The 142,723-nt window shown below is 36.4% G+C and overlaps 11 protein-coding genes across 20 annotated transcripts; 6 read left to right on the top strand and 5 right to left on the bottom strand.

The window, feature by feature from the left end:
* Positions 1 to 5,569: 5,569 nt before the first annotated feature.
* LOC131785050 (putative sodium-coupled neutral amino acid transporter 10) lies at positions 5,570 to 18,674 on the bottom strand. 2 transcript variants are annotated; one of them, XM_059101896.2, is made up of 15 exons: positions 18,492 to 18,674; positions 17,310 to 17,427; positions 16,213 to 16,258; positions 15,533 to 15,626; positions 15,188 to 15,328; positions 14,921 to 15,042; positions 14,038 to 14,140; positions 13,578 to 13,677; positions 13,322 to 13,404; positions 12,523 to 12,640; positions 11,694 to 11,812; positions 10,828 to 11,043; positions 9,592 to 9,990; positions 6,668 to 7,153; positions 5,570 to 6,043 (listed from the first exon to the last, which is right to left on the bottom strand). In XM_059101896.2, exons 1-15 carry the CDS (start codon positions 18,573 to 18,575, stop codon positions 6,029 to 6,031), a joined length of 2,244 nt encoding a protein of 747 aa, XP_058957879.2. In that variant the 5' UTR covers positions 18,576 to 18,674; the 3' UTR covers positions 5,570 to 6,028. The 2 variants fall into 2 exon arrangements, with proteins under 2 accessions (XP_058957879.2, XP_058957878.2); XM_059101895.2 differs by having other exon boundaries at positions 12,523 to 12,643.
* Positions 18,675 to 18,889: 215 nt separating this feature from the next.
* On the top strand, positions 18,890 to 21,575 carry LOC131785042 (large ribosomal subunit protein eL18). The gene is made up of 6 exons (XM_059101886.2): positions 18,890 to 19,045; positions 19,133 to 19,240; positions 19,358 to 19,459; positions 19,835 to 19,958; positions 20,831 to 20,900; positions 21,450 to 21,575. Exons 2-6 carry the CDS (start codon positions 19,199 to 19,201, stop codon positions 21,523 to 21,525), a joined length of 414 nt encoding a protein of 137 aa, XP_058957869.1. The 5' UTR covers positions 18,890 to 19,045; positions 19,133 to 19,198; the 3' UTR covers positions 21,526 to 21,575.
* Positions 21,576 to 22,238: 663 nt separating this feature from the next.
* On the bottom strand, positions 22,239 to 31,167 carry LOC131785041 (N-acetylglucosamine-1-phosphotransferase subunit gamma-like). The gene is made up of 10 exons (XM_059101885.2): positions 31,075 to 31,167; positions 30,216 to 30,276; positions 29,531 to 29,579; positions 29,384 to 29,417; positions 28,623 to 28,677; positions 27,936 to 28,019; positions 26,911 to 27,007; positions 26,033 to 26,147; positions 24,904 to 25,175; positions 22,239 to 23,476 (listed from the first exon to the last, which is right to left on the bottom strand). Exons 1-10 carry the CDS (start codon positions 31,151 to 31,153, stop codon positions 23,096 to 23,098), a joined length of 1,227 nt encoding a protein of 408 aa, XP_058957868.2. The 5' UTR covers positions 31,154 to 31,167; the 3' UTR covers positions 22,239 to 23,095.
* A 63-nt stretch (positions 31,168 to 31,230) lies between these two features.
* LOC131785046 (DNA excision repair protein ERCC-1) lies at positions 31,231 to 38,509 on the top strand. The gene is made up of 9 exons (XM_059101890.2): positions 31,231 to 31,668; positions 32,423 to 32,504; positions 33,349 to 33,452; positions 33,933 to 34,032; positions 34,709 to 34,785; positions 35,171 to 35,270; positions 35,725 to 35,796; positions 36,969 to 37,037; positions 37,490 to 38,509. The coding sequence occupies exons 1-9, from the start codon at positions 31,232 to 31,234 to the stop codon at positions 37,568 to 37,570; spliced, it is 1,122 nt and encodes a 373-aa protein (XP_058957873.2). The 5' UTR covers position 31,231; the 3' UTR covers positions 37,571 to 38,509.
* Positions 38,510 to 39,314: 805 nt separating this feature from the next.
* Positions 39,315 to 41,457, top strand: LOC131785053 (soluble calcium-activated nucleotidase 1-like). Its single transcript, XM_059101900.2, has one exon. It carries the CDS (start codon positions 39,365 to 39,367, stop codon positions 40,502 to 40,504), a length of 1,140 nt encoding a protein of 379 aa, XP_058957883.1. The 5' UTR covers positions 39,315 to 39,364; the 3' UTR covers positions 40,505 to 41,457.
* A 10,747-nt stretch (positions 41,458 to 52,204) lies between these two features.
* LOC131785044 (protein chibby homolog 1-like) lies at positions 52,205 to 53,710 on the top strand. Its single transcript, XM_059101888.2, has 3 exons — positions 52,205 to 52,450; positions 52,908 to 53,029; positions 53,450 to 53,710. Exons 1-3 carry the CDS (start codon positions 52,264 to 52,266, stop codon positions 53,537 to 53,539), a joined length of 399 nt encoding a protein of 132 aa, XP_058957871.1. The 5' UTR covers positions 52,205 to 52,263; the 3' UTR covers positions 53,540 to 53,710.
* A 1,512-nt stretch (positions 53,711 to 55,222) lies between these two features.
* Positions 55,223 to 58,864, bottom strand: LOC131785043 (RISC-loading complex subunit tarbp2-like). Its single transcript, XM_059101887.2, has 4 exons — positions 58,380 to 58,864; positions 57,009 to 57,218; positions 56,402 to 56,500; positions 55,223 to 55,748 (listed from the first exon to the last, which is right to left on the bottom strand). The coding sequence occupies exons 1-4, from the start codon at positions 58,692 to 58,694 to the stop codon at positions 55,275 to 55,277; spliced, it is 1,098 nt and encodes a 365-aa protein (XP_058957870.1). The 5' UTR covers positions 58,695 to 58,864; the 3' UTR covers positions 55,223 to 55,274.
* LOC131785035 (luc7-like protein 3) lies at positions 58,787 to 66,914 on the top strand. Its single transcript, XM_059101878.2, has 9 exons — positions 58,787 to 59,059; positions 59,165 to 59,231; positions 60,037 to 60,076; positions 60,818 to 60,959; positions 61,644 to 61,718; positions 62,246 to 62,341; positions 63,469 to 63,639; positions 63,946 to 64,622; positions 66,213 to 66,914. The coding sequence occupies exons 1-9, from the start codon at positions 58,802 to 58,804 to the stop codon at positions 66,292 to 66,294; spliced, it is 1,608 nt and encodes a 535-aa protein (XP_058957861.2). The 5' UTR covers positions 58,787 to 58,801; the 3' UTR covers positions 66,295 to 66,914.
* Positions 66,915 to 69,828: 2,914 nt separating this feature from the next.
* On the top strand, positions 69,829 to 82,860 carry LOC131785034 (uncharacterized). 2 transcript variants are annotated; one of them, XM_059101876.2, is made up of 15 exons: positions 69,829 to 70,110; positions 70,797 to 70,969; positions 72,750 to 72,965; positions 75,572 to 75,761; positions 76,380 to 76,462; positions 76,687 to 76,749; positions 76,870 to 76,934; positions 77,227 to 77,314; positions 77,401 to 77,531; positions 78,175 to 78,259; positions 78,574 to 78,701; positions 79,136 to 79,285; positions 80,256 to 80,413; positions 80,924 to 81,291; positions 81,737 to 82,860. In XM_059101876.2, the coding sequence occupies exons 1-15, from the start codon at positions 70,074 to 70,076 to the stop codon at positions 82,088 to 82,090; spliced, it is 2,289 nt and encodes a 762-aa protein (XP_058957859.2). In that variant the 5' UTR covers positions 69,829 to 70,073; the 3' UTR covers positions 82,091 to 82,860. The 2 variants fall into 2 exon arrangements, with proteins under 2 accessions (XP_058957859.2, XP_058957860.2); XM_059101877.2 differs by having other exon boundaries at positions 69,830 to 70,110; positions 72,753 to 72,965.
* A 553-nt stretch (positions 82,861 to 83,413) lies between these two features.
* LOC131785056 (fibrinogen-like protein 1) lies at positions 83,414 to 88,468 on the bottom strand. Of its 3 annotated transcripts, XM_066171106.1 has the most exons (7): positions 88,336 to 88,455; positions 88,008 to 88,028; positions 87,400 to 87,532; positions 86,176 to 86,206; positions 85,795 to 85,993; positions 85,059 to 85,185; positions 83,414 to 84,538 (listed from the first exon to the last, which is right to left on the bottom strand). In XM_066171106.1, the coding sequence occupies exons 2-7, from the start codon at positions 88,020 to 88,022 to the stop codon at positions 83,883 to 83,885; spliced, it is 1,161 nt and encodes a 386-aa protein (XP_066027203.1). In that variant the 5' UTR covers positions 88,023 to 88,028; positions 88,336 to 88,455; the 3' UTR covers positions 83,414 to 83,882. The 3 variants fall into 3 exon arrangements, with proteins under 3 accessions (XP_066027203.1, XP_058957885.2, XP_066027205.1); XM_059101902.2 differs by lacking the exon at positions 88,008 to 88,028 and having other exon boundaries at positions 88,336 to 88,468; XM_066171108.1 differs by lacking the exon at positions 88,008 to 88,028 and having other exon boundaries at positions 87,400 to 87,613.
* Positions 88,469 to 90,530: 2,062 nt separating this feature from the next.
* LOC131785047 (allatostatin-A receptor) lies at positions 90,531 to 102,975 on the bottom strand. Of its 6 annotated transcripts, none has more exons than XM_066171514.1 (3): positions 102,866 to 102,975; positions 94,738 to 94,823; positions 90,531 to 91,918 (listed from the first exon to the last, which is right to left on the bottom strand). In XM_066171514.1, exon 3 carries the CDS (start codon positions 91,868 to 91,870, stop codon positions 90,806 to 90,808), a length of 1,065 nt encoding a protein of 354 aa, XP_066027611.1. In that variant the 5' UTR covers positions 91,871 to 91,918; positions 94,738 to 94,823; positions 102,866 to 102,975; the 3' UTR covers positions 90,531 to 90,805. The 6 variants fall into 6 exon arrangements, with proteins under 6 accessions (XP_066027611.1, XP_058957876.2, XP_058957874.2 ...); XM_059101893.2 differs by having other exon boundaries at positions 93,049 to 94,823; XM_059101891.2 differs by having other exon boundaries at positions 94,708 to 94,823; positions 102,866 to 102,974.
* Between the last annotated feature and the right edge of the window lie 39,748 nt (positions 102,976 to 142,723).

Consider the following 142,723-nt stretch of genomic DNA (forward strand, 5'->3'; position numbering starts at 1 on the left):
GTACTTTGTGTTACAGGAAAACTGTAACAATAGCTAATCTATGTAAGTAAGTATTTTTGGAGGCCAAATTAATTATCTTTAATAATTTTTTAAATAATTTTTTTTATTATTTAGTTATCTTTTAGAAATTTTTTAAAAACAATTTTTTAGTTATTTTTAAAACTAAATTAGTGAGTAACGCTCTGCGCACCGTAGTTGTAAAACTTCTTCATTCTCCGACTTCTTCGGGAAGTTTTAAAGTTAACACTAAACGCCTGTATTTATAAGCCATAATTAGCGGTTATGCGGGGGCCAATGATCAAAAAGGCTTGGCGAGACATACTTATAGGATCAGGCGAAGTTGCAAAAACTTTGATCATTTTTTGGGGCAAGGTGAAAAAATTAATTTAAAAAACTGTCTAAAAAAATTTGAAAAATTAATCAAAAAATTAATTTAAAAAAAAAATTGTTAAAAAAATTTAATAAAACCCTGTAATTGTTTTAAGGGGTGTTAATACCTGGATAATGATGTTTATTTATTCCAAACGATCATAGAATTAAACTGCTATTTCTCAATATCGAGATTTTGACTGACTAAACACATAGATAAACTACATCATGAATATACATCAGTCACTTTTTTTCTCTGTAAGTAGTAATTATGTTCCTCGTATTTTGTTTTTGTTTTTTGTCTTTCAGGCTGAAGAAAAGCTCAATAGGCATACACATGCAGTCCGCATTAGTGCTTTGTTAGCTCCCAAAATTCTTAGATAAACAACCTGTTTTATTTGGTGATGGCCAAGGCGACTCTCCGACAGAATAAATGGTCATAAAATATTCCTTGTCTAGTGTGGGTTATATCAGCATTTACTCTATTCCCTTGGACAACCATGTGCACTCGCGTAGTAAAAAAGTAAATTGCTTGAGGTTTTAAGATTGCGTGTTGAATGCCTTATAATTTCCTGTCAGGCATGTTTTTGTTGAATTAAGTAATAATTTTAAAAAAACTGTGTTAGAACATGATTTATTTGGGAAGCTGTGTACCTATAACAATCAAACAATCATATGCTTGAAACATTTAGACATTTCAACTAAGCGATTTTGAAACTTCACCTCGGACATAATAAGTTATCGCCAGAAACTTCTCTGAAAAATCTTAAGGTGCATGTAGCCCCCAAATAAAAAAGTTTCTTTCTTGACTGTCATTCACTGGAGATCGTTGGAAGAGTCCGCAATATTAGCGGGCTCGAAGTTCTTAGCTGGAAATCAAATTGCACATACAACTGAGGCGTTTCTCTTCTCTTTTCTTAGACAAGTATCAGAGCATGGCTCTTATTTGAACTTTATCATAAAATATTTTCTCCATCGAGCTGATGTGATTTTCATGCTGTAATAACTGATTAAACCACAAGTGAAGAAATTTAGAAGCAATGATTTTAAATTTTATCCATTTTAATGCGTTTTTCAGGCTGTAGTACCTGGTTTAGACCACAATTTGAGAAATTAAGAAGCGAAGACTTTTTGTTTTATCGAGGTATATATGACCTTAACATGCATTGTCAAGCAAGAGAAACATCACAGGAAAAAATCGTTTGATCAAAACCAAATCGACCCGCGCGAAAACTGAGAAAGCAAAATTTAGCAAATAACGAGAGCTGAAGTTAAAAGAATCCTAAGATGGCGAATTCTGAAAGTTTGGTGAGCGATAAACACTATTTAGATTTTACACAATGACAAAATTCAAACGCTATAAGCTCGAGTGCCAGTTGGAAGAACATTTAGTCTCTCTTTCAAAGTCCAAAAACGTGGTAAGCTCTGCAGTTGAGTATAGGTGAAAAGGCTCTCACAAAAGGTCTGGACTACACAGTAAGTGATCTTAACTAGGCCGTTTTATCAGCGTGCACCATTGATTAATGACAAATCAACTAAAGCTATTGAAAGATTGGAAGTGTGTGGATAAATAGTGATGAATCATGTGTCCTCGACTACCAAACACAGCTGTACACAAGCTCCTAGCTACGTGAGATAATCCAAGATATTTGTAAACCTTGTATATTCAGCTTGAAATAAATTTTCAAGTTTTTGCTTTGAAAATGCCTCAAACGTGTAGTAGCTACTTTATGCATTATTTTTCAGATTTTAGCAAAATTGCATGACTGTTTTCGCTCATTCCCTGCAAATAACCTGAGAGTGCGCAAAAGTGAAAGAGAGCCTGAAGGAATTTAAGCAAAAACAGGCAGTCTATAGAAAGCCTTTTACTGACTAAAATAGTTATCTTTTTAAATTTTTTTTATAAAAGCGTATGTATGGTTAGTTACTTGTGGCCATTCTCGGGTCAGAGGAAAGCACGAGTTTTCCGGCGGTTGGAATGTTGACTGCATCAAGGGTGAAGTGCCGTTGAGTAAACTGCATATTGAAACAGTAATTGTTTTAAGGGGTATTAATGCCTGGATAATGATGTTTATTTATTCCAAACAATCATAGAATTTAACTGCTATTTCTCAATATCGAGATTTTGACTGACAAATTTTTGTCAATTGAAGTACTGATTCGCACTAGAATGATTTAATTTCTGTTATGCTTGTCTGTTTTGCCATAGAGGTAATTAACATATGCACAAAACGTGTAACTTCGCACCCTTTTGAGTCATTTTCATTTTGCTGAATCAAATCTTTCTCGTTTATCTACACACTTACACACTCCATGCAATGATTCTTCCGAAGGTCACTTCATAATTGCATGAGATGTTACGAACCCTAACAGAGGAGCTGAAAAGGCATAAACAAACAGTCTACATTGATGCTTTGTTAGATCCTGAAATTCTTCGACAAACAGCTTGTTTTATTTGGTGATGACCAAGGCGACTCTCCGACAGAATAAATGGTCATAAAATATCCCTTGTCTAGTGTGCGTTATATCAGCATTTACTCTATTCCGACTTGGATAACCATGTGCACTCACGTAGTAAAAAACTGAGCATGAGTTGTGTCAGTCGTTTGGGGTTTTTAGATTGCGTGTTGAATGCCTTCTAATTTTCTGTCTAAGAAACAACGATAAAATTGAAAGAACTAGTAGACTTTCTCATTTTCGAGAATTTGAAACTTCACCTCGAACAAGTAAAGTTATCGCCAAAGTTCTGAAAAAATCTCACGGTGCATGTTGTAAAATGGTTATCTTCTTGAAATTAATAAGTTTCCTTCTCGTCTGTCTTTCACCAGACAGGTGAGAGATGACGGACAGAGAGTTGATTTAAGAGTAAATATTTGCAGAATTGGAGTACTCAGCTGGAAATCAATTTGCACATTCGACTGTGAGTTTTCTCTTCCTTTTTAGACTTGCACGGGAGCATGTTTCTATCAGTGTAACAATATGGCTCATACTTGTAATTTATTTATAGAACCATTCCTCTGTGGAATTGATGGGATTTTTAGGCTTTCGTAACTGATTAAGACCACAGTTGAAGGGATAGAGAAGTAAAGATCTTAAATCGAGCTAACTATAATCCTAACATGTACCGTCACTTGAGAGAACCATCACTGAGAAAAAAACGTTTGATCAAAACCACATCGATGCACGCAAAAAGTGAAAGTAAATTTTAATAACGAAACAAAGGCTGAAATTAAAAAAAAACGTAGAGAATTGTCTCAGCGGTCATAACACAAGCGGAGAACATTTAAGTTTAAAGTTGTGACGCTTGTTACTCTTAAGAACATACTTTTCACAAGTACAAAACGATCTAAAGCGATGATTTGCGTTCTTTTGCCTAGGGTTGCATCAAGCCAAAGAAAGCTTCCAACGTGGATTTGTGACATGGAACAAATAGTATTTAACATGCGACGCCAGTTGATGAACAAAGAAGTCGAAGGGAGCTTTAATATATGTATTAGTTTTAGATAATTATGTCCCTTTATATTCTTCGTATCAGTTTTACGACCCTTGTAATAAGTGAATGTTTACGGTTTTCTTCAGATGTTGACTAAATCTTTGAAAATCATGTTGCATATCTTGTTTTAATTGCGAACAACTAAAGTAAAAAAAACAACAACAAAAAACAAAAGGCTTCGGCTTCTGGCGAATTAGGAAATTGATTTTAAATCATTTGATTTTACTCTGCGTCTTCCACCTCCACGAAATTTTCTAATTCTGCCTTGTTCCTTACCTTGCGTTACTTGAAAAATCTCTACAGATGTCTTTTAAATTTGTTCCTGCGCGAGTAGTTTGAAATTATTTCAAAAGGTAATTATAATGAACGAGATGTTTTCCAAAGAGTAAATTCACTATGATAACTTACAAAGTAAATAACGAAAATTAGGTTAAACTTGTGATTTTTTTGACGTTTTTGTTCAACAGAATCGGGAGTTGAAGCCGAATAATGAACTAAAGGCTTATTCACGAAAGGATCAATGAACATTGGGATTTGAAAACTGTGGATTGATAAAAAACGATGATCTTTGATCAAAAACACCCTGAAACATTAAAGAAAGGGAGCTCACAGATCTGCGAGAATCTACCAGTCCATAAGGAATTTTTTGTCTGAAGTCCTGACGAAAAGATTTAGATAGGACGTTAGTGATTTAAAACGTTATTTCAGGTACGGTATATTTGGATCAAGTTTCAGTGCCATGGTTGAGTTTGTTTTCCGTCATCTGTTGATAAAACGGAAAGTCGTGAATGTATAAAGATCAATTGATTACCCTTGAACTCCTTCGAGTGACCAATACATAATTTCCCCTCACCAAATCAATACAATATCAAACATACAAGTGATGAGAATAAAGCCAAATATCAGTTAGGGGATTATTAGTTGATTCAATACCACATTCTCAGTTATAAATCTTCCCTTATTGTCAGCTGACGCACAACAATGTCAGTGCTTGGAACTGTTGTTACGGATCAGTGCCAAGTTTACACTTCAATAGTAAGACACTTTGCTCACAGTGCTCAGCGCCTCTTAGGAGCGTAAACTAGCAGTGAAGGGAACTTACGGGGGGAGGGGAGAGAGATTAACCTGCAATGGACCATCATCCCATCCAGGTGGGGTAACCACCTTGTGGGTCGGTAGTCTCCAGGGAGGAGTAAACCCTCTTTTCTCCAACCTTTTCCCATTTAAATTTAGGGATAGCTTTTTGAAAAACAGGGATAATAACGAGCTATTAATAGTTCCGGGTCCCCAACATTACCAATAACTTATAAGCAGTTAAAGCAAAACTTAAAGGTGTTTTCGACGGGTTATCTCATTTGTTTGAAACTTTATTTCGTCATTACTCGAATAAAGTATTGCTGCAAAGCATTGTTAACATTGTGTTCTAAGCCATGTGAAGTTCAGCTAAAAAAATTAAGTACTGCAACTGTCAAGTTCAGCAGAAATAAAAAAGGTTAAAAAGTTTCAGTTATCATTTTCTTATCTTACCAAAAATAAATAATTCTTTAATGATCTCTAAAAATGATAAAAGTTCCCAGGAAACATATCTACAGATTAATCCCTAATATTTTGACTATCATTTCGAGCGATTGGAGCATAACCATTGGAGACAATGTGTTAAATTTTGGACGCCGTACGTCGAGGAATGAACTAAGACAGAAACAAGGATTTACTTCAAATTACCACAACATTTCAATACTGTCAAAAGAGTACATCCACATCATGCAATTTTTAATTATCAAGAATTACTTCTCAGTTTAAATTGCATGTCTTATCAAAAAAGTTATCATTCCATTCTCCAGGCCTAGACAGGCAACAACCAATCCAATACAAATATGAGTAGACTTCTAAGTGAACTCACCATCAAGAATAAACGAACAGAAAAGTAAGAATTATTGTTGTATCAAATAGCTAAAAAGACTGCCCGCAGTCTTTTAAGCTTTGCTAAGTTTGTTACTGATGAACAATAACTACAAATACTTAGGACTAAAACAATGAGAACATTCCTTCTCCTTTTGATGGGAATTCAGTTGTAGGGGAAGGTAAGTGTTTTCATTTCAGTGCAGCTACCTTCTACACCCTCAGCTATTTGCGAATAGTGCTGATACACATGTGCAAATTGATTTATTAACTGGTCTCTCCCTAAAAGAAAAGGAAAAAAATGAATAAATCAGGTGAACAATGCAAGTGTTAAGACCTGTAACGAAATCATTAATCGAATTATAATTATACCTACCCTAAAGGTATTATAATTATCCCTACCCTAAAGGTATTATAATTATACCTACCCTAAAGGTATAGCCACATTAATCCTTTGACCTATAAGAACCTTGTGAAGGTTTACGGATCAAGCCACTTGTTCAAGAGGAGTTATGAACAAGACACATGTTCATTTTTATCTCAGCATAAAAACCCATAATAAACTGTAGACAGATACTTCAAACATTTGTAAACAGAATTTATTGAACAATATCCCTATACACCTGCACTGAGTTTTACCCAGCACAATTCACTCATATACTTAACGTAAACTTTAGTGCACCATTTGCCAAAGACCAGAACTAATTGTGCTCCGGCCTTGAGTTTCATAAAAGTTTAGTACTTTAAGTTAAAAACAATATTGAAGTACCACAACCTAAAGTTAGCAAAAAAATTATATAAAAAACATAATAACTCAATAGTGTTACTTGATCTGTGCTTTAGTTTGCATTACACATTAGCGATCATAAACGGGTGTCAAGAAATGAAATTAAATGAGAGTGTTACCTGTTGTCGACTTCTTTTAGAGCGCCTTGACCTTTGCTTTGAAAGAAAACTCTTTATGGACCTTGGCATTAGAGAACTGCTCCGTTTCTCTACAGGTCTTGAATTTGATTTAAGGTCTCTAATTTTTATGCTCTCCTCCTCTTTGGGAATTTCTCCTGCAAGAGGTGTACTGTGGTTAGCAGCCAAAACTCTTTCACGAGGAGAATAGTCTTTGGATTCTGAATCTTGATTAATTTGATTGCTGACTCCTTTGTCCTGTAAATTTGTTTGATTTCCACTTTGCTGCGAAACAATGATATCATCATTTCTCATGATGTTTAAGTCTTGTCCTTTCTTCTCCTGAATTTCCAAATTCTGTTTCAATTCCAACTCCCTTTTCATCAGAGTTTTATCTTGTATATCTTGTGAAGATTTGGCTTCATTTGAAAGACTATCCAATTTTTCTGAATCCTTGGAATCAGATTCCTTTATGGTATCTGCAGTTACCTTTGTAAAAAAAAAGGACATACATGATTCAAGGTAAACATTGTTTAGAGCACAGTAGACTTTTTCTATTTCTAAAAACAGCAAACAGCCTATTGTAAGGTTGTCCTGTAGCCTTTTCTCCAGTTTTTTTGACAGTTTACTGTTATCTATTGTATTCCTTGGCAAGAAGAGGCACTGTGTAGGTAAAGTGTCTTGTTTAAGAACACAACATGAGAACCTGACCAAGCCTGAACCTGGACCTTTCAATCTGAAGTCCTCTGCCTTAACCACTAAGTCACTGCATCTTTAGGAAAAAAGCCAATAATAAAAGAAACTTTTGTGGCTACATTTTGGGATACATGGAGGCCCAATTCTTAAACAAAAGGTCCAGGTTTATGCCCTAGTTGGCTCACAATGTTTTGTCCTTGGACAAGACTGGAGATTAAACTGGTACCAGCAACCTTCCAAGGAAACTTGAAGAACTGCTGTTGGGTTACATTGTGATGGACTGGTGTCCAATTCCAGGAGGATACCATTATTCTGGTCACTCCATGGTAAAAAGATTATGTTAAGCTCAAGCAAGCAAAGCTCAAGAGATTTTACTAGATCTTCAAGCCAATGCAGGTTTTTTGAATAGGTCTTTACATTCTATAAATTTGAAATATAAATAAGATAGCTTGAAAAAGTCAATAGACTTGGGAATGATTTTGACACAAGTTTAGAGCAAAGAAACTCCAGGCCATCCTTAATATGCTAATTGATTAAAACTTAAAAACATACAAAAGTTGAGATCTTAGAGTTGCTCAATGATGATAAGGTAGGTATAAAAAATAAATAGTCATTAGAAGTCAGAAAAAAGTCATCAAGGATTGTGGACCTACTGTACAAATAACTTTGAAATAGCAAAGACAAATGAATTTGGGGCCTTTTTAAAGAACTCTTGCAAAAATGTAAGGAATTTTTGAAAGACCACATGAACTCTAGCAGACATGTAAAACCTTTCAGTCTTGTGAATGATTAACAAATAATTTCTCATTATATCATTGATACAGTGTACATAGAAAGGTGACAAGAGAAAAGCAGTATCAGTTGGATATTGTTTGACTGAACTCTAAGTTTTCAGAGCCTAAGTTATCAGAAAAGCATGGAATGAAGAGGTTAGTTGATAAAGAGATCTAAAGAGTGAAAGGTTACCTCCATAAAATTACAGCTTAGTTTAAAGAAATGCTCAATTTACTTTTACATTTTGTTCAATTAACTGATTTTAAAAAAATGTTATCCTTGGATAGTGTCAATGGTTGTGAATTTAGTGTGACAAGAGATTAATAGTTAGCATTTGAAGATTATAGAGATTGATGGCCAAAGACAAAATCATACAATAAATTCTCAGTGCATATTTCTGTTAAAGGTTTTATTTTCACATAGTGCACCTTAATACAGTAATTTGCCCTAATTTAACAGATTTTGCTGTACATGTGCTTATCACTCCACACATTTGATATCCATGTACCACCCAACTGTACTTATTCTCCCTAAATGCTATTGTACAAGTTTTAAAGAATGTCCTATAATGTTGCCAGAAATTTCCGTGATGGATTTTGTTCAACAAGGTGTTCACCACTTCAAGAGAATAGAGGGCTAAAATACCACATTCATATAGTCATCTTCTTTAGGTTAAAAGTTTATTTTTTGATAGTGTTTCTTTGATTGGTAATGAACCACAAAGTTTTGGTACTAATAGCCTTATACAGTGTACTCTCTTCTCACTTTGAAATAATTACATTTTGGCTTTTTACAAAGCACCTAGGTGGTGGCTTATTAATCAAGGTTTAGGAAGGAGAACTTAAAGTACCATTTATGTTAAACTTAATGTTTATGGAAATATGGATTTGGCAGAACAGGTGAAAGTCTTTTCATGTTATATTCTAGTGTTTATCAATGAAATAATAGCATGGAAATGAAACCTAGAACTAACTAAAATGCATTTCCTAAATGGAACTGATCAATATTAAGGTAGCACTCCTATGGTCTATAAAGCTAACACTTTGGCCATCAATCTAGATGTTTGTTTTAAAAATTAACAGGTTTAGTTTGTTTCCATCCATTTATTGGTCAGGAGGTGGTCTTGTTTTCTTTCCACCTGAAGATTGCTTTGGAAAAATATGATTTTTTTACCAGGAATATCTGAATAAATTGAATGAATGTAAGTCTTCAGCAAGGGAAATAAACCATGGCAACTCAAAAAACCTATTTGTCACACAAACAGTGAATGTATTTCCTGACCCATTCACACATAGCCCAGGCAGCCAATGCAGTATATATGAGAGCATCAGGTGTGATGTTGCATGTGTTAGGGAGAGAACTGAGGAATGAGTCAGGATGTAAACAGCCACTCTTCATCCCTACTGATTAACAAAGAGTTGCACATTTTTGTTTCCCTCACTGATTCTTTACAGAACCTTATTTGGCTGCTCCAGCTTCTTCAACTCCTCATCAATTTCTTGTTGTGAGACCTTGATTGGTTCAGCATTAACAGCTTTCTTGATGCCTGCATTCACATTATTAGTTTTCTCCTCCATGTTGTCCACATTGTTTGACTTGTCATCTTCTTTACTCATTAGTTGTCGCTTATCATTCTTCAAAGGTTCTTCATTGTCTTTTTTCTGAAGTGGATCATCCTGTGGGGCATGAGGCACTGGAGGTTCTTGTCGCTTAACCTCACCCTCAATAGGTCTAACAACATTCTCTGTCTGCTCTAATCCTTCATTAACTGTGGCAGCAATGGGTTTTTCAGCTGGCTTGACATCATTTAAGCTTTTTTCATCTTTGGCAATATTTCTATCCTGCCCTAGACCAATCTTAAAGAAAAAAACAGAAACAAATTGAATGAATCTCTGTATTGACTAAAAGTTTGATGCAACTTGTTACTTCTGAAAATTGAACTCTACATTTAGAAGTATTTTTGAAATTCAACATCAAAAGTCCTATTTTAATTCTATAAATTGCACTAATAATAAACTGATATTTTAATCATAACTGATAATAATGAAATAGAGTACACTTATCAATTGCCTGAAGTGGTATTTTGGCCTAAGGTGTTACATACAATTGGTGGAGGACATGACAGCTCAATGGTTAGCACACTGAAGTTAGGATTGAAAAGAATAACTTTGATCCATGACCAAGATCATTATGTCCAAAAGCATGGTTCCTTTCTGTTGCCATGTTAATTAAATCTGAAAGCTCCATTTAGAGTACCAGGAGTTATCTGTGCATGTATATCAAAACAACACCCTTCAGCTGATAAGTCTACTGTTATCACTAGCTTTCTAGAGGTATCGATACTGCACAGAGAGTTTCATGTGAAAGACATGCTCCACCCTCAATAAGTCTCTTTCATAGTTAACTGATAACAAGGAAGGGTAGCATTATGATAGAGATCACATGTAACCCTTTTTCCCCCAAGAGTGACTAACATCTAATTTGTCCTTACAATATCACCCTTGAATCAAAAATTAATGGCAAGAGAATAAAGGAAATGATCACCAAGTAAAGAGGCTCTTGATTTTTAAACAAATTTTCCTTGTCAACATCTTAGAAAATAAATTAAGAACAGCATAAAGAATATGGATACTGATGTTAGGAGTGTAAAGGGTAAAAGACGTAGGTATTCCTATAGAACTGAAGTTCTGTACCTTAGCTATGTCTACATCAACTGGTGCTTCTCTGACACCAACATGGAGCAGGGTGTCATTAGTTCTTGACTGTGGAGGATTATGGAAGTCTACCGGCTTAATAGGATCAATTCCTGGTGGATGGATGTCAACTTGGTGGTGTGAGCTTTCTTCTTGAGTAGTTAGCACCGTGTATGTGCCTGCCACAAAGAAAATTATACCCAAACCAAAGACAACCTGTAAAAAATAGGAGTAAAGAGACTAAATGCTTGTATGTGAAACTCATTATTCTTCATGCATGACTAAGAGTCATGCAGTGTTTCTAGCATTCATAAGTTCAATACACCTGGTTAGGTATGAGAAAACAGATTTATCATAGCATAATAACTTGGAAATGAGCATGCAAAGCATCAAGGAATCATGCTTCTGTTTGATGGCAACTCTTTCCCCCAATATCATTAGTAAATGATTCATTTACAGTCAAGAAATTCAGCTTCATAGATCACTTTTTAAGCTTTACAAACTACAGTGAAAATTCAAACAGCTTACTTCTAACATAGGAAAATGCAAGCACACCAGATGGTCTCAGGTTTATTTTCAGTCTCTTAAGTTGAGATGAGAAACCCAAGGCAAACCTGGATTCTGTATAACAACCAATCAGGCAATCAAGCAATCCAATAAACTCTCTTTCATTTGCAACCAAGCTTTTTGCTTTTAATTATTGAAAGCAGAACAATGTGTGTTCTCAGTTTTTCCCTTTGGTATAATTATTATCTACTGGGCAGCTAAGCTTCTTCATAGGATTTATATATTAATGCAACCCTCCTCAGCTGTTGAACATTTAGTTGCTTACTTTCATGATGGCTACCACAGTTCTGCTGACTCACCTTGGCTACAAACCTTGCAGATGTCTTTTCAGTTACAACATGTAAAAACATGGTGGATGGGAATACAAATGCTATCAAAGTGCCCATTGTTGCTCCAGTCAATGCTAACACAAATTCAACTAAAAACCATAGAGAAAATTAGTAATAAGAGGTTTGTTGAGCATTTATACAATAAAACAATAGAAGTTATGTTCCAGGGCATAAATGTGTTTTGGGCTTGACTAAAAGCCCCAAAACATATCTGTGCCCACAAACATAAGCTGACTATTACTGTAATTATTATTACTTGGAGGTTATGGAGAAAATAAAAACTGATCACACTTAACAACAGTCTGAACAATCATGGGAGCATGCAAGCAGGCCAACATATATTTAAACCTGGCAAGATCTCCATTTAAGCCCGCAAAATGTGCCACGATGCCCAACAAAATAATAATGTCATTTTTAATCATGAGAACCATGTTTTTGAACTAAACTAACATAACTTAATGTAACAACTTTATTTAAAATAATAGGAAAAAAATTATAAAAGGAGTTTATACATGGTATCTTCAGATAAATTCATAATTCACTTATTAAATAAAATTTAAAAAGTTAAAAATTAAGGAGTTATCCCCACTAAAATATATAGAAAAATACTAAAAATATTTCTAAAAATTTTCTTGAGAACGGCAAATAAGACATCAAAAAGCTGCTTTCCAACTGCTCAATTTCCAAAGGATCACACCATGACTTGAATCTTATATGCCTTTAAGTCAGGACAAAAAATGTTGTTGTTGTTCTCAATCTCAGAACAACATCTTTGTTGACAGTGCAATCATGCACTTACTTTGTGGAAAGAGAATGCCCAACATCAGGGTGCTAGATATGATAGCAAGGGTGAGATAAGTGAATCTATCTTGTGGAATGAAGTTGGCACCTCCTGGTAAATTTTCTGAACTTCCTGACTGCTGACAGAAATAAATCAACTGCATAAGGATAGGTCATACTCTAGACATGACAACTTCAACAACAATCAGACAGTAATACTTAGCAATGCTGATATCATGTTTATGGTGTGTAAAAAAAAAGAAAAAAAAAAGAAAAAAAATGCAGAGAGATAGGGAGAAGTTCATAACATAACCTGACATCAGAATGTCTTCATTCTGAGACATGCTTTAGTTAATATTTTACTGAATTATATGTTCAGTAATTGATATTTCTAGAATATCTAAGAAAGAAATCCTTCTTTGTTAACATTTAGTTCTAAGTTTATCTTAAATGTAGATAAACTGACAAGTCTTGTTATGCCAGGTCTGTTCTCCATCCTGATGGCCTACACTGCCACAGCTTATCTCTGTTTTAGTAACATTAAGTAACCAAGACAATTGCTTCTCCCTTGGTTATCATACCAGTGCTTTGCAAGTTTACCACATGAGTTTGTCAAGTTTGTACAAAAGTTTGACAACACCCATTTAAAACACTTAAAGGAGAGAGGCTTTGTGCTAAAGAGGTGTCTTAATCAGTATAGGGGTCCTACTCAAACCTCTTGAGGTGGACCATTAACTCTTGGGCCACTGCATCCCCCATTCTGGATACACCAGTATTTGAAACTTAACATTCACTTTCTTAGATAGATTTTTTCTGACCTGCTGAAATATCAAAGAATGTAGACTTGCTCGTAGAGGATAAACCATTAGGGGAAAGCTGACAATAACTGACATCACAAAGCCTGTAGGAATATAAACAGTAAAAGAAGCAGTTTATACTTGAACTAAATATAGTATATGGAGTATTTCCACAAACAAATGTCAGTAAGAGCCATTACAATATTAATGGTGCAAACATCAGTTGCTGTATCATTGACTTAGTAAGTTACATTAACTGGTTTGTCTAAGACCTTACCTAACTTTATTATCTGTGAAATAAAAGTGTTTCCATAGTTTGTCAACATGTCACCCTTGACACCAACACTGTAGAAGCTGACGTAGCCAAAAAATCCAACCTATTTCATTACCAAAGCAGGAAAACAGGGTATTGTTAATATTTAACACTGGAATGACAACAAACACCTAATTGAAAGTTAAGCTGGTAATATATTCAGAAAATAAAAACTCCCATAAGAGAATAGTCAAAGAGACTAAAGCACAGTGGATGACTCAAACCAAATAAGAGGGATAACCTAGTAACTGGATTATTTCAAATTCTGAATTAATAAAATGCAAAAGTAAATAAAAACGGGAAAGAGCAAGGCTACCAGACATTTATTGCAAATTTTATGATGTCTGTTGAAAATCTCAGTGCATAAGTGAAGTACGAGTAACTGTAGAAAAAGTTGAATACTATCATTGTAATGATGACATACCAAAAAATATACAGAAGCCACAATGTTGATTCCAGTATTGACAACACCTTCCATTTTTTTAACTGAAGGTTCAGGCAAGGTTTCATAGAGTGCAAACAGCTGCCTACAAGTAATTAATCAAAATATTGTTTTAAGTGAAATGTACACTTAAATGATTAAATGTTAAATTAAATTAATGGTAGGATTACTTTGAATCATTAAATAATTTTGTTGACATTTTTGGTCATTATCAAAGATCAACATACCTAAAACAGTTAGGAAATTCCATTCAAAAACTGATTGAACCAAAACATAACATTATAAAAGTCATGAAGCATAATTTGACAACAAAATTACTGTATAACCACAATTTCATCCCAAGATGGCCTAAAAGGTTGAACACATTTTGCTAAAACATGGAAAATAACAAAGACCCTTACCACATACCTCTTACAGTCATGTATGAAATCGCAGATAAATGCAAAATTCACACTGTTGTATACCAAAATTTAAATACTCTCTGTTATTAAAATACTCTGTGCAAAGAACTCTTTTACTGACATGCCTAGGTGTCTCAGGCAATCAAGTTTTATTCTTCAGGCAATTAGTACAGATCAATTTTTTTATCTGAACACTAGATTCTTTAGTAAAACATTTTGGCACCCTGCAGTTGTCCCTAGAGAATGCCAAAAATTTATTTGAATCAAAGAAATAATCAACTTCAAGTTTCTAATTGCTCCCCTCCTCACCCTCACTCCATACACATAGTTACACTTTAAACAACTCCGTGTCAAAATTGTTATTATCAACGGTGAACGTATATAATTAATTTTTTTTTATATAATTAATTTTTGATAACTCGAAAAATTGTTCTTCCAAGTTTTAAAACCAAAGTAATACTAACGTTTGGCAAGTAAATGCTAATGCAAAGATGGGCAAATAGTGGAGAAGTTTCTCTGGTCGCCAGTAATTTAAGTCGTACAACCAAGATCCTTCCATGATCTTTGGCAGTGCACTCAAAAATGCCTGTAACAAAAGATAAGGACCACAATAAAATCTATAAGCATGTTCCACTAACAACATTTACTTACATCCTTTTCAAAGATCTCACAAGAAACCTCATTAGGAAATACATCTAGTAGATAGCAAACAAAATAAATTCTTAACTTACCTGTAGAACAAAAAATCCATAAAACAGCAGGGCAGCAGAACTGAAGGAAGCTAAGCTTTGAAGATTTCTCATCAACGACAAGGGTAACCCAACACCAAATGCAAGTACTGTCATGAGAACTGCTCTCATAGTCCATGACACCTACACAATTGTATAAGACAGTGAATGGTCTCAGTAGTCAAATGAGGCTTCACATAAACATTAAATGTGATATGAAAACCCCTATTGAGTGAAACTTATTCTAGTTTTCATTCACCTAGTTTCATTTATCCTTTCACTGGTGTGATACCTTAAATTTCACATATTTTATCACATGACTGTTATATAACAGAAGGCTGGCCATACCTGTAATCCACTTAAATTCTGAAATATTGAAGGAACCAAGTCTCCAATGATAACATTGAATGCTATAAGAGTTCCTAGAAGAAGACCAATAATACTGAAACAAGAAAGAGAAAGCAATCATTTAACTAAGAATAATAAATTAAAGTAATTCATGAATTTGATAAGGGTGATCACTACATGCAAAAAGATATTACAACATTCCACTTGGAAACTAGTCTGGAATACACTGTCAAGCTGGAAATTCCTTTTCTTAAAAGAAGAAATTGTGTGGCCATTGTAAAGATTTGTGATTGGCCACATAGGCCATTATTATCCTCCTTTTCACTGATTTTTTTTTTCATTTATTTATTATTAAAGATGGTATATTCTCTGGTGTTGACAGACTTCTACATAAGGTCACCCAATGCATATGTTACTGCCAATAACTTAATTTTTGTGTTAAAGACAAAAATACATGCATTGTGTAGATGTTTTTTAGAGTTATCAATGTTAATTTTCACTAATGTGTAACCTTGTACCACAAAAGCCTTTGACTTTAATTGAAGTGTATGTTTGGCACTTATGATTCATGCCATTTTTATTATATAAAAAGGTGCTCGAGATTAGCTCCATACATGCAGTTCACATTCTTTACTCTTCTGTATCAACATGTATAATCCATTTCCTTTTAAACCAATTACCTTGCTTCCACAGCAAACTTTCCTGGAGCACCATAAGTAACCAATGCTGAAGGAAAGCATTAGAAATTTAAAAGTATTTAAATAAAAACAAATGATAATTGGTCTGTTAGCACTACAGTAACTGTAGCAAAAATATAAAATTGATTGATCCCCAAACTCCAAATTGGACCACCAAATTTTCCCTACCAAAGTTGAGGAAAACTTGCAAACATACTTTTAAAATTTTTTTTTCATACCAATAACAGCCATGGCCATATGATCCTAAACATTTTATGATATCTCAACTCTTTAAATTTCACCATGTGTGAAATTTAGGAATACATAAATAAAAAACTTCTTTATGCAGTCAGGGCGCCATTTTGGGGGCTTCTCTGGAAAAGAAGAATGTTGAGTAATTCTTTTATTGGACACTAATGGCACCTGTTTTGGAACAAACATGTTGACCATAATATCATTTTGGCTTACATTTTAGGCTTTAAATGTGATTTTTGCATAGTATTTTGTAGGCTCTTAATGTATTTCTTAAATTCTATTATTGTATCTTTATTAGGCTCTTTGAATGTGATAGTTCATGAGAATTCTTAATGTAAATTAATTTTTAAAGATACAGGGCTGGTACGGAGACTATCCTTGGAGCTGAATGAGCTACCCTGTGTAAATAAAGGTTTTTTTTTTTCCTTTAGGTATTTATTTTCTGTTAAAATTCCTTCCTTCCTTCCAATAAATGTTGTATTAACAGTGAAAAGTTAATCTGAGTGTTTCTGTGGTCTGAAAGAGCCCAAGCACCACAGCCCACAAACCATTCTCACTTTGGGAGAACTTTTAAGAGCTGGGCAGCTTAGATTTTTGGGCCATCATGCACTCACTGATTTTTCAGCTGTACTCTGTGGGGAAAAAATATTATTTTCAACTTCAAAGAAGTTTACAGCAGCTATTGGGTTGTTGTTCCCTTTCAAATGAGTGTTTGAAAGGAAAATGTTTAAACCTTAATGTAAAATCATTACAAGTAAACCTTCCATTTAAACTACCTCCAGATTTTGATTCTTTAATTCAAATTCCTCTCTAGTACTGTTTTCTCAAAATGTCTAGTAACTCACCTAACCCTTCATAGTTCCGTCTCCGTGCCACCTGACCTGTCTTAAGAAGTAACCCACAAGACTTCTTTGTAAGCAAGGAGCTACTTACAATTGCTACTCCACAAAGTACGATGCCACACTGATGAAAAGGAGTAAAAGAAAACAAAAGTGGTATAACATTCCACTTCTTAGCTGTATTTTTTGTGATTAATCTTACAAAATCCATGCAGATAAACAAAAGTTTTAAAGGTACAATTATACAATATATACTCAGGGCTTTCATTAGAAGCCGGCTACTGCCGGAGCTCCGGTGGCTGTGAGTCATCAAGTCACCGGCTACTTGGCCATGTTTGTCAGCAAATATTTAAAAAATTAAATTTCAAAATTTCTGGGGGAGCATGCCCCCAGACCCCCCCTAGAAAATAATCACAGCCACCTACTATTATATGGGCAGACACCTACTTCAAATCTTATTGAAAGCCCTGATATACTTATTCTACCTATTTATTCCTGTTTTAAAAAAAAACGTTGCAATTTGAAGATCTATATGAAATATGTACACCTCTCTTTGTCCAATAAAAGGTGTAGACATAATAAATGTCCAGGAACAATTTTTCAAAAAGAGAGTAAAATAAATGTTTTTCTTCAAAAAAGGTCTTGTCAACGGAAAAAAATTGATTATGAAAATCAAACTATAAAAAACTAGAAACAACACAGCTGCGTGTGCATAAAGTGCAAGCCAACAAATCCTAACATTTGTCTAAATACTGCCTTAGGTGAAGCAATGAAGATGTATTGAACCTATGTGGCATGTAACATATTCTATGTTTACGGTTTGAATGACAATCGCAAGTTCGATATGCACAATGATGAGGCATAAATATGAGAATGGAAAACTGATTGGCCTACATTTTCAGGTTAGTATTAAGAACCACCATTTTACAAATGAAGATATCTTTGTTTAATTCAATTAAGCGTTGTTGTGGTGATCAACCAAAATTCCATAAATGTCTTCTCGACTAATTCACGGATAGATTTAACAACAAAGGGCGAATATCGTGTGTCTTTGTACATGTGAACTTACGTGACAAACTTGAGTAAACAGTGTAAAGCATAATATAAGAAGATCATTTGCAAAATAAACTGAAATAAAAGAAGTTTATCTTCCAGCGAGGGTCGAAATAAGAAGTTTTCAAAGTTTACCTCTTGAAAGCAGAAAGGCATCGCCAAAACACTGACTCCAATGATGCAGTTGATCAAATTAAATATAACAGGCGTGGTACTCATTGGGGAAATTCCAGATAGAAGAAAAAATTCCACAGGGCTAATATATAAGTCGTTTAAAAGTTCAGATCCTTTCTATTGACGTTGATACTCCACTCTCACCACGCATGCAAATGAGGCTTGGTTGCTCAGATTAAAACTTCTTCCAGGGAACACCCTACCCTACATGGTAAATTATCATAACGAAAACGAGGTTATTTAGTAAATTTCCCACAATACCAAACCATCGTACATCCTTTTCGTTCCTCAAAATGGTGAGTTATGGGACTAATTCTCAACTTGGCGAAAGTATCCTCCTTAATCTTTGTCATCATGGAAGTGTCTACATTTATTTCCCTGCAAACATTTAATACAACTCTCACTGTGATGATGTCTTAATCTTTTAGGGGATAGACATCAAACGGAAGCACGTTAAGAAGAGGGCACGACAAGAGCCTGCCTCACAGAATGTCTACCTGAGGCTCCTTGTGAAGGTTTGTAGTATTTGGCTATTCTTCGTTTGAATCTGATTTTTGTTGAGATGAAGTTCTGACGAATTTTAATTAATTTTCTTCTTGCAGCTCTACCGTTTCTTGGCCCGCCGTACAAATGCAACTTTTAATAAAGTTATTCTGAAACGTCTTTGCATGAGTCGTGTGAATCGGCCACCTCTCGCTCTTTCTCGTATGGTAAGATTCACGTCCTCTATATCGTTATCAGTTCTTTTTTTCTTTCTTTCTCTAATCGATCACTGTACATAATGGGAAATCATATATACTGTTGATTTTTTTCGTATCTTCCATCAGGTGAGAAAAATGAAAGCAAAGGGTGACTTCTCAGGGAAAATTTGTGTTGTTGTTGGAACTATCACAGATGATTTGAGGTTGTATGAGGTGCCGGCATTGAAGGTTAGTCCTACAGCCATAGGTTTGTGATTTGACTTTCTTTTAGCAAGATGCCTGGAGAAACCTTGCTCTTTTCCATTGATGTTTGGCTCAGTTAGAGATGTTGGTAAATTATGTTGGAGAGAAAATAATAGCCGAAACCTACTTTTTGTTGTACAAGAGGGAGGAAAATTTGTTTGGGTTTGGCAATATACTGCAAATGGGCAAAGTAGTTTGCAGGTATGATAAGTTTTTTGGGCCTCATACATGTAATAATCACTCCAGTGTTAGATCTAGCAGGCAACAGGAGTTTCTCTGGTAGCTTTGACTGTGAGTAGTTTTCTTCAGTGTCCTTCTGATTAAAGTAATTTAGTGTATGCTTTCCCCTTTGTCTTGAAGGTTTGTGCACTTCATGTGACTGAGGGGGCACGTGCAAGGATTTTGAAGGCTGGTGGAGAGGTTATCACCTTTGACCAGCTTGCCTTGAGGGCACCTAAAGGAAACAACACTGTGTTGCTTCAAGGTAATTTGCATGTGTCTGGTGTGGAATGAATGATATATTGTATTAACTTAAGTTGGAAATAGAGATGGGTTCCTTAAAATTGATGTATGACTGGAGACTACTTCAATAATAGAAGTGTTATTTTGTTCAGCAGCAATTATTTGTTGCTGATTTTTTAAATTGCGATGGTCCACAGGCTGGAGTAAATTGAAATTTTTCCTGTTAGAAGTGAGTACGCTCTTATGGGTAAAGGGTCCCAAGGGTTTTAAGATTTATAAGTGTAGGTATTATTGTTATAAAGTAACTATTTGTTTAACATGGGCATATAACTGCAATGTTACTGAAAGCCCAGTGCTAGTGAACCAGAGTTACTAGGTTTCATGATTTTAATGATATATTGAAGTTTTGTATAGATGTGGATTAGCAGAGAGTTGACAAGAGTTTTTCACCTGTTTTCTTTTATTTTGAGCATTTTTAAAAGCACAGGACTTTGTTACTCTGCAAAAAGAAAAAAAATAATATATATACATAATACATATTGACATGATGTTAATTCTGTAGCACCTTGAAGGCTACTTAAACATACTAAAGCTCCCCTTTGAACTTGGCTGAATCCAATATGCTCATTTCCAATTCTTTTTTTAAATGGTATGATAGGTGTTTTGTTTGTGATGGGTTTGGGTCCTAGGAAAGCCCGCACATGATGATAAGACACGACGGTCTTCTAATGCAAACAGCAATTGATGAATTCGTAGTGGTATTCTGATGTGGGTAATCTTAATCCATTCATGTAACACTACATTTCACTGCCATAATTTCAAGGTTACAACAGTAGCTCTTCTTTCCCACTATTCTTCAGAATGGATTACAAAACACTTGTCTTTTTGTTTTAGGGCCGAGGAAAGCTCGTGAAAGTGTGAGACACTTTGGCCCTGCCCCAGGTGTTCCACACAGCAAAACAAAGTAAGTGTGTACTTAAGTCAGTAGAGAGGAAGATTGTACATGGAAACATTGGGTCAGGAAGTTTGAATAATATAATCTTATTACAACAAAAAAAGAGAGGAGTGTACTTTTGAGTCACAAAAGTTTATAGTTTGTCAATGACATTGTGAGGTTTTCAGTGTTCCCCAATTCATCATTATTGGCTTGTCATCTACCATGCACTTTAAACTGTCAAGGGAAACCTATATTCACAAATTATGCATGTGGGCATATTAACGTTCCTTTCTTGGGAGAATTTGTCTGCCACTGAATCTCTCCCTGTCTTTGTCATCATCGTGCTGTTGCTATTTATAGTCATTCTTGACTTATTAGGTCTAAGCTGAGAAAAAAGCCCTAATCTTTTCTAACTTGTGCTCATTTTTGTTTTGAAACTTGATTGGTTTACAGCTGTTTTTTTTTTTTTAACTTGTACCAGCTGTTTGGTTCAAGCCAGGTTTTACAGGTCTGTATTCAACAAGCTCACCTGTTTTTTCCATAGTGGTAATCATCCTGTTTTCATTTGTTTTACAGGCCATATGTTCGCTCCAAAGGACGCAAATTTGAAAGAGCTCGTGGTCGCAGAAAGAGCCGTGGTTTCAAAGTGTAGAGAAGATGTGGAGGCCAAATGCACAATAATAAAGTTGTTTCTCAACCTAATATTGAAGGATGTCCTCCTTCTTTTTATTAAGTTATTACTTTCATCCCCAACTGCCTATGAGTATTGTCTCTAGACATCCAAACCTCTTTTACCCTCTCACATACCTGTGAAACTCAGTCATGTAATTCTATGGCAATTTGATTTTTGCAATGTGTACTTCACTGTGTGTTTCAGAGTAGTATTCACTCTTCAGTTTAATTACAAGAGTTACCCTAAGTCAGAAATCAAATTATCACATTGAATGGATTTCAAGGGTGTCAATCATTTAAGTGCTAAAGGAGATGTATATGCTCAGATTCATATGCTTCAAAAACTATTCAATTTTTATCTCCATTGTTAAAAGTATCAATCAAAATCTACTTCTTTTGAGCATATCAGATTCTGAAATGTAATCTAACCATTCAAAAATCGTCTTCAAATGGGCAAAGAAATCATCTCTGGCACCATTTCAAACAGCAGTCAGCAATGTGCTGACTAAATGTACTGTGGAAAAAATTTCTAGTGCTTTCAACAATGTAGCTATCTCAATAGAATATTCCCACAACTGAGGTGAATAGTACTTGCCAAACACTTGTACACCAGCTAATCAGGTACATGTATGTAGTAAACCTGGAAATTTTTATCAACTGCAAGTATTTAGATAAGAATTTAAGGTAACTAAGTCATTTTTCCCACTTTTATTCTTCAGTTCTGTCCTCATTTGACAATTTTGTGTTTAGAATTTTGTTCACAAAATCAAGTAAGAAGGTTTGTGAGAAAAGAAACTTTCTCAACCTTGAATCATGCAAAAGTAACCTTGAATCTAAAGCCACTTGATTCAAGTTCTTACTCTAAAACTGATTCAAACCACTCCCTTGACAGTTGAGTAACAAAAGAGGAGTATTTTTTCATAGAAATACTGCTTCATGCTTGGTTGCTACAAACATTGGTTTTCAAAATTCTTTTATTTTACTGAATGAAAGTAACATTTCCCTGACAAATGAAATATCATATGAAACAGAGGAAATATAGCAAACCTCTTCCCAACAGCCATCCTAACCACTCATCTTGATGATTTGCCACCATTGTTCAACATAGAGAAAGATTTACAGTGACTAAGGCTAAGTTAAATTATTGAGATCCAAGAGACTAAGGAAAACCATCAATGGCAATGAAACTGTTCTGTGGTTTAATGTCTACAGCCATGCTCCCACTAACTAACATTTCACTTTCAAACAAGACAATGTAACTCCCATCTTTGAAAACACCTTGAGAAAAAGCAATTTCATTCCCGAGTATTTTTGGAGGTACAAGAAGAATGATTGGAAGAACACCCCAGACTTCATGCCAGTCTCCAAAAATTACATGTACATCTTGGAGCTCCAATGAAGATGCAAAACTTTCCTTTTATCTTACAACGAAACTACCATATCCTGGTACTTTTGTTATAAGATCTGGAAGAACATATAGCTGTCAGAGAAGCCTACTTTCTAGTTAAATCATGTCTCTGATCCAGATTCATGCTGATTCATTTTAAGTCCTAGCTCTCATTGGCATTCATTAAAATATCAGATTTCCTTTGCTTGCTTTCCCTTAAATCTGTAGATTGATTTTTTTTCACTCCTAGATCTCCTCGCAGATTTTCTACTATAGACTGGAATCCCTTCTTTTCTTTAGTTTCCAGAGTTTTCCTTAGTTCTTTTAGTTTATCTCTGTCACCTCTTAAAGGTTCTTGCATCTTTAGGTTCTGCTTAACAGATCTCTCAGTGTTACTACTTGCTACTCCTGTCATATTTTTAAAATCTATGTTTGACTGGACAGCTCCATTTGTGTGGGTATCCATAGAGTCATTGCATCCAGAGCAACTCATGTTTAAGAGCTTCCTAAGTTTTTGTACCTCAGCCAAAAGATCGCTGTAAGCCTACGAAGAAATAAAGTGATCAATTATCAGCAGACAAAATAATCTTGCAACTAAAATTCTTAAATGAAAAATTTCTTTGAATAGTATTTATTGGAGCTACACTTGAAAAAATTTAGTAATCATCTCACATCCATTTTGTATAAGAACCTATAATACATTTTTTGCATACCGAAAAATTGAATTACGGTCAACTCGCCGACGGACCAACTCGCCGACGCCAACTCGCCGACGTATAAAATCGAGTAGAGACGTCGGCGAGTTGGTTGTCAATCCAATACAACTTATTAGAAGTTAAACATACAGAAAAGTAAACGATATTTAGTAAAAAAACACTGGTGAACATTGGTGAACATCAAACAGAAGCTTAAACATTGGTGAATATTGGTGAACATCACCAATGACTATAACAGCTTAAGACGCGAACGAGTTATTGTGCGACAACAACACCGTAAAGACTCATCATGTCAATCGCTCAGATTTTTTAACAAAAACTTGGCTTTCTAGACGAGATCTTTAGGAAAAAGCATTTCTTTTTATTTGCAACAAAGTTTATAAGGATCTCAAGGCGAATAAAGGGAAGTAAACATCACCAATGACTCTATACAGCTTCAAACGCGAACGAGTAATTGTGTGACAACACTGTAGACTCATCATGACAATCGGTCAGATTTTTAAAGAAAACTTGGCTTTCTAGACAAGATCTTTGGTAAAAAGCAATTATTTTTATTTGCAACGAAGTTTATAAGGATCTTAAGGCGAATAAAGTAAAGTAAACATCGCCAATGACTCAAACAGCTTCAGACGCGAACGAGATAATTATTGTGTGACAACAACACCGTAAAGACTCATCATGTCAATCGCTCAGATTTTTTAACGAAAACTTGGCTTTCTAGACAAGATATTTAGTAAAAAGCAATTCATTTTATTTGCAACAAAGTTTATAAGGATCTTAAGGCGAATAAAGCGAAGTAAACCTCACCAACGACTCTAACGGTTTCAGACGCGAACGAGTTATTGTGTGACAACAACACAGTAAAGACTCATCATGTCAATCGCTCAGTTTTTTTAACGAAAACTTGGCTTTCTAGACAAGATCTTTAATAAAATAAAAAGAATTGCTTTTTACTAAAGATCTTATCAAGAAAGCCAAGTTTTCTTAAAAAATTTGAGCGAGTTGTATTAGATTGACGACCAACTCGCCGACGTCTCTACTCGATTTTATACGTCGGCGAGTTGGTCCGTCGGCGAGTTGACTGGTTACCGAAAAATTAAGCCCTGATGGTTGATTGATGTCATGCTAAATTTGTGATAATGTTCAACAAACCAGACCATAGTCAATTTGCAGACCAGAAAGTAAGTTGAATTGCCAGGATTCAGAATTCTATCTTCAAAATGTTAAATTATCAAATTTTAGGGACCACATATACCTTGGAACACTCTTCTTTAGAATGAAAGCTGGCAATCTTTCCTTTATGGTCATCGCCAGCGTGTGAGTTAAGATCTCCTACAAATGAGCTGTTTTTGCTACCTTTTTCATCTTTCCCTTTTTTCTTGTTGCTGTCATTTGGAATCAAGTTTTCCTTTTGGAAAAGAGCTTTTCTGTACTTGTTGTAGCCTTGAAGAGTCAGCTCTTCGCGATAGAGTGCTTCTTCAATCTGTTCCCACTCTTTCTGGCCCTCAGCACTTAGCACTGGATAAACTATAGAGTGAAATCATTAAAGCACTTCATCAATCAAGGATGTAATTGCATTAATTAAAATAACATATTGCCACCTCCCTCATCCTCCACATTCCTCTCTCTTCTCCTCTCTATCCCCTCCCATCCCCCCTCTTCCCCTCTCTATCCCCTCTCATCCTCCCTCTTCCCCTCTCTTCCCCTCTCTATCCCTTCAGGGATAATTTTCCTTGTCTATAAAATTGGTATAACATTACTGTAGCTGTTCCACTTAACAAAGGAGGTCTGTGATGAAACTTTTATAAGGGCTTAAAAGTGCCATTCTTTTTTCAGCAAATTTGCCTTGGGAAGTTTTCCTTGAAACTCTGCTATCGCAAAATATTTCTTAATGAGCACACTTGTAGCAAAAACACAATGAGACAGTGTTAAAATGCAGTTTTTGTTATCCTCTCTAAATTAAAACTTAGCTTATGCTGCAGTGTGAAAAAACAAACAAACAAACAAATAAACAGGGTTAAAAAAATTAATCTCACTCATTGCCCCATTTTGTTTTTAATTAGTTGTTATTACAAATATTAAATACTACGTAACAATTTTGGCTCTTTACTATGACGTTTCAGAACATTAGAGTAAAAAGGTTTTCATACTCAAATGTTTACATGTGCAAAACCTTGATCAAGCTGATTGAGATTTTTTTTACCTTCCCAGTTAAAGGAAATGAAAGACTGTATATGAATATGTAAAATGTGCACACTTATCATAATGATAGCAAAGATTTTTTTTTTCATAATTCCACATCATATCAAAATTGAAATTGAAATGTTTGTATGTTCAAAATGTTACTACAACTATTCTGATGTAATTACACAAAACTTAATTACCTAGGAAGGCATCTATAGGACAAGCCAGTGGTGTCTCAAATCTTAATTCATAATGACAAATAGTGGGCTCTACTACAGAGATAACCTTGTTATGATCTCCACATCTAAGAAATACCTGTAGAATTTCAAAAGGAGCAATATTATATTACTGATACTTCATTGTTGAAAAATGCTACATACTTAGTATATAACATTATATATATATTGTAAAATAGGTTGTGGTTAGTTATTGTGGTAAATAACACTTCAAAAGAGGAATATATTAATTATTTGTATCATGATATGGTTTGTCCCACATCGTGAGAGAAGCAATTATATTCCTCTTTTGAAGTAGTTTATTTATGTAATTATACTTCTCAATTGTCTTTACTGACCCTTTCCACAAATAATTCAACTGGAAGGAGCACACAAATTAACGATAAATGAGCATCAAACTATGTCTAAAAACAATTTTGAAATAGGAAAACTGACACAGGAGGCAGCAAAAGTATCACTGGTTAAGTACACAAATTGGTTGCACCATTAACGAGGTTGTGACATTAGAAATTTTATTTTAAAGGATGAGTGACATTAATCTCATGCTAATTATGCAAATTTGCTTCAATGTGTTTATTCCTGTAAAAATGTACATGGAAAAATTATGCACTTCTGATTTGTTGTCTTTGAAAAATTAACTTGTGCTTATTAACACCAAATTATACTCGGAATCATGTTATTACCTATACTTGAAGTGAATTGATTTTTTTGCATATAGTTTCGCTAGGCTAGTGTGTTTGCAGATAAAATCTGATGGCTATTCATACTAATAGAAAGCACCTCACATATAATTATCAAAAGATATAATAATCAGAAAAAAATCTGAGGAGTTCAAAGTACACCTTTGTCTGTCTTGGTTTCTCACCAGGACACATGTCACCATTAGCTAACAGCATGGCTTCAAATGTGTTGTTCACAATGACCCATTCTTTCCAGACACTGTTAAAAAATAATCAACCATGGCAGTTGCATGCTTCTAATCTTTCCTAGAACAATTTTGGTGGGATTGCAAATACTTTTGTCAATACTCAGAATACACAACAATTTTTTATCAGTCTGTTATATCTGTTATATCTTTATTAATAAATTAATTTTTAATTTAATTTGTAAATTAATTGAAGCTATTTTGATTAGTAATTTGGAATGGGTACTATATAATATTGATTTGCACCACTGCTAATTCTAATTGATTTACAATTCAGTACCATATTGTACATTAATCATTTTCATAGCTGTCCTCATGATTTTAATTATCATCAAGACATTTTTTATAGCAACCATATGTAAACACTCAAAGACATGACTGTGTTTTAAGAACATGCTGAGCTTTTTTTTAAATAATTAAGAAAAATCCAAAAGTCCTTTTAGCCCTTTTTACTCCCAGAAGTAACAACTCAACATGTAACTTCTTCCTATAATATTCATATGTTGTCCAAGAAACAAGTGATGAGTTACTCAAACTTTTTGGAAGAAGATCTTGATCAGATACAAAATTCTGGTAGACAATTTACAATAATGATAATAATAATAATATTTATTACTTGTAATGCACATTTTATAGGTGCATATGATCAAATGCATAGCAGCCACAAGGGAGATTTAATCATCAGATCTTGGGAGTTGAAGGGTTAAAGTTAGAGTAATTCATCACTTCATGGGTTCATTATGAACCAATACAATGACCAGCTCCCAGTTGCTTCTTAGCTCAGACGGTAGAGCACTGCACCAGCATGGCAGAGGTCATGGGTTCAAATCCTGTACAGGCCTGAATTTTCACTACTGCTAAAAATAGATGGTATTCATTATGTAAAGACTGGTTTCATATTCAAATTATACATGATTACTGATTAAAGTAGAAATGCCTCACCCCAAAACTCCAGAAAATGCATTCCATCTTACTGTCTGTTCCTTTTGTGTCACATTGTGGAATGGACAAAACTCATACTTGTACCTAAAAGACACATTTGATCAGTGTTGAAGGCTACTATTACATGATCTGAATTAATGATCACATAGCAGATATCTTTTTAGACAAAAATGGTTCAATTCAACAATATGACACCCATGTACAGGTTGGTGCAAAGTACATGTTGCTAGGCATTACTGCATTACTGTACTACAGTACACACCATGACACATGTAAGTATTTCTATAAAGTTAATACTGTTCAATTACTTTTTAATGCAATTAAAAAAAAACCTTTATACCCACACAAATATTAGTATAACATCTTGTGACAGTTCAAAGAGCCTGCTATATCACATGATTGATTTAATTTTGTTATGTGACCTTGATATAGTGGTGGCTCTGTGCAACTTGTTTGATCAAATAATTATAGTCTATTACAATCATCATGATCAAACATGGTAAATCAAGTTTATGAAATATTTACAGTGGACAGAAGGAAGAGGCAATAATACATGAAAATCAAATGTTGCAGATCATTTAAAAGATGTACTTCACTCAGCCAATCATACTCCAAAAATAATGTTTCACAACACATGTCATCTGAAAGTTCTCATGATTTAACACACAATTATGACTCACATCTTACCCATTATGTATCAATGTAAAGCATTTTCCAGCCAACACTTGGAGATGTGGTGGACCTGCAAGGCACAAAAAGTTAGTTTAATTTTGAATACAAGTGGACATTTTATTAAGGCAAGAGGTGTCATAATTCCTTTTTGAACTATCATAATTCAAAAATTATTTCAGTTGTAAAACTTGCTCTAGCTGGTGACCTTACCTTGCTCTGTTTTTCACAGATTTAATAGTCTATCATATATCATGACACCATCTTTCAGGCATTCTTGGAAATTAATAGTTAATTGGAATGGTCAAAAAATCAATCAAAATGCATATTAATGTTGAGTGGCTGAAAAGTCATAGACACCTTAAACTCCCAGTGGTTCCTTGGAACACTTACTGTGAAGCTCAGAAACCAAGCACACCAGAAGTACTTGTGGAAAATTATTGCTTTTTAAAGAAAAAAGCTACTCAGGCGTAAGGCAACTGAACTGTAAACAGTAACAGTAACTACAATAACTACAGTAACAGAAACAGTAAACTTTGTGCTTTTGAGATTTCCTTGAGTGTTCTAGACTTAATTCTGAGTGACCAGGATACAATTGATCTATCAGAATGGAATCAAAATGTTCTCAGTTTTCTGAGTTTCACAGTTACAGTAATTCCGGTAACTACCCATCATTGTGCTTAGCATTCTAACCAAGACTGCAAAGAGAAAATATGATTCCATTTTTAGATACATTTAGCTGGAAAGAATGCTTATATTAAAAAAAGTGCTTTGTTTACCTGACACAGCACTAGGTTTTACTCTGGCAGCAAGCTATAAGGTAAACACAAAAATGACTAGAATCCATGAAACATATGATATATGAAAAACAAAAGGCCTCTATCAATAGTACTATCAGAATACTTGAGCAAGTTAAACAGTAATACCTTAGTTTCACTTTGAGATATATGTCTAGCAGGCTGATAACTATTACTCCTGACAAAGCAAAAAGCAAACAATGTATCAAATGCACATGCAGACTGCAAGCAAGAGTATTGATATATAACTATTAATAATATTATTATTATCATCATTATCATAATGATTGTTATCATTATCACTATTATTATTATAATTATCATTATGATCATTAATTAACAGAATCTAACAATAATATGATCATCACATTATCATCTGTTTTTGTTGATTTTATCACTATCTGTATACTACAAGGTGCAACTCATATGATTATAGGTACATATGCCTTTCATAAAAACCAAATTAACAGACCCCAAGAAATCTGTGAACCAACTTAATACCATGATATTTGAGCTAATTAAGATAATATAAATCAGTTTTATTATGCACAACTGACATTTTCCAGTTGACCAACAATGTGTGAAACAGAGTTAAATAGAAAAAGTTCTTCCCTTTTGTCCAACAATGCCCTTGTTTGTTTTTCATTATTTTGAGGTTATCAGTCACTAGTAAGCCATTGTTCAAACTGATACTGTACTTTAACCAGTGTATGGGTAAATACATTAATTCCTGCTTTCAAATAATGTCCTTATGTCAATCATCATTACGTCATCTTGCAATGGTTAAGCTTTGTTAGTCTAAGAGTAAACTCACATTTGTCCAGATCTGTAGACTGCTGGTGCTTCAACAATTTTCACCTTTTCAGGCCCGGAAACTAAACAATTTTTATGTAGACCATTAAAGTTTCTAACTAAGTAAAGAAAATTTCAGTTGCTATGGGCATAATCTATTTCTGTCCCAATTTTTGGACAGGTGCATGGTTTGCCTGCACCATAGTTACAGGGAGAATTAACAGACTTTCAAAAATGAAAGAATGGTGGAAAAAATTACTAGTTCTTCATCAAGGTCATCATCTGATCCAAAGTAATCTTTCCATTTGTTTGATGACTTTAAATCTAATTTCTATTCGTACCACTGCACCAGTCGCGAAGGAAAACGAGGTACTGTCTGCTTTCCACTATCAAATACAAATGAACGTTCCTTAAACCCATAAAACTATAAAATACACCGCCACTTAATCGTAGTAGTATCTCAGTAGTATCCACTGTGGACCTACACCCTATGGTTATTGTTGTTCGAATTGATTTGTTTCAGTTTCTCAAGCTGGATCATGAGCGAAACACTAAAACTGACTAAACGTGAGCTACGAAGCTAATAACCTTAATTAGAATAGCGTGATTGCAAAACGGTGGCCAAAAAGACAGATCGTCACTGGTTATTACCATTTAAATCATAATAATATAGAGACTGCATTTTCATCATAATGTTTGTTTGAATATAACGTCTAGTCACTGCATGTGCATCTAAGTAGTAAGCTAAAGCTCAGAAAGGTACAAAATGTATATTTAGAAAACACCTCACTGATAAATTACTTCAAACAAATTATTTGCAGCTAGATATCAAAGGAGGTAGTATTAGGTCGAAAGAGGACATGAAAATATTCAGGACTTACCTTCAATAAATAAGAATAACATAAAAATGGCAAATAAACCATGGCTTAGTCTTGCATTATGCGCTATGACTGCCTCCATTTTGTATTTCCAAACTTGCGCCTGCACTAGCTATGTAAAGCAGTCATCTCAGCCCCAGCTTATCGCTCGATTTTGAAAATGGCGGCAACCAAAAGGAAATTCACTGTTCCATCTCTAGAAGAGTTGGACAAGGATGTACAAGAATCCAGGCGTAATCCAATATTTAATACGTATAAGACATCCAGCAAGGATATCGAAGAAAGTAGGGATGGTAATAACTCGGCGACAAGTAATGCTGGTGATTTAAAAAGACACGAAGTCAACAACCTTGGAAGCAAATCTGAGCTAACACTGAATGGAGGGACAGGATTACTCAACAAAAACTGCGTTCCAAAACAGGATTCTGTCCCTTTTCGGGAAATTCTACCTGCCCAGAACAAGGTTGAAGGAGGAGGAAATAGTAGCAGTGATTGTTCTGTCAAACCTACCGTGGGAAAGACATTCCGAGAGACGTTTGCATTTCTGGAGGAGACGAATCATTTTAAAGAGACAGTAGCAAAAATAAAGGAAAAAGAGTGGGTTTTGATTCAATGTGTCAATGGGCTCTATAACACAGACTTATCTCTTCATATGCTTGAGCAGTAGCCGGGAAGAAATAATTCCCTTAGACTCACCTTAATTAGTTTAAATGTCAATGACCGTGTAGTACACGTTTTACTTCATATTATATTCTTCCAGAGGAGGAATTTCCTCCTTCAGGTTTGAATTTTCCCATGAGCTTGCAGGAAATATTGAAAATAATTATTTGCAAAACTGTCATTTCAACCTTAACCCTTTAACTCCCCTGACCCCTGAGTGACTAAGACAGAATTACTCCTTACAATAGCAATACATTATCAACCAGATGAGTGATGAGAATAAAGGAAAAATATCAATTTGGGGGTAATTAGTTGATCCAATCCTAAATTCTCTGAACTAACATTATAAGAATTATATGGTTGACAGTATAGAGAATTACAAATTTGATCTGGGAGTTGAAGGGTTTTAACGGTTGTTCTTTTCTGTTAATCCCTCCACATTCCTATTGTTGCATTCTTAATCCCTCCACACTCCTAGTGTTGCATTCTTTGTTACATTGTACAGAGTTTTCTTCAGGTAGTTGTTACCTGATCCCTATTGAACACAAAGAGTGTTATTTCCTTTCTTGAAGTTATCAGTAACTTCAAATTGCCATTTTGTGTACCTCAAGTAGACGCATATGTAGATTTAACAGTCTGCAAAATATTTTGATGTGTTATCATGACATTATTACTCATGTTCTCATTGCAGATCAACAATAGATGTCAACAGTTCATCTGTACCTGTGACTTCAAAATCAAACAGAAATGCTATTATTGTTAATCCAAGACAGGTAATAATGATGGGTACCATGATATATAAATTTTAACCTTTAACTCCTAGATTGAGTTTCTAATTCTCCTTACTGTCAAACATACATTTCTCATAATGTTAGTGTAGAGAATTTAGGATTGGATCAACTAATTATCCCAAATTGATATTTTTCTTTATTCTCATCACTTATCTAATTGATATTGCATTGATATTGTAAGGAGAAATTCTGTCTTGGTCACTCATGGGAGTTAAAGGGTTAAGGTAAATTAGTTCAGATGAACTAAATATTTGCTTTTATTTTTGTGGGAAAATCAGCAAACTATGGAATGGGCCCAAATGTTTGTATTTCTTTCACTCCCACTTTATTTTATCAAGCTGCTGATACTCCTCCATGTCATTGTTGCTTTTCTCTGGCCATTCTTGAGTCCACTGGCCTTAATAGGTCAATAACTGTTGATAGATTGGAGGCAAAGCTTGAAAGGAAAGATTCACCAAGATGTTATTCAATTCAGTCTAATAAGAATACCAGACATTGCCCAAGTAATGGAAATTATTTGATCTATAAAGTATTGATTATTTGGAGGACATGGGAGAGGTTTATAAAATTTTATTTTAAAAAAAAAATTGGCCCAGTTGTCATACAAAGGTTTAAGATCAGCTCTAGAGCTCAGTGATTTATGTTAAAAAGGATGTTTTTAATACTCCTTTTTCATAATTAACTTTAGCTGAGCATAACTCTCTAATCATTATATTTGTTTATTTTCAACAGAAGTTGCAAATTTGTGTTTACAAATCCTTACTCTTTCTATTGAGGGAAAAATGTTTGTAACTTCTTTTGTTGCTCTATTTTTTGTGTGCTTTAGAAGGGAAATCCAGTGTTAAAACATATCAGGAATGTTCCATGGGAGATGGGAGATATTATTCCAGATTATGTGCTGGGTCCTTCAACTTGTGCTCTGTTTTTAAGGTATGAAACAGTGTCAGTTCTTAATGTTGTGTCAATTCTTAATGTTGTCTTGTTGCTTACTCTTTTTGACATAAATAAGCATTAAAATCACTTCTGGGCAGGGGCAGACAGGGAGTGAAACAAAGTGCATGTATTGTGGCTCTGGCTGTGAGGTCTGGATTTTAATGGGAATCTTGAAATGACAAGGTTTCAATTGAATAATATCCCTTAAAGTTATGTAATGATTTACTGGTAATTATAACAAGGTCAGTTTCACTACATGATTGATTATGACTGTGTTTGCTTATAATCACATAGCACATAAATATTTTTATCACCTCAAAAACTAAAATTGAATTTTTTGTGTATTGTTAAAATATTAATATATTTCACTGCCATGTGTATTAAAATGATTAAAACATATCACTTACATCTGCCTCAGCTTTGCAAAAAAATTTTAATTGAGCTTTAGTTTTCAATATAATCCTACATTTTGTTAAGTTTAAGGTATCATCACTTTAACCCAGAGTACATCCATGAGAGACTGAAACTCCTTGGACAGAGATATGAACTTAGAATACTTCTTGTTCAAGTTGATGTGGTAAGTATTTGCAGCACCCAACAATGATGTATCCTTTAATTAATGTTTTCTCCTGGGAAAAGCAGTTTGATTTGTTTTCTTGAAACATAGTCAAGAAAAACATGATTGAGACTATAAATATATTATGAGACATTGTGGTGTATAGTCTTGCATAGTGTTTTTATGAGTTGTACCATATTTTGGCGAGTCCATAGGGCTAACCAAAATACAAACAACTTTTAAAAATACACATTAATACTTCATACCAAAATGTCTCATAAGTTACTGATTATCCAACTGCTTTATTTTCTTCACTTTTCTGATGAGACAGGAAAAGCGAAACAGTTAGAGAATTGTAGCACACTCAGCTGACAGATTAAACAGGCTTTTTATAATACAAAACAATCAACTGTTCAAATATTGCACAATATTTGTACCCAATTTATGCATTTTCTAAGTGCAGTTGGATACTATAATGCTGGATGTTTGAGCTCAAAATGCATGTTATTTTTACTCTGTGAAGATGGATGATAATGTTATATATTGCTGGTAACGAAAAAGTCTTCTTATATTGTCAATCCTTCAGAATTGGAAGTCTTAGATCTTTGTTAGACACTTACAAGTAGTTAAAAAGATATTAAATTTGTTTGACTGTTAATAAGAGTTATCATTTTTTTCAACAATATTTCTGTTTTAGAAAGATCCTCACCAGACGATAAGGGAGCTTTCTAAAATGGCACTGATGGCTGACTGTACTCTTATGCTTGCCTGGAGGTACAAAGTTACACTCCATACTGTTGCATGTAAACACTATTTTCCCATTCTGTTATTTACGTCTTAGCTATGCACCTTTGCTATTAGTTTATATCTCTGTACTGCAGCTACCTACACAAAATGTCAGAATGTTGAGAAATTTTCCATGAAGTTCCTTAAATTCTCTTGTTCTTATCACTGACCTATTGTCATGCATGTGTACTGATGAAATGGTCTGACATGTATTTGTTCTGGGTTTTCTGAATTCTTTTAACTGTGAGCTGCAGGTTCTTTTACAGTATTGATGGGGAATTGAATCATGATTATTAAAATTCTACATACTGACAGAGACTTTTTTTTATTTGTGTACTCTTGTGTATGTTTGTTTATTGTCATACTTTTATAGCTCAGAGGAGGCAGGAAGATATCTTGAAACTTACAAAGTTTATGAAAATAAACCACCTGATGCTCTTCTTGGTCAAAGTGAAGGAGATTACCTCAGCAAGGTGATATTTCCATTATTCTTTGTGTGTTTACAGTCAAAGGTTTTACTTTGAAAGCTTTAAATATTGTAAGCACAAGTATACTTTAGAGGAACTTAATTTGGTTTTCATTTAAAAAGGTGAGAATAAAGTAGGGCAAAAGATGAAAATCTGTAATTAATTAGATAACATTTATTAGCTCTGGATGATAGAGTAGAAAGAGGAGTACATGTAGAGACCTTCAATTTATTTTTGTTGCTTGTGTGGTAAATTTTAAAGCAGATAGCAAAAAAAATTTAGGATATATTGTTAGTACTCCTCTAGAGCATATCTCTGTGTTTACTGATGTTGAGATGTTCAGAGAATAAAACAATCAAATATTGTTTCCCTTATTTCTTACTTATTTTGTCTTATTGTGTAATCAAGTTATAGTCACTGTTTCAAACTATCAATAAGATCTTATTTCTTTTTAATCCAGCTCACGGATTGCTTAACCACTGTGAAAGGAGTAAACAAAACAGATGTAGTGTCTCTCAGCTCCACATTTGGGGTAAGAGCTTGCATTCAATCTCCTGGTTCAGTTGATCTACCTTCACTTTAACAAAATTATATAAAGAAATATAATGGAAAAATTTTTTATGGGGTGATGGTCTGGAGAGCAAGCATGATTTTGGTGAGTGAGTGCTCAGTTAGAGTATTTTTTTTTAAGTAAATCATGGCAGCCACCTTTGAGTTTTACGGCTGCAGCAGAAGCCTGGAAAGAAAATTAAATTTGTACCAACAGGGTGTGTGATGGGCAAAGGAAAGAAGAGAGGAGGGATGGAGGATTTGACTCTGAATCAATCATGGTAGAATAGAAGATTGCAAGCTTGTAATGTTAACTTGTCCTAACAATAGAATGAGGAGGGAGGCTTTTCTTACTTTTTTTGAGGGGGGTTCTATGAATCATGACAAATAAATGACTTTCTGTTGAGCAGTAGCTAACTATGTCTTAATTTTAGACATTAACCCAGTGCAATCTTTATAGTATACTGCATACAGAAAGCTAAAGGAAAATTTGGGGTATTTTCTCACCATGCAGAAAAAAAAAGGTTAAATAATTTTCTTTTCATGTACCAGTCCACTGTGAGATAGATTTGAAGTATGAAATACCCATTTTCATGGTAAACCAATGTTATAATTTGAGTGAAAATAAATTTTTTTAAAATTATTTTACATCAAATTGTTGAGAAAAACAAAGGATTTGTTTTGCAATTGGTCAAAAGGGTACTTTCTATTCTATATTATTTTCCAAGTTTTAATTTGTTTATTTGGAAAGCAATCTATCGCATCAAACAAAGTATCATTATGATAATACATTCCTTAACAATTTAAGAAGAGTGTCATATGACATTGTATAGTTCTAGGCTCGACAAGAAAGAGCTTCTTTTTAAGGGTTATCTTTACAGCTTTACAGAAATTATTGTTTTCATTGTCAAATTTTATAATGGATGATGCAGAACAATTCCTGAATTCCAAAGAGGGCTTATGTGGCATCCTCCAAAAAGCCAGATTACATTTAATACCTTTGATTCTCTCTCATTTAACAATTAAGTTATTGCTGGTTTGATATCCCTGAAAACTTCAAAATTTCCTTTAGCTGTTCTTGTCTGCAAAGTACTGATAAAGCTTCATCATTTACATATCATAACTATGATTGTAATATTTTTTTAACTCTTGTAGTCCCTTGCTAATATGGCAACAGCCTCAAAGGACGACTTGGCTTTACTTCCTGGATTTGGGCCTTTGAAGGTTTGCATGGTGTATTTTTAATTAGTGGTGAAGGTTAAACTTCTTATTTCAGTAGAAAGTAGTAAGATTTCTGATTATTATCATTGTTATTATTATTATTGTAATTACTATAATTATAATAATTATTATTATTGTTATTTTCATTATTATAATTATGATCATCATTTTAATTATTACTTTGATATACTAAGTACTTTGGAAAGCAACTCTGAGGGAGTGCACTAGGAGAACATTTTACTATTGTAACTAGATCATGTCATTTTTCTTCATGAAAAAAGGTATAATCCTACACTCTCCTGTGAGTTCTTTATTGAATTTTAGCAAATCGAAATTATTCCTATCTTAACATAATGGTTATCAATGAATTCAGATTTTACTGTTATGAGGCATGATTTTATTAATGCTTTCCAGTAATTTGTAATTGACTATTTATTTATTTAATCTTTATTTAGGCTCAGAGACTACATGACCTGATTCAACAGCCATTTGTTGCCAAAAAAGCAAAATCATCAGAAGTTAAAGAAAGGTCATGATATTTATTTAAATTAATAGCATGTCAAGTCCATCATGTTAAGAAAGACAAAGGAAATAGATTGCAAAACTTATTACTGGTAACTATACTGTAAATAGTTATTTAATTCATACTGCTCTGTATATACTCACAATTTATGCACACCGACTGTACAGAGGTAATTAAATGTGATCAAAATGTTGGGGTGTATGCAGAAAATTACATTGTCTCCCAGCTGAAACAATTTTCCTCAAATGTTTTCAACATTCAACCAAGAAGGTAATGGAAATTGTTCATCATAATTTTACAAAGAAGGAGAAAGAAACTTTTATATACAATACAAATCAAAGATTTACAGGTGCACAAGCTCATGAATAAATGTCAGTCACTTTCCAACTTAAGAGTCCTTTTCTGTTGCCTGCATAATCAGTGTTTTTTTTTTACCATTTAGCTTTTTATGACCATTTTTTTCATTCTTATCCATTCCAAATTTTATTGAGAGGTATGGTTGTATTCTATTGCTGTTCTCCTGTTTGTTTATGTTTTTGCATGAGCTCACATCGGAAGATAGTGTTTTGAAGTTCACTTATTACATTCTATGACCATTTTGGATTTATGTTTACTTAAAATTTTTTTTTAATGTATATGCTGTGCAGTTACTTCCTCATGGTAGTATTATTAAGCTGGATATGGTGATATTAGCTAAAGGTAACTGTAAAGTTGCTTAGAACAAGCTTTACCCTGTATTTAAGCTCTACCTAATATATTTGACTCCGTTCAATATAACTATTGTTAGTCATTTCTTGTTCATTCGCTTTGGTTGTGGAAATATTGCAATAAGTTTATCAATCCTTCTCCTTCAAATTTTCTTTAAAATTAAGCATTAGATTGTAATTATCACAGAATAAATATCAATGGTCTAGACCCTTTGTAAAGTTCAATCACTACACAGTTATATTAATTTATTAGCTAGTAGTCCTCTTGAAATAAATTAAATTATCTTTTGATTCTAAGGGACTAACATGTCTTGAATTAAATTGACAAAATTTGTCACTGACTGTAAACCAAGAAGTGGATGAAGAGACTCTCATAGAATACAAGCATCAAAATACCCTAATCCAAATAAACCTCCGTGAGGGGGGGGGAGAGGGGGTGGGAGCTTATTAATTTCGAGAGCTCCTAGACAGGGAACTAAGTAGGGAAAATTTGAAATGAAACCTTTGTCTTCTTTGTACTGAAACACTATCTAACCTGAATTTATAATTGGCTATTCTTCAGTATACCTGTTTGCATGGCATTACTTTGCCCTGCCCTTGTTATTGTGGGTTCTATAAGGCAGAAGGAAAGGGCATTAAAGAAACCTTAAGCTCTCACTGGGAGCCATATTTAACTTGTGCACTGCTAGCTAAGTTTTAAGGCATTTTGACCAGTCAACCTTTGATGCTGGACACATGCCATAAACTGAGAGCCCCATTAGTATGTATATATATTTCAATCAGGTAAATCAGACATGAGATTCTCTCAGTTCGTGTTACACCCACTCCCCATAATTGGACACAGATCTAATATTTCTGGGGGGAAACAGGTATTCAAAGTATAAACGGTATCAAAAATATTATGTATTAATTAAGTTTGTTGTTACAGTATCAGTCGATTGCAAACAAACACGTACTTCCCAAGTCCTAAATATTTAAGTTCAGTCCAGTCAAATATTCCGGACTGAACTCCTGGTAAGAGCAGGCCTGGCAGCGTAGCGTAGTACAACTTCGTAGTGAAGCAAATATTTCAAGTGAAGGCAACTGAATGAGTAACTATTATGCCGCCTTACCGCAGATCATCTTACCAAAGCGATATGCAAGGCCTGGTTCGTAAATGTGCCTTGATAGGTGTGGGTATTAGCTTCGTTATTGCGCTTTTTTACTGGTGGTTGCCGGGCGAGAGCACGGTGTATTCTACTGGAAACAGTGCAAGTATTGACTATTATCACAGAATTGCTTGTGATAAGAAATACAACGACACATATCCTCTGACTCGTCCAGAAACCACAGCACAGGGAAAGAGATTTAGAATCGGCGTCATTGCGGATCTTGATGAAAATTCGAAGTCTTCCTCCAAAGCAAACACATGGACAAGTCAATTCAAACGTGGATATTTAACACTCCTTAACAATGGACGGGTTTCCGTGGAGTGGGATCAAGATATAGTTATTTTATCCTCTACTTTGTCTCAGAAGGGAAGGGGAATGGAACTTTCGGAACTTATAGTTTTTAATGGGAAGTTGTACGCTGTTGATGACCGCACTGGTGTTGTTTTCCAGATTCACGACAAGCACACTATTGCTTGGGTGATTTTACCAGATGGAGATGGCACGGAAGCTAAGGGATTTAAAGCAGAATGGATGGCAGTCAAAGGTAAAACTCTCTACATTGGTGGACTTGGAAAGGAATGGACTTCTGTTGAGGGAGTTTTCCAAAATCATAATCCACAGTGGGTGAAAAGCATTGGGCCTAATGGAGATGTGGTACATCATGACTGGGTGTCCAGGTATGAAGGTTTGCGAGGGGCCTTAGGGATCCAGTACCCAGGTTATGTTATACACGAAGCAGCAAACTGGAGTGACAAACAAAAGAAGTGGTTTTTCTTGCCGAGGAGAGCCAGCCATGAGATGTATAATGAGAAAGATGATGAACATCGTGCAACAAATGTATTGATATCCTGTGATGAAAATTTCACAAACTTTCATGTGCACACCATTGGGGAACTTAATTTGACTCATGGGTTTTCTTCATTTAAGTTTATTCCTGGGACAGATGATAACTTGTTTGTTGCACTGAAGACTGAGGAAGACAAAGGAACCATTCGTTCATATATTGTGGCCTATGATATTCATGGAAGGATGCTTATGGATGAGATTCTAATTGGCAACAATAAGTTTGAAGGAATAGAATTTATATGAAGAAACATGATGAGGAGTATTTTTAGCACTTTCTTATTTTTGGATGGTTTTCTGTAATTTATGATAGTGAGCATACTTATTAAATAAAGTGGTCTTTAAATGGATAACTGTGCAACAGACACTCATAAAATCTTATGCTAACTCTTTAATTTGCAGAAGGGTAATAAATTACAACCTTTAATCAGAGGATTTTGCTTGAAAGAACTATATGGAGGGCATTGTCCTCTGATGATTTCAGCTTATTTGCAAATATAATTTTTCTTGTCTCCAATGTAGATGACATTAAAAAAACTGATGATTGGAAAGGAGGAAGGAGAAATTTTAACAAATCCTTAGACCAATATGTCAAACTACAAAGCAAGGAAATTTGAATATTGCTGAAGTCTTAAGAGGCCTGAGGTATGCAGATGAAGAAAAATCAAGTTAATTCTCAGAGAATAAGTGCAGTCAGCAGTGGTGTTGTAATCCTGAGCCAGGGTGGTCAAGAAACTATTAAGCTAACCCTGCTAAGGTTATTGAGTATTTAGATTTATATGCTTTTTCTATGAAGATAATCTGTTGATGGAATAGACATTGTCAAAATATAGCATCGCTCTTGTTTTTTTTTTTATTTTAGTTTGTGTACGCTGGAAACAACTCTAATCCCTTTTTTGATCTTAACACTTAAATAAACTCTCTCTAAGTCCTTACAGAAGACAAAAACAATTTTCTTCAAGGAAAACTATTTTGTTTTCTAAACATACTATACATTTGGACCTGTACATAGCAGCACCATACTGTTGGCTCTTAAAGTCCTGAAATTTTTATCCCTTTATTACAATAATTTTTATTTCTATCAAGTGGGGGCAGTCACTCTCTTCCAGGCCCCAATAACCCGTATTGCCCACCTGTACTAAATAGTCACTTAAAGTGGAACTAAGATTTATCTTTCAAGTAAAATTTAATCCATATTTATCTCCCAAAATGAATTTTGAGGGGAGTTTTTGTACATTAAGTGGTTAATTATTGTATAAAATGATGTTTTTATCATTTATTTGTAATACCCCTTATCCGAGGAACCTGTATAGAGCAAGCAACCTGTATTAAGCAGTCACCATACCATTCCTTAAGGGAGACCACTTAGGACAGGTTAGACAGCATTCTTAGTTGACAACTAATGCTAAAAACTTAGTGATGCTTGATATTAAGTCCTCAACTGCTTAAACGTATCCCCCTATCAGAAGACTTAAATTGGTGTAAGGGTAGAAGAAGGTAGTGATTTCTTATATCATGCTAGTAATTGTTCATTTATTGGTCATCACAGTTTTAGCAGGTGATTATTATGATTCTTATCATTTTCTTGGGTAAATTTATCATAACTCTGAACATGTAAGATGGAACTGGGAAAGTTGATCAGGTTTCGATTCCTGGATAAAAAGGGATATTTTCTTCATCAATATGCTGATGAAAGTGTTATAATGTATTGTGTCTATTAACATGTAAACAGCTCCTAAGTCCCAGACAGACAAGATAAAAAGAAACTATAGGAGGAAATACAAAGGAAATTAGGATGAAATATATTCGTTTCACTTGGAAAACTACAATTGAATTATCTCAAAACTGTGGATAAGATTTTGGGGAAAAGTGATGGGTACAACTGAGAAATTGAGGTTATTTTTCATTCACAAGCACCATTTAGTTCATCAGGTTTTGGTGGTATTAACACCAACATGTGTCGTCTTCACTTTTGGATGCAGGTGCAGTTAAACTTAAAATAAATTAACTTTAGAACCACAGCCTTACCATTTAAGGAAGCAAGGGGGGTTGACATTGAAAGGAATGCCTATTATAGAGGGGTGCCTAAGAGCTCCATTTGAGGAGAGTTTCATCTGAGAGATTACATGGGAACTATGAAAATACATTTTCCTTACATCCATATAATTTGGGGGAGGGGTGGATGGAGAGTCTTTTCTGCAGGAATGCTTCCTTGGTATTATTTTGACTTTGGAAGGGGTAGTTCCTCGTCGAGGGTTCCTGAATAGAGTGCTGGTGCAAATTGTAACATTTTAACACTCTGATCCAACATTGGAAGCTTCTAGATAACTGGTTAATGAACTAAGTTTTCGGAAAATATACAGGAAAAAAGGGCTGATGGTGAATAATAAAGAAGTTTTAATTATCCCACTTGAGTCGTAAAAAATACGACGACAGTTAAACACCACAATTTCTGAATTAAACAGTTTTTCTCACTCAGGAGGCCGTTTCAAGTACATTTGAAATTCTCAAGCTTTTTAAGCAGTTAATTTTTATTCAACGTATCGGGTGCTTTGGAAAATTAAGATGACTGACAAGTGAGAGGTTTATTAGTTTGAAAAACCAAACTGTTTGGCGCTCGGAAAATTCGAGAAGAAAACTATGGTCGGTCATGTTTATGCACGCTTCTTTAAAAAACGAAAAAATTAGAGCGGCTGAAGTGACATGGGTATTGAAATTTGGTGATTCAAACAATCACCAATTGAACAACGGTACAACCTAGCCAATATTTCTGCAGCTCCTCTGGAGCCATAGCTTAGGAAAATCGCTCACAACATAGAATCCAAATCAGTATCGGAACAATAAAATAATTATGTAAATGGACATAACAAAGGCATTTTTTTTTAAATGAAATGAAATTTAGTCAGTAAGTCTTGGTTCTCCCCTTTAGGAGCTTTTAAACAATGACTGGAGTCAGTAGAGTTCTATCAGAGCACAATGAACATAATTCAACGTAAGCTTAGTAAAATCTCGCAGTTCCTATTTAGTCAGCCGTAAACTGTTCATTGTTCATTATCCACTACTTGATCGAGGCATTTTGTAAAATTATCCCTAAAATTATAACTAAAACTTACTCTGAGAATCTAAGAAACTAAAAAACTAGAAATATACCTATAAACTAGAAGCTAAAAATTTAACCGTTAGTAGTAAAAAAGGTTAACCGAACAAAGCTTTCCTCTCTAGAGTGTGTCATTTTGTGTTATTTCGGGTCAACTGTAATCGTAAAATGGCCAAAATTTTAATTGTTAGCGATAAAAGTCATCATCCCATTGAGATTTTCTGTGAAATTGTGCTTCTCTCTGTTCCATATTCATGTCTGTGGCCTTAGTAGCCTGATCATGTGGCTTGACGCTATTGTTCAAGACACAATGGACATCGTGTTTTAATCAATATACAGCAACATAACTGAAGCATTGCTCCACAGATAAGCGTCAAGATAAGGAGGGATAATTGTAGTTACCTACGTAAACATCTTATTGTACTTTTATGCTTATTGATCAAAGGTGACAAAGTTTGCATCTCTTTTCAGTTAATTACACTTTACAGCTGCAGCTCTAATGCCAGCAAGATTCAGCGTTATGTTCCTCTAAACGGCAAGGTTAGAAAAGGGAAGACACTGGGTTCCTTTTGAAAGATTTGTGCTTGGAATATTACGATAACTGTGAAGACCAGGTATCAGCCGTGAACTGAACTGTTCGACAATGGTTAAAAATAGTGACAAGGCTAAGTGTTTTGTGCTGCTGACGAAATTCACACCTCGCAAATGCAGCAACGAGGAAACGTTCGCCAAACTTGTACAAATTGCATCCTATAGAAAACAACTGGAGGGACTTTACAGAACGCAGTCAACACGACATAAAAACCAGGCAGCGTTGAATGTGCTTTTTCAAATTCTTCAAGTTCAAGAGGTTGGAAGCACCGAGGAGTATTCCATAGATGGGTCCGTGTTTAAAGTTCATGTCTTAGAGGATACAGAATTTTAACGTTGTTAACCACAGGGACTGAATTGAATACTTCGTTATCGCCGACATTCTCACGGCACAATTAAACTGTAGTCCGCGGCACTTATTCAAACATTAACTGAAGTGCTTGACTGTGAGAGCACGAGGAAGTAGTTTAAACAGTTCTAATATACCTCAGATATGGCCAGGTATTGGTGGCAGAATCGAGTGAAGAGAATGATCGAGTTCACCCCGATGACTTTTTCTGAGAAGATTGTAAACTCACTAAACGTGCTGTTCGATACTGAAACAAATGCGTCAGCGTTTTAAAACTTTAAAACAAAAGGAAAGTTTGAAATTTTAATTAATTTATCCGATAATTCGTTCAGCGTAGATAAAGTTAGAACGACGGCTGAACCATCTGTATTTTGTGATTGCAAGGAGCGTAAGGTTTTAGGTAATACCTTCATTTTCATATTAGATTAAAACACGGAACAACATAAAAAACACTGAATCAAAATATTACAATGGAGAGTATCAATGCCTCAGTGCAGATTTGATAAATATTGACCAAGCGCGAAACCCAGTAAACTCAAATACGGAATTTTTTAAATTAGCTGCGAAGTTAGGGGGCCTTATAATACGTTTATAATCGCAAACACTATCTCTTTTTGGGTTTTGAAAGTCAATTAAACAGAGGTGGTTATCAGGTCGCTCCTAATTACCAAGGTGTTTTCATTATTTTGGATTCTTTGAAAATGCATTCACGCATTCTGAACTGATCAATCGTGTCCTCTTTTCGTAATTATCACGTCTGTGAACCGAAACGACAAAAGTAAACAATATGACTTTCAAAAGCCCGGAACAGTATTTTCTGTCCAAAGGGACAGCTGCATGGTTTAAAACACGGAGTCAGATAGCTTCTACTTGAAAGGCCAGCTGAAGCATCATGGCATTAATACTAAAACGAGTTTCCTGTACTTCGGAGAACGCATCAGAAGTTCTTGTGAGGCCTCCGCAAATGAAGTGTGATACTTATGGCGTAAGTTGCACGTCGGTGTTGCTTTTTCAGAGGGAATGTGGAAAAGCAGCCGCAAGTTTTATTTCCTTAGAGCAATATGATTGACTCGAGAATGTAAAGAGGCTCTTTTTCACATTATAAATGTTCTGCTTGATAAACCACAAAGCCTCCGACTGTAATCTTTGTCAACAACTTATGTTCTGATAAGACATAGTGTCAGGGCCTAGTGGTACATCGTCAGGTGGCAGCTTAGCCAGGTCTCTGTAACATGTGGCCATAATGAGATATATGACCCCTCCCGACTGAGTAGGATACTAGTCTACGGCGTGTAATCCCCAGAAATTCGTCACGTTTTGAAATACTCGGCCCTTAAATTCGACTGTGTTTTCCTCGACGAAGGTAGACACCGTGAGATTTAAGTCTCTTGCCCCAAAACACAATATCATGACTTGGTCAAAGCCCAAATGTGGACCACATGATCCACCGTTTACGTTGCTAAATAGTTAGCCACAGTCTCCCATCAAGTCTGACCAGAAGTTCTATCAGCACTGAGCTTTGCAAATGGAAGCAAACGGTGGAAAAAGAAATATGGATATTCCTACTTTTGCTCTAAGATGTCGTCAAACAAGCTTTTAACTTCACTTTTTTTCACGTCTGCTTGTTTGGATTTATTCTTAATCAAAAGCAAAGCAAGTTCGACATCGTCGACCCACGCATCGCAAATGCTGCTGTTAAACTTGTTTTCCACATCTTTCATTTTGTGATCAACTAATTCTTCTACGGTGCATGCTGAGTTATACTTTAAATCAGTGTTATGATCAGAAAGAGAGAATGACGAAGAAGAACTTGTCGTTATTGAATCCTCGGAACTAACTGAATTCCGCCGCGATTGTTTGTCTGTATTCCAGCGTTCTTTTTTACTCTCCAGCTGCAGAGTCTTGAGATAATTTGCCACCTTATTTTGCCTCTCTTTAAAATTTCGCTCTAGCTCCTCTTCCCAGGTCTCTTGCTCAAGTTCAACTTGCGGCAGTTGGTCAGAAGATTCCTGAATATTAGTTTCGTTGAGTGAATCATTATCTTTACTTGTCTCAGTTTGTTTAGGAGAATCGTAAGTCTTTTTCTTCAACCACGGAGACGGTTCAGGAGTTCTCTGTGGGAATCGAGACCACTTTCTCGGCGAACTTTGAACATGACATGTAGCTTTTGTGGTTAGCGCTAATTCTTCTTTCGATATTTTTTTTCCTGCTGTTGTTAAGGGTTTCGCTACCGACGTATTTTGTTTGCTTCTGTTGACTGGCACAACTTCCTTTACTCCGGGTTCGTTGGTTTCAACAGAGTTCACAGAAGGTTCTCCTCTATTGACATCACTGGTTTGCTGCTTTGCATTTTCAGAGGCGTTGTTATCAAAGTTCTTCCAATCTGAAAAATCGTCATTAACCAAATCGTTTAAGAAAGCTTCCGTGTCATCTCCATACACCTGATCCAGTAACCCGGATGATTTTTTTCGCTTATTCACAGCTGACATGATCTACCGGGTTTCTTCGGAAACTTGACTGAAATCCTTTGTTGTCAGAATCGCGAGACGGAAACTTAGTCCAGTTTACCAGTAACTTCTGTGACAGATAATTGCCAAGTTCAAACTCGAGGTCTAAAGGTATGGTTGTAAGAATGTAGCGAATGATCAAAGATATTCAATCTGACGTATTACTGATCGAGATAAATGTTTACAAACTTCAAGTCTAGAACAACTTTCTTTGCGTCGAGCGCTGAGAAAGTGTTTGCCAATTATTTTTTTTCTTTTTGGACTTATCTCGGTCTTTTCTCGTTTAACTTAGTCAGAGAAAAAGTTATTTAAAGAGAAAAGAGGACTTATGAATAATAAACAAAGCTAAGAATGCAATAAATAAATTATGACTTAGCAGTTTTTTGCTTCAAACTAATCATGTTATATCGTGACAACTACACACTATCGAAGCCAGGGAAACTGAACTCATGCCGCATGCAAAATTCCGAGCGAGGCCAAAACTTCTTGAAACCTGGATACGATACTGACTCATACAGCTCACGGACGAGGCTTATCCGTATTGCTTTCGCCTCAATTACAGTATCTTGAAGTATTGTTACTCCTTCATGGGTGGTATAAGCCACTCAATGCAGTTGCCCACACAGTATGTAGTCGAGTATCCTCGATAGTTCGCCGGAATCTATTTTCTGTCCAGGGTGGAGAGTGGGAATATCAGGGCAAGTTGCCTGTAGAAGACGTAACTCGGCCAGAGCTCGCCGACTCCAACCTTTTAATCCGGTTTCCACAGCGCGAATCTTTTAGACTCCAACTTCCTGATGTTGTATTCTGTGATTTTTTTTCACTTTTCTTTCAAAAGCAAAGACGAGAATTCATTTGCTGACATCAGATCTGTTTCAATAGAGAAAAACTAAAAACAAACAAATGATTCGCACGATTTATTGCAATTGTTAAAATGTAAATACTGCTAATAATAGGAATCTAAATTTTGAAAAAATTTGGAGAATCACACAGCATTGTTGCACCCTTCTTACGCTTGGTATCATTAGACTTTTTGTTTTTCATTGTTTGTTTCGTTTTCCTTTTCTTGTTTAATTTGCGCAGGAAAAATTAAAATCTCTCAACTAAACTACAGAGGGAGATTTGAAAACACCCCAAAAGATTTGGTCAAAGGCAATTCCTAGCTCGATTCGAAATTGCAAGTCAGACGGTATTTACAGTCGTTTTGAAATAGAAACCACTCGTTTTTACTCTTTACTGGTTTGACAATCAGTTTTGCGCAATCGCCTACTCAGAGCAATAATGATAGCGAGCGCGTTTTTATAAAATGCGTGGTAGAATTATGGTCAACTTTATTTTGCTTCACCTCAAACACATTTGCTGCTGCTAACCCCAGCCACTAAACTCTGTTCCCTATTTCTGAGAAATGAAAGAGCGGAAAACCTACAGAGAAGGCCGGACTACATTTGCTTACAGCTCATTTCTTAAGGCGCTTTTCGATTTAGTGTCTTTATCCAAAATCAAAGTAATTACAACCACCATTTGAACACAGGGGAACACACCACAAGGAGCCAATAAGAACAAAATAAGCCAACAGCGTAAAGCGTTAGAAAACGTGAGTAAAACCAAGTCATAATTGACTTATGTTTTGCATCTGCTGATTGATTGCGTGAGGATGGCGTAAGTTTTGTCGAACAATATTACAGAGCAAAGTAAAGCAAAACTAAAGCAATCTCGTATTACTTTCGACAATCGTTTTAACATTACTTTATCAAAGTTTTTTAGTGCACTATTACTCCTTCTTAGAACTATTATCAGGGTTTGCAACTGCTGTGGCGTGCATGCTTCATGTGGATGGCTTTTAAGGCATGCTTCCAAATTAATTATGATAACATCTTATAGTGATGAAGCAACTGATTGAGTCATGGAGTTAGCCACTGTTCTGAAATATCTTTTTATTGTTTCCTTGAAAAGTCTTTTATGACATGTAAAATTGTTTTCCTAGTCGTTGCTTGGCTTTGTTACCCTTTCTATTTGTTTTGACACCCATCCTAAAAGATATTTCTCTGTTGCATCGCTCACACCTAACGCATTCATTTTCCAGATTAAAGAATAGACATCCTTCATTTCCATGAGCACAGTGATGGCGAACTACACAACAACTAGAATCTGACTCTGTGGTTGAATTGTTGTCTAACATCACTTGTTCGTCATAATGATTTTCGTGTGTTCCTTGGTCTCTAGCTGTGGCCAGTGCCTGTTTGATGGTTCTGTACCTTTCGACTAGTTCCAACACTTCTTTTTGAAGGTTCTTGTGGACATCAAGTAATGTCATCCCCTCCCCGTTTACTTGACAGTCATCCCACGTCATGTTTGTCATAGTAGCAGAACATCTTTCCCTCGGTCGATCATCGAACAGCGCCTTTGTGTCTTGCAACTCCCTTCTTACTGTTGTAATGACACGGAGACAGATCATCGTAACATGCTCTTCATAGACAACAAGACGTTCTTGTTTGAGGCTTAAATTTAAGCATCGCTGATCAGCTATAAGCTTCGCATTTTGAAGTCGTTCTAGACGAGAATTCAGTAGAAATGTCTGGTGTCGAGTGCTTTGTTCCTGCTCTTCTAATTTCATTTGAAGCAGACCGTATTCCTGACTCAAACTCTCTATCTCTGTTTGCTGTTTCCTTAGGAAACTTTTCATTTCATTGTTTTCACGGAATAACCCGTTTACTTGAGACTGAAGAGCACAGTTTTCTCTCGTTATCGCCTCTTTTTCTTCTTGTAAGTTTCTAACTTTTTCCAGCCATTTTGATTCCCTAGGTTCCGAAGCCTCGACATCAACTGAAGCCGACTTGAAAAAACTGTCTATCAAATGTGGAAGTTTCCTTTTAGATGTTTTCCGTTGCGAATCACCTGCATCTGTATTGTCTTTGCTCTTATGAGTGTAGTGTCTGTGTGCATTTTCGCCATCTGATGACTGTTCCTGATGGACGGCACCAACCAGAGCTGTCCATTTTGTTTCTTTTTCCGTGAATTTCACTTCATGTTTTTCGCTTTTGAGAGCTTCCTTCTCATTTGTATTTTTCTCATTATTTTCTCTGTAAGCACTCTCAGATGTAATAACGTCGTTACATTGGCTACTTTTATCATATTTAGGTGTTCCATTTGTTTTTTTGTCTTTAAATAGTGATGTACTCTGTACTCCTCTTTTCCATATTCTCAGCGAGAAGGATTTAAAAGAGTTTTCTGTCCTCTCCTCCTCCTCCGTCAAGTCAACAGGAATAGATTTTCTCTCAGATTTCTGGCTTGTTTCATCAACTGTTACCGCTGTAAAGTTTCCAACCGCAGCCATCAACAGGACGATGAAATCGAGCAAGTGTGTACAGATTTTTCCACCTTGACAGCGAGCATCTTTTTCCCGGCTTAGCATTTCCCGGCAATCATGCCGAGTAGAGTAATTACAAATTTCTTGTGCTTTAGAGGTTTCTACTCTGGTGCCATTTTGCGACAAGCTGTTATTACTAAATCGAACTGAGATCTTGGATATCAAATCACACAGTACGTTTTCACCTCCTGGGAAAAAACTCTTGGCAAACTTGGCTGCGTCTTCAGAAGCGTCTTCTGGAGAAGCGAGAAACGAACGTAAAACATCGGACACTCTAACAATATCTGTACACTTAAGTTCGTTGTTGTCATTCATAGCAAAGGAGTACGTCTCCATGCCAAAAAATTATGTCCCCCACTTGTTATCCTCGGTTGGTCGATTTTAAGCTTTCTTGATCTGATTCAGTTTGCACCCTAACTTCCGCGATATTTCCACACAGGCTTGACGAAAACTTTTACCTCCAACTCTCGGATCACGATAAACCAAACATTGCTTCAAAATGTCTCTTGAAAGCATAATATTATGGTCGCCATTAACATAACAGAAACACGCCGTTCAGAGGTCCTCTCCGTTAAATTATTTACAGTTGCCCGACGCTTCAAACAGAGAGCAACAACGATGTGTATTTTGGACTCGTCAGTCTGCGGCTTCAAACTAATTCTAAAACACAATGCAAAAACAATACGATACGTGAGCAAAGCAGGTTGTCACACGCAAATACTTTATAAACTTGTCAAGTTGCCAAAGAAACGAAGAACTGAATATGTCAGACTCTACTTGAATGGAGCAGAAACATAAGTTTTTATAGGCCACTGATGCACTAAACAGCAACAAAACCGGGCGAAACGAAATTTGAATTGTCAGCATAGCATTTCGATTAGACCGATGCCTCTGTAACAGGTGAACTCTAATTGATTTGTTTTTTTTTTCTTTTTAAAAATGGTAACGTATCGGGATTTACTTTAATTTTTCCCAGCTAATTTCAAATCGAAATAATAAAAAAAACCCTGTGTCGTACTTTGTGCTGTATGACTTTTCCCAACTGTCAATTAGTTTTACGTGAGTCTAAACTAGCCAGAGCATTAAATTGCTTCGCTCGTTAAAGAATAATACAAATGGTGCTTAAGTAAACACTACAAGTTTTACAGTTTGAATGAATCAAGTCACTAATGAATTTTGTTCATTATTCTCAGAGGAGTTTAGTGAGGACTATTTTTATTACACGTGTTTTGTGATTTATGGGAAAAAAATGATGTGAAATCAAGTCTAAGTTTAAGGTGAGTCGTGATGAACTGCAGCTGTGAATCTGAAAAATAATAAAATAAACACTTGTGCTGCGTGACCTTCGTGATGAGAACTCTCCGTCAGGTCTCTCCTCGGTAAAAGACTTCACTGAGACCGGCTCAAAACACTGAGGTAGTATCATTTATATCGCGAAGACGTACTACTCAAGCTAGATATCTCTTTTGCAACAATGGTTTTTGGTGGGGAAAAATCGGATCAGTGTGCCAGAAAATCGCATTGAAAGTGTTATCCAGAATTTTTGTCCACCGTTTGATTAAAATTAGGTGGATGCATTGGATTGGTGACGTTACCATTCGCCTTGCTACTCAGTACTGTCTCTAAACTAAAAACCGATTTTATCTCGAGAGTTTTAAAAACCAGACATTATGTATATGAATTGTCAGAGGGGGAAGGTAAATTTTAATTTTTTCATTCCCTTTCTTCGATAGAATAGAATGCTCGGTTCTATCTAATTACGAGTTGGAAGTACTCCTTTCTTAATTGATAAACTAGTACGACACTGTAACACACTTTTAACTTTTCATATTCAAGTCTTGAATCAATGGGGAATTTTTAATACGTGTTTTCTTGCACCTGAGGCAGCTTGTTTTTCCTGTCTATTTTTGAGCCTTAATTATAGCTCCTTGTGATATTTTCTTCTGCTCTGATTGGCTATTGTGAGTACTTTTGTTTTTCCCGTGCCTCGTGTCATCAGAGATCTGGGATCTGGGACCTGGGATGACCCTGGAAACGAGACTATAAACAAATCTTAACGACAGAAATGAGGTCTGAGTAAGGCGTAGCGGAGAGATGCCTTTCTTCAAAAGAAGCAACAAACCCCCTAAAAGAAGACTTGATGCAGGGAATACAAGTTTAAGCAAGTCTAATTTAAGTCTCGCTGGAACTGGCGAGCTTGGTGAATCAGGCAATAATGCTCTCGTAAAATTAAAACTGGGACGGCACGAGTTGAGTTTTCAAGATGGCGACTGGATTGCGGGTAAGTTATGAAAAGAGTCGTTCCCTGTAGAGTTTTGTGAAGAGATTACATCGAGAAGAAACTTCCATCTACTTTTTAAAGCTTTATTCCCGTATTGGATCAGCCTTTAACTGGTTCAGCCTAGTGGTTTGCGATGGTCCGCAATTCAAATTGTAATGGTCGAATTATTTGGTTTGAATTTTCAAACTTTAATTATAAGTGGATAAATATAATTTCTACCGCGGTCCCAATATACTTGTATTTGAAATCACCTTAGTGTAGAAATGAAATTCCTTGCATTTCCGCATTTTCTTGAATCAGATTCTTTTTTTCGCCCCAGGGAATGTCGAGGTTATTCATCTATTGATCATCATTGTCATCATTAATCTCATTACAATTTGAACGCCAGCTTTTCTTCACCTAACTCAACTTTGAGTCGTAAATTTTTCTACCCTATATACTACTTCACTGTTTTTAGAGCCAGGATCACAAAGTAGTTCTAAAGATGGAGCAGAAGTTAGCAGGTTACAGAGAGAGAATTCACAGCTTAAGGAGGAGAACAATTACCTAAAGTACAAGATTGAAGTCCTGTTAGACATGGTGAGTTAAGGACTGCTGCATGCGTGTGTGACTTTCTTATTGCTTGAACCAGACTGTGTACAATTTTCAATTAAATTCCAATTTTTTCTGATCAACAGACCTCTTTAGTTTATATGGTTTGGTTTTTTGATGAAAATCCTGAGGAAGTCCCCCCCCCCCCCTTTGTCTTTTGTAAATTATGTGTACATATGCTTGTGAATAAGAAGAAATTTGAAAGAAACAGTTCTCTAGAGTACTGAAATGACTTATCATGGGAAACAAAACATACAAACTGTGGAAACTTTAATTTTTTCAGTGGTCATGCAGGTAGTTCTTAAACAAAAGTACATTTAATGATTGGCTTTATCTTTGACTTTTTTGATTTTCTGAACTCACTCCCTCTTAGTGACACCCACCATGTTTCCTTTATTTCATTTGCAGATGGCTGCCAGCAATGCTGACTTGAATGTAATGGAGAAAGAACTTGACACTTTGCAAAGTCAGAAACAAGGCCGCAGAGTAGCAAAGTAGCAATTTTAGATGCTGCTAACTTTTATTTATCAGAGTATTTTATTAGTAAATGAATTTACTAAATTCAGGTTTCCTACTTGTAATTGATAGCCACAGAGTAACAAAGTTTAGTCAGAGCTGTATGTATATACATTTGTATTTGAAAATAAAGATCAATTGTATTACAAGGTATATGGATTTCCAGTCCATTCACACCTCACAGAACAAAGTAGTAGTGGGACAGGCCATCATTAGCATCAAATTTCTTTGCAAAAGCAAAGTAGAGATATTGGCAGATTGAATTGGAAATGGCTAAATTGAATTGGTAAATCTATCCTTAAACCCTTTAACTCCCATTAATGACCAGAACAGAATTTCTCCTTACAATGTCAACTGCATAAGTGATGAGAATAAAGAAAAATATCAATTTGGGGTTAATTAGTTGACCCAAGACTAAATTCTCTAAACTAACATGAGAATTGTGTGGTTGACAGTATGGAGAATTACAAATTTGATCTGGGAGTTAAAGGGTTAAACGCACTAAAAAGATGTTTTAAGATTATTGTTTTCTAACATGTCTATTCTGGTTGAATAGTTTCAAGAAATATCTTCTTTTGGCTGTCCTTCTGGTTTTTTTTTTTATCTCTGTCTACTTCTATTTTAAAGTGTGATGCATGATTTTGAACTGACACAATGAAAAGAAAATGGTGTCTCCAGGATTAATCCTGAGGATTTTATATAAATATTATTTCAGTTGATTAGCTTGCCTGTACCTGCCCCATTATGCAGTGAAAACCTTTGAAATCAAAGTTAGACTACTGTCAGTAATAGCTTACTTTACAGAGAGGTTAGAGCACATGATATACTCAAGAATACCTAAATTGCCATTCTCTTGAAAAGGTAACACCCGGTAGGAGTGACTACCTGTTGTTAATGCTTAGAATTAGGCTACATACAGTCATTAACTTATTAATGTTAGTCATTAATGCACTGGCAGAGGCTTTTCCTATTAAGTTCTTGATATCGTTCTAATCATTTCAACTGCTATGTTGAAAAGAATTAACAAACAATTGAACACAATACATTATTATGGTCCTTGTTAAAAGTTATAACAGCATAATTACTTCTTTTTCAAAATATCACAATTGTTTAATGATTTTGAAATAACCTTTTTTACCAAACTCATCATAAATTTTTCTGTATAAAATTAATAAAAAATTTTATTTTGCAAAATTTGGCCTGTGAAGGTCCACAAAAACCTCAAGGTAGGACTTGCCTTATTTATCAAAGTAAGAAAGAAAGGGTGGAAGAGCGGAAAACTTTGAGTAGTGGTGACTGTTTTTGTTTTGCTACTGTCACTTACAATCATTTAAAGTGATACTGCTGTTTTGTGTAAACAATAACAAATCAGTCTTTCTCTGGTCTCTTAAGTGACATTTACCAATTCAATTGAAAGACAAAACAGTACCAAAACTTCAAAGTTTCAGACAAGATGCAGATTTGTAGAGTGGTGGTTAAGAAAAAAAAAAAAAATACCATGTACGGTTCGACCTCGATTATCAGTACTTTGCATTTATCTGGACTTGTTTCTCTGGTCCCAGGTGGTAGTTTGAAACAAACTGATTTACAGCAATTTAGGTTGATGTAAAACATTGTTGGATAGCCTAAATAACTCTTTGCGCAATAAAGATTTAACAATGTGCGTCAATCCTTGCATAACATTGTTTACTGGTATATGATACAAATTTACTTCTAACTAGTGACTGAAAACTGTGCTTAAATAGTACAAGGCGTTTTTTGCAGCTTTCTCATGTGCTGCTTGTTTTTTGTGGCCCATTCCACCACATACTGTTGGTGGTTTTGTATCAAGCCTCACGAAACACATATAATTGCCATCATATCCTTTTTCTGGCAAGTCATGATAAGTTACAGTAAAGCCTGATGTTTTTCCTTCGTCTTCAAGAGCTGAGCAAAACTCGTGACTAACACTGGTCTCTGCATCAACAACAGAAGGTGGAGTACTGCAATGATGGGACACTGTGTTCAAACAAGGTTCCTCAGTTTCCATTTTATCATATAAATCGCTTGAAAGAAATGGAACTGGTGAGTTAGACTGGCTACTTCTTGAGGGACTTGACCCTGATAGAGGGCTTAGTCTAGAGTGCTTGTCAGGAGACTTCCTTAATGGGCTCGATGATCCATTTTTGTGTGCACCTACTGGAGATGAACCCTAGGGAAAAATAATTACAATTACTATTTTGATTCACTTTCATTTAAAATAAGATCAACAATAGCTTTGGCTTTAATACTAAAAATAACTAGGTGTTTTCAACTGAAACTAAATAAAAGAAAAAAAAAAAAGAAAGTGGTTTCTAAAGATGATCTTTGCATGTTTCAGTAGTGCTTTGTAGTGCAGCAATACATACATTAAATATTGCTTTCAGTTTTGTGGATTATATTGGATGCACAGGACTCAATGTATTGAAAAAAGTAACCTTTCAAATCCAGCACTTGAAAGGGAGAAACTATTTTGTATCTGCACTAAATTGTCAAAATTAATTTCTCTAAAACTCTTGTACAGATGAGACACTTCCATAGGCTGTTGATTGAAGCCTCAAGCTGAACACTGTGAATTACAACCACCATTCCCATATAACAGTGACACAAGCACTAAACCTCACTCTATGTTCATATTACTTTGTATTAAAAAACCCAACTCCATGATCTGATTCATCCAAACAACAAACTGTCTAAGAATCGATCTTTTTGCATTGAATAGCTTGTTATACCTTGGTTACATTTTTCTTCTTTTGTTATTTTTTGTCATTTATGTACCAATACAAATACTCTGTTTTCCATTTTAATTCACAGGATTTTATCTACCTTAGGTGCCTCACTGATCATGCTCAACATTTTCTCTGCAGCAAGTTTCTTGGCTGCTTTTTTGCTGCTTCCATGCCCTTGAGAAATCCAATCTTCAACCTGAAAACAATCAAAGATTAATCTATTTGAGATGTGCACTAGGCACCCCTGAAAAGATTGCATTTTTGTATGCACAGCATTGGTTTTGCAACAATAAATGGATACACAGGGCTATTAAATAAAAAACAAATGTTAAATTCTTATCATTTTTCTTAGCCTATGTGGGTGGCTGGTAGAGGTTAGGGGAAACCAAGGTGGAAGAATTATTTCAATGACCTCACTTTGGTATAACACCTTCTGACACAGAGCAAAGGTTAATTTTCACTTTTTACATGAAAAACTCACTATTGCATTGAATTCATAATGATAACCCAGTACAAGCTATGGTCAAAATCTTCACCTGGATTTAAAGCCCTCTCAGATTATTAAAGCTTGGTAGACTTTTAATTCTAATCTATTAAATAGCTGCACCAAATGGCTGAAAATTGATGGTTTCAAAATCTACATTTTTTTTCAATTCCTAAAAAATAACCAATCAATAAATTATTGAAAATAATAATATCAGGACCTTGCATTCAAAAGTGAAGGTCTTCATGTGTGCTTCTCCCTCTTCCTGTGTCACATTGTAGACTGGTGGAGTCCAGTTCTTCTTCATACACATTTCTTGCAAGCTACCGATAGGATTTAAGTCTGTACTTGGCAAGTATAGGCTCCTTCTAGCTGGACTTAATGAAGATGTTGGAGTGGTACTTCTAAATGGTGTATGGCTTGGAGATCCCTGAAAATAATCAGTAAACAATTGAAAGAAGATGAGGAATGAATGATTACCAATTCATAACTGGTTGGTCATTTTGACATATGCTTGTAAAAGTAAATCTACCACCCTTCAGATTAAAAAGAAAAACTCAGCCCAAATAAAAAAAATCAAGACAATAAATAAGATAAGTACATTAGCAACATTCAAAGGTGTGGCAATGATCACGCAAGAGACCAACATTTACTACATTTGTAACAATTCATGGGCCAGTCAAAGGCGTATTCTTCTCCTCTATTTTACAGGTCAAATTGGTTCAATCATGCTGCCTTCAGTTCAAAACTGACAAAGAAAACATAGTGAATTTCATTTCCCTACCAAAACTTAAGAAAAATGAGAGAGAGATATTTTTCCTAAGGAGAGGTATTGGGAAGTTAGAATGAGATGTCATAACAAATTAAAAAAATGAAATAACCTGTAAAAACTCACAAGACCCCTATTTGTAATAACACTGAACAAAAGAAGAAGGTCTACAAAATACACAATTCATCTTTCATTCCCTGCAAAAACCATTTAACCAGAATTTTGGCTGTGCAAGTGAGAGTGATCAGAGTTAAAGTGGCTTTTAAACTTATATTAAATTGTTCAAAAGATGACATTTGCTTCCTAATTTAAAGATTTGTATACTTACTATTGATTTTGTATTTCAAAAAGTTTGAAATGAAATGGATTTGGCGAGGAAATGTTATTTTCCTTCCCTTTTTAAAAAAGTGTGACATCAGCACTTTTATAAAATTTTCAAAACTAATTATTTTGAAATATTGTGTGGTTAACCAAGATTTTCCCTATGAATGTTGATAGCCCTTGATAAAATATAGTTTGGTTGCCTAATCATTGGCCGGACGAAATTAGATTCCCGACAGCAGGCACTGCCCTTTGACTACCATTTGTCTTTGTTTCTTTACTTTACATTGTTCCTGAAAAATGTTTGCCCCCAGCCAAAGAAGAAAAAAAAACTTTGTGTATGTATAATTAAATTCCACGTAATACGAAACAGCGTTATTCAAAGTAAGGAATTTAGTAAGAGGATGTATTCAATTCTAAAGCTTGAATTGAGAGTTCGAATTTGCGCGAGGGAAAAACATTGTTGTGTTTGCTGTTGTTAACAATTATTCGTGTTCTCACCTTAGACGCTCCTGGTGAGGTTGTGGTACCACCAGTGTTACTTCTGATGAGTTCCAAAGCTTCCTTCGCACAGTTCGCTTTGGCCTCTTTTTTGCTGTGTCCCGATCCTTTGCATTTTATCACACGTCCAACTTTGACCTCACAAGTAAATATATGCGTATTTATCAGTCCCATGGCCAATTCATCCAAGTAGTTGAAGATCACAGGTTGTCTACTTTGAGCTCCTGCTTCCATCAACAAACTTACGGGATTCTTCGCTCTGTTTTCAGGAGACGAAATGATTTCGTTTATTTCACGCAAGATGACGTCCTCCATGTCGCAAGTAGCTCGGGCTCGACTAGTCTAAGGTATAAAATGTTTCTGCGTCTTGAATGTTTATGGGCGCTATAACTCTAATAGATGCAAATGTATGATCAGGAAGGATGGAGTTGCTTTCTCGGAAGTGTGATTTCCGTGAAAGCCACTTCCCGCCATCTTGTAATTACACCAGAAAACCTGGGTATGAGAGCACACTGGCGAAGCAGTGGCTGGTGGGATATCTTCTTCCAATTCGTGGAAAGCGCTCAACAGGCAAAATGTCGATGCTTTCGGCGGCCGCGTTGTTAGATGAATTAATGGGGGTCGATAGAGATCGAGCCCCCAATGAGAAAAAGACTGCCCTACATTGGTCTGATCCTCAGGTAATTTTTGGTTACTTTTATAGTAGTTTATTGTTGGTTATCTGTCTAGTTCGGTTCGTCGATAAAACTAACGCTGATAGTAAGCTTGTTTCTTTTACTTTTCAGGTTTGCAAATACTTCCTTTGTGGATTTTGTCCTTCCCAGCTCTTCGTTAATACTAGATCTGACTTGGGTTAGTACAAAACCGTATCTAATTTTTTTGTAAAAATCGAATTGACTAACTTAAACTTGCAAACCGGGATAAACCGGCCGCATGGTCTTGAGTCAGTGTTTTAATTACGAAGCAATGAGAGAGTCAGCGATCAATTGAATAGCATTAGAGACAATTAAACAATTCACCGGAAATTTCCACTGGCATTTTAAACTCAGTAAGGGTTGTATATTAAACTATATTGATTTTCTTTTACTTTTGTCTTTATTTTAATCTGTTACTTAATGTGAAACGTAGAACAAGTGAAAGTTTGAAAACGAATGATGTGCGTTATATAATCGGAGGTGTGAGGATGATGTGAATCATCACGAGTGAAAAATGTTAGTAATTTTTAGTAAGCTGATGTTCAAAACCCGTGGGTTTTGCTTCAAGTCAAAGTAGCGTTTGGTGTAAAACTAACCTATGTTCGGAAAGGGTCATGACAACGTCAAAACTGTACCCTGCAAGAACAATTTTTGTGTGAGAATGACGCAATCAACTCCCAGCAATGAAATTGCTTTTGATCAATGTTTCACTCTACTTACCGAAATTAGTAATTATTCATTCTGCAATTTCAACCTAACGTTGGTGAACAAAGAGCTGAAGTGCACTGTAACCTACATATGTTACTGGAACCTTTCAAGTCTCAAATAAAAGATCAAAGACTCCCATTGTATCTTTTGTTGACAAAAAAAAGGATTTTACACACAATTATAATTTACCTTGTATCTCTAGAAAGCCTTATGCAAAAGACTAAACATAACTTGCTGTTAATTTTTTTTCTTAGGCCCTTGTGAAAAGGCACATGATGATCGGTTGAGAAAAGAGTAAGTATTGGCAACACATACTTTTCTGTTAATGTTGAGTGTATCGTTCCGTAAAATCGTGGGAGTAGGGGGAATTGCTGATAACTAACAACTATTCACCAAAGTGGAGATGGCTAGTGGAGGATATGTACAAGGTGGCAAAGTTGTGAAATAATATTGTGAAGTAAACAGTGAAATAATATTAATGATCTTAATTAATTTATTCCTGTAATGATAACAGTATTTTTGGATGAATAGTAAAGGATCTTTGGAGTTAGAGTGCTCAGTCAGAGTGCACCTTCAATGCTGTCGACTGTTTTAGTGTGTACTGAAGTAGGATAATAATACTAGTTGGCACCATCATACCAAAACCCACAAAGTTTTAGAGCTGAAATATTTGAAAGTGAAGGAAAATTGGCTTTTTTGATACTAATTAGGAGCTTTGATGTTTTGGTAAGAATGTTCCTAAGTAGGTTTTTGGATGAGATTCTACTTGTTCTGTTCAAAATTTCTGTAAAATGTGACTGCTTCTCAGGGCAGAGCTTCCTTACACACATAAAGTAATGCAGAATGTATAGTTTCATCAAAATTTTTTCTTTTTTTTTCCTGTGTAGCCCTAGTACTTATACTTGTGTGCTGTTTGGGTTAATTTGATAAATTCTTGATGTTATTCCCTTGAGTTGTTTTTGAATGTTCTTAAATGGTATACTTTCAGAGAAACTCTAACTTCTACAATTTATGTCTTTTTTAAAACACATTTAGGTATCAAGAAAGTGGTCGTTTCAAAAAAATGAGGTATGAAGAGGAATTTCTGAGGTATCTTCAAAACATTATGGCAGATGTGGACAGACGGATCAGGCGAGGACATACCAGATTGAACCTCAGTCGTGCACAGGAAGAGAAGGTGAAAACATGTGCATTATAATTATAACACATCAAATCATTTGATCTAAGATTTGTGATACTGTTAACTGCTGTTTTGAATTTTAGGAAAATTACCTTCTCTAATTCAAATCACTGCTAGCAAAAAAAAAATTTTTCCCCCAGATGTTTGTCATGTTTTGCAAAATTTTAAATGACAGTTTCCATAGTTTTTTTTGAAAATTCTCAGTTGACTTTTTGATTAGACCAATTTATTTTGCAGTTGTCAATTAAGCAACAAATTTGAAGTTATGTCGTGGATCTCATGTGCAGTAAAGTTTGAAAATTAGTCTCGTACCTTTCAAAGTCGAAGGTGGTGAACCATTGTTGTCTCATTTCATATATTTCTTTAGTTATTTTAGAATCTGTTGAATTTGATGACAGTGCTGCATCTGGTAATCGATGACTTAGGCAGACTTAGTTCAGCAGTTTATTCTATTTGTTTTATTTTAACCTGTTCTCATTTTATTGTACTTTTTTTTATAAATAATGGTCTTTTATTTTTACATTACTCTTTTGACTTGCTTACAATTTTTTTGGTTGAATGGCTGTGGTTTTTTTTTTGGCATGCACTCTTATGTACCAGCTACCTCTTGTTTGGCTCTGTTAAGAATCATATGACCTCCCAATGGGACAGAAAGTGTTAGATACTGTGTTTCTGTCACAGGAATTGGCAAGTGGCAAGCCAGACAGTGAAAAAATCAAAATGCTTACCGAGAAGATTAATGCTTTGTTAGAGCAGGTGAGACAACATGTATACATCTTTGAAGACTCTGGTACTCTTGGCTTACTTGCTGTGGTCACATTTTTTTAATAATACAAAGTTTAAAGAAAGTTATATTTTTGTATCAGGTTGTATAGGTGTTTGTTCACATTTTTTTAATAATACAAAGTTTAAAGAATGTTATATTTTTATATCAGGTTGTATAGGTCTTTGTTTTACCCCTGTCATTCCCAAAGAAATAGTGTATTTAGGTTATCTAACTCTCTTGTTGGATTTTAGTCTTTTATTGATGATAAAAATGGTCAATGCATCAACCAGAGTTAGTTTGTTTTGACATTGTTTAATTTTTGCTTGAAGTCCTCTAGGCTTGTTTTTGCCTATCTTGTCAAATGTTGTGGCATGGTTTTGAAGAAAGAGGGAAGCAGAATAAATTTTAAAAGTTACAAAGTATTTGCATGTACAGCTCTTTTTGGCCCTGATTTTATCTTCCTGCTAATCAGATTGCAATCTCTTTGAATTGTTTCTTGTCAATTCAATGTGTGTAGGTTGAACAATTAGGGTGTGAAGGAAAGGTGGAAGAAGCACAAGGTGTTATGAAATTGTGTGACCAGCTAAAGAATGAGCGCGAGGCTCTCCAAATGGTAAGATACAAATATTTTAAATGTTATGCAGTAAATGGTTTGAGCCTAGGTGTAACATTTGATCTTTTAATAAATGTGAGTAGTCCTCTGGAGGTTTGTTATCAGCAGTGGTGACTGATGTTTTGATAACCAAAGCTGTCCTGACCTATCCTGAAGTCATTACAAGAGTCAAATGACATTGACTGATAACAGTTCTTTTCAAGCCAACAATTATGTAGATAATCAGACTACTAAATCAATTGGATATTTAAGAAACCAAAGAAACTATAATGGGTAGAAAATGTACTTGGAGCAGATTTAACCCTTTAACTCCCATGAGTGACCAAGACAGAATTTCTTCTTACAATATTAATACAATATCTGAGATGTGTGGTAACTATGACTGAGTACAAGAACAGGCAGTTTTTCATTGACGTCATAGCTTCAATTCCCAACGAAGATGTTCCTTGTTATTAATGGCCCAAATTCTCAGTTTCATTTATATTGGATCAAGGAGAAAAGACTAGGTACATCTGGGTGGGTCTCTTCTCTCATTGAAGTCACATTTGTAAGGGCATGTCAGATATTTTGAACACAGTCTTGGCTTGTTCTATTCTGTGATGCATTCTGATAGTCTTTAGGAAGATTCCTAAAGGCTACTTTTTATCCCAAAGAAATAATTTTCTCAATGTCCAAGCTTACTGCAAATCAAGAAATTCTTTGTTTGAAAAGGTTATTCCTTTTGTGGGCCTACTAGTGGTTGAATGGTTGAGTGGAACCAGGTCATTTGTTGTCTGGTTCAGTTTCTTCTTTACCATTGCTCAAAGGTGAGCAAGGACCTTCCAGGATGACAATATTGGATCAGTGTCAGTATCTGAGCAACTGAGCACCAACCCCTCCCCTAACTTAACAACAGCCAACTGATAACAAGTTAGGGTCAATGTTGGGTTAGAGGAGGGGAGGGGTAGCTGTGCAGTTGCTTTGATACTGACATTGATCCACATCATTCATGATGATTTTGGTGGCCTGCTTGTGGAGAGAAGGAGATAAATTGATCATTCAGAGTATCATTCATTTTTCTATAGAGGGTAACTTCGGAAAGGTTCTGACCGATTTTGTTTGTCCTTTTTGTTTGCTTTGTTTTACAGCAATCGCGTGACCTTAACTTAATGTCTGCTCAAGAAAAGCAAATGGAAGTGTGTGAAGTTTGTGGTGCTTTTCTTATCATTGGTGATGCACAAACTCGAGTTGATGATCACTTACAGGGAAAGCAGCATATGGGTTATGCCAAGATCAAAAGTACCATTGAGGAACTCAAGGTGAATTGGGCAATACTTGCACTGTGTCCCAGTGGTGCTTCAAAAATAATAATACCACCCCTGCATTGATCTTAGCCCTAATACCTATCTACTTTATTTGCTGTTCTGACTGAAATTTAACACTAAAATTAAAAAATTACTGTACTTCAGTCTAGTCTTCCTCTAGAACGAGTTTTAATTGAAGGAAAAAGGAAGACACCTCAGGGAATAACTAGGTTACCGAAAATTTGCCCTGCTCGCTCTAAATGTCCAATTCGTTGCAATGCATTTTACTTGATTCCTCTTGTATTTTTTTTTTCCCTTCAGAATAAAAGGAACGAAAGGTCTCGGTCTAAATCCAAAGAGGCGATGGAAAAAGATGAAGGTTCTGAAAAAAAGCGGGAGAGGGAAGGAGAACGGAGCCGTGACCGGGACCGTGACGGGAGAAAGGACCGTGACAGAGACCGTGATAGGGATCGTGACGCTCGAGGACGCGAAAAGGATCGTGACAGAGATCGTGACAGAGATCGTGACAGGGATCGTGACCGAAGGAGAGACCGTGATCGTGACAGAGACCGTGACCGCGATAGGGATCGTGACAGGGACAGGGACAGGGATAGGGATAGGGACAGGGACAGGGACAGGGATCGTGGCAGGGACCGTGAACGTAGAAGGGATCGTGATCGTGATCGTGACAGAGATCGTAGCAGGGACCGTGACCGGGATCGTGACCGGGATCGTGATCGTGACAGAGACCGTCATCGTGATAAGGAGCGTGATGGTGAAAAGGACCGAGATCGTGACAGGGATCGTGAGAGATCAAGGGAAAAGGAGAAGCGGCGTGTTGAGAAAGATGAAACGAAAGACGGAGATGGAGAAAAACTCGAGGAAAAGGAGAACGAAAATGGGGAAGATGAGAAAGAAGCCGCGGTCGAGAAGATGGAAGGAACCGATGAAGGTTACGACAACCAGGAGAAAGATAAGTCCGTCAGATCTCGAAGCAGGTGAGTGGTGTCTTTAAGGAGTGATATTAAATGAGAGCATTATGCAGAGATGGCAAAGTTTTAGCACAGTTAAGCCGATTTCTAATTAGTTGTTGATAATGAGAAGGGTAGACATTGTTATTTTGGGTGCTAACGTACAACGAGCTGCCCACTGATTAAACACCCCGTAAATTGGATCAAGAACTGAAGGCTACTGCGAAAGCAAAGCTACCTCAGCTCAGCAGAACGGAACAACAAAGATTGAGGTACCTCATTCTGTTGTGATTTTCAATTTTGAAATTTCCTCAATTCATTGCTTGTACTAAAGTCATGGCAGCAGCTATCATCTGGGCTTGAAGATAACTGGAAACACAAGGTACACACGCAAAGTTTGAGTTCAATTTTTAATTTTTTGTTAATTATGGTTTTCAACCAAGCTGATCAACCGAGGATCGTATGTAAGGTAACTTTCCTGTTTGTTTTTGAAATGAAATTTTCGTTTCTATTCGTAATTTTTTACTAAAATGGAGTCAAACGTCTCAATGCGAAGAATCGCTCTCTAAAAGGAATCGATGTCGCTGCTCAAACCGAGTGGCAAAAAGTTAAGTCACAACTGGAAGAGAGTCGAATGTCGTGATCATTTGAAAGTAAACTTTTTGTTTGAATGTTAAAAGAAAGAGAAAAAGAAACAAAAAAAAACATTTTAAATTTAAAAGTGAGACCTTGGGAAGTTAAAGAATTCGTCACAGCAACGGAATTGAAGGTAGCAGTTGTTGTCAGACTTCAGTTTACCGTATTAAACCAACTTACGTTTCCAGTGAGTCACTCAAAGGATATCAATCTCTACCGGCGGATCAGCCAATCACTCAGTCGACATCTTGTAAGAGGTATTCTCCCAGGTATTTTAGATCATCATGTGTTTTGCGTAAGACCCACCAACGCCTATTTTCAGCCAGCCGCCGAGGAATGGTTTTCCTCATACGCACGACGTTCTTATCGATTTAAGAGTGTACATTATTTGGTAAATTATCATTAGGTGTGTGTGTTCGATATGTTAATATGGTCCGGAATGGTTAATCTTGTGTTTCCCTAATGGTGGAGATACAAGATTTAGCCTTTTAATTTCTATTTCACGGTGATCATGAAGTGACCTAGAGGACTACAATTTAGCGAACCTGTGTGGTTTGTGTTGGTGGCTTTCTTCTCTTGATTGAGTAGTGTACGAGTGTTCATTTGTTTGCTTGATTGAACTCTGATATTCCATCAGTGAGGCGTTTTTTGGTTTTTCTTTTCCTTCCACTTTTCCACTGTTTGGGAATTTTTTGTTTAGTTTTCGAGGATGTCTTTTTGATAGTCTCTTTCTGTGTCCCTATGGAATCTTTGGATGTTTGTCGTTCTCTTGCATTTACTTCTTTGGGCGATGAAGCGAGTTAAAGGAAGGAACGGCGCACTCACAATATCTGGCTAAATCCTCAGTTGTTGTTGGTTTTTTCAGCTGGTGACTAAGGGTCACTTCTTGTTCAGGGATTAGTTCGTTGAAGTCCAGCTCAGGCTTGGATAGCCTGATCATCTGTTGGCCCCTCGGCCTAAATGGTTTTATGTCATTTACAGGTCACGTGAGAGAGAAGAACACCACGACAAGACTGGGTCCTCGTCCCCAAAGAGCAGGTCTCGATCCAGGTCCCCTCTATAGTGTGCAAGTCCAGTGAATCATACCGCAGACCAGAAAAGTGATGGAGAGCAAGCCTTGTTTTTTACTGAAAAGTTGTCATTTCTAGTAGGTTAGTTTACTATAAGACGAAAACATCTTAAATTCTAGGGTTCGGTTTTACGTTTAGTTACCATGAGCTTCAGTAAATTTATAGTGTTGCCAACCCGTAGAACATAAACATATTTCTCAGAGGTTCGTTGTTAAGAGCCAGCTACATGTGTGTGTTACTCGAGGATTTCATTGCAAACAATCCTTCAACTTTCCTTTGAGCGATGTCCTTTTCAGACAACCCCTAAAAGTATAGAAAGGTTTTGAACCAAGTTTTGTCTGTGATTGGACCGGTGTCTTGAACATTGTGGAAGATTGGAGTTCTGCAGTGGCCACAGCATTCAAGATGGCGGGTCCATGATGAAATGAAGATAGTTCAGGTTGTTCGTCATCTTTAGTATCTCGTGTAGTTAAGTGGTAGCTACAACTTTTGCTCACTTAAAATAAACCAGAAGGCACCTAGATAGTTCTTTCCTTCCGTAGATGGTAGAATCCTGCAACAAAATAGTACACTCTTATATTTAGGTTGAATAAATCAATTCCTTTGGTGAAAAGTTTGAACCATTCTTTTGAGGAGCAAAACCGCAACATTTAATATTGATTTTTTTTTGTTATGAAGAGTCATGGTTAGCACAATCTGGAAAAGGTGTTGAATTGTTATAATTATCTTCAAAAGCCCTTTCGTTTGGTTTGGGTCCTTGAAAGGTACTTGATTTTTTCTTCTGGTTTTTGAGTTGTTTAAATATTATGCACCTTTGCCCGGGGAGTACTTCAATTTTATGCGTATCTCTCAAGCTTTTGATGCGGGTTGTCCGCTTCTTGCCAGTGTTGCAGCAGGTTACGTGTACCCGTCTCCATCTTTTTCAATACGTATGTTGTGATTCGGCTTTATCCCTTGTGTAAGATTTCCTTGTCGACTTCGTCGTTGTCTTTGTTATTCTTTTGTTGTCGAGTGGAAAAAATGAGTATGCAGCCAAGGAAATTTTTTTGATGGGAAGAGCGGCCATTAAAGAGACTCGGCAGAGAAGCAGAAGCTTAGTAAAGCTTTACGTTCACGTGATAATTCGAATGTCTTAATTATTTTTAAAAGCAATCACCACCAATATCAAAAATAAATCAAGTAAATAACATTTTGGCATTTGAATGAAAACTGGATGATCTTTTTAGGGGAACTTTAATGTAAGAATTGGCTGGAAAAGGACTTCATAAAAGTCAAGCTTAGGTGGGCGTGAACCTGATCCTCTTGGAAAAACTAACCTGAGCTCCACGAAATCGTAATTAACTGGTGGACCTGTATCGCCTCCGACTTTTCGTTGCTTAGCTCCGACAGTAGTGTCCATTGCTGGCGGTTTTGTGAGCCCTTTGCGATTTTGCGTGCGCGGTTTTCGCGGCCTTAGCGCTCGTGGCCTTAGCGCTCGTTGCCTTCGCGCACTTAAAGCCGCTACCAAAATTACAGTTCAGCCACAAGAACTGTGGCTTTCCATTTTTAGCAATTAATTGCCATAGGTAAATCTGGGTTTTAGGGACGATATAGAAACGTGTTTTAAACGACTTTGATTATATAAACACTTGTATTTGAACCGCGGATTGTTAAATGAAGAGGGAAGTGATCTTCGCAGTAATGAACGCTACGTATAAATCGCATGGGGCCTAGTAAAGTTGAGGATTTATGTCATGCGTTTTCTCAGAAGATGCGGCGCGACTAGGGCAATTTCTGCAACTTCTGAAAACACAAGCGATACCAATCCTTATTTTTAAGCGGAAACATACGGTTACTTCTTTTACTAAGAAGTCAGCGGTCCGTTGTCGCGCGACTCTCCTACTGTTTTCTCCATTGATCGTCGGCATCCATGCTTCTGGGATTTCTTTTCCACTGTCCCTGTTAATGTAGTTAGGGTGAAGTCTTGCGTGAATCGCCTCTTTTCCATAGTTTTTGAGAGATATGGAAGAACTTGCAGCTTGTAGAACAAAAAGTCTGTCAGTTTAGAAGAGAACAAAAATCAGGAAATTCCTGACAGCTAGATTAGGATCGTACGAGTGATAATTAACACATCTATTAATTAATCTCTGTCGGTTTAGACCGCTAAGCAAGAATAATTAAGGTACGTGCGAAACCTTCGCTGATTTAACTGCTTTCAACTGTCTTGCCGAACAGTTTACAATTATAAAAACTGCATATCCTGACCAGGAGCCCATAGGCTCCTGTCCTGATTGAGTGTAGCCAAGGTGTTGATGGTCCAGTCAACCCAAGCTTTTCCTTGTCTCCTGATCCATGGAGGGATTTCACCTGGATGGTTACAATGTACTCCTGACTTAGGAGAGTTCAGTCACAATAAAATTTTATTGGGGACTAGGGACGAAGTCGAGCAATCTGGGGCAGAGGCTGGGTACCGACATTGAGTTAAGATGGCGTCGGCGTGTCTCATATTGTTTTGCAGTTCCGTAAAGTTGCAAGTAAGTTAATTTAATTCTGTAAAATACGACCAAGTTGGTTAGAAAAGGCTTGTTCACACAACACTTCCCTCTCGTCCTGAAAGATACTCCGATAGCGAAAGACGTTACATAGACATTTACTTACAGTCTAGATATAGTAGTTGTATTTAAACTCTCGGTTGACCGAGTTTGACCGAGTATTGAAGAGAACACCAATTCATGTTCTCTTAGATGAAATGAAGCAAGTAGCAAATAGCCAATACCCTTACTGTACCAAAGAAAGTAAGCCGTGACAAATAGAAGGATGGTAGAGTCGAGAGCAAAGAACAATTCTCGTCACTCCCCGCTCTTTCTTTATCATCTGATTGGTCTTTTTTTCCCGGAGTGGACGGCTAGTTTATCAATCTTTTTTCGCCTGCTTCGGAATGATTTTTATGACTACACGCACAAAAGGTGTTAAGGCGCTTCACATGTTCACATGAGATTGTTCATTCCAGATTACCAAGAGATTATAAACTATAATCTCTTGAGATTACTTAAGAAATAATATGTTGCTTTGTTCTTCAATAGGAAAGAACATTTATGAGACACCAAGTTAGTTTTACCAAGAGACGATCATTGATGGATGCATTGTCTCTCTCTGAAAAAAAGCCATCGCTCCTACGACCAATACATATGTAACTTTGTGAATAGTGCATTTTTTAGTCGTGTTGTAATATCCCTTGTGGAACAGAAATACCAAGAGGGAAGAGAAGAAGTAAATATGTATTGGCAATCGATCACTTAAAGGTCAATTACGCTGTAGTTGATCCTCTCTTGACGATCATCACAGTTTCCAATGGAATGTGATTGACATTAATATCCTCATGTTTTCAGAAAATTTTGGAAAAAAATGACAGAAAACTAAAGTGCATCGGTCAATGGAATTTTCAGTAAACACGTTTTTGAACCACGAGATCGTAATCTTCACCTGCGGCCATCCACTTACTACGTCATTTGTTTACTTCGCGTACGTGGAATAATTAATTTTTTCATGCGCTGCTGATGTAAACTCGGAGTATTTTTGCACAATTCTAGAAGCCTTCCAGAAGCAAGGTCGCAAGCACGCACATTTTGTCGGGAAGTCTCCATCAGTGAACGGAAGAATCATTTTTGTCGACAGAAGCAATTTTGCGTCCTGATCATCCAGTTTCGATCAGGTTTTCGAATGTGTGAAAAGATCAAACAATCACGCTCGTGCGACACAATAGCAACAAAGCACTGAGGCAACGACAAATCAAATGGCAATGCGCGGTGTATTTCACGAACTAATGATAGGTATGTTGCTTTAAAAGTGATTTTCTATTGAGAATCTATTGAGAAATCTGTCAATTGCAAACGAAATCTTCCCGTCACGCCAGAACACCGAAAACGCGTTTGTTGCGAATCTTGTTTGAATCACGCGTGGTCTTGGGGCTGGACTTTTCTCATCAAAGAAAACACTTTAAAGCTTTACACAAGTGCATAACTGTTCTTCTTTCCGGCTGTGAACATTTTTTTTCATAGCAACAATATTTCTGTCGTTTTTATGGATGAAAACATGTCACTTGTCACGAATGGTTTTCTCCACAACGTGTTCAACCACAAGAAAGACGGTTCGAGTGATCTTGTTAGCTTATCAGCCAAATAAAAAAATACCCTAAGATTTGCTCAAATTTTGCATTTCTTCTTTCCAATAAAACACAAAAAGTTAACTTTATAGGGACTGTGAAGCTGACGAAAAATCAGCAAGAAGGTGTTTGGGTCAATTTTCTTTAGCTCTGAATATTAAGAGCGAAACTTGACAGGGTTATTTTTGTTGTCATTTGCCGACAAGTCAACAGATCGCAGTGTTTGATATGTGTACTTTGTCTATTTGCAATTTGACACTAGCCAAACGTATACAAGCCGATGGTGCAAGGCTTCTATCGTTACGATGAAGGTTTAGTTTTCAATTTGTAAGTTCCCGACTTTCTTTTCCTCAGGCAATAAAGTGAGCCGTTATAACTCGTTAGATTTTGTTGATAATAATTCGCATTTTGAACTGAAATGGAAAAAGGCACCACGTAGTGTTAATGACGAAAGAGGCATTTGTTTGGAAGCAATACGTGATCAAGGAAGGGGAAAGAGGTATCATGAAGCTTCCTGCAACATTCAGGTACTAATATTGTTTATATTTTGGTGATGTTCTCTCGTATTTCATGAGTTTATTGTACTTCGTACTTGAGAATCTCAAAACAATATACATTTAGACGTTTTAAATTGAATTTCTTCGAGGAGTGTCGCAATGGTGTGGTAGGCGATCGATGATCGCTTTTCTATCGAGATTATCACAATAGAAATTCAGTCACGTTTTTCGGATGTAAACACGTGTACGCTCAGAAGGTCAGAATGTATATTGTGCATGAACTTGTAAATTCATCCATTATGTGCAAATATTTTGTTCTCGTTGTATCGATTGCTCAATAACACCTCCGTCAGCCTTTTCAGCACAGGCATTGGTCCTTTTCTTTTTTTTTTAAGTTGGAATGCATGTGGAAAGGTCACCAACATGAAAGGTGACAGCTCTGCATATTTTCAGCGTATTAAAAGATTGATGTTTACCGTGAAACTGTCGCTTTGTTGTTATTCCCTTTATCCTTTGTTCTATTTATTTGAAAACTTTCTTTGTGGTGATCGTAGCTCCTGCCTTTTTCCAAGTTTCATTGTTGCTTGAATTACTCAGAGCACTTATACGCATTTGACTTCATTGCTAAAAATTTAATTAACAAGAGAGATTCATGAGAAAATCATTCATTGGAATGTATAGGGGATATGAGTTTTTAGGATTCATCTTCACTACTTAAGCATTTCAACCAGGATAGTTATTCAACGGAAAGAAATGAAAACTAGATTCTAGAGTTCCAAAAATAATTTACTCTCTGAGATCTTGAAAAAATTTCAAAGATCCGTGACCGGAACCTATAATAGACATTGTAATATTAAATAGTTGACTAACAGAGAGATTGTTTTTAAAATAATTGATTAGTTTTTTTAGGGTTGAATTAAAGCGCACAGGTTCTTAAATTTATGCATCCGAATGATTTTAAATTTTATTGTCTCTTGAGGTGATACTAATGTTACGACCCACAAAATTAGATAAAGTTCAGAAATAATGGTGTGCAGTAGAATGTGACTCGAAATTGATCTTAAGCTGGACAAATTTAAACTTAAATAACCTCTCTTAGAACAAATCGTACGAAGAGTCTGAAATTTTGTGGTTAAAATGACAATGAGTTTACCACAACAACTTTTTGGTTGAAAATTCACACAATTTGTTGGGCCACACTCAACTAATAATTGTATTAAAACTTCATTCATTTTTCTCCTGCTAGAAATACTGTTACATGTTGCTGCCTTAATTTTGTAACTTAACTGAAAGCACTTTTTGGGATTTTTGGATTGATCTTGAAATTTACTCAAAAAGTCACTTTCTCATAAATTGAAGGACGTAAGTTTCCTTCTTACAAATCTAGTTTTTTTTCCTTTGACCTCTCTTGTATTTTTTCCTCTTCTTTTTCTTTTTTTCTCTTCCTTTTGCTTTCATTTTTCAAACTCCTTAAAGAATTTTGTGCCATTTTGGTTTCATGTGTTGTTTCAGAGTCCTTACCCAACAGTGATAGGTGATTTCATCACATCCCCTTTATTCCTTCATTTCTTCATTCCATTGTTTAAATTAGTTTTCACCATCAAAATACTCAGCAACCATTCTTTTTGTTGATACTTGAACTGTGAAAATTGACCAATACAATAATTTTTTTCTTTAAAAGGGACACAACCCAATCATTTGCCATAAATATAAGACAATGTACATAAACATGTTAGGTTTTTTTTTGTTAATTTTATTTTTGATACGTTTGTATTTTGTTGCTAATTATGAGCTTTAATTTCTTACAAAGCAGACTTACAGAATGTTAACCTACACCAGTAATTTCACCCTAACACCACCATCAGCAGCAGCAGCAGGGGGCAAGATCAAGATGCAGGACAGTAGCAATCATCCTGCTACAATGGTGGCCATGATTCTGCCAGCAGCTGTATGTTTAGTGGTGGTGATTGCCTTGCTGTTGTATCATTACTATAGGAGAGCATCAGGACCAGTCTGGATACCTAAGGTATTAATGAACTCAAGTCATGTACTTGCAAATTATGCATCTTGAAGGAATTATGTCATGTATCTATTAGAGGGACTACTGGTATTACTGTGAAACTGAGAAAACCATGACACCAGAAATATTTGTGTAAAGGCCCTTGTATACAAGAATAGAGCCACTGAGACATAAGAAAACTAATGGCAAACAGCCACATAGTTACTTTGTGGTTTTTAAGTTTGCTTGCATGTCTGGTAATTGTAGCTTGCAAGGCAGGCTTATTTTTGGTAAGCAGGTGCTCAGTATTTGGTGGTGAAAATTATAGATGCCTTATGCAATATTAATGGCGGCAGAAAGCTGGGAAGAGAAAAATGTGCGTATCAAGGTGGCAAGTGATGGTCAAAATGAAGGAGAGGGGAAGGGGTGGGGTATCTGGCCTTTCCTCTTCCCTTCCCCCTTCAGTCCACTCTAACTCTAAAAAAAATCCCATTTTTTCAGGCCTTCTTTTCATATTCATGTCTTTATCTGCAGTTCAAATATATGACTTTCATGTATTCGCAGCCAGTGATAATATGCTTGCACAGCAGGCTATTGCTATAGGTCACCATATAATAGATCTGTTAGAGTCTACACATATTCTCTCAAATTGCTGAGTTTCACAGTTATATCTTATTTTTTTATTTTTTTATTTGTAATTTCAATTGCTTGAATTGTTTCATCTCCAAATTTGTTGTTAATCATGTAATCATATGAAGATGAAACTATGGTTTATATAGAGTATCTGAAAATGTTAGGTCATATCATTCAAAAACACACTGTTTGCGATCAATTTGTCAAAGACATTGACGCATTTGTTTCTTGAAAAAATATAAAGAATTCTAAAGAAACTCCTTCGATGATCTTGGTCAAATTAGCCATTAAAACTGGGTTGTCATGGAAACTTTGTGTCATTCAATAAACAATTTTCACTTTCAAAGGTTCAGTCTGCGTGGTAACTTTGATCTTCCTTGCTGCTCAGGCTGAATTAAAATAAGTGGTATAAAAGTATCAAATTGGATTTTAATTTGCTTTGAGCCTTGTTTAACATCTAGTTGAACTGCGCGCTTTTTATGGAACTTTTTGATTTACGGCAAAAATGCTAGAGGTAGCAGTTTTATGTTCGTCAGAGAAATCTTCGCGAAAAAGCTTAGAATGCAAAATTAACTACCTTATTGTGTTTCATTGGATAGGCTTGTAGTACCTTGGTATGTTAGATATTTGTTATGCTATCAGAAAAGTAAACAACGACCTGGTCACTTTTTAACTTTACCTTCGGTGACACAATTTGCATTTGTATAAAGCTATTGTTTTGGTCGTACACTACTCATTACAACGTGTTCACCGTCTTTTGGTTTCGCTAGCTGTAAAATCTGCGATCTTGTCTCCAATTCTGAAAACGAAGACTCGGACTGGTTCTATTTTTTACTTTTGTCGAGTACGGGAAAATCTGGGCTTAATTTGAAATCGGAAAGAAGCCACGATACGTTTTGTTCGTAGAAGATCTGTAACCAGAGATGAAATCTGTCGGTACCGAGTGCTGCAGTACATTTGTATCGAGAGACGAGTTGTCATATAATTGGGAGAAAGATGCACTTTTATTCAATAACGTTTGACTTTGGAATGAAAAAGAACATTGGCAGCACTGGAAACAGATCACGCAATGTGTACGGTATGTTTGAATGTCCAAATAAATTCAAAAATGTCTTTCATCTGTTCACGTGAAGCAATGTTAGCGTCTCTCGAGATTAGGTAGGTGCGTTACAGTTTTTACAGCTAAGATTTTAACAGGCTTGATTAGTAAAAGAAGCAGGCCATATTTACACCAAATGAAGAAGAATACATCAACGATAAAGATAATTTCTTGTGAAATAACTGAGTGAAAGGTATTTTCATTTCCATCAATGTGTTTTCTAACATATTTGAAGATGTCGCAACGAATATTTTTCGTTTACTGCTACTGAAATAATGAAAGTACAATTTATTTAACTTAATGGTTTCCTTACAGCTGTGTGGGATAAGTAGTTTTTCCAAGCAATTATTGAAAGGTTTTGGATGATTGAAGGTAAATTCAAAGCGATTAACAGCAGTCACAGCTTGAGAAGTTGTACTCGCTCAAAGGCAAATTGTACCATCTAATTAAGAAAGAATGACACATTATTGTAATGCTGCAGAACACAATTTGTAGATTTACATAATTTCGACTCGTGGAAATTTTTTTAATCTGTGTTAATGCTGTTGCTCTTGCATCAGTATAGACGACAGAAATGAAAACTATGGAAACCGCAAAAATAATTAAATACAATCTTTTGGTGATGAAAAGTTCACCAAAGTCATAGAATTTGACAGCTTCTCTATAGGTAGACAGGGAGAATTCAGATTCAGTATGGTGCGTAAATATATTCGTTTTGTGTTGAGCTCTTTTAATCGAAGTCGTGTACGCATTTGAAGTTTTCAGTTTATAGGGTAATTCTCAGCGCAGATTTCATTCACTGATCCTTTTTTTCTACCACTCAGGATGACCACTTATCAGTAGGAATCCTTGTGGTTTACACATGTACATCAACAGGAAAGCTTTTTATTATTTTTTCCAGCTTGCCTCCATACGCGGTCGTTACCGCACTATGAGTAATGAAGATCAAGCCAGTCCAGATAGTTTCATAATGGGATTCACTAACCCGATCACAGAGAGCTCAGTGGATTGTTTTGACAAGGCTGATGGTAAAGTTACTATTTTGGGTTACAGGCCACTCCGAGAGGACGCTGACAAATATGGCTTTAAAGGTAAAATATATGTTGTGTTTCTGTCAGGAAAACTTCGAATATCGAGGGACAGTGCGCGAGAAACTAATATTTTCACTATCTTACCTAAATTAGAGAGCTCTCGTCAAAAAGGAAAAGGAGAAAAAAAAAACACAACAACTAAATCACTGGCCGAGTAACATACCTTCTCTCTGATGGCACTTTCTTGATTGTGCTAAATTAACAGTAGTGTGACGTTTCGTAGAACGATAGTTTGGATTTTCTTACTCGATTCACTTTTTTTGCTGTAATATGTTGGTAATGATTACTGATACAAGAGAAAATGAGTTGATTTTATGGATTTCTAACTTTTGTTACTAAAGGGTCCTTTTTTTGTTTCCGATGGAATATTTTTGTCGTTGTATCTAGCAACTATATAACACCAAATATCTTCGTTCAGTCAACAGAGAACGTAGCAAAATTCAAAATTTTATCTAGTTAATAATTAGGAGGTCTTCTGATCAGTGTTAGGGCGCCGCTCGTCACTTCAACTCATTTTCCATTGGTGCGCGCGCCTCTTCGTTCGCTCGTGCGCTTCCTTTTTCCGTCATCAATAGACACACCTGCGCATGTTAAATGACAAGTCTGAATAACTTTCAGGTTACAGCCAGCACTTCAAACATATGTTCCCGCGGGATCGTTTGGTGTTTGGTACTGAACTCGGGACTGGGTGGTTTGGAAAGGTGAGTCTAAAAACAAAAACAAAACAAAACAAAATCGGTAGAAACATCATAGTTGACCTCAAAACGGTTGTCTTTTCACGGTATCGTTTGGTTGGTGTGATGCGCACTTCTTTCCAGACATTTTAAAAGAACATTATTAGCAACAACAGGTTCTAGAATAATTGTGGTCTCATATTGTTAACCATTTTACAATTGAAATGACACATACCCTCCATTCCCTTGAGGTTTACGAAGCAGATGCACTTCGCGTTAAAACAGGGTTGAGAAAAACAAAAGTGATGGTGAAAGTAAGTAGATTTGAACCGTTTCTGTAAGACTATCTTCCTTCATAACATGTAGTTTGTAGAACTTGAATAAGTCACTGTGGTGTTGTTTAACTGATTCGTTTTGGACTCATTCAACTCAAGGAACTGCGCAAACATTCTGACACAAAAGCCAAGGAAAGTTTCCTCAAGGAAACGGATATTTTAAGGTTAGTAACTGAAATCAACAAATGTGTCTTTTCTCTCATTTCACAAAAAGCTGTAAAAAAATGTCTTTGTCATTTATTTCAAAGAGTTCGAAAGTTTGACGGAAAGTTGGCCTTTTTTTGGCACTGGTTTATGAAATTGGAAAGTTGAAACAAAATACTATTTAATGCCGTCTGACCAAACAGTAATTATCTACCTCAACTTCACCTAGCGTGACTAAATATCATAATTATTTACAGTGTTTAAGGTGAACACTATATGATTTTTATTCCAATTTTTCTTTCAATCAAATAGGTGCGTTGAGCACAAAAACGTTTTGAGTGTTTTAGGACAGTCAACAGAGCAGGAACCATTTCTGGTCGTTTTGGAACATTCTCCTTTGGTAAGATAGATATCTATGTTGTAGACCTCCTTCAAATGCTTATAGAAATTCTTCATTTGTTGAATATCTTTTTTGTTACCTAACAGGGAGACTTGAAGAAATTTCTTCTGGATCAACGTTCCAACAGGAAGCGGGATGGTGTTCCGCTACCTTTGCGCATGTCTACTGATATCGCCTCTGGACTTCATTGCTTACATGCAAATTACTATTACCATAGGTGTGTGAGTTTTTTTAATGCTTGAGAAATGGGGTAACAAATCTTTATGGGGTCTTACTACATTGCTTCAGTATTAAACTTGCATTACGTACCACGCTGACAGCCTCTTACCGTGTAACGTGAAAAACTCGGGTTTTATTTTGCGACTAAGCGGTTTTCGATTTTGATGGAGCAAGTTATTGCAGTTTGAGACGACTGAAAGCATTAGAATATTTACGTGAAAAGAAGCGTGATATTTTTAAATTTTCTAACTTGAAGATTACGAATGGACACCTTATTTGCTTGCAGATTTATTAATTTAATTGTGTCTTGTGAATTTTGCGCCTATTGTTTTGTGGGGTTTTCTTTCGGCTTAAATTTTGTTTCTGCGAATGGACGACCTTCTACGAAATCCACAAAAATATAAACCCTGTTTTTTTCTGTAGCGATGTTAAACTCCGTTTACACCTGTCCCGAACATTCTGGCAAATTTTCCTGTTAAATAACGTGCAAGCGACCTTTTCTTGCAGTTTGTGGTCGGGCTCAGTAGCTTTTGATCTCTCTGGTTTCTGTGATAACTGCTTTCAGCGAGTTTACTTAACTTTTATTTACTACAGCTATATTTTGGATAATTGTTACTTAATGATTTGCAATTTTTTTTTAGTGACCTTGCTGCGCGAAACTGTTTGGTGTTTCCTGATTTGTCCGTGAAAATTGGTGACTATGGAATTGCAAGATGTAATTACAAGGTGAGATAGGGTCATATGGTTCAAACCTCGTGGAAAGCCTGAATTTTCTTCAACATTTAAGTTCTGCAATTCAGTAACACTTCTAACAATCATTCATGTATTTTAAGTTGCAAGTGCACGCTTATTTCAATACTTTTAAAGTTTAGGCCCAAACGCAAAGGCACTTTTTTTTGTCTCAAAAATGTTTTGCCATCTTGAAATGTGCATTCCTTGGAGACAGACTTCACTTTATGAGATTGAATTTTATAACCAATGTCGTTGCGTTTTGGTAATGACTGAGAGTTTTGAAAAGCGTGGTTTATGTATGGTTTCAGAATGACTACTATAACAGACCACAAGCCCCAAACACCATCCCTATTAGATGGTTAGCGCCAGAGTGTGTGGCCTTTCAAGAAGACGGAACCTTGGTGAATAAACTACCATCAAGTCAGGGAAATGTTTGGTGAGTAGCAGTGTAAAGTTCACAGACTTGGTCAGCTGTTTGTGGGAAAAGGAGGATTCAGAGTTTTTGTAGAACTCGTGGAACATAAGGGGACCAACCAAGGCGTAGATTGGACCATTTTGTTTCTCATCCAATCGTTTACAGAGTCAGGAGACACGTGACGTAAGCATTATATCCCCCTTCCCTAACCCACTTCCTTTTGTGATGGTGTAGCAGACTTTTGTCGAAGTTAGGTTTGAGATAGACCGCTTTCGCGCCGATTTACTATAGCCATCAGGTGTGGGCTAACTTACTGCTCTTCGTTTCGCCATCGTAGAACAGAATAGAAGAGATTCGGTGGTTTTACGGATAAGTGGTCTCCTACGATGTAACAGAGAGGAGAGAGGCCTTGAATCTGTTGAGAAAGTGCGAGTTGATATTTGTTGATTTTGCAGGTCATTTGGAGTAACACTTTGGGAAATTGTAGAAGGTGGTAAGCAACCATATGAACACTTGTCAGATGAAGAAGTGTTACAGAGTGTGATACAAGATCAGCTGTATAAGCTGCCTGAACCGCACAACAAAGGAAATGTTCTGGACTTACTGTAAGTGCCCACTGCTTATCTTGATCAAAATTTGTGTTAAGCTCTGAACTCAGAAAATCCTGTGTGAACAAAGTAGGTGAACCACTGATTGGTTTTGAGTAACGCTAGACGTGAAAAAAAAGTCATCGGCTAACTGTTTAGAATTATCATGTATGGCGAGCTGTAATGACGTTTAAGTCTTGGGACTTATAACGTGATATAACTGAAATCGAATTCTTCAAACAATACCAAGACGTAATTACTGTTTAGTTTTACCAACATTCCAACATTGTCGGATTGTTGGGGGGGGGGGGGGTGGAGGTTCTGTGTACACACCTGAATTGGCAAAAAGTGCTCTTGTAATATATTTGGATATAAGATATGTTTTCAATTATTGTAGAAAGGAGACCTAGAGTCTCAGAGTGGTTTCGTATTTAAATGCCTTCTATATTAGAGAGGAAGATTGGGGTCTTCAAGTCGTGGTAACTCTTCCCAGGGTCATTAAATAGTTAATGAGATTTTAAATTCTTACTTACGTGGATCCGTAAATTCTTATCACAAGTGATGTAATGAACTACAGCAAATATTTCGAAAACATCGAGTATTTACAAATTACTAGTTTCAAAGTTATTTGTGATTATGACGTAAAATGTTGTCTTTTTAGTTTATATTGCTTGGATAACTATGTGACGGTGGCATAGGGCTGAGATGAAGTCTCTCGTTAATAATAGGCTTCACGTCCAGCCCTCTACTTCTGTTACAAATCTTCCTTTCGCATAAAAAGATGATTAAAAAATGTTGCTTTTAAACACGTGTGATCTTAGCTTTAATGTAATAAAGGCATTTAGCAACAGCACATATTTTTTTTCGTATAATTTACGCAGGTTTTGCACCTAGAATTCGCGGGTAACCATTTGAAGTCCTCGGTTTACTCAGACCTCATCCACATCCCATTCGAAAGTGTGCCCTGAAAAACACCCTTCTTTTGCAGATATGAGCTGATGCTTCAGTGCTGGGTAGAACCTGACAGAAGACCTTCGGTTCAAAAACTCGAGTCAACGCTGATGTCTTTGATGTCGGGCCACTCTGTACCCTGTCTTACGACCAGTGATAACGTGAAACAACGAACGGTACTTCTCGAGAGTCAAGGTTTGTTTGGCTGTGACCGATACTGACTTGAGCAGAATTGGTATTTTCCGAAAAAAGGAAAACATTGCACAAATCTCTTTGTTAGCGATATATTTAACTGACCGTGTTAAGTGGCTCGTTCCTAAGTTAAAGTTTGAGGTTCATTTGGCGGCGGACTACTTCAAGCATTCAGTTCCGCTCATGTTTTCCTTAAAACTTAACTCTTTGACCTCTAAGAGACTAATTTGTCCTGACAGCATCACCGCTGAATCAAACATCAAGGTCGTAAGAATAATGGAAATGATCCCCAACTAAAAAAGCTCTTGACTTTTTATTATTATTATTTTTTTATCAAATTCTCGTAGTCAGCACTCTAGGAAATGTATTGAGAATAGTTTGGAGAACATGCATACTGATGTTAGGGTGTAAGGTTTTACTGTTTGACTTGTGTTGTCAGATGCCAAATTAATAAATTGCATGGTTGAAAGCAGAATTGTTAATTGAAAACGTCATTTTCACCTTTGATTTTAGCTTCTCCTGACACTAAAGGTAACGCACAGCCGATCGCCGTGGTTCATCCTCTTCGCCTCGAACAAGATGAACCAAATTCTAATCATAACGGAGTCCACCAGATTAACTCTAACGATCATGAACAGACTTCATCCGATGTGGAAGTAACTATTATTTCTTCAGAATCACCACCGCCAGTCACATACATCGGAAATCCCTCGGAAGAACTCGGGGATTGTTCAGAAAAAGCCGAAAGTCCTTCATCGGAGGTGTCATGTGTGGATTCCCAAACGTCAGAGATCGTACATCCAGAGGATCATGAGTATGTGATGGTGCCTGGTGAAGTCATCCGTAGAAGAGGATCCATTTTGAAGAATCCGAACGCCCCAGTGAGTGATTTTGATAATTCCTACATTCTTTTAGAGCGAGTTATATTTTGGTTTCCACTAGTTTGGAAAAGAATTGAAAGCAGAGTTCGTTGTGAATATCACTGAGGTTTTCGGTTTGTAGCTTCTTTTGCTAATTCTTCGTTTTTCCTGAATGGATATTCCCTCCACTAGAGCTACCTCTTTACGTTGCCCAAAATCCACCAGCTACAGAAATAACAACTTTTGGACTATTCCTTTTTTTGTCAACAGTGGTGTTGAAATGTAGTGAGTAAACTTCTCAAAGGTTGTGAGAGGAAAAGCTGGTTTTTTGTCTCGTTTGTATGTATGGTACTTTTAGCGGAATTCCCGTCTATCCCCTCTGCATGAACATTGAAAATAACAACAGTGATTGAATAGAAATTCTTACACATCTCATTTATTTTTCTTTATTTTCTCTTCTTTCCAGTCAAAGCCTCCCAAGGTGGTTCATTTTCCAGTCAACATTCTTGCCCTGCGAACTGTTCACAAGTATGAAAGGATGGACTCCTTTGAAGAGGATGAAGCAGACGCTAACCCTAGAACAGATGACGAAGACGGAGAAGAGTCTGGGGGAAGCAAATCTAAGTTTCCTGCAGAAAAAGACTTTGAAAGCCTTGATTCAGAATTAACTGCAGTCAACGGGACAGATTTGGTTAACGAACCGCCATTATCGCCGACTGAAAAGAAGATTAGAATGGCTGCTCGGCGGAAGAAACTGCTCGAAGATGGCGATAAAGAGTGGGTAACTGCAGTGGAATCGAATCCAGACCAACCTGCGTAGGTTTGGAAGAAGTTTGTTGGACTCCTCTTTATGGACCAAGCAGCAAGGCGATCCCAACCGATGAGCGTTTGGAGATGGCGGCAAAGTGCGACAAGACCCTAACGATCAAATTTTGCACCAAAATTGTGACTAACGTAGTTTAACGGGAGATCGATAGACCCAGACTGACTTCCATCGAAAAAGTTAGTTTATTAATACGAGTGGCTCCCCTCTGAAACACTGCAGTATATTTCATTAGAGTTTCGATATCGGCCCCATTTGATTGTTTAGAAGGTCGATTATAATCATCACATGATGTGAATCAGTATTTTGGATACAAGGTTAACTGTACCGCTAGAATTCTGAATATTGGTACTTTCAAATCGAAAATACAATTACAGTTTAAGAGGAAACGCATCAAAAACCTTTCATTAAGTAATGAATATTGTGTGTCATATCGAAAATCCTCATGCTGTGGAAAAATTTGAAAATGTTTTTATGGGCTTTCATCTAAATTCGCCCGTTTTAAGCTTGATTTCGGTGGTAGAATTGTCTTTGCTACAGAAATCGTTTGACTTCCATCAAATTGATATGCACATGGTGTTTTAGTCGTATAACTTCTATTTCGAACAAGTTTGCACGAGTATTTTATCGAAAACGTGATTGCAATTATGTTGATCACATCACACTTACATTGGAGTATATTTTCTTAATGAGTAACTATGATAATTTGCTTAAAGAAAGAGAGAGAATTTATGTGCAAAATTTTAGTAAAATAAAGGAACAAGTTCTTTGTAGTCTTTATTTTCTAGTGTTTGTCCTTGGCGTAAGAATCAGTTTTCTAAGTAGCTTGATAATATGCATGAAACACTTCTCCATTCTGATTGGGCTAGAGAGATGTAGTTTTCTGGCAACACACTGGAGAAGAAAGGTAATGCAGAGCATGAAGTAATTTCGTGTATTGAATTTTTTTGCGGCGTAAAAACTTTAAAAAAAAATTTGGAAATTTTTGACTGAACGTACAATGAAGGGTTCGTGATTAATTATTTATGCAGATGACTCGCACACTCTGCTTCTGTATGCTTACGAAAAGCTGTCTCGAAAGGTTTATCATTATATCTTTGTAATTTTTTTTTATAAGCTTTTGAATTGCATTGAGCCAGTAGGTTCGTCTTTGAAATTATACACGTACCCGCCCTTACCAGCAATCAACCATCTTCACGTAAATCTTTGTTTCGGACAATTATTCTCGGCTGTATTTTTGTTGAGAGGGAGGGACGGAAAGGGAACGTAAAATAAAGCAGTTTCTCGTTAACAAGAGACCAATGTCTTGGAGAATCGTGCAAAATTCTAAGGCTTTATTTACTCGCTAATATACAAAAAGCTCTCAGCTGAGAGGTTGAAGTGATATTCTGTTGTCTTTTGAAGCGCTGAAGCACAGGGAAAGAAAAAAGGCAACTTTCAACTCGCACAGCTTGGAAGCAACGATTTCAAAGCATATGGGGTGGTTCACTTCATGTGCAAAATTGATATGGTATCGCCGCTGGTAAGGAGCAATGTGTGATCGTTCTACAGCGATCAAGTTAACGTCACCGTATCGTGTTTACGTGATTCATCGGTTTTTTACGTCTTTACTTGGCAAACAAAGTGAATGGTGGCTGGCAGTAATGTGATTGGTAATATTTCAGAATCTTTCAGCCAGCGATGGCTTCGTTGTTTCAGACTGAAGCTAAGAATCTCTATATATTCTTGGATAATGTAGCCGAAAAAAAAAGGATTTTTACATATTTGTTTCGTTTAATAAAATAAAAATCTATGTCACAGAAAATGGTTGCTTCATGGGGCGAATTTTCATCTCGGTATAATTGATTGAAGTGTCGTAAAATTTCCACTCATCCCACTGGGGTGGATTAGAATTCAAATTAGCACGACCACAGTTGTTGAGCCACCAGCCAGACAGACTGCTTATAACGGCACAGTTTGCCAGATAATTGCCATCATTGTCTCTGTCACCAGTTGAAAATTGCATGCCATCTTCTACAAGCGCCATGTTGCTGTCACCGTTGATTGCGTTACCTATTATCCCTGTCATGTTCCTCCCTACGCTGAGGCGGTAATTATCACGTGGGCCAGATATTGAAAAGTTCTCATAAACAGCATAACCTTGCGCGCCTGCGCTTGCCTTGAGCTCTATTCGCAGCTGTACAGGGATTGTTGTTAGGCGTGACAAGTATCGATTTCCAATCCAGAATGAGCCAAACAGAGATCCAAAGCCTGTTTCGTAATCCGACCAGTTCTTGGAGAATAACACGCCAAATGGACTGTTACGTCTCTGCACAACAAGCCATCCTCCACCATCCGTAGTTTGATCACAGTAAACTGATATTCCAAATGCTTGATCATCCGGTGCCACTCGCTGAGCACCGGTCGATGGTACACCAAGGTCATACAATTCCTTGCAGTTGCGAGCTGTGGAATATAATTAAAATCATGAAGGTAGCTAAGAACCGCAAGAACAAAGCTAGGAAAAAGGCTTGACACTATTAAAGTTTTGCTTCACTCTCCGATTATTCACTGTTTTTCTTGCATTCTTGCAAGCAAATTGCCAAATATGGAATTTCGAGCTAATTATCAGCTTTTTTATTTCTTCGTGTTAGTGTTCAATGGATAGTTAAAACTCAAACGTTTCAGTGTGCCTTCGGTTTGATTAAAGGTTTCCTAGGTTTTCCTTTCCCAATTTGTTGGGTGGGATACTGCTATTAGGTGAGGAGTGATAATACTGATTTGCGTGAATGGCTGACTACTCCAGGAGGTAGACTCAACATCGCCAAATGAAATGCCTTGCATATTTACGCGAAAAAAAAAACAAAACAAAACAAAAAACAATAACAATTAAAGCTAACATCAACGTAATATGTTAGAGTAGTTGGTCCATTGCTTTCTGTTCGTCATTTTCGGCAATAATTAATACGAACAATAGATATCATACCTTTCGGCCTTTCACATTGTTTACCGCGGAACAAGTTTGTACACTGACAGTGAAACATGTCTCCATGACACGTGTCCACGCATGTCCCGCCGTTATAACAGGCGTACTTTGCACACCCTATAGGCTTCTGTGGGAGGTAATATAGTTGAGTACTTTTCTAAATTCACTAAATACCATAGCGTATTTCGTGGGAAACTGCGAGCATGTCCTTTATTTTCAGTATTCCTTGCATTCTGTTAAGTAAAATAGCAATCAACTATTTTACACTTTGTTTTAGCATAGTTTTATTAGAGGAAAGCCCAATGCCATATTAATACCCTGACGAAGGGCGAACGTTCAAAACGTCACTTTAGAAACTCTTTACGGATGTCGATTTGCATTAACCACTCAGTTGAGTATATACCCCACCAACTCAGCACCATAGTTTCTTTCAAAACTTACTCCATTTTTTCATTTTAACCTTAGCTTCTTACTGTCGAAATTTCTGGGATTGTTATATATGCTGTTTAGGCTGCAAAAGTTATTCGAACCTTTTTCGTTCGTCGCAACGGCAGTTCCACCCTCAGGTAGTAGAGATGCAAAATGTTGATAAGAGCGGATTCTATTGAATGGATACTACTTTTTTCACCCCATTTTAATACAGGGAACAAGCTTTACCGATTTAAAAAACGGAACTAAAAAAAAGACTATCTTATTCGTGAAATAACCATACGAAATCAAATTGTTAATACATCACCTTCTGTGCTTGTGGAAATCCATAATATTGAAAACCCACTTTCATCCTAAAGGCCTCTGGCTTGGCTTCTTTGGTATGTGAGCTGATCTCACAAGTGTGTCGCTGTGTGTGATTAACTTCGTACTGGTAATTATACGATTTACAGCCATCGCGACTTAAACACCATCTACCGCAGTCGATCTCATCATGTACTTGGTGCCTGATTTTTCAGAAATGTTAAATATCAGTATGTAACTGATATTCGTGTAATCAAGAAGTGAAATAAAATTATTTGAAATTTTTGTCCTTTCAGAGATTGAAGGATCTGATTTCCGGCGACAGTCACATGCACACACACACAAAAGTTTGTCGCCACCTTATGATTTGCATTCATATACTTACGTATCCATTTTGTATCCTATTAGAGCTCTATCTGTTAAGAGGCAAAGAAAAGCAACAGAAGAAAAATTATATATCTAATAAATTGAGATAATTTGAATAGGTTTTAAATATATGGATCTTTTCTGCTAACTTATTTGATCACATAATTATTCTGGATATCACAAAAACCTCTTCCAATAATTGTTTATAATAACAATAATATTAATAATTATAACGTCTATAATATAAACTAAGTAATAATAACTATTATAATGATTAATTAAATGATAACTACAATGATACTGTTGATGATAATAGTGATAGTCAAGTGATACAGTATTTATGTTGATACTAATGAGAACAAAAAGATATAATGACAGTAATAATAATGTGTCCCTCCACGAGGACTGTGCCGTTCCGACTTAAACATCTTTTAGGGGAAGTACAGTTGTGTCCATAATGGCGAAAGTTGACAGTATACACAAAGTATTAAGATACTAAGAATAGCAAGGCCCGTAAAGATCTCTGGTTTCGTGTGATAACTTCAACCTTCACGCCTCGAGAGGCAACGACTCGCGAATAGGATAAGGATTATACACTTCGCAAATCAAACTGATTAAGCCTATTATTACTATTATTATTATTATTATTATTGTTATTAATATTACTGTTATTATCATGATTATTTACTTTGATGACAGCTATCATCGGGTCTTCCGACCATCTATACCGAGTTTGTTACAAAGTGCGACAACTTACTTTGTTGCAAAGTGCGATAGTCTATTATTACAAAGTGCGACAATTTTATTAGCAAGTTTGACGGTTATTATTCACAATTCAAGAATATTTACAAAATACAATTGGTAAAGTTAAGATACGATATTTCATAAAATTCAAAATCATGTATAATACAAAAGCATTTAGCTTGAAAATTGCCCTGAAAAAAAATTTGACGGTTATTATTGAGTAATGTCAATGTGAGAACACTTTATGAAGGACGTCTCTTTCTGATGAGCTATTATTTCTCCCCCCATAATATTGGCATCAATTTGTCATCAGCAGTGGAAATCGAACATCTAACAACACAGAAAAAAGCCTTGAAATCCCACTTAGCGAATAAATAATTCAGCCAACGAAACATTTACTTTCTTCGCAAGAACTACCGCGTCATTGGATTTTCTATATCCTTTTCAAAATCATATCGCAAATTCCAAATACACAATAAAAAGGAGGAGGTATCCTTGCCTTTTTCTGATACTTGAAACATTCCTGTCCTCATGCATTGGTTCCTTAAGACTTCAAACTCCGCAACAGATAAGTCAATTGTGAGCAGCAATCCAAGAACAATAACTTCTACATGCATCACACCGAACTGAGCCTGAGACAGATTAGAACTATTGGGTTAATATTCAATTCTTGCCCTTTCATTGACATCTACACGAACACTAGTAGCGTGGCCCTGCAATAAAACAGAATCCTGGTTTGATCTTAATAAAACAAACAGTTTAAAATGTTTTCAATATTCTGAAAAGCTGGACGCAATCTTTTGAGTAACCAAAGGTTAATTCATTTGCGATTCTGAAATTTTTATTTTCTGAGTCAAAACACAAAATGTGGGATCTGTTTTGTTTATTCACAAGCCGAAAGAAGTAGGAAAATTGAAATGAAACAAGGATTAGGAAAGAATTTCCCATGATCGATGGATGGATCATTCGAACGTCGAGAGAAGAATAATGAAACCCAGGAACGTGAAATTTAACAATCGCCGGCGAGTTTGATAGAATAGCTATGATAAACGAAAGGGAGTGCTTCCCTCATGATATCTAAACGGAGTCCAACTGAACCTCTCTTACTTGTTCTTGTATCATTGTCAACTGTTAAAACGAGAAAAAATTATCAAAACAATTCCTAATGATGACAGTATATTCAGTTAACTATTTATTTCAGACTGCTATACGACAAAGTTTTGTAAAGTGTCATCAATCGTCAGAAAAACCCTAGATGCAGACTGAGCCTGTTTGATCGGTAAACCTTCTGCAGTCAGAGGTGGTTGACCATCTTTTTTTATTCGAGGAAGAGAGAAGAGAAACTTCCACAGGGCTTCCAATTAGAGTAGGATTCTATCTTTTTCATAATTAGAATGAATTTTTCCGTGATCTGAAAAACAGAGTCCGTACCTACCGTAACAATAGCGGTTGCCACCTTACTCACACTGCTAAGATTACAATATTTCTGGCCCTTTTTTTTCCTTTCTCCTTTCGATTAAAGCAATAGAAAGCTTTTGACAAATTTCAAGCCTCGAGTTTCCTTTGCTCAATTGACAGGTGCGTTGGTGTTGTGTTTACTGTTTTTGCGGAAGCCGATGGACTTTTGAAAGGTGTCAAGCTTAGCAATAGGTGGCAGGTGAGGGACTAAAATTGAAGTTTCTCTTACTTTAACTGCAAAAACAGTTTAAACGGATTTTCAATAGTTAGAGATTAATATTACAATGTAAAAATGAAACTGATTATAAAGAGGCTGCACATTTTATAAACGCCTCCTTTTGAAAGAAATTTTTTTGACGAGAGACTCGATTCACGTCATCATAAATATACCAAACAGCGTAAAGGAACTCTCATTTTAATTAAAATTGTGTGAAAATTGTGAGTCGCTTCATTTCATGATACAAATTTTTAAATTTAATGGCTTGGTTATCTTTCTCATTGTGTTTTTTCTCATATTGTTGTTTTACATTTTTATGATATCAAGAGAAAATTAATTTTTCGTGGTAATATATGCGTACTTATGCATATATGTATGTATGTGTGTATGTATGTATATATTTTTGCTTTTTTAAAGAATGCGCGAATATTATGCGTAATTTGTTAGAGGAAATCTACAACAGGATAAATTGACTCAGTAACTAAAACGAATTTCTGCCAATTGAAAAGTTGAAATGCTAATACGTGATATGAATTTAAAGAAACAAAAGATGAGAGCAGCGGAAACGCATTCATAACAAATTTGAAAGTGACAGAGAGTGAAGTTTCGTAGATGAAACCAAACAAATGTTTGTATGTAGAAACAGAAATTGCTTTTGTGACAGGAAGCAGTTTAATTTCGACAAGATTAGTTTCTTGAACAACTAATACAGCGCTTTTTTTTAAGTCCATTTGCTCAACACAACAAAGTACTTTTTGTTTACTCATTTACATTTTTAATTTATAATCGAGCCGGCTTCTTTTAGGTAGAATTTTGCAAGACACGTGTTTGACATTTGAATCGAATTCAACATGAAGCTGAATTTAGTTGTGCTTTTGCCTGTCGTAGCTTAAGTACGTTCTTTTTTCCTTAATGTCTGAAATGCATTCGTCGATAACACCGCATGTTTTGGGGAAGGAATTCCGCGTACTCCCAACAATATTCGAACGTCTGACCTTCTCACAGATATTTTTGATGCTCTTCATCTGAGTTCGTGGAAGTTAAGCCTTTTAAACCAGTCTCATGTAAAAAAGGACTTGCCTACTGCCCGGACTGATTCAAAGTTCTAAAACTCTATTTCTTTATCTTCATTGATAGTGACAAATTGGTGTCACGTGGCTCAAATATATTTTTTTCAACGATGATCACAAGACAATTCACTTTTCCTTCCTCTGAAAGGTTTATACGAAAGGAAACAAACGATAAGAAGTTATAAAATATCTTCTGTGAATCTGAGATGAAATTGTTCTTAAACTTTCTGTGTAACAATCTGTTTCGACCTTTTCAATGTGGCCTCAGCTCCGTAAACGTGTAACAACAGAAAAGTAGAGTTTTTCCTTACTTTATATAGTAACGAGGTGTTTTTCGCCACCTTGGTAGTAGAAAAAACGATAATATTTATTGAACGGTTCAATAAGCCAATCACATTCAAATTTGTACTTTAAATCAACCAATCATATTCAAAGTTGTAGTTTAAATCAACTAGTCACAACCTTGGTTTAAATCACCGTAGAAACAGTATACAATTTTTTTTACAATTTTCCCTTTCTTGGCTTTTCTTTTTTACTCGGAATTTTTATGATTAACTGGTAGTAAGAGTTCGTGTCGTCCAATTCTATTGGTAATTATACTCGTGATAAACAAATCGGACTCCCGCTGTGCCGTCGTCCGATTTTGTTTTGCTATTTTGTTTTGTTGTTGTTACCGACCGAATTGGACTCCACTCAGTCCTATTACCACTGAAAAATATTTGCTCCTCATTATAAACAGTAAATCTAAAACAAAAAAAGTTGAAAAAATTAATTTCCCATATTCAATTTTCCATTTCATTTTCCCATTCCCCATTCCCAATTCCCGCTTTTAAGTAACATTCAACGCTGAAGTAATAATTTCAAAATGGTGTTTTATTTATAAATTAGTAACAAATCAATCACATAAATTTAATCAGCTTGATTTGATATAGCTTCACAAAGAAAATTTATTGTAACTGTCATTTGATACCATCAAGGTACAATTAAAATTACAATTTTGCGATGCTCGCTTCTGATATAAAAAACAAGTAATAGGCGGCTCAGTTTTATCATGATAATGAATCATCTATCGAACCTTTGATCTTCTTATTTTTGTTTATCATTTGGATATTTACATCAATTTTTTTTCTTTGTTAAAAATTAACCATGTCGTCCTACATTCACTGCTGTGATTCTTGGCAGTACTCTAAGTCGTTTCCTTCAGCATTTTCAAGTTTGCATTCGATTCCAGCTCCCCTCAAAGCAAATGCTTCCCCTGAAACTGTGACACGTGACTGTTGGAGATCTCCAGACACTTTCCGGTTCCGAGATCCAAAGCAGTTTGTTAATGTCCTCCACATATAACGGCGAAACGTTGTGTCTTGAGTAGCATATATAGCAGGATTAACGGTAGAATTTATTGATATGAACACATAAGAAACAACACGAAACACCTTCTCAGAGGAGTTCACACTGGTCTCAATTGTTGCTGTGTCATTTATTAGTAGAAACATCTCAAGAAAGTAGTAGATCAAATTGGGCAGCCAAGATATTCCCAGGACAACAGTTACTACTAACACAGCCTTGGTAACTCTTTTTCTCGATTTAACCATCGTGCGCTGAGCTGTGCTTGTGGAGTGGTCAGCAGTGAACCATAATCGGCGTACCACGCGCCCATATAGGATTCCCATAGTTCCTAGCGGAAATAAGCCGATAGCAAACAGCCACATGGCTGAGTCTGCTCTTCCTAGCCAGTCCGGAAAGTCCCATGCACAGGATTGGATTTGTTCATCGTAATGTAATACCCACGTTTCCGGTAGAAGAAAGATAAGGGACGCAACCCATGAAATGATGATTAACTTCCTCAGCTTTCCTTTCGTCATGCGTCCTCGGGGGTTGTGTGGATGAATTATAGCGACATATCGTTCCCATGCTATAAATAGCAATGTGATCACCGCTGCGACTGATGCCACCCACGATAGGTTGGCATGTGTGAAGGTTTTACATAAAATATCTCCAAGCCATCCCCCTGGCTGTTTAAATTCAGTAATAAACAGTCTTCGTGGAATAAAGAACACTGCGAACAAGAGATCGGCTAGAGCGAGATTAGCCAATAAGTAATTCATTGGAGTATGCATCCTACGATTTCGTCGAACCACATGGATTACAAGTGAGTTGCCAAGTAAATTAATGGTGAGCATCAAAGAGAAGACGATTTTGAAGATGATATCGGTGGTCGATGACATTTTCAAGACTGACCAAGCCTAGCACGCTCTCTTGGTTAAGAGATGTCCCTACAATTGATAAAAGAGGAAAAAGAAAGTTTGAAAGGAAATTATACATTACCCACTTCTTTTTCGTGGGAACAATAGATTTACAAGGGTTGAATTACTTGTAATAAACACCTTTATATTAATTACAAACAAAATGCCTAAAGGCAGGTCTTAATATTTAGGTCGGTAGACAGAATAACCAGATCAGCCAAAACGCGTTTCCCGATACACATCAGCTGAGCTCTGTTTGACAACTTTATCAAACTGAACGAAGAAGTTTAACCACAACTAAATAAAGCTAGAACATTAACACTTCAGTTGTAGCTACTATTTCGGCACAGGCGTGTAAAACTCTAAACAGTCAAGTTATTTAAATTCAATTTTTTCATAATGACGATCTCTATTTTATATCTTTGCTACAAAATTTAATCATCCAGTTTTGTTCGTCTTACAATTTTTCTATCCCTGTACTTCTTAGATATTTCTGTGCGTAATTTAAGTCCTCATGTGTACCGTTACATGGAGCAGTTGTTGCTGTCTTTAGACAAGTTTATCACTCGTAGTGAAATTGAGGACATCTGTAGCACCTAGCACAACAACAACTATACATGCGTTCGTATTTACCGGCTGCATAATCTTGAAAATACGTTTCAAATGAATTGAAACCCAAATGCATCCGCATGGCTATGATCTTAAACAAATAAAATTCACCGAAGGAGTGAGAAGCAAAATGTAAAGCTGTTTTAGAGAATAACATTGTCAAAGTCGGCAAACATCTCATAATAAATTATGCGTGGGAATTGCTACATCTTCTCAAACTATACAAGAAACCAAGTCTATGAAGACTTTGAATTTTAAAAAAATAAAGAAAACTGAATGATGATTACAACTCCTGAAGAAACTACTAAAAACCACCTTCTGGAAATCACAGGTCTGCTGAGGAGAGAGATTTCTCAGTTGACTCGTTTTTGAGTTTTCTTTTCTTTTCTCATTTTAAGAAGTTGGTTTTTTCCTGTTTTAACAAAAAACGTGAAAGCTCCTTTCCTCGTCTGTCGAAACACAAGACCTGATGAAACTGAAGCGTAAATCGAAACCGGATATGTAGTGTATCACCACAGAAGTTTAAGAGCGAATAACTACTGGCACATTACCTGAGTTTGAAGGAAAACGTACGTTCTTCTAAACATCACTTATGAGGAAATTTCCAGAATTATCAAATTATTTAAACATGATATGCAAAATAAACATGATGAAAGGTGCTAGATATGTCATGTTTATTAAAATACCTGTTAACTTGCACGTTTGTGAAAATTAAAAGTCTTCAAACTAGAGTAAAAGAGAAGTAAAGTCCTTCAAATTTTTGAGCACATATTTGAAAATCAGAGGACGGAGCTGTACTGTCAAAAGAAATTTCAATAAAACTCTAATTTTTTGGCGCAGCTTTTTCGTGATAATTAGATGCCTGTTTTTCATCCTTTGTGCCTCTTATTACTTAAAGTCTTCCTGTTTACTTATTTTAGCCGTTCGTTGATCTTCGTTTATCTCATATTTATTTCATACAATTTTACGCTCGCCTTTGCAAAGAGAGCGCAAAGATAAAAAGTATTTTAAAAGTATTTTTATTAGTAGAAAAAATAGCGATAGAAATCTAAATAAAACTGCTTGAGAATTTTAAGCTGGAACTTTAGACCTATTATTTTATGACAAATCTCATTGCGTGTATTATTTCGAATACTTTTTGCCTACAATTTTTGTTTTATTTCCCACCACATAAAGAAAAAACTAAAGTGGAAGCAGACGTCATTCAAAAATAATTGTTTAAAAACATATGTGGGCCCAGCGATACGACAAGGCAAGCAGCCTAAATGCCTTTTTATTCAATATTTAATGACCACTGCGATAATCAATAGCGAAATGAAACGGGAATTAAATTCTTAGTCCTTCGTATACTAACTCTAACGGGATGTATACGTTAGGTTTTTAGTGGCAAGATGGACTTTTGTTTACTATATAAATGTGTCAATGGGCAACGTGTCATAATGAATTAACCTTCGCTCGATCGTCATCTCTACCACGTATTCTCAGTCTTGTGTCCGAACAATCACAAGTTTCGATGAGATAGGCGATAAATTTGCGCTCTGAAACATCATTTTCTGTCAGTCATTTAAGTTTATAGAGCGTTATAATTATTCTTTTTTTTAACGGTAACATGCAAATTGATTCTGGAGTGGTATATATTGACAGAAAAGTCTCTCAAACACTCGAATTTTAATGAATAATTTTATTTTATTTACACGAGAAACAATTGCAAGTCAAATTATTCGTTTTTGTAAGCATTGTGCTTGCCTGTTGATATTCCTTTTTCTTTAAAATGAAATTAATTTATATCTTTGACAGTTTTCGTTATAAAGCACCAAGTAATAGGAAAAGGAATTGCGAGTCTCTTATTGCGTTAAACACATCAATTGTTAACTAAAGCATAGCCAAGAATTCTGTGTTGTCTTGTCTGTGTATCAAAGAGTTGATAGTGAGAAACAGTAAAACAACAGAATCTTGTGTCATAGCATGTATATAGAACGGAGACGAAATTAAAAGCAGCCTTTATAACGAAACTGATAAAGCAAAAGGTTAAAGTTAATCCGTTTTATCCTTTCGGTAGCCTTTACACAAGGATCTTCTTCCTTGGCAACATAACAGTTGTCCAAACCATCTTCCTACACACGTTAACTCAATTTCAAGTTTTCTTTTACTTCAAGAAATTTAATGTGAGTAAAGCAGATATTAGAAAGTGAAAGATGTTATTTACTTACCAATGTTTCTGTTCTTTACTCAGCACTTACCTAACCTTGAATTCTTTTCGTTGAAAACCGTTCAGACCAGATGCAGTGGTGTTGGCGTTTCAAGTTTTAAGTTTTCCTGGTGGGATCTAAGAAATAAAAAACCGATTGTTTTCACAACTGAAGTGTTTCAAGGTGCAAGCTTGAAAACCCGCAGAACTTTATGTCGCTTCAGTTATGACACTAAAAACCAGTAAATTGTGCATAAATTTGCTTTGTCATCTCAAATTGTTTCTGTAAATTAAACTCCACATACGATTAAATTCAAAATTATATTTGTCCACCAATCGGAGCACTCAATATCAGTATTTGTTTTGGCTCTCTAGTAAATGCAGTTTTGGAATACAACTGCGTGCGAGGTAAATAAGAGTGCTATCTAATGATTACCCGAGCTCTTAACCAAATCAGAGATAACCTGTGTCCAAAATCTTTTATTTTGTGTTCATATAGACATAATCGTTCGACCGCATGGACGGAAATTTATCGTTGTGTGGATTACCAACTGCGGAAATAAATCTAAGCCGTGGGCCACCTTTGTTGATTGACATGTGGAGATTCGAAGGGAAAACAATGAGGTTTTGTGTAAATCTTACTGAATTCTGCAATTGTCTCTCAAATATTTGCGAAAATATTTTGATGTTAAAATGTAAAGTAAGAATTGCCACTTACAGTCGGAATTCCTTAATCTCCATTTTAGACGAAAACGTTTTCTGTTTTGTTAAAGTTGGGAAACCCTCCAGGCAACCAACCGGTGAAAAATCATCACTACATCGTTCTTAGACCATATTAAGAAGCTCTTTTTTAACGAATAGCTGAATTTCGATAAGGAAACAGCGAGAACTATCGAATACTTCGTATTTAATGGAGAAAATTCAAGATCAGGCGACATTTTAATAAAACGATGATTACTGATTCGCAAGAAGGCTCAAATCTCATGGTGATTTCTTAACAAAATGTATATCATTAGTGATGTTGTCGATAGAGGAGGCCTCCATCATTTGAAATTTGCTGGCTACCACAACAAAAATGCAAATCCTAACTTTATTACTGAAGTTATCGCTCGTGTTAGCTCTCCAGGTATGATTTAAGGAATTATCTACAGGTCATTTTGAAAATGAATACTGATGTTTATGCCCGTAAATGATATGACTAACTACACGAGCAGGTAAAATAAAGCAAATCTTGTGATTGGCTTCTTAGACGTGCGATAAAAGCTTATCCTCAGGGCATTTGCAATGATGGAGTGGCATAACATCGCAACCCCTTCGTCTTGAATAATCAAGTTCTCAAAATAAGGAAAACCTCACACTTGAACTTGAACCTTGACTTGGAACCCTTTGAGTGTATCACTAATATTTTGGCTGTATGATAAATTCTTTATCGTCAAAGTGGTTTTTTTTTCGACTGAAAAAACGAGACATTGTCCCGGTCTCTTTTTTTTATTCTGGATTTTACTCGTTTGAAACGCAAAGAAACCAACAAGGCCAATATCCAGTCCTCTTAACAGAATAAGCTCGGTCATTAGCATATATTCAATTTTAATAACAATTTGATTATCTCGTTAATGCTTATTCATCGTCGATATTTGCCATAAATGTTTTATTTTTTGGCAAAAGAACCTCAAAAAAATATTTCGCCTGAAATACAGGAAGCAGGAATCCTCAAGTGAAAGCAAACAAACAGAATATAATAAAGGTGGAGTGGGAGGAGAGGTGTTCTATCACTTGTCAAAGGGAACCACAGAAAAACTCACGAAACCAGGTTTAATTTAGTACAGAGAGAAATAAATAATGTCTTGAATGACAGAGAATCCTCCAACTCTTAATCATAGGGTCTTTTATGAGATCAGTAAGTGGTAGAATTTAGCGTGAGTTTTTCTTGTTAAGGAGGTCATGTGTATTATTGATGTAATGAATAACGTCACAGCAAACAAGAAGCTACATGTGAAACATGAAGAACGGGAAAAAGAACTTTGAGAGGAAGATGTTCAACTTGCTATAGACGTTCAACTTTTAAATAAAAAATGAAAGCTGTCGTCAACAGTTTATGATCCACTCTGTTTTTTATCCAATGTTTTTATTGCTTACGTCATGGTTAATGACTACTTTGTGACACTAATGGGTTTGAGGCACAGACAGCTGTCAGCTCCTCAAACAAAAATTAGCGAAAATCTTGGATTTCGAATCGTTCATGGAGTCTACAAGTACTCAATTATTTCTTGATTCCGCTTGTCAAAAATTTTTTAAAAAATATTTTCAATGAAAGTAGTTATAATTACAATTCCTAAACGTTACCCAGAAAGACATTAGTATTGAAATGAGCGAAATAAAAGGGCACCAGTGAGCGGCGGCGTCTTTGATGAAGATTTCTCTCCGAAGCCAGAGGCGAGAGATAACTCTACACGTATAAACGGCCTGGCACTGCCGGTTAACGGAATACCGTTAACAGTCAAACGAACATACACTAGTTGGTTAATAATCGCCCAGAGGAATATGCGGTTTCTCCAACTCGAACATCGCATTGTACCCAAACAGAACAAATTTTAATTACCTTAGAGCTCGGAAGGAGTCTTGAACCATGGAGGATGTTAAAACATGAAAGTCTTTCCGGGTCCGAAGTTCTTCTTAGAAACGAAACTTAGTTGAATTTCTAATCATTTATTTATAAAACACTAATTTGAGCAAGAATTAAAATTCATTTCACGTTCACGTCTGAAGATTTAATTGTGTTTTTCATCTCTTTGTCCTTGTCAAGGCCGTTTTGCTCGTGAACATTTTTAATAATAAACCTTTTTATAGGCGTTTTAACTAGCCTTTTGAGTGAATAGCTACAAAGTTTGTTGGTGAGGTGCATTCAAATTTTACACCCACAAAGGAAAAGAACTGAAAAGAGTATTCCGTGGACGGTGCTAGATTGCTAACGCGTCACTAAGCAGAACAAATAAAAGAGAATATCCTCTTTAACAGCGAACTTAACCCTAAGCAATTTTTTAAAAAAAGTGTGGTTTCCTTAAATCTCCAAAATAAAGTGGATGTTACTATCTTTCTTTATTTGACAAGGACTGCTTTGAACCTGTGGGAAACACTTCAACGTTTAGATTTTTGGAGTGTAGGTTTGCCAATTTGTTTGTTATTAATTACTGGCTGGCAACTGGAGAACGCCCTCTAAGTGTCGAAACTTAATCAACGTTTTTCAGATTGAGTGAAAACCTTTTAAGCCACTGTATGATATGTTACCTGGGTAAAGGTGCATTTCAAATAAACTTTTCTCGGCATGATTGCCCTTGGCGATTAAGGTAATCCTGAAAAGATGCCACTAACGGAAATTGACGTTTAGACAAAAATGAGCGGAAGCCATCTGAATAAAGTGGAGAAGTGTTTATCTGTGGAGTGTTTTAGCTAATGGAAGAGTGAGCGAAATCCCCTTTAACGGCTGGAATTTTTGACCTCTGAAAAGTCACGGTTAATTACGCTCAGTGATTTGAATAAAATTTGGCATAACACTTCATCTTAGTGTCTGATTAGGAAATGAACGGTATAATGTTTCGTTTCATTTCGTGAATATTTACTCAACAGCTGAATGCAATAAAAAAATCGATTTTGTCGTTTGTCTTTTCAAAAGGTAAATTTCTAAAATTTCGTCTTTGTACTAAGAATAATTACCTTAAAAAGAAAAACGTGACGATTCCCGAGTCTATCCGAATGTTAATGTGAATCTATTTTAAATATAAACACATACGCAATTAATCTGGTTTCCACAGTAAGTTTTGATTTCAGTGAAGATTTCCCCCAAGTTTCGTTAAATGAGGTAGGTGTGAGGATCAATTTGAAAATAACCCCACAAAAATACATCTCCTGGACGTTTTCCTGCTGACAAGAGAACGAAGACTGTTGGAGTGAAATTGGTGTAAGAGTGGCTCTCGAAATGTATTTAGTGCGCAAGTGCCGCATTATTAGGGAAAAATTATGGTTATTATAAAAGTCATTTGACGTATTTGCAAGACATATTTTTTGAGGTAAATGAATGAGGGTTAGTTTCAATTCTATTGTCTACATTCCAGTTTCCTTTATCTGAACATAGTCTTACGTGCACATATCTGCTAGTGGGAAGTTAAACTTTTACAGGGTGAGGCAACTCTGTATTAATTATTTGGTCAAACAGATGACGTGACGGAAAAGTTTGCCAAATGACGTCACAGTATCGATATCGAAGAAAAATGTCTGCAATCTTGCTCAGTATCAAATTGATCTTAAAATTCGGTCCTGGCTCAGTCTCTTTAGCTCCCCGTTCACGCAATCCCCAGTAAACACATTGGCAATAGTGAATGTTCGGGCCCAAACCCGCAAAGGACGAATTGTGAGAGCCCCAAGAAATTGGACATGTGACTCAGCTACCTCACCCCAACATCGTTGAATCATTAAAGTAATTGCTCGATCTCTAAAGTTAAACATTCGTTTTACAGTCAAAAGAGTCGATCAGAAGAAGCACAGCGAATACATGCTGAATTTAACAATGAAAGCTACTCTAAAGGGTGCCGTGAAAAGAGACTACGAATAGGGCCTCTTAGTTTCACGGATCAAAACCTGGTCATTTGAATGAGTGCAACTCTGTTGTAATGTTTTTAAGACTGTGTTGTATTTTTTTTATTGCTCCACAATTCACAATGCACAGTCCCTTGTTATCATTTTCAGCAGATTCCTTATTGATAACAGTACGGTAAGATAACAATGTAATGGCTATTATGTACATTATTATCATCATCACCATCCTCATAATCATCATCATCGTTATTATCATTGTTGCTAACAGATCAATTGACGTGAGCAAGTCCAGAAACAACCGTTCTGAAACGCAACCGTCCGGTTAATTTGCCGTAGTCGCAAAAAATAAGAGTCAGTTGGAGACACTTTAAATGCGTGTCATTCGATGGTTTAACATATAATACGCGCGGATATTTTGCGAGTTGCAAGACGGCCGGAAAATTGCAAAGTGTTGTGTTCAAAATTCTGAAAGTTGTCACATTCAAAACAAAATCTTCTAAAAATAATATTTACCGGGAAAAAGAATGCTCCTTGATTGGTGAAGTTCCACTTTCAGTTTTAATTTACCATCCTTAATTGGGATCGTGGTTGGGAATCGTAGAATTGCTCACTCGAAAGCTCTTTCCGTCGCTTTTAAGGCTTAAAAACCATCGCTTATCAAATCAAAAATCTTTCCATAGATTTACTTTTCATTCAGAGTTCTTAAACGCATTTCTCAATCGGGATAGATCGGAACATTTCAAAACTCGCGGCCGAACTGGTCGGAAAGTTCGCAGTTAATAATGGAGAAAAATTTTCAATAACGAGGCATTTGTCTGCAAACGTCATTAGCTTGCACAATGAGATTATGAATCACGCTCGCGCTATTGGATTTGGTACCCGAATTTCCTGTGTTGTATTGCGATATATTTTTTCAGTTACTCGCCGTTGCAGTCAAAATGAGTCTATTTTTCTCAGAAGGAATGAAGATAGCGAGGGAGAAATGGGATTGGAACTGATTTAAAACAAACACTTTGTTGGGCAAAGAAGCGCGCTGTGTATCTCCGCAAATCCGGATCCTCTGAGGTGATCAAAGTGAGCAGATCTCTCAGCGTTGCAGAACCCAAGTTGATCTGTATTATAATATAATTAACTGTCACTGTTTGACTTTATTGTCGTATTAATCATACTATTAAGGTTCCTTACGATAATGATTAAGCTCTGTTCTTCCCCTTTGTTTTTACATATCTTTTATTTTTCTCGTATGAAATCACTCACGCGTACGGTCCTTTCAATTTTGATTTAGACTTGGTAGATTCCTTTGTTTAATCTGTTAGTCATGAAACTGCACTCGCCACCAACTGGCTCGATCCGGTTGCCGATTTTTGGTTCTTTACTCAGTGTAGCAAAAATTTCGTGGAGTCAATGTGAGAAATTATAACATACTGTTTTTCTTTATTACATTTTAATTGCCACAGTCTCAGTCGTAGGTGACTTTGATAAATTCAAGCTATGCTCAATGCTTCGTAACTTATACAATTATCACTTTACCTCATGGTGTGACGTATACATACTGTGAGGTTAACGTATGGACCTAAAATTTGCTCACTCTCTTGCTTACCTACTCACTCACCCGATTTCAGTTTTATCTGTCAGACAATTAATTTATGCATAACAACTTTGATTAAACCCGTTACCCCTGCCTCTCCCACTAGGTTTGTTTCTGTTACCAAAGTTGTGCTACCGTCTTGTGATCATATATCTGGAGGCAGGTGGGACAAAGGTGGGAATGTTTGCGTGAGTACATGAAGTTATCGACATAAATCAAAATTGCATCCGTCGCACCCGAACGCTGAAATGAATATCGAAATAGTTGGTTTTTCCTTCTTTAAACATGCAAAAAGAATGCTAAACAGGAAAGTAAAGAGCCTCAAGTCTTAAAATCAACTAGAGACACAAAATTTTTGCTGAAAATCCAGTTTGTGCCCACGAAAGTAATAAAATTTAATTTTTCGCTAATAAGATTCACGCAACCAAACCAGGAGCGAAATGGCTGACAAGGTAATAGCGTAACAAAGAAAGGTAAAATCCAACGAGATACGTAACATCTCAAAACAGGTCAAATCAGATAGGCTGAATGAATATTGTAAAGACTCAGAAGATAGTAAATCAGCCGTAAAACGTGCAATATAGAGCCAAATGGGAGTCAAACACTTCGCGAAAATCATCTTGAAGACAAGACTGGTTAAATTCATTTACGCGGAGCCACAAAAATCTTTATCTCAGCTGTTGGGACTGTTATCAAGGTAAATTTGAAGACCTTGGAGTTCTTTTCTTTCTTACTTTCTTGGGCACAGATTGCACGCTTTTAAAGATGACAATCAAATGGTCATTCAAGGTTCGTCATGCGTTATGGGAGGGGATGGCAAACGGTTCACGTACTCATCTCTTAGTTTAATAGTTAAGACATAACACAAAGTAGCCTCAAGGAGCTTTTGATTATCTCATGGTATGACTTACTTTGAAGTTTACGTATGGACCTAACATTCACCCCCTCACTCAATCACTCGATTCTTATCTGTTGGATAATTAATTTGTGCATTAAAACAAAGGAAACTGGGTATTAGCCTTCACCTTTTTGCTTTCTTTTTTTCGGTTTCGCACGTTTTAACTGCAAATAACGAATGAAAACAATATCCAGTCCTTTTATCCGAATGAGCTTGGTCATTAGTGCATATTAAATATCAATTTGATCATGTTGGTAATGTTTATTCACCGTTGACGTATGTCAGAAATCTTTCATTTTTAAGGCAAAAGATTCTCAAAGAGAGTAGTTTACAAAAATACCGGAACGAGGAACCCTCGATTGAATTTTGGCCATACAGATTATATTATGGGTGAAGCGGGACGAGAAGAGTGTGCTATAACCCTCTATCACTTGTCAAAGGGGAACCGGAGAACAATTGACGAAACCACGTAAAAGTTTATTACAGAAGCCATGAAATAATTCCCGAATGATATAGGCTCATCCAGCTCTTGACTGTAACTAGCAGAATGTAGCGTGAGTTACTGCGATCATGTGTATTCGGTGCAATCGATCACTTCACCGCTAGAACCGCAAAGCTACACAAACTAAAACACGAGGAAATTGAAAGAAAACTAAGAACGGAAGATGTTTAACGTGTTGCAGACGTTCCACTTTTAAATTGAGAAAGGAAAACTGTCTCTAACAGTTGTGAATCCACTCGATGTTTTTATTGCGGACGCCGTGGGTAATGACTTCTCATGCAAAAATTAACACAAGATCTACAAATAGTTTTGGAATCATAAATGGAGTATACATGTACCTCTTAATTTCCCTTGTCAACGATTTTACCTTATTTTACGATAAGTCGGATAATAATAATTCCCTAAATCTTTCCCAAAAACACATTAGCATTGAAATATAACGAAAATAAAAGAGTACCTATGAAAACAGCATATTTGATGAAGATCTCTCACAGAAGTCGGTGAAAGAACATATACTGGTTGGTTAATAATCGTCCAGAGAAAGCTACCGTCTCTCCAACTTCAGCATTGAATTGTACCCCAACAGACCAAAATTTACTTACCTTAAAGCTTGGAAGGAGTCTTGAACCACAGAGGATGTTAAAGTCTTTTCGGGTTCAAAGTTCTTCTTAAAAACGAAACTTAGTTTGAATTTCTAATCAGTTAATTATGAAAGCAATATTTTTAGTGAGGATTAAAATTCATTCCACGTTCGCGTCTGAAGAGTTAATTACGTTTCTATATATTTTGTTGTTAAGAGAGCCATTATGCACTCCCTTTGTCCTCGTCAAGGCCGTTTTTTAAAATTGAACATTCGTAGAGGCGTTTTAACTAGCCTATTGATTGAATAGCTACAAAGTTTGCTGGTGAGAGGCATTCAAATTTTACTCCCACAAAGCGAAACTGAAAAATGTATTCCGTGCACGGTGCCAAATTGCTAACGTGACATTATATAGAACAAATAAAATAGAACATCCTCCTTAGCAATTAACTTCAGATTAAAGGAAGAAAAAAACGGATTTCCTTAAATTGACATATGTTTGACAAGGACTGCCCTGAACCTGTGAGGAACACTTCAACGTTTAGTTTTTAGGAGTGAAGGTTGGCTCATTTTTTTGCTTTTAATTACTAGCCGGCGTTTTATTGTCTGAAACTGCAGAACGGCCTTTTTGGTGTCAGAAAATTATTAATATTTTTTGAATCGAATGAAACCCTTAAAGTCACTATATGATTTATTGGCTGAGCAAAGTTGCATTTCAAATAAACTATTCGCGGAATTATTGGTCCCGGTGATAAGGGTAATCCTGAAAACATGCAAGTGACGGAAATTGATGTTGCGACAAAAATGAGCGGAAGCCATTACCTGAGTCAAGTGGAGAGGTGTTTATCTATCTAGTGTTTTGTCTGATAGGCAAGTGAAAGAAATCCTCTGAGACAGCTTGAATTTTTGACCTCTTGAGAGTTGCGGTAAATTTCGCCCACCGATTTGATTAAAATTTGGCATAACATTTCATCTCAAGGTCTGATGAGGAAATGAACTGCGTAATGTTTCGTTTTGCGAACATTTACTCAGTAGGTGAATTCAATGAATAGGCGATTCTGTCGTTTAAAGGGATAAACTTCAAACATTTTGTGTTGTAAGCATAATTTCCTTTTATAGAAAAACAGGACATAACCGAGTCTGTCCGAATGTTTATGTAAATCAGCTTCAATTTCTTTTCATTGAATGTAATTTACCAAATCTCCATAACAAGTTTTGAATTCATTGTGGACTTCCACCAAGTTACGTAAAAGGGACTTGAGTGATTCTGAGAGGTCGACAAATACAACCATGAAAAGAGGCCTGATGATATTGAATAAGAGGATTTCTGAAAAACCTCTAATCAGTGAATCGCAAAGCCTTCTTTTATCATTCGCTCAGTTTTGGAGGGTTTTGACGAGTTCTCGCACCCTCAGGTAAATTTTCTTTTGGGTTTTTAGACAAGCCAGCCATAACTGAAGAATACGAACAGTTGTAACTGCTTTATGACCTAACTCCTTTACCATTCATTAACGGAAAAGAGAAATTTCAGCTACTTTACTGGTAATCAAAAACATTGTGATAAAAAGCAGTGTTATTTTGATCAGCAAACGTTTCATCTGCGTGGTCATTTGATCATTGACCGCTCAGGAGTCATTGTTCATTTTCCTGTGATGGGTTCTTTTTTTTTAAGTGACCTCAGAAGCAGCTTTAGTAAGGAAAAGTCATCTAATTTCACCGATTGATGAGTAGAAAACCGCGCGCGCAACATCAATTACGTTTAATTGATTAGTCTCTGTGACGTCAATTAACAGACACCTTCAAACCTTTCTCATAATTTGCGTTTATGCCTTCCGTCACAGTGTGGCAGTCTTTTTTGCTGCATGTTAATGAAATCATAAACCGTCTATGGGAAAGATGTAATGGAAAATGATCTTTGTAAGTAACGGAGTTTCAAAGGTAAATCTTAGTTTAGCACTATCAGGGTTTTAGAAAAGCGAAAAAGCACATCAAACTCACTATCGACCCTTGCAGTGTGATAGCCACTAAAAACGCTTTTTTTCCTAACATGAGAAGGCTAGTGTGACCTTTTCGCGGTTGAAAAAGTGGCTCATCGTTTTCCGGAACAAACACATAGTGTAGTAACGCCAAGGTAATACGGCATTGCGTTTGACGCTGAACTGAAAATTTCGCAAATCGCACTGCCTTGGTTCGGATTCTCAGAATAGGCCAGTGGGTAAGCTATCTAGAGGTCAGCTTGTATTTCGTATCGTATTTCACCTCGTTTTCCGAAAAAGATTAAAGGGATCATTTTTAAAAATTCATCAACAAAAAGGAGGCCAGATTCCAAACCGTCCGTAAAATATATATATTGAACTTGTTAAAATAACCACAACATTTGAATAAAATAAAAACTCAGATTGTTTTTTAAATTCTAAACAAAGTGGTAGCAAATTTGCACGAAACAAAGTTCAAAACAACTAAAAACAACTCCGTAAATCAAAAAAAATTATTACGAGGAAATCTCCACGTCAATTTTCAATGTGAAGGTCAGTTAAAGTTCTTTGATGTAGTTGGCTCATTTTTTCTCGCGCACTGGATCTTTGACTGACATTGGAAGAAAATTCTTGTTTCGGACTTTTCACACAAGTTGTCCATGTGTATGACCCTCGACACCTTGAATGAGCAAGCCTGTCAGAATCTTTATCATCCCGGTTGTTCAGTGGGGTTATTCAACCTCAACATTTTGGTTTTTTTCAAACCTCCGGTTCTTTCTGAAGTACTGGTCGGGATCCATTCTCTACATTGGGAGACTATGTTTGGCATCAGACAAAACCCTATACATTTTTTTTTCACGTTCCACATAGATGATTCAGGAATGAGGAAATGCGAAGTGCAGCAGAGGGACGGCTGAAAGAGTACAATAAACCGGCCTTATCCTGGGTTACAAGTAAAGAGTATGTAAATCACGTTTATACCAAAAACACGAAGTTGAAGTTTCCTGTAGTCTGAGGTGTGTTTTGATAGTGGTAAAAAAAAGGTATCATTAGTTTTACGCTCCTTTACTTTTTGAAAAAAAGTGGTTCAGGCCTTCAGTTGAAATGGTTTCTACGGATTGGATATTGAATGCAACAGAACGCATCAACGTACTCGGTGGATGCTAATTCAAATGTTGACAATAATATTTGCTGTACAAAAGTTAGGAAACAACATAATCTTTCGGATTGACAGAATAAAAGAGGAACAACGATGTAGGCTCGTGTTTTTTACTCTTAACCGTTTATCAGATGCGTTTACAACTTTGTTTCTCAACATGCGTCCGCTGGATCGAACTGTCCGGCTAAATGTATATTACGGAGTCTTAGATCCACGTTTGTTTCTGAATACGTTTGACCGCAAACGTCTGGGAGTCACGTGACCAGACTTCAGCTGTCACGCTCGCCGTTTGTTGTACACGTTTGAACTTCCCGCAAGGCAGTTTCAGGTTGTTGAACTCCCTCGACGCTTTTTTTCTTCCTGTTGGAAAGTTCTCAAGTATATCCTACAAATATATGTGAGGTAGTCTTTTCTTTATTTTTTTTATTATTATTATTTTTTTTAATAGTATCTCTTTATTGCGCCGTACTCTCCAAAGGGAGATGTTAGTCTACTTACAATAAAGTTCAATAATACAATATGAATAACATAAAACGATAACTTTACCATATCCGAATACAATACGTTGATTGAAAAGCTATTACTGCTAAATTACATTTGTGCATTGAGACTTTGATACATTAAATGAGGAACTATAACAAAAGTGAAAAAAGAAAAAGAACGTAAGGAGTATTATTTGAAGTGTTTTGGTGAGAGTTTCACTGTTGGCAGGTGTACCACTAAGTTTTTTATTTATTTACTTTTTTATTATTTAAATTTTGTTTTTATTTTATTTTGTATTTTTTAAAGAGAGTTGAGATATTTTAACCGTAGTTTAGTCTTTTCTTTATAAACAATCCATTTGGGACACTAGAAAACCAATTTTTTAGCTACATTTTATGTTTGAAATGAAGGACCTCCATCCTTTGCGTAATTCAAGATGGCGGCACAAGTTTTTTTTTTTTTCAGGTGAAAGTCGACGTCGATCAAAAAAGCTGAATGTCTCGAAACTTCTAACTTCTAAGTAGAAACTGCTGACCGCGGTTTGACGTTTTTGGTGAGCACACCAAACGTGGATCTAAAACTCTCTCTTGAATTATTTTCACCCTGACTGTCCGACCCCGACGCATGCTGCGTATGCCAGCGATAAAAGGTAAGAGATTTCATGCCCTCAAGGTAAATATTTTGCCTCTTCATTGATTATGTTGGATAGCTGGAGAATGTAATGTTGAGTAGTTAAAACTGAAGCAGAACTTGCGACGAATGCTTGGTGGGAAATGTGTCCTTCTAATAATTTTCTGAAAATTAAACCAGGATGCTAGACGGTGATTAAGCTTTAGGGTGAAAAGTAAGAATACAGTGAAGAGTGGTGTCAAGAATAATTCCTTATTTCAAAATTCTTGATTAGAAAGTCATATTTCATTGAAACATACTCTTCGTCTTCTTCCCAAGGTAAACTCTCTAGCAAGAGAATTTTGTCCGCCATCTCAGTTCTGGAATTTCACTTCCAGTAGATCATTCTTTTTTAATGAACGTCGTTTTTCTTGTAGCCGGCGATCGCTTAACGTAATGAAAGAAAGGAATTCGTTTATCAACCACTGTCACCCTGAGATTAAAATTTGCCTTCTTTTCTAGAAAGGTTTCGAGTAAGGTTCCATTTTGTTCTCAGGTAATGGACATATAGCCGTCATAGGAGGAACAATCCACCGAGAAGGCATCAGCTTGCTCGGTGGATTGTTCTTCCAATGTTGACTATGATCTTTGCTATGCAAAGGTTAATAAGCAACGTGCTCTGTTGTGTAATTTTTGTGTACTTTCACTTTGGCGTCAAAGGGAGCAAGTTGAATTTCGCTGTGTGTGTTTCGCTGTGTACTTTTTGTGTACTTTCACTTTGGCGTCAAAGGGAGCAAGAGAATTTCGTCGCCATCTCAGGTCTGCAATTTCAGTTTTAGTAGATCGTGTGTATATTTTAAAGGGAACTTTGTTTTACTTGAGAAGTTATGTCCTTTATTTAATAAAAGAAAACGAATTCCCCCGTCATTTATCATCTCTGCCTACTGATTACAATTTTCAATATTAGAGATGAGATTGACGAGGTCCTAATCAAATAATGAAAGAAATCGAATTCTTCCATCAACCACCTTATTTAAGAACCGCTCTTGTGAATGGTATCGAGGGGTCTTCATGAAATGAGCTACACGATCCCATTTAGGAATTTTTAGGAAGGGATCATATCCTAGTCAGTTTCTTGTGTAATAAGAGATACGACAAGCCATGAATGGAATGGTTACGTCTTGGAGGAAATCACAGATCCTTTGGATGAAGAGTGAAGAACCGTACCCGTGACCAACCCTTATTTCTTTGCTCGTTTCTTCATGCACGCTGGTATTTTAGGGGTTCCAGGAGTGGGAATTTCCTTCTTGGGTGTCTTGAGGGGCGCAATGTCATCTTGCAGTTTCTTCTTCTATTTCTTTACTTTGCGTTTGAGTAAATTTTCCACAATTTCTTCTGTCATGGCACTTTCTTCAGACTCTACATCTGCCAATCGGCCGTGGGTACACTTGGAATATCTCTTAATCGTTTTGTCAATTATCTACGTTCTTGTAACTATTCTCTAGTCTGTTGATTCGCTATAGCATCCGGCACCTTTGGATTGTTTACAATAATATGCTCTTTGGCAGCAACACGACCTGCCTTGTTTAGTAAGGCACTGTCCGTAATTTGTCCTTTTTAATATTGAACGAGTTGTTGAAATTCTTCAGGCTTCACCATGAGGTATTCTTCAGCCATCTACGACGTCGCATGGTTCTTGATAATATTTTTCCAATGATGCTTCGTACGCCTTTCTCCAGTACTCAATTTTGTGTTTACTCTCACACAGCTGGCTTTTGCAAATAATAAATTCTATTTAAGTTAGATACATATGTGGACAACGCAATATACTGGTGTAAAATGATTCTGTTGTATAAGGATTATATACGTTTCAGTAAACCTCTCCTTCTTATCCAAGTGTGTACTGAAAATTATACTTTCGTAACACAAAGTGTAAGGTTAATTGTAAAAGTAATTTAACATACCTAGAAAGAAGCTCTGAACTGGACATATTTGGTATAATATAATCTTTTATACCCAAAGAAATTACTTATGACAATGTATTTGGCAAATTGCATTATATGACATGTCGAATATATGGTGGTATAATGAGGCAGTATACACTAAGTATATGGAACGATATACTGATATATAATGCTTTAGATGGCTAAGGATATACTTGACATTCTTGTCCTTATCCTTGCGTGCAATTAAAATTATACTTGACCATACACAACGTGAAAAGTTTGTTGTACAAGTAATTTCACAAATTTAGAAAGAAGCTCTCAACAGGATACATTTGGTATGACATAAGATCTTAAAACCCATATACATTACTTTAGGCAGTATATATTTCAAACTGGCCATAATCTCCACCATTGACTGTTTTTTCTTCTGTGTATGTGTTGGTTAAACATTCCAGTAACTCATGCAAATTATGGCTGTTTGGTCACTTGGTTCATTCTGTCCACTTCATTCATTTCAGCCATTTGGATTATCCTTGTTGGTTAGGTCATTGGTTTATTTAGACCATTTAGGTACCTTGTATCGGCTGGGCTATTTGTGCTATTCAAGCTGGCTGGAATATCTGAGCCAAATAGGTCATTTGGACTACTGGATGCTAATTTACATCACTTGACTCCCTTTTACCTGTTTGATCATTTGTGCCAAATAGCTCCATTATGTTGATTGGGTCATTTGCTCCAGTTTATCTCTTAAGCAAATGTATCATTTACGTCTGACAGAGTTTGAGGCATTTAAGAAGTGGGTATAATTAAACTATTTGAGAATATCCACGATTGCATGGCTATTGATAGTTAGGTATTTTTATGATTGCCTCATTTGTCTGATCACATGTACCAGAAGACAAAAATGAGTAAATACCTTGCGATAACCAAAAAAATGTATTATTGTCCTTAATACCTGTACATGTGTCTAACAATAAACAACCAATGACAACGAGTTAATACAAATTGTTGGGATATGACCAAAGCATGCAGTATGATAAGGTAATTTTAGGACGAGAAAGTCAGATGTATTCATACTTCTTTCATTAAACAACCTCAATGGACCCCTTAAATTTAAGGACCTGTAATCTGAAAATGTGCAATTAGACATTGGACTATAGAAGGGGTACCCTACGCTCGCTGACTTGTCAGACCCACAAAGTGAAAACTTAAGATTTCAACCCTTTGAGCCCAATAGTCTACACCTACTGATAATGGACTGATATTTTGAAGAGAAAGTCGGAGCTAATCACTCATTGGGCTTAAATTATACTGAAACAGTCAATCATCGAGGAGCAAGGTCTTACCCTATATGTATGTGCAAAGTTTAAGACCAGGGTATCAAATGAGAAGTTCCCAAAAATAGAAAAGAATATCTTTAAACATGCAATATAATTTAACATCAAATGGAACAGCTACGATGACTTTCTCGTTACCATTGCAGTTTTAAGATCATAGAGATCAGCCACAACACAAATGCTTTCAATCCTTGACACTGGCATGAATGCTCCGACACATTCAACTTTGAATGATGGCAAACATACTTGAATAGGCAAACCACAATAAAACTGTGAGTATGGGTGGACTTTATGCCAATGAACACAAGCCAGCAGGTATGGGTAGTCTATAGTTTCACCACGTGGGGATCATCAAATGGTTAGTGTGCTAAGAGAAATACTGTATGATTCCTGTGTATAAAGAAGGAAACATTTTATTCTACATTCTAAATAAGATTGTTCTTACTCGTTACACTCCAAAAAAAAGTTTGCAGACTTTTTCCGCGCCATTTCGAAAAAAACTACCCACTCTTATAGTGCAACACAGAAGGGGTGGTCTGGCCCCAAAGTGTTGATAAGATGCGAATTGGTATTTTGCAACTGGGCAACAAGTAATGGTCAGCAAACGGAGGCACAATGCTCAGCAAAACAGGCTTTGCTTTGCATTTGCTTTTGTAAAATAAGACTTTTCTATTTCTGCTTTTGTGGGCGCTGGCACTTCTGGTTTTGTGGTGGGACTTTCATTAAAGACTTCCAAGTAGTTCTCTGGAACCTGAAGTCCCACATTAGGATTCTCTATCATTTCATCAAGGTCAGTTTTTTTCACTTAGTTATTTCAATTTACTAACTTTTATAGGTAGCTGCCTAAATTGCGTATGAAGCAAATTTTGTTTTCTTTTTCTGACTGGTAGTTGAATTTAAGGTTTGAAATTGTTGGTCTCAGTTCCTAGTGACTCAGTGACAATTTTTTTAAATTCACGATGTGTAATACTTTATGCATTGTCATACATTACAAATTGAAAATACTTTTCTAATAAAGTTTTCAAGTCAGCTTCCAGTTCACTTAAGTAGCTTAAATTAAACAAATGAGGGAGAAAAGATCTTTACTTGAAGAAAATAGTAATCATGATAATGATAATGACGATAATAATAAGGTAGATATTAAGGCAAATGTTCAAGTATTGCCTAGAGAAATTGAATATTTTAAGTTATAATGAGTTTAGAAGGATTTTGTCGTAGAGATTAGTTCCTAAATAGACAACTGCTTGTTTTCCAGAGTTATTGCACACTTAAAGTTTTCATAAATTTTTTTCAGGAAGCAAATTTGGTGTTGTATCCTGCATATTGAAAATGGTTTTTGAAGGGATCCACTCAGGCAGGCCTTTGTGTCATGGATGCAAAAACTTTTCATCTTATTTATCAATAGTACAACTATATCCATCTCTTAAATCTGCAAAGGGCACATACATGATTGACAATGTATGGCACACAGCATCGAGTTCTCTTTGTTCACTTTTACAAAGTTTTTCTCACTTAGTTATTTTAACTTACTAAATTTTATAGATGGCTGGTTAGATTGCACATGTAGCAAATTTTTGTTTCCTTTTTCTGACTGGTAGTTGTATTCAAGGTTTGAAATTGTTGGTCTCAGTTCCTAGTAACTCAGTGACCATTTTTTTAAATTTATGATGTGTAATACTTTATACATTGTCATACATTACAAATTTAAAATACTAAAGTAATTAAAACACTGAGAAATAGTACAAATGAAGAGCCAGGAGGCTAATTAGCTGCTAAGTTTTCAAGTCAGCTTCCATTTCATTTAAGTTGCATAAATTTATCAAACGAGGGAGAAAAGAGCTATACTATGCTAGAAAATTGTAATCATGATAATGATAATGATGATAATGATGAGTTAGATATTAAGGCAAATGTTCAGGGTGTTGCTTAGAGAAATTGAAGATTTTAAGTTATAATGAGTTTAGAAGGTTTTTGTCATAAAGATATAGTTCCTATATAGACAACTGCTTGTTTTCTAGAGTTATTGTACACTTAAGGTTCACATAAATTTTTCTGGGAAGCATATCTGTTGTATCCGTGAATACTACTTGCATATTGAAAATGGTTTCAGAAGGGATCCACTTAGGCAGGCCTTTGTGTCAAATTTGTTTATCAATAGTACAACTATATCCATCTCTTAAATCTGCAAAGGGCATATACATGACTGACAGTGTATGGCACACAGCATCTACTTCTCTTTGTTCACTTTTACAAAGTTATTTTTCACTTAATTATTTCAAATTTTTTAATTTTTTAACTAACTAACTTTTGTAGATAGCTGCCTAAATTACGTATGAAGAAAATCTTTGTTTCCTTTTTCTGACTGCCAATTGTATTTATGGATTAAAATTGTTGGTCTCAGTTTCTAGTGGCTCAGCGACCATCTTTTTATTCATGATGTGTAATACTAAATACACTGTCATACATTACAAATTTAAAATACAAATTGCTTGGAATACTGAGAAATAGTACAAATGAAGAGCCAGGAGTTGCTTGAATAAAACGAAAAGGGAGAAAAGAACTATACTAAAAGAAAATAGTAATCATGATAATGATAATGATGATAAGGCAGATATTATAAGGCAAATGTTCAGAATGTTGCTCAGAGAAATTGAAGATTTTAAGTTATAATTAGTCTAGAGGGATTTAGTCATAAAGATTAGTTCCTGAATAGACAACTGTTTGTTTTCCAGAGTTATTGCACACTTGAGGTTTACATATCTGGTGTTGCATTCAACCTGCATATTGAAAATGGTTTTGGAAGGGATCCACTTAAGTGGGCCTTTGTGTTGTAGATGAAAAGCCTTTAGAGCATTGTGTTGATACACATTTACTGTTCGAATTTCTAGAGTGTTAAGCAGATGAAGGGCGTATCTGTTTGGTTATGAAATGTATCATTATAACAGTGAGGTAAAACTCCCTCACGTCTGTTCTAAAGTGAGCAATCAATAATTGCTAAGAAGATGCACATGTAAAATGCATCTTCTGCTCTTCTTTATCAACCAGTATTTAGTTGGCAATGTGGCTGTCACTAAGGATTGAGATTGACAGAGTATTCTAAGGTTAATCACCATTATTCTCTGAAGGGAAATGGTAGGTAAATGGGCACAACTCTTGAATCCCCAGCACCTGGATAAGTCACGTAAAATACCATCTTTCTTTTGTTGTATTGTGAACCTCTCAGTACCTAGCTAGTTAATGGGTTGATAAAGGATTATGTTAAGTGAGAAGATGGTATAAAAAGAAAAAATGGCAATTTTGCAAATCCTGAAAAGTTTCCCTCAAAAACTAACAGAACTCCTTATAAAGGTCTTTTGTAAGTAGATAGTGATTGAAATAAAATATTCTGATGAGTGTGATCTTTTGGTTAGGTTGAGTGAGGAGTACTGTATGTGGCAGTGGAGGCAGATAGTGTGCCATTTGGCAAGGATGACACAGTCACTGCATACTTAGTTAGCTTTCTCAACCTGCTGAACAGAGTACAAAGTTATGATGATAATAATTTACTCCTTGGTACCAACTGTGAAGAAGATCATCCACTTATGAAATCTTACTCAAATCACCTGAGAGAAGAAATGGAACAGATTGAAGAGAAGACATTGACCTCTGAGATAAGAGAGCAGGTTAATTGTGTTCAAATTTGAACTGATACCATCTGACATGAAATGGATGTCACCCCACTTACGAGAACTAAACAATTGTGCAACTTACTTTCCACCTTTTGCCAATGTTAATCAAACACACAAGGGAGTCATGGTTTTATTGGTGGCCCTGATGGTAGTACACCGAGAGACTAGCCATTGCAGAGAAAGTGGAAAAGTCAAAGGAAAGACTTAAAGATCCCATGGGCAAACAAAGAAGTCATATTACAAATTTATTGCTCAAAACAAGTTGAGACAAGAATTTGTTCCTCTGGTGGGGAAGTATGTTGATTTACTCAAGGTGGAGCCTCTAACATAGCACAAACAATGCTTGGCAGAACTGGTTTTCAGCTGCACTCTCTGTTGTAATGCAGTACACAAACCAGAGTCACCTCAAGGCAGAAACAACAGTCTCTGATCTTCCAGACAGTTCCCATCTGCTGGTAGTTTTGAAGTGCATGAAAGACAAGGTCAAGTATGGGAGATGACACAAGGCCTTTCTTCGGTGGTTCACCGAGAAGCAAAAGAAAGGTATTACATTCTCATATGGATTCACAAGGCTTGAATCAAAGTGCTTTTGTTGGCATTTTGCCTCTTTGATATGGGAACTTCTGAAGATCAACTCTCTTTCAAAGGGGTCAGTTGTGAAACTTCACACTGGCATTTGTTGTTGTTGAATTCAGAGACGCAGTTTCTATTTACTCAACAGTCGAGGTGCACATTGAGCAACATCTGAGGCTTCGCTATGGATTAGGCCTCAATTCAATGCAGGGTAGAGAGGCAAAGCATGTTAAGCTGGCTTAGTATGTGGAAAACAAATGCAATTCCAAAAAGTGCTTACAGTGGTGGAGAGTGTTTAAACACAAATTTGTCCACATGATGTGCCTGAGAGAAAAGGACCCCAACAGCATTGCTTATTGCATCAAAAAGAAGAACATCAGCGATTACTACATTCCTAGGAGAGTTTGAGATTGTGACCACAGGTTTTGCTATTGTGGACTTTCAAAGTCAACTGTTGGTAATGAAGGGTGAGATTTGCTCAAGTGATGTCATGAAGGCCATTAAGCAAAGTGTTGCTTGTGGAAAAATTAGTCCAGAACTCAAACAATTTCTTTAGACTTAGATGTAGGTTATACAACCTTTCTTCCATTATGGTGCAGTATCTAAACAAAGTGTCACTTAGTTTCCACCAACACAACATTAAACTTGATTACACAGTTATTTCTACACATACATGTATGATCCAAAAAGAGACTTGGTAGTTTATTTCAATATTCAACACAGCCCAAGTTAATATACAAAAAAAAAACATCTTGAAAAATTTATCGGTGAAGTCAAGTTTGTCCACATATGATTAAAACCAATGGAACTAATTAAACATAAACCTTTGCATCTGTTTGTTCAGTGCTGCAAGATGCTGCTCACATCCCAGTATCCTTAAATGAAATTTATAATGATGAGAACTTCACCACCTAACTGTGTGCCATCAGAGGAGGAAACTTCAGAGGATACCCTCCTTCACTGCAGTTAAAGTTGTCCTTCAATAAGAATTTTGCCATACATATCGTTTGGCTTTTCTTTTTACCACAGGAATTAGATGGACCAAATGTAAGTAGGGCAGGGAAGAAACTTAATTAGATCCAGTTAAATAAAAAAGATCGAACCAATTATATTCAAATTCTTTCATTGATGTTGACACAACAGAAACTGCTGTGGATTGCTCTAAAGCTATTGACAGTTATCTCTGTAACAGAAGGATGGTTGAACAGGCATGCACTAATGGTATCTAATAAAACCCTGTTTGTTTTGTTTCAAAACTTTTATAGCTAACTTCTTTTGACTTTGTTTTTCTATTGTCGAATAAACAATGTTATAATGTGAATAAAATATTTGGGTTGTTGCCAGACTTGAAATTAGTGAGTGTGTTTTGAATGACCTTCAAATTATTGTCAGATGCTTCCATAACATAATAATGAACCATAGTCTGTTGAAGCATTTTTGGTTTTCAGATTAATTTTCATCTTTGTCATGGCTAGTTCCTATAACTTGACATGCTCTGCATACAATCAAATAATCATGAGTGATTTGAAATGAAACTGTTTACATTCTGATACTTGCACACTGATCAGAGCACTGGATCAGAGGTTGAGTGTTTCCTACATTAAAAAGCTCAAACTGCTTGAAATTGGTAACCTCAATTCTCAAGCCATTGTTTTAATACTCTTGTAATGTAGGTAATAATGATAATTTTTCTTTAATTCTTATTCTTACTTTATTATATCTTTAGAATAACTTTTTCCCTCACTGATTCATTTCTTTACACAATCTAAAATGATTTGATGATCAATAAAGAATATCCTTTTGATCAAAGGCAACCTCATTTCACTTTTATAATTAACCTTTGATTTGTCAGTGCTACACAACAAGTATAACAAGTGCTACACAACAAGTATAGAGTCCACAGATCTCCTCAGGTGAAAGACTTGTGCAAACTGAATAAGCAAAAGCAAAGGTAAAACATTTAAGTTTCTCACTATGTTAATGAACTTTGGGGAAAGCAGAAAGTGTTTTTCCATGCACTCACAGACACATGAAAAATTGGTTGTTGGTTATTGTGCAAATATCATGGTATCCTAACAACAGTCTGATTAAACAAGCATTGTGATGCGCTGTATATTTTATTACTTTAATTAAGATTCTCCTGTCAATTACAAAGCCAAGAGCAAACTTAAGTAAAGTCCAATTTTGGAAACCAGTCAGAACAAACTGTCCACAGTCGAACAAAAACTGGATAGTGGCATAGAACATAAGTACATTATTCTACGATGATGTACTACTGCACATTTCAAATTACCCCTTATAGCTGAAAATATTTTGCTTGATTGGCAAGCATTACATCAGTTTTGAATAGTGATGTCAGGATCTTCACAATTTTATGAGGGTGATTCTATTAATATACTAATACAATCATGCATAGTCATGGTCTCCATACATCAAAAAATGGGGAAGGAAGAGATATCTTCAAAATCACAATGTAGGGAAAATTTAACAAAAGAATTGTCATCAAGTGTTATGGTCCAAACTTAGAGAAGATTAATGAATGAACAAAGGCATTTTTATCATCATTTTTATATTTGTAACTGTTTATAAAACATTGGACTCCAACTTGAAAGCATTTTGTGCTGCACTTTGCCAGCTCCTATTGGAGAAACTTCAAATTTCAGTTATGGTTTTTGGTCCAAAATTCAATAAATTTACATGTGCCAAAGGATGCTTCTTAGGCACTGAATATACCCCTCATGGGAGGTGGCAATTTTTCCAGCAGTTAGGCAGTCATGATGCATAGAAACATTAAGCTTCAATGACCTCAAATCATCTGAAGTCAAATTTTCCAAGCTTCTTTTAGGGAAAATTTTATTGAAGGTTCATAAGAATGCTACTGATGTAAACCAATGTGGTAAATCATGGATTCAGCTTCCTCACAAATTCAGTCAACCCAGCCAAAAGACCACATCCATCAGAATATTTTATTTCAATTACTATTCACTTATAAAAGACCTTTATAGGTATAGTTCTGTTAGTTTTTGAGAGAAACCTTTTAGAATTTGCAAATTGTCTTTTTTCCTTTCAATACTGTCTTCCCACTTAACACAATCCTTTATCAACTCAGTTACTCCCCAGGTAATTAGTGGTTCACAATACAACAAAAGAAAGATGGTATTTTACATGACTTGTTCAGACGCTGGAGATGCAAGAGTTGTGCCAACTCACTTACTATTTCCCTCAAGAGAATAGCTGTGATTAATCATGGAATACTCTGTCAATCTCAATCCCAAGTGACAGCCACACTACCAACTAAACACTGGTTGACAAAGAAGAGCAGAAGATGCATTTTACATGTGCATCTTCTTGGCAATTATTGATCGATCACTTTAGAACAAACATGAGGAAGTTTTGCCGCACTGTGTGCATGTGCATCTTCTTGGCAATTATTGATCGATCACTTTACAACAAACATGAGGAAGTTTTGCCACACTGTTATTGGTACATTGCATAAACAAACAGATAGCACCCTCCATCTACTCAACATTCTAGATATTCTAACAGTAAATAATTTGTATCAACACAATGCTTTAAAGTTTTTCCATCTATGGCAGAAAGGCCTGCTTAAGTGGATCTACTCCAAAATCATTTTCAATATGCAAGCAGTATTCATGGATACAACACCAGATAATATGCTCCCAAAATATTTATGTAAATCTTGATTGTGCAACAACTCTGGAGAACAAACAATTGCAAAGAAAATAAAAACTGACCTTGACAAAACAATAGAGAATCTCTATAAGGGAACATCGAAGTCATCACTGAAAGTCCCACTCTGAAACCAGAAATGCCACCCAAACAGAAATGGAAAAGTTTTAATAAAAAAAAAAGCCTGCTTTTCTGAGCATTTTACCCCGTATGCCGACCAACACATATTGCCCGGTCACAAAATCCCAATCCAAACTTAGTGGCTATGTGTTAGCCTCCTGGCTCTTCATTTGAACTATTCCTCATTGTTCTAAGTATTTTGTATTTTAAATTTGTAATGTTCAACAGTGTATAAAGTATTACATTTTATGCGTAAAAAATGGTCACTGAGTCACCAGGAACTGAGACCAAAAATTTCAAACTTTAAATACAACTATCAGTCAGAAAAAGGAAACAAAAATTTGCTTCATATGCAATTTAGACAGCAATCTATGAAGGTCAGTAAATCAAAGCAAACAAGTGAAAAAAACTTTGTAAAAGTGAGCAAAGAGAACTAAATGCTGTGCGCCATACATTGTCAGTAATGCATATGCCCCTTTAGAGATTTAATAGAATGACACAGTTGTAGTAATGATAAACAAATCTAATGAAAATTAGACACCTATGCCTAGAGAAAAACACTGTCAGGGCTATGTAAATAGATTTTAAATCGATACTTTGAACTATATTTATTTGACCAAAGAATTCTTTTTATTGGTCTTGATATCTTGATATTTACTGGTACATGTTTGCAATGAAGATAAAGTCATACCAAGGGGTTAGACTTGTCTTTGTATAGATATTCCAAACTATATTTTGATTTTTTCTACTGTAATTTTAGCTTTTATCAATTTTTTACTTTCTAATTTGGAATGGGTAATGATATAATTTTACATGGATGACATACATGAGTAGCACCATGCACAAAAACTTGCCACTCTCATGCTGACAAACACTAAGTAGTTCAACACATCTCCCCAGCCCTGCAGGGACAAGGTTCCCCCTCTTTTAAGAAACGGCCGCTAGTATGCAATGCCACACAGTTGCGTAATGCTATGAACAGCCTTGAGCCCTCATGTAATAGACATTTTGCTTCCAAATTCAAACATTTTCTTTAAGGAGGCATACTTAATTTGCCTCAACTATTTAGGTCACCTCTAAAATGTGTTATGAAGCCCAGATATTAGTGGATAATCTCCTTTTTTTGCCATCTTTTCATCTCCTGAATTTCTGTTTTTCCCATAAATGCAAAAGTAAACCACAAGGCATATATATATATATAATATGCATATCCATGCCTATTATTCAAATCTGCAAATAGGCGTCATGGTTAATTTCAATTCTCTGTTCAATTGTTACACAATAGACAACTTCATTACATTTCTTGAGTGAAGATAATTCAGGTTGGTGGAAGATAAGTAATTTTTCTTTGAAGCAGAGGTTGCATCTTTTACTTGCGCTGTTGTAGGGTGATCTTCATGAAAGGATGCGCCATGAAATAAAGTGGTCAATGTTATATTCTTGAAGGGTCCTGATATGTTTGCTGAGTTCAGTAGAGTTTCTGTGTTTTGTGTGTTAGAACGATGTGGTGTGGTTTCTGTATCTAGTCTTGAAGTCGTTTTCTGTAAGTCTGATGTAAGTCTCAGTGGTGGTGTTGTCCTCATGTGCGACAGTGGCTTGGTAGATTGGTGATAACTGGAGGCAGTTTCCGTTAAGTGGACATGTGATCTTCTGTCGGCAGCTGCAAGTTTTGGTGTCTTTTGTGTTGGTGTTATCTATGGCGTCATTGATGTGTTTTGATGAATTTACTATGCATTTGTTGTTGTTGTCGATGATCTGTTAAGTGTTATTCATGCAGCTGTAACTGATTTTGATTGTGTTATGATTAAAGATTCTTCGAAGTTTGTGGTCTTTCAGGAAATGCTTGTCTACTAGGGCAAAGAATTGGTGTCCAATATTGGTGCTGACAATTTTGCTGAATGGGGGGTTGTACCAGAGTATGTTGTTCTGTTGTCTGCTTTTTGGTTGTTAGTTGTGGGTGGTTTGTAGTGTAGAGTGTACCGGTATCTGCATTCTTTGAGTGCTTATTGATATGGAGCCGCCCCTCCATATCAAAAAGCATTCATCAAGTGCTTTTTGATATGGAGGAGCGGCTCCATATAAAAAAGCACTCGACAAATGCAGATACCAGTCCACTCTAAATTATGAACCACCCATAACTAACAAACGAAAAGACAGTTAATGGAACAACATACTCTGGTACAAACCCCAATTCAGCAAAAATGTTAGCACCAATATCAGACACAGATTCCTTGCCACAGAAGACAAGCACTTCCCAAAAAACCACAAACTTAAAAGAATCTTTAATTGTAACACAATCAAAACCTGATACAACTGCATGAGTAACACTAAGCAGACCATCGACAACCACAACAAACGCATTTTAAATTCATCCAAACCCCTCAATGACACCGCAAATAACACCAACACAAAAGACACCAAAACTTGCAGCTGCCAACAGAAGAACACATGCCCACTTATTGGAAACTGCCTCCAGTCATCACTAATCTACCGAGCCACCGTCACATGTAAGGACAACAGCACCACTGAAACGTACATCAGACTTACAGAAAACGACTTCAAGACTAGATACAGAAACCACACCACATCATTCCAACACACAAAACACAGAAACTCTACTAAACTCGGCAAACATATCTGGACCCTTAAAGAAAATAACATTGACCACTTTATTTTATGGCACTTCCTTTCATCAAGATCACCCTACAACAACGCGAGCAAAAGATGCAACCTCTGCCTCAAAGAAAAATTACTTATCATCCACCAACCTGAATTATCATCACTCAATAAACGCAATGAACACGTGTCCTCATACCACCACAGAAACAAACAATTACTGTGTAACAGTTGAACAAAGCATTGAAATTTCCCGCCATGCCTTTATGCAAGTTTGTAAATTATAAAAATGATGGTTATGAATATTCTTCATGATAAAATCCCCTGATGAGTGAGTAATCACAAGACAGGCTCGTAGGGATGAAGGTATAGTCTCTGTTTTTTCCCCTATCTCATACATATTGTGCTCTACTTCTACGTATCAAGCAATGTACAACAGAAAAATCAGATCACAGACTTCCTATATGTATATCTATGTATAGTTTTATGTGAGGCACATGTCTTGAAAGGGAGCTCATGAGATAGATTTCTAGCAAGCTACAATCAACCTGACAACTAACTTGCCGAGACTTTTCTCTTGAAGTATTCATTGTCCTCTGAGATGACCAGTAAAAAGTCCTAAACCATTATAGAAAGAAAATAAAGGCAAACTAGAGAAACACCCCCGGCCCTGTGAATAAAGTTGTTGATGCAGACTCCTTAATTAACAATATGCTTTGGACACTCCACTCCACTCTACCAACAAGGAATTGTTAGGTCTCTGAGGATAATCTTGACTCCTATGAAAATTGCACTTTTTCAGTCATTGCTCCCTCACTCTAGAACAATTTACCAGACCAAATAAGAACTGTAGCATGCTTAAGTTTCCTTAAGAGTAAAGTTAAGACATTTTCATTTAGTCATTCCTTTTAGCTTTCAAACACCTCAGATTTGTTCCTGAATTAACAAATATTAAACTTATAATGTAATTTACATGTGCATTAGCAACTTTGATAGGTGCTTTTGGTCAATTAGTACAAATAACAATTATCATTACTATTATTATCATTATTACTATGATTATACAACACCCGATACATCAATAAGGTCATCTTTCTTTGAATCTGACATTGATCGACCAGTTGCTGAGTCTAGATTCAACTTGGCTTTATCAGACTATTGATCATAAAGCTCAGATGAAGAAAGGGATTTTAAAAGAAAAGGTTATAAGCTAGTATATCTAAGCCTGTTTTCCTCAACTATCTCTATTATTTAACATGTGGTCAACTTCAATTGTTCTGAACAGTTCTCTGAAAAATGTTTCAATTTTGTTGTACAGTTTCTGTTTGACTATGTGTATAAGACAGTAGGTACATAGTTGTTGATTTATTGTTTGGCAATGTTTGCTCTACTATAAATTACTTTAGTAATTTAATCAATGATTTTTTGCTTTCTGCTGGTTCTGTATATTTAATGCCCTACAATTTCCTTGAGAGAAGTGTTTTTCACATGAAAATTAAAGCCAGTTGGAAAGCGTGGCCACCTCAGACAAAAAAGTAAAGTCTAACCGTTACTCATAACTTTCTGTCAACCTCAAATCCATCCAATAGTGAGATAAATGTAGCTGTTTACACCATGAAAAAGAACTTGATTGCATCTTACACCACTCTATCCAAGCTGGAGATTTAACAAAGAAACAGATTTTGTCCCCTTGTCAAGAACTCCTGGTTTGACTGGCAACAAGAACATTGACCGATAAAGGGATAACTGCTTGCCCCAGGTTTTTGTGGAATTGTTGCACCCCATCCTCGTAATGTTAAGTTACACAGAACTGAAACGAATGCATCAATTCTCTGGTTTGGGCTCAGTGCCCAAAGCATAAATTTCCTGATGTGAAAGTGATTCCCTGTGCTGTGGTTTCTGCAGTGTTACAATTTTATCATGGAACTGTTAACTGCCCAAGATATCATCAAAGACCACCATATTTTAACTAAAACATTTCAATTTTCACTAGTTTCTACACTTGTGGATTTTAAAGCATGTTGTAATTCTAAATAATTTTATTTGTAATTTAGTCTGTACTTTCCTAATAACCATTATAATTAGCTTTTATAATCATTAATTGCAAGTTTACTCAGAATAGACTTCTAGGAGAGGAAATAAACTACTGCATAGTTACTCTGGGAGACTGGAAAGACACAAAGGCAAAGAAGGTTCAAGTTAACCAGCAAGCAAAGCAATTCTAATTCAGGCCAAACATGCAGATGAGAAATTAATGCACCCAACCAATCTCCCTACTGGGAGACTTGAGGCTATGAAGGAGCAAATGGTAGATCATGAAGACATTTAGTTATTACCATAAACTCATCTGAAAGTGGCAATCCCTTCTGCCACTCTTACAAGTTCATACATATCTTTGCCTAGTGATCCTTTTTATTCTTTACATTCCCCTTTGGGGGAACCTTCATGTGTCTGCTTTAAATGCCAAGGTTAAAGCTACCACTCAAGCCCCTACCAAAGTACTGAACATGGAAAACTCAAACCTTCCAAAGACTGCTCACAAGAATTTACAGATACAAAATTAATGTTCTTTTATGCCATCTGTGTATGGAAAAGACAATTCCTAGTTTTAACTAGTCATAAACGATTTTCAATGAGTAAATATCAGTTTTACATAAACTAAGTCTTAATTAGTAAATTTGATACTAATAAACATAGATTTTATAATGCAAATTTTACCATGTATAGTAGTTTTTAAGGACCATGCATAATGTTAAATTTTTTCCAAAATTACTTTAAATTTTTCTGTAATTCAGCTTACTAGCTGCAATGTGATATTGTGTGCATATTTTGTGCCTGATAAATCCACTAAATTTATCAAAAATTTATCCAGCTAAGAATTCTGCCAAAGTTAATCCAACATCAAAGATAAGTCCACAATTTTGCCCCCCTCAGACCGGAAGTAGTTTATACCTTTTCAAACCAATCACAGAGACGCCATCAGCAACACACGTGCCTCAGCCTTGAAATCAATAATTGAATAATTCCACCGGAATTTTCAAGATCAAAGTGCCAAATTCAAGGTGGTATTAAGTAGCTGTGGTTCTGGCCACAACAGAAAATGCTGAAAGGCTGGGCAAAAAAGCATGTTTAAGTCTTCCAAAAGGGTGAAGAAAGAGAGGGAAAATGCCATAAATTTATCTTGAAAATAAAAAAAATTCCAGACATGGATTCAAGTAAAATTTGAGGTAGGCTATCCAGGGATACTATGACTATGTTCCCAGAGCATTTGTTGTCTTTGGAATATTGCATGATGTAACCATGAAAGATCATTCACTCAAAAGTTTGTCTTTCCAGCTTGAGGTGTTTGTAATCTTAATTACAAACTATATTTCCTTTGTTGCCGATTTCTTATACCACAGTCTTTAAAGCGCTGATTTACCTGTGACAATGAAAGTTTCAGCAATAGAAGAGGCAGTTTCATCTATAAGATATCATCTGAAACACATACTTGAGCAGTCATTTTTGATTCTTGTTTACCCATTTCAAACTATGTGACCACATGGCTATAAAGGTTTAATTACTTAGAAAACTCAGAGAACAATGTCTAATTGTTAAACAGGCTATCAAACAACTTCTTTGAAAACCAGTCAACTTTAGCGCGCTGATGCAACCATCAACATCCATTCAGCATACCTTCAAAGCAGACCTATGCCGCAGAATAACTGTAACCATGCAGTTTCATCTTATTTGCCAAATTAGGAAATTCCTTAGTCCTGAGTCCACGAAGACTCTTATTGATGCATTTGTGACTTCACATTTGGACTACTGTAACTCTCTTCTCTTTGGCATCCCAGTACCATACAGATCGTATCTAGAGGGTGGTTAACAATGCTGCTCAATTAATATTTAGGATTCCAAAGTTTGATCACATTTCGTTTGCCTTATCGCATCTTCACTGAGAAGAATATCTGCAGCCACACTCCATTTCTGGTCATCACCTACGTTTCTGGCCTTCTTAAGATCCCAAGAACTAATTTCAAGACCTTTGTTGATCGCACCTTTGCCCATTCCAGGCCACTTCTGTGGAACAAACTGCTGCTTGAAATTCAAAACAGTCAGTGTAGCCATTTTTCAGTTGTTTTAACATTTTTAATAGTTTTAACATTTTAATATCTTTCATATTTTTCATATTTTATCATTTAATTCTTTTAATATTTCTATAGAATATTTTTTAAGGTGCTTTAGAATATTTTTATAAGTTTGGTGCTCTAAAAATGTTAATTATTATTATTATTATTATTATTATTATTATTATTATTGTCCAAGACACAAGAAAGCAGTGTGGACCTATTTGTTTTGTAGAAGGCAAGATCAGGGAACATTTATTACTTTCTACTCATTAAGAAGCAATTGATTTGACTATTTTAAAAAACTTTAAAACTTGTTTAATTGGTGACGAAAAAAGAAGGTACAGTGTATGGCTTTACATCAAAATGGTCACCTTTCATAGTAATGCTGATGACTCTCATACAGAGTGCATCACTGCAGTGTGAGAGCAAATCTACTTATATCACCGCTATTAAATGTCGTCTTTAAACTTCTGTAAAGCCATGGCAGCATGTTCCTTGCCCATCTTAAGAATGTTTTATTCTTTCACAAGAGCGAACTCAATACCATTCAACTCCTTGACCCTAAAAATAAGACACTTGTACTCCCTATAGAAACACTTGACACCTCCGCTTTAAATTAACCACCCTAGGAGGGTAAGGTTTTTTAATTCCTTACTCCCTTGGCACGAACGACAGTCAAATGCACATGAGTCGTACCAGGTAGGAGGGGGGCAGTTTGAAACAACACATAAGCTCCTGTGCTTTATCATAAGAATTAGAATGTTTGTACGAATAAATTTAAGATCTATCAAATATTAGATGACTCGCCTCGTTTGGCTCACCAAGTGTCCGTATGTTCCCCAGACTTCGCCTTCGGCCACAAACACTGTAAACTGGAGGGAACTCACTCGATATTCTTTTTCTTCGAGGTCTTCATCCTCATGAGGCCGTCCCCGCTTCATTACGACCCTTCCCATCACCAGCTAAAACCCTAACGGCATGAAATCTTTACTTGAAAATGCTTCCCAAGTCAAGAGTCAACCGGCGCAGTACAAGATTTCCAAGATCAGAGACGTGAACAACCCTCCGGCACTTTGGAAAGATGGCCCATTCTCCGAGTTAAGAGCTTCAAAGTTTCTTTCGTAAAAACCCAAGCGACTTAACAAAAAGATTCTGCCTACATTACGATTGCTACGATGCTAACCTTATTACCTCAAAACAGCTGTCCAACCCGACACGTTAGTGTAAATTTCAATCAAGAGGCTAAGCCAGTAGGTAAAATTAGTTCTCAGACCTCTCGCATCATTGAAACCTTGTAATTTTAAAGGATTTTGGGCTTCATTGGGACTCGAAAGACTAAGCGTAACTCTGTTTCGTTGGAGATTTATATGCCCCCACTTTTAACTTGCTAAAAGATATAGATAATCGCTGTATTTAAAATTAGAAATTATCCACCCTAGTGCCTAGCGAGTTTTCCTGAATAGACCATTTTTTGTGCATTATTTTATTTTATTTTATTTTTCTGAGCAATAGATATGGCCCTCGCAAGAGGTACATATGTTTTTAATAGTGCTTCATGAGATATTCTTAAATCATGTATTCACATACTTGTTCATCATAAGCAGGTTAGATTTGGTTTTCTATTTCTTTACTTATTGTAAAGCGCTATTGGGCTAAATGGAAATGGCGCTACATAAATTTTGCAATTATTATTATTGTCATTATTATTATTATTAGTGTCATTATTATTATTTCAGTTATAAATAATGCTGGTTAGAGGGCCTGTTCCCACACGTTCTACTTCCTATGTAGAATAAATACGTATGTCCCGCCGGTTTTGCCTTCCTATCTTTATCCCGCATCTCGCCTTTAAAGTATCTCGTATTCCACATCCCACCTCGATTTTAAGCCTCATCCTGCAGCCTGCCAAACCTACGTTGGATCCTCTCTACCACTTTCGTTCAGTATACGGGATTCACTGTTGGATTTAATACACACGCAGCACGCAGGAAATCTGCGGAGAGCGCGTTAAAGTTGTTAAAAATGTTTTGATTACCTTTATAACTAAGATGCAGTCCTCCCTTGATTAGGCCATTCTCTGTGATCTTTAGATGCTGGATAAGTTTCCATCCATTCTGACGGCACTAGCTCTTTAGATGTTTATTGGCATCTTTCACCGCTCTATTGAATTCATCCCTTTTGGAAGTAAGCCTCGATATAGCGGAGGTGGCGTCGGATGAATTTTCGACTTGTCTATGATCGATTCAGCATCTTGCAACACCTTTTATATTTAAGGTTATTTGAGCCGACATAGAGAACGACTTGGTCTGGCGAATGCTTCAGGCTAGCTTTGAGGTTGGCCTTCATAGCTTTTGAGGTGGCCGTACAGAATAACTTGACCACTGCTCGATGGCCAACGGCTTTTTCTAGCTTTTTACAACATATATTTGTCTTTGTTAAGGAAGCTCCAATTGATAGGGTTGTACATCAGTGTTGTAGCCACAAATGCTCGTTACATGTCCAACTTCACCTCCAAAATGGCTAAACGAAACGAAGTTCAGTAATAAATACGTAACCGGTTGCAAGAAATGGATTACACGTTATAGTTGTCACAATTCAATTGCAAGGTAAAGAAATTAACAAACAAGAAAACAAAAATAAAGGAAAACAAAAGAAACTTACAAACGTCTCACGAGATGTGGGTCAACTGCCAAATTAAAGATGATGTAAAGCGACGTAAAGCAACGTAAAGCGGCGTAAAGCGATCGAGAGAGACGGTAGAAACAGTTAAACGGTTCGAATAGTTAAACGGTTGATCCGAATGAATAAAATCCGCGGAAAAGACTAATACAAGGGACATAAACAAAAGGCAATTATGCAGGAAAGAGTAACAGAATATTGATGAAAGTTATGCGCACAGAACAAAAGGCATGAACGAACTGTGACAAAAGAAGAGTACGAATTTGTAATCAATCGAATTTTTGGCGGCAACAGTAATGGAATTATCGGAGACCTTAGCAACGGACTGTGTCCCATCCTCATTGTTCCTTTGTTTTTGTTTTTTAAATCTTTTTCTTTTCCTTGCTAACAACTTGCCATTGGTTGCGCATTTGCATTGTCAGAAGGTATTTTTGACTCCTCCTCATTAATTGGATTCATTGCCAGAAATGCCGGACAAAATGGCGGCGGTGGTGGTTTGCTGCTTGGGAACGGAGTATTTAAAAATACCTCGAGATGCCACAAATGTTTCCCCGACCTCTCATTTTTTTTTCAGAACATCTTACAAATTCGAAAATATAAATAGATAAATCAACGAGACTTCCTTGTAAGGTCCAAATGCATATCAAATGAAAAGCGGTGTACGCACTCCGATTGCGTTGCATTGTGGTAGCTTCATTTGCTCGCTTCACTGATCCAACGAGTCTCGTTGAAAATCGTTTATCGAGTGGTTTCCCAGAAACCGTGAGTGATCCGACAAATCGACATCGAGCTCGGTTGCCAAAACAAATATTGATCCGGAAAGGATCTTCCACTCCAGCTGCCAGTCACATAGCCTACGTGCAGCCGTACCCTTCCCCTAAGGTGAAGCGGAAGCAAGGAAACGTCTACGCAAACCTGACACTAATCGTGTTCCGTGACGTCACTTGATAGTATTTTTTTTGGTGAAATGGTACGTGATAGCGTGAAGGTTATCGAAATAAACAACAACATTGAAGTGAATTTCGGGTAAATTTGCAATTCAGCGTCCGAGTTCAAATGTATACTTTGCTTTAAGGATATAGCAAAAGATTATGAGCGATTTTTGGTATAGAGTAAGAAGAAGACAATCTTCCAATAGCATTGCGCTTACGAAACTAGATTTCAACGTCCACTCGGTTTCTGCTTGCATGAGTAAACAGCGTCACGGTCGTCGAAAAAAGTTCTACAGATTTCTTTAAGAGATAGTTAAGCTGCAAGCGTGGAGAAAGGGCGACTCTTTTCTCAGTCGAAAGAATCGCTGTAAGAAACAACAAGCTTTAATTTAGCTTCGTAGCACCGTTCGCAAAGAGACCGAAAATTGAAGACGGACAAGTACATTAAGATATTGCACCTGGTCTCCTGTGAGAGCTTTAACGGGCTGCACAATAAATATAGTGACCGGTTTCTTCTAGAGAAGAGAGGCGATTGATCACTGGCGCTGCTTGTTATATAAAAGATTTTCCATAGGCAGTTGGTGACGAAACGGAGACATCGTGGATCATGTGTACTATAGGTGGACTCGGTCGACATATCGGCCGATACATCGGCCGACCGATACCTGACCGATACATGACCGATTCTTGACCGATACTTGACCGATACTTGACCGATACTTGACCGATACATGACCGATACTTGACCGATACTTGACCGATACATGACCGATACTTGACCGATACATGACCGATACTTGACCGACACTTGACCGACACTTGACCGAAACTTGACCGACACTTGACCGATTCACTTCCGATACTTGACCGATACATGACCGATACTTCACTGGTACTTCACCGATACTTGACCGACACTTCACCGATACTTGACCGACACTTCACTGATACTTCACTGATACTTGGCCGATAATTCATTGCCCCCCCGGGGGGGAGGGTTTATTCCACGATATAAGATATAAAACTCTAATAAGTAATATGATTACCTCATAATTTAGATGTAAATTGCGTGTCTGGAATCCAGTTTTAAATTACTCTTGTGCCGGCCATGGCGCGTGTCGTCTCCGGCAGCGAATTCCAAGTCCTTACAGCGGCGAAGTAACAAAGAGACCTTAGACCATGTTTTATACAAATTACTTTAGGTATCAAAGCATATTTGTGCCCCTTTAATTAAGATGCATGTTCTTTACTTGAAATGAATTAGCTGTAGTGGTGGGTGTCTTCTTTTGAAAACATGTCTATCGTAATTAACATATCTTGGGTGAGGCGACCCTTTAATGTGTTTTGTAAACCAATCAAATTGAGCATTCTTTCTTAATGAAGGGTCTTTGCTATAAATACATGTCATACCTAAGTACACGGTCCTTTACCCTCCCTAGTTTTTCAAGTATTTTCAACCTATTGACTTTGCCTGTTACTTTTCCGGAGATAGATGTGGTGTGAGAATTAAGGATCCGTGTTCACTCACGGTACATCAAAATTATGAGATGTACAACGCACGATGTTTATTGCGTTGGAGACTTACTACACCCTTTTCAAAGGTTAGGTTATATTTGGTTTTATTATCTGTGCTTCGGAAGCTTATTTCATTGGACAATAGCTGGCATTTTAACTTTTTTCCGCCACCGCTGTCATTATTCTTTAAAAAAAAGTGTCACCGACTGTCGATAAAGAGCACACAATTCGACTATTTAAAGGGTTAAAAACCTCCAGTTTGAGACATAACGGCAAATGGGACGTCGGTAGAGTAAACTCGCAATACTTCCAGCCGCACTTATAAAGTTTTGATTTCTATTTCGTTCTATATCAAGCGCGTAATTTTAGTAAACGTCAAAATAATTCTAACCCTGTTTGTTCTCATTGGACCGCAAGTAAGGAAATTTCATTTTCCGATAATGTAGTCTTCAACGCTGGTGTACTAAATGGTGGTGACGGTTGAAAATATAGATCGTATTAGGTTCCGTAGCTTTGTAAATCCACTTTATAGGGATACAGCTGTTTCGAAATATTTGTCCGACAAAAGCTTAAAAGCGTATGCGACAATACCAAATGGCTTTATGGGTTAAAGTAATTTACCACTGCTTGGTCGAAGTTCTCGTTGCTTCAACGCAATAGAGAGAGATAGCATGAGCACGCATGTTCATGGATTCTCCTTCCTTCCGGCTTAGACTGTGAGCTTCGATCAAACAAAAGCAAATAACCGTTGCCCATACAACCCGTCGGTATTGTAGCGTACGATTTTACGCTCTTGTACGACAACCTTTCTTGAAATGGCTGTTTACACTCTCTCCTCCGTAGCGGCCTATTTGTGTCACAAGTAGGCTGGGAAGAGTGAAAAGAAAGCGCGCTCACATTTCTTTGGAGGGGGGACTGGTGGAATAAAGGGGGGACATAAACGGTTACTCCGCGTTCGAGAGGTTTAAACACGAATTATAGGTGCACTAACAATTATAGGTGCTGCACGATTTGTGCGTCACAATAAACATGGCGACGAAGATCGCACCGAGAACCTGGAAAAATAAATGATTTATGGAGCAAAACAATGGTTGTTTGCAATTGTTTTAAAAAACAGTGGTTAATTTCCTTACTGTCCTCCGTAATACAAGATGTATACTGGTAACTGCAGTTTGTCATCCAAAAAAAAAATTACATTCCAAAACTCAAATGGTTTTTGATCGCATGCATTTTAGCGAAAGCTTAATTAACTTTCTTTCCTTTGATTTGTAAAAAGGCAAGATTTTTCGAGTGGTAAAACTGAGCTCTCCAATTTGAGTGGATGGAGAGGGAACTACTCACGCGCTAAGAGAGTAGCGCGGTAAAAGTTTTGTTTCAATTTTTTTTTTCTCCCAAAGATGTGCTAGGGTTTTCCCGAAAACTTTCCTCTATTGGAAAAATGAGGGGAAAAAAAATGCTTGCAGCTCGAAAATTCCCCTCATTCCCCTCCCCCATTTAACTTTCTTATTTCCGTCCATTAAAAATAATGAGGATCATGGAGATTAAGATAATAATTGCTTCACATTGCTACACATCTTTCAATCATTAACTTTATTTCAGGATAATAATGGTTTTGTACAATATAAAAGTGGATGTGTAATTAATAATTATCAACAGTTCACTATCAGCTACGAAGTTCGTTCCAAAAGCAGTAATTTTTGGTTACTCGTTTTCGTTTTCAAAAAAAGGTGCAACAACCTTATTGCATAGCATTCTATTATCATTATGATCTACATTTAAAGCCTAAAGAACAGTAACAACAACCAAAATTCCTTCAAAACTTAGTGATCTAAAACATTTTCTTGGCAAACATTAAAAGGGCCTTTTTCTTTAAATCCTAACAACAATTTCTTTTAGCCAAAATTTTACTCTGTTAACACATTGCTAAGTATAAACTGTCCGTGGAGATGAAAATATTATAAAAAAACAAATACACAGAATCTTATTTAACCTAAAACCCAAAAAGTAAGAGCGTTGAAGAATTCAAGCGAGTAACACCTAATAACAACAGACGTTCTAGGGGTCATAGCCGGAAAGAAAAAAAAATTAAACAAAACTGAGACTAATAGAACAAAAAAATCAATAGTGGTAAATAATCAATAAAATCACCGTATTGACTCGTTTGAGCCCCACCCAGAATGAGTGCCGCATCTAATATTGCCGGCGGCACTTATTTGAGGAAACTAATTACATTGGAACATAACCATAGTATAATCTTTTGTAGTTTGAAAAGGCTATGGTTATAATTTCCTTTATGGCCATCTCTTTTTTCAGAAATATGATGGTTGTTGAATAAGCTCCGCTCTCTAATGAGCGTCCCGCACCGAAAAAAAAAAATAAACGTGGCGCTTCATAGAGTAAATACGTTAAGATAATGAATGAACTAGTTTAATTAATTCCCATATAAACATCATCCTTTGGGTAAAACGGGAGAAGCTTTTTCTCGGTTTTTAACCTACTTGATTGGGCGCGATAATCACTGAGCGCTTCCCTACATTTCGATTCAATTAATTTCATCGACACCTTACCCGTCTTTTCCTTAACCAATTGGACCACTCTCTCGCACTTTTCTTTGTCGATGATTCGGAGTTCGCAGATGCCTATAAAGTCCCTGAGGGTGTTCCGTGAGACACCAGGAAGTCGCATGGCCTCTGCAAGGGAGCACTGGTTCTCTTTCATTGTTTCGAGAACGCCTAAATACCTGTCATGAATTCCTTGTAAATTGGATCCTCTGACAAATCCTAGTATATTAGAAAGAAAAATGTCCTTATTCAGAATTTATCACCATTTATTACCACCCAACCCCGCAGTTAGGCGGTCCAGGCGTAATTATATAAATCGATGAATCAAAGTTTAACTACAAGTCCAAGGTAGGTACACAACATGACCCCAGGTATCAAGGTTGCCTTGAAGGGTGACCAAAACACCACAAGAGTAACACGAGTAACGTAACAGTGACATACAAGTACCTACGTGTACATACGAGTACATACGAGTGACACACGGGTACAAACAGATACATACGGGTTTCATACGAGTAACATAGAAGTGCGAGTACATACAAGTCAGATATGGGTACATACAGATACATACGAGTTACATTTTATTACATACAAGTAACCTACGAATATATACGAGTAACACACAGGTAATATACGGTCAAATGTGGGTAATACGCACGAAACCTACAAGGTAAAATACGAGAAATTGGACCTTTCTCGGAAACCTTCGATTTGTTTTTACTGCTCGGTGTATTCATTGGTTCAAATGATACAGATATAGAATGTGGACCGCGAAGCACCCGTAATATAAATTATAATATTTTTTTAAATAAATGTTTGGGTGCTGGAAGAAGGCAATACTGCCGATACAATAAATCCCCCTGGGTTACTACCCTTTTAAAGGAAATTTGGGAGTCCTCACGGGGCAAAGAAAATTTGACCAAGTGGGGATTGAAGCCACGACCTCCGAATTAGATCTACTGACTGAGCTACGAGACCAGTACGGGAGCAGGCCGGGGTAATTTAGGTAGTCAATCGCAATAAATGTGCCAATGATATCATATGTACAAAACGGGGTAGTGTGGGGAGAAATTAGCATTTGAGGGTGTGTTTGCGTGTGCTTCGTGTGAGCCTATTGCTGCATAAAATAGCAATAACATAAATTAATAATAAGAAATACAATGAAAATAAAAGAAATGAGAAATAATTAAATAATAATAAAAAATAATACATATCTCGTTTCTCCCCAGGAGTCTTTGCGAGGGTAGTTATTTGAAGTTGCCCAACCCCCTACCCACGGGAAAAACTGAAAACTTCAAACATTTTCCACCCTAGGGTCGCAAGGGCCGATCTTGTCCCGGGTATTACCTCGGGAGGGTGGTTACCGTAGGAAATCAGCGTTGTTGTTCAGCCTACAGGATTGAATAGTATTTGAATTTATTATTAGTTTTGTTATTGCTATTTTATGCAGTAATAGGCTCACAGGAAGCATTAAGGAAGGTCTCTTCCCAGCCCCCCCAGCCCCACCACACACGCAGACACACACACCCTCAAATGCTAATTTCTCTCCATACCGAGCAGTGAAAAACAAATCAACGATTTCCGTTAAAGGTCCAATTTCTTGTATTTTACTTTACAGATTTCATGCGTATTACCCACATTTGACCGTATGTTATCTGTGTGTTACTCCATGTATTCGTATGTTACTTTTATGTTACTCATATGTATCTGTGTGCGCCCGTATGACTCGTAATTACTCGTATGTACTTGTATGTTACTCGCAGTGCTCGTGTGGTGTTTTAGTCACTATCCTTTGAGGATCAATTGAACACATGTAAGCTTATTTGCACCTTATCTTCTTCTGGCAAATGGCTATAGCACGTTTTATTCTCTTCTCTTCCATCCCAGCAAGTCGATCTCACCGTAATGACTTCAACAGAAAAATAGCGCCATCCGAATTATTCCCAAAATCTTCGGCAAAATCTGTAGCCAGATTAGAGCCAAAATGCCAAAAACTGTGCGCATTTTACCTTGAAAATGTTAACAATAAATGTGTAATCAAGAAATGTGCCCATAAAGAGATTCACCTCGATGCCTCGTATACATTATATTTCATTTAGGTCTTTTTTACAACAGAAAACATATCAACTAAAATACATAGGAAACATTACATCAACCGTATTTCAGTTTATAATACCCACTTATGTCCTGCACCTGCTAGGAAACAGTCTTTCTTAATTTGTTTCTATATATTCAACACGTTTTAATGAAATTTGTCTCTTCTTAAGCACAGTTCCAAAGCGGACGTCGGAACTCGAGGAGAGAGGTGGGTTCTTGGGCTTTTTGACACACAGTATGACCCCGCTCGACCGTATTTACAGCTTGTGAGAAGGCGAGATGCGCGTACTCTTTTGACCATTATCCAAAGACACGTACAACTAGGCTCTTTGGTTTATACTGATGAATGGGCGGCATACAGGCAAATGGGTCTTGGGTTTCAATCACCAAACGGTTAATCACTCGGTTAACTTTGTAGACCCAATCACCGGTGTCCACACTCAACACGCAGAGAGCAATTGGTCTGCAGCAAAGGACAAATTTAAAAAGATGAAAGGGATCACAAATCCTAACCTCCTACAAGAATACCTTAAGAAATTCATGTGGAGAAGATGGCATGGTGAGCTTCACCCGAATGGCTGTTTTGGACGGTTGATGGAGGACATAGCAGAACAATATCCACTTTAAATACCCAGAGGTGGGGGTACTCCCATATACATGTATGTGCCGCGGGACAGGGTATGGTTTTGGCGGTTATCGTTTTGCCTCTGTTAGCATTGTGTTTTCGTTGTGATCTTTAGATAGGATATGTAAATTGTATCGGCTAAAAGTGCTGTGTGTAAATGGCCAACTAAACAAAAAGAAAATTCCGCTAAAATTGTCAGCAAAGCGATTTTATAGAGATTTGTGTTTTGATGCGCGTGGTTAGCCGTTGTTTAGTTATTGTTTTTCCTTGAATAGGGTGTCATATTTCGTGTTTGGACAATTCTCGTTTGTTTCATCCTTAAATTGGGACAGGGTTTAAGACTCTTCGAGGCACACACTTATTCAAAATTTACGGGAGAACCCCCCTCCCCCGAAACGGGACAGTTCCTGTGACCTTAGTGCAACATTTTTTTCAATTTTAGACTCAGAAGCATATACGGTAAAAACCCGCTTATAGGAACCTAATTTTTTCCAAGCAAGGCTAAGAAGGTTATTATAAAAGATGGTGCTTAACTGGAAAATTTGGCTACTCGGTTTCTTTAACAGGTTCTTGCTTTCAAATAGACTGCGAGCAGTCTCTATTGCTGTGAAATCCCACTGGAACGAACGTGGGAAAAAGTGGACGTGATCGACGAGCGATGAGGGGCGAAGCCGTGATCTGCGAGCAGCAGGGGCGCCAGTCACAGCGAAAAGAGATCGCAGCTTGGCCGCTCACTGCTCGTCGATCGCGCCCACTGCTCGCAGTCTAGTTTTCAAAATAAATGAGTTGTTTGTCATTGGAGGGCGTGGCCTATTTTTGGTATTGTATGCATAATATGTTAAAAATCCAAGCATATATTTACCAAGTTTACAAAGCTATTTAAGATAAACAGAACAAAACGCAACATTAATACATGGAACTGTGTTGTTGCTTTGACTGAATTTCTCAAAAAAAGAACCTGTTTCAAAGTTGTAGGCTAAAACAGGTTCTCGTGTAAAAGGAGTTTTAATGGACAATTTTTGTCTAACATTTTCAGTTAATCTATTTTTTCCTTAAAATCTAGGTTCTTAAAAAAGGGTTTTTTACTGTACCTGTAATAAACTCAAACATTGCAATAGTCTAGCACACTCGAGTTATTTTACGCGAGGTATTTTGAGCATTTGACGTCATTTTTCCCTAATACTCAACCAGGCTATAATTGGAACGAGATAAAGAAAAAGCGACTGCAACTTCTCGGAAATAAAAATACAAATAAAAAAAAGATTTCTGATGGTCGTAATGGATTGATATTTAGCAAGGTATTTTAGACAGTCATATTTTACACGAAATTATAAAAAATGGATATCGACAGTTTGATCGTAGTAGCACTTTAAAAACATTACTTTCCCCCTACACTTCTGGAGGTGGAAGTCTACGAGAAGTTTCCATTTACCCACTTTCTGTTTAGCAATTTATTAAAGCTTTGAATATCTATCATCTTGAGGCCTCCTTTATCGTAATCATTGATCATTTGTGTCCTTTCAATTTTGTCCCCTTTGCTTTCCCAGAGAAAGTCATATAGCAGGGTATTGTTTTCCTTAAGTGCATCCTGATGCGTTGGAAGAGAGGTTAAAACATGTACAATTTGGGATAATGCGAAAGCTTTTATGATCGTGATTTTACCAAGAAGAGTAAGTCTCCTAGCAGACCAGCTGCTTAGGATGTTTTTTACTCTCTCAATTTTTTCTGAAAAATGGCATTGCAGAACACATCAGAACGCTTTAAAGGTAGTTCAAAATGCGATGGAAAATTTGGAGCTATGCGATGTTTGGAGAATTTTTAATCCAAATGGCAAGAGGTTTATCTGGAGGCAAAGACAACCAGATATTCATTGCAGACTTGATTTCGTTTTAGTAAGTCAACTACACTACTTACCCGCTTATAAGAATCTGAGTTCTCAGTTCTAAATGTACTCGTAGGGTATACTCATGTGAATTCTAATTCAAAACCAACATGTACATACTACCGTTTTTCATAAATTATTTATACCAAATTTAGAGATTTTTATAGTTCATACATGTTTAAGTTCACTACTTTTGAGAGTGACGTCTTTTATCTTTGCCTGAAGATCTTTAAGGTTAATTTCTAAAACAGGAACCTGTTTCAAATTTAGGCTAAATAGGTTCTTATGTAAAGGGGGTCTAGATTGATATTTTTAGGCTAACAGGTTCGTGAATTCTAGGTTCTTATAAGTGGATTAGTACTGTAGTTCCGATAGGTGGGTGCCGCGGAGTTCCCTATTTAAGGATAAAAAAAAATTGATACCGTTGTTACGGCCCAAACACCCAAAAAGACGCTCTATTCTAGGTAAAATAACAATAATAAAAAAAACCAACAACGTCTGACCTCGCACTGCAAAAAGAAGTCTTTATTAAATCGCTTTGCTTGAGTTTAACCGCCTAGTTCAGTTTCAAAAGATCATTTACTTTTCGTTCAGCTGGGCAGTTACACACTGCAATTTTAGCTGATACAATTTAGGTGCATCCCATCACCGACATAAACTGGACAGTTAATATCGGTAACGTTGTACAAGCAATATAACGTTGAGGACCTGTTAGAGCTATAAGAACTAAGGAATAATAATTATTTTAGGTATGTTGGATTAAGCGCAGCATGACATCAGGGATAAAGCATAAGCCGGGTAGTTTTAGGAATAATGGAAATACGTTAAGGTACAACATTAATTACACAAGAGCGACCAACTTTACAATGTATTTTTCCATTACCAAATCGGAACATATATCGAAAAAACCTCGCACTCTTTCTTAGCCTATTTTCTTCTGAGCGATATGCTCGGTAAGTGAGCCATACTTGGCCGATACTTGGCCGACACCTGACCGACAATTGACCGCTACTTGACCGACAGTTGATCGCTACATATCGGCTGATAGTCGACCGATAGTCGACCGATAGTCGACCGATAGTCGACCGATAGTCGACCGATAGTCGACCGATGGTCAACCGATAGTCGACCGATGGTCAACCGATAGTCGACCGATAGTCGACCGATGGTCAACCGATAGTCGACCGATAGTCGACCGATATATCGGTCGACTGTCACCCGATATGTCGACCGAGTCCACCTATAGTACACATGATCCGTGACGGTTTGGCAGGTAATGTCAAAGGTCATTTAATCAATAGCACAGCTCAAGTAGATGAAGGTTTACATCCATATGTTTCTTTAATGGAGGCCCTGGAATCTATATTTTCCAGCATGAATTATGAATCAGGTTTGCTTACAGTTGAATGTAACACTGTGGCTATTTTTAAGAGCGACGGTCAGGAAATATCGACCAAAATCTTAATTTCGTGGCAAGAGTCGAAAAATCGCTTTCTTTCGTTTTTTGTCCATAAGTAGCTTTTAGGTAGATAAGATACCTGATGTGGATTGTTCCCACCAAAAGCTTTTTATTTTTTAGAAAAATTAGAATATCAGTTTTTGTGGTCGGAGTCACAAAATTGGGTAATCATTTACGTGAAATTTGCATACATCAACTTGCCTCTCGTTCGCAAACAAAGTCGCACGGAGAACTTTGGACACTTTATTTCAACAGAATCACCGTTCTTCTTTTACTAAAAGATTCTTTTAGAGCAAAAGCGACACTCACCGAGCAGAAATTATTAAAAAATGAGGAATAGGTTTTATGGATAACAAAAACTCCATTCTGTAATTGATTTTCGAAGGCAATATTGCATATGTGGTATAACTCCAAATTGACTTCATTCTATTTAAATCCCACATTTTGACATACATCTAAATCATACCTGGGAATTAGCTTGGGTTATTGAAGGAAACTCTTATAAGGCGGTATCGAAGTTTAGGAATTTTCATGGTGGGTCGGCGGTAATTGTGTAAACACTTCCAGTTTCGAAATCCATGAAAGTGGATATTTGATCCCCAAATAATCATTTTTCTTAATCCTTGTAGGTTTTACAGTTGCAAAGTTGCGTTTCTACTTAAAGAGTGAGATAGAAAAGCCAAACTGGATGAGTTTTGGCCATTTTGAAACGCTAAACTCTTTGTTTCGTGACTAAACGTGATATTGGGGAGTCGATCAGTCACGGAATCACATATTAACAATGCATTTCTTGACGGCGTATGAGAACAGTGAAAGGGTAACATTGAATGAGTAAAACAGCAAGTTTTGGAAAATATGGCTCTCAAAACTCGGTTGCCATGGTAACGTCAATGCTGACGTACAAGTCACGACGAATTTAAAATGTCCCCAGATGATTTTTAGGAAAAGTCGCTGGGTTTGGTGCTCAAAGCTTGGGTGGTTTCGAAATTAATCAACTTTTAAGCAAAGGGGGCTTCAAACCTTTCCCGGTCTAAATAGGGTTAAGGGTGTGAATAAAATAGAAGAACGTATGGAATGCCACGAGTAAACGCAAAAGCTAAACCTCGCTCAACTTTTACGTTTACGTGCGACCTTTCAAACATTGCCTCTTTTTAAATTACGCGCCTAAAAGCTACGTGTGTATGCACGTGAAATTTACGCGACAGTGGGAATCCACCCTTATTCACCTACCTAGACGCGAGCAGTAACCAATTAGAGAGCACTCATGTAGTAGGCAGTCGAGTAATGTTCATAATACACCTACGCCAGGCGCGCAACAAAGTTATTTCCCTTTTTCACTTTCTTATTTTACCTTGAAATCAGTCTTGAGGTACCGCTTTGCCTCCTTTAAAGCTTTCTTTTGTGTTTTTGCCCATGTAAGACCCATTCCGTTTTCCCCGAGCTGGTGCACGACGTTCACAAGGTCTTCAAATGCCTGCGCACCAGAACAGCTTACGTAATCTAACCCTTGCAATGACTTGCGAGTCGAAGTGGAACAAACATGCAGAATTCTTAGCAGTGTACTGCGACTCATGGGTGTGAAATCATGCTCGGCAGAATATTTTTGGTACTGGCAAACGATTCGTTCAGGTATCATGTTCCGTACCACATTTGGAACTTGGACGACCTCGTTAGTGGACAGTGTTATTGTCTTGGCTCCGAATGGAAGATCTTGAATTACATGGGAGCTTGTGATGAAGTTTAGGAAATGCGCTAATTTTGCTTCAGGTATGAATAACTTCGTTTGTGCATTGGTAGGCACCAGTTTTCCACTGCCGTGGACTGCATCATGCTGCCTGGCGACCTTAAACCTGATAACTTGTCAGGCCTGGGATTCACTGTTGAATTGTTGCCAAGCTAACCTTATCAGCCATTATGGACAATATCTTCCTGCGAGAATCCCTTCCGTTTGCATTTTTGTAGCAGTTTGCCAGCGTGTACATCAATTCTTTATCCAAACCACTAGAACAAGTGTGATTTCCAGTTTCATTTTGTTTTGAGGACATAATAGATTCCCAGAGAAGATCTAGATCATTAGGCACTATTTCACCAAGAACAGCTGAAACCGCTTGCTTGGCTTTGCGCTAAGGTGGTCAATAGGTTCTTCCGACTTCATTCCTGTAGTGCTTGTCTCGGTTTCTTCTAGGAGGGTTGATGGTAAATATAATGACGTTCCTTGTTCTAGTAAGTCATGTGCTACCACCGAACAGTTTTTTTTAAATGAACCCTTTATTCTTAAAAGAACAATTTGGCCTCAGCTTACCATCGCAGACTACGTGGTCTTTAACTTGTTGCCACTGCTTCAAGTTCTCAGATTTTGGTGACAATAAAAATAGAAAATCCGCTAAATAAATTTCAACTGTGTGCAGACGCACATTATCTGCGGAACTCAGGAAAAACTGAAGTAGAAGGCATAAAATAAGCATATGGCATTGTTTTCTTGGACACCAGCACAGTCTGAAGTCTACGAAATCGGTTAATTTGTGCTCTTTATCCCTATTCGTTACATTTCAAGGAAAGGCAGTAAGGAAACGGGGCCCACTCATGCAGATTTTGTGATGATAAGGTCCCTATCCATTTTTTCTTTTTTGCCCCGCGGGCCTTGTTTGGTGCCACTGTTAATAACACTATTTCCATTGAGTGCCAGTTCAGAACTTACAGAAGTCTCAATGGTCTCAGTTTCCTCGTAAGAAAGGTTCTTGGTCTCCGGAAGCTTTGTGGGCAGCTCCCCTATTTTCTGCATGTCAAGATTAACCCGGCAGTTGCGACAAATACCTGTTGAGTGAATCGATGGAAAATGCAGGTTCTTGCTGATACGATATAATATCATTCTGAACAACTACGGTCTTAATTTACACAAGTAAGGGAACCTGTTTTAAAAAACTTAAATGATAGATTTTCCTGCCCTTTCCTATACTTCAACTCTTCAATTCCCTACCCTTTGATATACCTGAAGCCAGATAAAGGTACCCTTTAGGGGCTGAGTCTCCCTGTAACTATCTATAAGCTATCAGGGAATCTGCTTTAAAAAGCTGTAATTTTAGGAGTCCGGTGAAGGCTTCTAAATTTATCTTTTTGCTGCTACAATCACTAATATAAAATGTTAGAATAATGAAAGGAAAAGAAACACGTAAATAAACAAAGGCTATTGAAAAAAAGAAAAGTGCTTACAAAGTGCTTTAATTGAAGTGTCAGATTGGACCGCCATTTTAGAGCTGGTCTGTTTGGTTGAAAAAGATGAAAAATGATGTATACATACCTGAACCAACTGGAATAAAAATTCCCAGTTTCTTCCATATCAAATAACAAGCACTTTTGCCAAGTCCTCTTTCTGCCTTTGCGTTTTTTGGGCTTGTCGCCGTGCTTCGAGATTGACGGAGGAACTCAGCACAGATTCGATCCTCGACGCCACCCAGTACCAAGGGATGAGCGGTGCCGGGGACAAATCGTTAATTCCGAAAGGTCTAACTCCGAAGAAAAGGATGTAGATACTCTTCCCAAAATAAGTTAGATTTCGGTTTCTACGTCAGTTAGTGAAAAGGAAGACTTATGACCCGCGATGTCTCTTTTGCAGTTCAGAAATGGAATAATCTCAGTTGATCTGCTCCTATCTCTGGGGTCATAAGAGCAAGAACCGCCGACTAAGGAGCTAAAAGAGCACTTAACGTCCCTGATGACACAAAACTGGCAAAACAAATTCACCCCAACTTCGCTAATTAAATATTTCCTCTTTGCATTTAATTGACTAATTCAATTTACCACGGCTAGTAAACTGCTTCGAGCTTTAGCCAACTCTGTCATT

The sequence above is a fragment of the Pocillopora verrucosa genome, chromosome 8 (assembly GCF_036669915.1).
Source record: "Pocillopora verrucosa isolate sample1 chromosome 8, ASM3666991v2, whole genome shotgun sequence".
Lineage (NCBI taxonomy): Eukaryota > Metazoa > Cnidaria > Anthozoa > Scleractinia > Pocilloporidae > Pocillopora > Pocillopora verrucosa.

Coding starts and splice junctions, on each gene's coding strand:
- LOC131785043 (XM_059101887.2), bottom strand. CDS start 58,694: ATGGAGGACGTCATCTTGCGTGAAATAAACGAAATCATTTCGTCTCCT. Junction 56,501..57,008: donor CCTTCACTTTTGAATGCAAG/GTCCTGATATTA, acceptor GATTGTTTTCAG/GTTGAAGATTGGATTTCTCA. Junction 55,749..56,401: donor TGATCAGTGAGGCACCTAAG/GTAGATAAAATC, acceptor ATTTTTCCCTAG/GGTTCATCTCCAGTAGGTGC.
- LOC131785042 (XM_059101886.2), top strand. CDS start 19,199: ATGAGTCGTGTGAATCGGCCACCTCTCGCTCTTTCTCGTATG. Junction 19,241..19,357: donor CTCTCGCTCTTTCTCGTATG/GTAAGATTCACG, acceptor ATCTTCCATCAG/GTGAGAAAAATGAAAGCAAA. Junction 19,959..20,830: donor CAACACTGTGTTGCTTCAAG/GTAATTTGCATG, acceptor TTTTTGTTTTAG/GGCCGAGGAAAGCTCGTGAA.
- LOC131785056 (XM_066171106.1), bottom strand. Junction 85,994..86,175: donor ATAGGATACAAAATGGATAC/GTAAGTATATGA, acceptor CTGAAAAATCAG/GCACCAAGTACATGATGAGA. Junction 85,186..85,794: donor GATTTCCACAAGCACAGAAG/GTGATGTATTAA, acceptor TACCTCCCACAG/AAGCCTATAGGGTGTGCAAA.
- LOC131785044 (XM_059101888.2), top strand. CDS start 52,264: ATGCCTTTCTTCAAAAGAAGCAACAAACCCCCTAAAAGAAGACTTGAT. Junction 52,451..52,907: donor AGATGGCGACTGGATTGCGG/GTAAGTTATGAA, acceptor CACTGTTTTTAG/AGCCAGGATCACAAAGTAGT. Junction 53,030..53,449: donor TTGAAGTCCTGTTAGACATG/GTGAGTTAAGGA, acceptor TTTCATTTGCAG/ATGGCTGCCAGCAATGCTGA.
- LOC131785041 (XM_059101885.2), bottom strand. CDS start 31,153: ATGGAGGCAGTCATAGCGCATAATGCAAGACTAAGCCATGGTTTATTT. Junction 30,277..31,074: donor GTTATTCTTATTTATTGAAG/GTAAGTCCTGAA, acceptor AAAATTGTTTAG/TTTCCGGGCCTGAAAAGGTG. Junction 23,477..24,903: donor CTAAAGAAGAGTGTTCCAAG/GTATATGTGGTC, acceptor ATTTCTTCGTAG/GCTTACAGCGATCTTTTGGC.
- LOC131785053 (XM_059101900.2), top strand. CDS start 39,365: ATGCCGCCTTACCGCAGATCATCTTACCAAAGCGATATGCAAGGCCTG.
- LOC131785034 (XM_059101876.2), top strand. CDS start 70,074: ATGGCAATGCGCGGTGTATTTCACGAACTAATGATAG. Junction 76,750..76,869: donor AAACAAAAGTGATGGTGAAA/GTAAGTAGATTT, acceptor ATTCAACTCAAG/GAACTGCGCAAACATTCTGA. Junction 79,286..80,255: donor GGAAATGTTCTGGACTTACT/GTAAGTGCCCAC, acceptor CTTCTTTTGCAG/ATATGAGCTGATGCTTCAGT.
- LOC131785047 (XM_066171514.1), bottom strand. CDS start 91,870: ATGTCATCGACCACCGATATCATCTTCAAAATCGTCTTCTCTTTGATG.
- LOC131785035 (XM_059101878.2), top strand. CDS start 58,802: ATGGAGTTGCTTTCTCGGAAGTGTGATTTCCGTGAAAGCCACTTCCCG. Junction 59,232..60,036: donor TAATACTAGATCTGACTTGG/GTTAGTACAAAA, acceptor TTTTTTTCTTAG/GCCCTTGTGAAAAGGCACAT. Junction 60,960..61,643: donor GTCGTGCACAGGAAGAGAAG/GTGAAAACATGT, acceptor TTTCTGTCACAG/GAATTGGCAAGTGGCAAGCC.
- LOC131785050 (XM_059101895.2), bottom strand. CDS start 18,575: ATGAGTACCACGCCTGTTATATTTAATTTGATCAACTGCATCATTGGA. Junction 15,329..15,532: donor AGAATTTAAGTGGATTACAG/GTATGGCCAGCC, acceptor ACAATTGTGTAG/GTGTCATGGACTATGAGAGC. Junction 14,141..14,920: donor TTAGCATTTACTTGCCAAAC/GTTAGTATTACT, acceptor AATTACTTGTAG/GCAGCTGTTTGCACTCTATG.
- LOC131785046 (XM_059101890.2), top strand. CDS start 31,232: ATGGCGGCAACCAAAAGGAAATTCACTGTTCCATCTCTAGAAGAGTTG. Junction 34,033..34,708: donor TTCTTGTTCAAGTTGATGTG/GTAAGTATTTGC, acceptor TTTCTGTTTTAG/AAAGATCCTCACCAGACGAT. Junction 35,271..35,724: donor AAGGAGATTACCTCAGCAAG/GTGATATTTCCA, acceptor TTTTTAATCCAG/CTCACGGATTGCTTAACCAC.